Source organism: Capricornis sumatraensis, chromosome 8 (assembly GCF_032405125.1).
Source record: "Capricornis sumatraensis isolate serow.1 chromosome 8, serow.2, whole genome shotgun sequence".
Classification (NCBI taxonomy): domain Eukaryota; kingdom Metazoa; phylum Chordata; class Mammalia; order Artiodactyla; family Bovidae; genus Capricornis; species Capricornis sumatraensis.
In genome coordinates, this window is record NC_091076.1 from 61,482,240 (window position 1) to 61,600,988 (window position 118,749).

The following is a 118,749-nucleotide window of genomic DNA, read 5'->3' on the forward strand; positions in this document are numbered from 1 at the left end:
GGCTGGGTGCCGGCCGGGCGGCGGGGGCTGCTCGCGGCGGCGGGGGGGTGGGTGGGGAGGGCGGGCGGCCCGGCGGCCTCCTCTTCCACCGCCCCCCCCAACCACCACCCCCCCGCCCTCCCCGGTGTCTGTTTCTCTCTCTGGTCGGAGGCGGCGGTAATGGCGGATGGTGGGTTGTGGCGCCGGCGGCGGCTGCTGTGAGGGACGATGAGTTCCTCCTTCGTGCCGAACGGGGCCAGCCTGGAAGATTGTCACTGTAACCTCTTCTGCCTGGTGAGTGCCGGGCGGGGGCCGCGGCGGGCGGGCGGTGGGGGAGGGGCCGCGAGGTGCGCCCTTGGGCCGTGGGGGAGGGGGTCCGGGTCGGATCCAGATGCCCGAGTCCCCGGGCGAGGCCCGGCCCGAGCCGGCGCCGCGGGAGCCCCGCGCCGGCCCGGAGCCGCCGGCCCGGGCTGCCCTAGGAGCGTCGGCCTTTTCTCCCGTTTCCGACACTTTTCTCACCCGCGGTCCTGTCTCCCAACTTGGGCTCCTTTCCTGGCAGGACAGCGGCATTTCCCTCCTGTGTTGCTGGCTTAACTGTTGCTTGTCTCCTTATTGACCGTGTATCCCTTTTCTGCCACTGTCTATTATTGCCCATTCTCCCTCTGCCTGGCTCTGCTCCTCTTGTTTTCCCCCGATAAACGAGACCCCGGAACTTAGCACTCTTTTAATTTTACGTGCTGTTCTTTATAAAGATGAGTCAAACTGTAGCGGGTTCGTTTGTTCCTTGGGTGGCTTCAAACTCTTAAAAAAAAACAGTGAATGCCATTCCGTAGTTTTTCTTTTAAACTTTGAAAACAGTTGGAGATTTTGACAGTCTCTAGCCGACTTGCTTTTATTAGAACATTAGGTTTGTGAGAGTGGAGCGAACTTATGGAAGAGATGCTATGGTTCTGGACTAAATATTTTTATGCAGAAGGCTGCTGCTCCTCTTATTGAAAAGTCAAGGGGAAGCTGGCTCTACTGATGGCAGTTGTGTTGGTTGGCCCCGGTCTGGGAACATCTCAATAAAGACTTTCAAAAGTACCAACTGTTGCAAATACTCAGTCTGCAGTTGCATAGGAGCTTAGCTTCATCAATGATCTGAAGTTTCGGTAACTTTCTTTTTTTCATTTTCCCTGTCCTATGAGGAATATTAAGAGTGTGTGATAGGTAAGTGAATTGAGTGGGCGGAGCACAACTAGTTGGCAAGTGTAAACTGTCAGTCATGTATCAGCAGTTTCATTTTTGGCACCTTAAGCTTGCACTTTTAAGTTAGATTAAAAAATTACTGAATTCATGCTGATAATTTCTTTTACGATACTAAATTGAGATCTTGAATGCCTTTCCCCCTTATAAAATGTTTCTTGTACAATATCCATTAATCAGCATCTCTTCAGATATAGTAGACAAACAGCAGGTTTTACATTTCTGTCTTCTCCAACTCAGTCTATTTTTGGTACTTTTAGGATCGGGTTCTTTGAAGACTAGCACAAATCTGACAGTTCTTTGTGAGCAGCTATTTGACTTTTCCTTAAAGGGATATATATGTAAAGATTTAACAAGAATGTTTTCATTTGTAGTTGAGATTTCTTTTCGTTACAGCTGTGACGTCTATAAACATGGAATGATGAATCTTTAAAAGTTAATTTTGTAGTAAGTTTGATTCCAAGAAACAAATGTAACCAGTAAGAACAGAATTTAGGACTGAGAGCAAATGTTTACTCAGTGTGCAGTATTAAAGTCTGTGTTTATATTTAACATTATTAAAGCTTTTTAATTTATCCTTGGGACACATTTATTGACTTGTATTCAGTGATATGTCAGTATTAATTTTTTCAGTGTCTTTGTTCTTTTCCTTTAATTTTTGGTTGTTGAATGATCAGAATAAGCTTTTTTTCCCCCCTTTTTTTTTGGTCCGTTTGTTTTCAGTATCCCAAGGATATGTTGAAAAATTGTAATGTCTTAATGAAATAGGGGACTTTAATAGTGAGGACTTTTGATTTTGAGTGAATATGCAATAATAAAAAAATCATACTTTGTTTTCCTCAGGCTGACTTGACGGGAATTAAATGGAAGAGATACGTGTGGCAAGGCCCAACTTCTGCCCCTATTCTGTTTCCGGTGACAGAGGAAGACCCCATTTTGAGCAGTTTTAGTCGCTGCCTTAAGGCAGATGTACTTGGTGTTTGGCGGCGTGATCAGAGACCTGGAAGAAGAGAATTGTGGATATTTTGGTGGGGTGAAGACCCCAATTTTGCTGACCTAATTCACCATGACTTATCAGGTGAAAGCAGCTTATCATTTCTAACTTAAAGATATAGCAATGTTGTATACTTTTCCTAAAAACATTTGTATTACAAATGGAGATTTTTTTGGTGGAACATTGTTTACTGTGAAACCAGACAAAAATTCAGCTTCATGTTTTATTTCACTGCGGTTATTTTATTTTACTGAAAATTATGCATTTTATGGCAGGTTTTTTGAGCCTCGAATAACTTTATTCTTTCTTCCACCTCCCAGCTTTCTCATGAATTTCTGGCAGACAGCCCAAGGAAGGCGTGTTAGTAAATAAAATTAAGAAAAATGGAATTGGGGAGCATTTCCTAACAAAGTCAAAAAATACTTTTGAAACCACGTGTAACTCATCTTTGAGTCAATTCTGCTACTACTCTCTTCTGTGTAAATAAGCACAGCTGTAGAAATATCTGGAAATATTGTAACTTTCTCATGTGCTTTTTTTTTTCCCCCTAGGCATATAGTTTTTTCAGTATTTTTATCTGTGGTTGTTACATTATTAACAAATGAAGGCTTATGTTAATTTTCTTATTCTTGGAATGTGATTCTTTTATTTTAGGTACTGTTCCATCAAAGACTGTCTTTGATATGAAACAGTACCAACTTGTTTAGCTTTTACAGTGGAACATGTGTCATAATCTGAAAAGTTAGGGAAGTAATTTTATTATGAGCAAATTGATAAAATTACTTCTGTCTTATTTTCTTGATATTTAGGACCAAATGTTACTTTCAAAAGAGAAACTATAATTCTTCATGTAGTACTGAAGCTTGTGTTTACTTTAGAGTCCATGTTAACTGAATCTTTGATGATAGGAATGTAAATGATTAGTTGTTTGCTGCAATGTACCAAAGATTTCAGTATGATGTAACATAATGATTCTCGACGAGAAAATTGAGGATTTTTAGATAACTGAAAAAGTTTTCTTATTGGAAATCAAGTACTCTGGAGTTTCTATTATTGTCTGTTTGATCTATAGAACTTATTTTATTTTTGGATGTATGTAATCCAGGTGACTATCTCAAACAAGCACCTAAGACCAGTGTTTGTGCAGGAGTGTGTATGTCACATTTTTTATCTTCAAATTAACAAACCCTTCAGTCTTAATATTTATTTTTGAGAGTGGTTGCAATTCTCTTATGATCAGTGCTTTCCAGCTTTTCTAATAAGATCCTGCTGGAGAGTCTAGCCCTTATTTTTAAATATGTAGTGTGGTTCTAAATATATTAAATGATGAGTTTGTATATATGTATGTGTATATGATGTATGCATATACATCAGACTATAATATTCCTTTACAGCATCAGCAAGGTGATGCTTTGTAATTGTCATGCCAAAAACTAAGCCTGCCAGCTTCCTTTTTCTTTCATTGACTTTAGGTATGCTTGAGTTATTAATCTTGAAGTGATTATAAATACCACGTTACTAAAATATTTGAAGACTGTTTTAATATTATTGATAATATAGATAAACTATTATGCTGACTTGGAAGTTTCGGTCTTCTCAATAAAGTTAGAACATCTGAACAGACCATTTCCCTCTCCCCACCCCCTCTCCCCCAGATTCCATGAAATACATTTCGTGGAATCAAACATAATCTTAACAGTTATGTAGTATTAGTATTACATTAGTAGGACTAACATTTTGAAAATTAAAAGCCTATTAAAGTTAACTGTGAACTGGCGTGATGAATATTAAAATACTATGTGGGGAGTTTTCTGTTTTAAATAGGTTTTCTCCTGAAAATTCACAGCTATTAAATTTTTTTCTCTAGTTTGCCTGTAAGCGTAATTATTTAAAATAGTGCTGCCTATACTTTAAAATATTTATTTGAACATAATGAAAGTAATTTTGGAAGTTTAGGCTTTACTTGTCAGATTTTGCTGAATGCCAATTAACTTAAGAATTTATCAGTGAAAGCAATTAAAATAGTAAACCTAAATATAGTAATGGTTATATGTAATCATATTTTTTGTTCCAAAGTCTGTCTGGTACTATCTTAAACAGTTTGTGTAGCCAGTGGTATTTTTATAATGTTTTAGCTTTTTTTTTTAACCTGTCATTTACTTTAGAATGTTTTTACTTAAATCAGACACATCTTAAAGAATAATAAGGTCTTTTCAGATGGAGTATATTTGTCTCGCCCTTTTCTTTGCTCCAGGGACACCGTCTGCCTCCCTTTTGGGGTAATTAGTCTGCCGCTGTCTCTCGAGCTAACCCCTTTTTCATTTCTTCCCATCTGTGGCACTCCATCCCCTTCTTTTAAGCTCCCCTGAGAAGAGAGCAGCTGGACAGTAGGGGTGGCATCAGCTGCTGGAGGCAGTCCTGAGTTCCAAGTGGAGGTGTGGTAGCAAGGAGAGGGGAACCGGAAGGACCCAGGTGGTAACTAAAGAGCTGGTTAATTTAGCTTGAGTGTGCTCTTTGCAGGCAGTGTCTTTCTGTTTGGTTCAGCAGCTACCACATCTTGTTACTGAAATATTTGTGATTGTGGCAGTAACATTGCCGTTCTTGGTGAGAGAAAGGCAGAAGCCATTCCTTTTTGCAGATGAGAATTCTCAGTGTTTCATATTAAGTCAGTAATAAAAGTACAAAATTGCCTTTGCTTCACCCTATGAATTTCATTTGTGTCATTCATAGTGTATTTTTTTTAAGTAACTTTTTGTTTGAAAATAGGTGTAGATTTCCATAAATTTAACAGAGACACTATAGAGTTCTCTGAGTTACATCTTCCATCAAAATGGTGCATTTTCCACAGCTAATGAAACAATACTGATATATTGATATTGGTATTACCTAAATCGATAGTTTCTTTGGTTATCCTTTATTTTTACTTAATGCCCTTTTTTATCCTATGATCTCATCAAGGATACTATATTACATTTAGTTGTCATGTTTCCTTTGACTGTTCTAGACTCTGACAGTTTCTCAGACTTGCTTTATTTTGAATGATCCTGATAGTTCTGAAGAGTCTAGTCAGGATCCATTGCTAAGGTTCCATAGTACATTTTTAATTTCTGCCTGCCTCTTACATGTAGCACATGTCTGGGTCACCTTCCTTTCAAGTTTTGCTAATGTGTAGAAATAGAATGTAAACTAGTTTTACTGTTAATTGATAAAAGTCTTTTACAACAAGCCAAATCTGATTTGATACTTTAACCCTCAGTTCGAAGTTTATTGTTGTCACTATTGGCTTTTAGTTTTTCCCTTGAAACAAAAATAAAAACAACTACCCGCTCTCTGAGGTTTGCATCTTAAAAAAATTTATAGTAACTAGAATGTGATGAGACTCTGAGAAAACTGATACCCTGAGAATTGAAAAAACAGAATCAGTCAGGGCTAAAAATATTTGTTTTTCCTGACTCCTGTGGTAATAATGCAGGATTTTAGCGACATATCCAAATACTTTTATTATAACAATTTCATCGTAAATACTGTCAAATAGGTCATTGTTTAGTCTTAGAATTTAATTTTGGATGCTTTTACTGAAGGATATTAATTACAGTGGAATTTAACCTTAAGTGACAGCTTTAACAAGATTGACAAATAGATAAATAGCAACCGAGTATAGCAGTCTACTGTTAGTCAACTAAAAATTTATTTTATGCCCCAGGTAGCCTGAAGAGAGTTAATTCATTTCTGTCTTCTGTTACATAATTTACTTGTGATCCAACTTTTTATGTTTGCTGGTCTTCTAGGCACAACATTGCCATGCTTTTCTGTGTACTATCAAGCAGGAAAACTGTATTTTTTAGATCTTCAAATCAAAGATAAACATAAGAGGCTGCTTTTAAACCAATGTTTTTCAGGTTTTGCTGATCAATAATGCTGCCAATTTAAGGCTCTCAGCAGTTTGTTGAAAGAACAGCTTATGAATGGGCAATTATTATTCAAGACAGGTGCTAAACTAGACACTTAAACATTTCTCTTTATTCTTTCAAGAAATACATAGTATTTTCAACAATGATCGATTTTGACCCATTTATTATTTTTTAGTATATGCTGCATTTTAATAGCTTAGCAGACTTACTTAGGTAGATTCCTTTTTTACTGGCTTACCACCATGAGGATATTTAACGATGTCAGTTTTGAGAAAACTGAGTACAAATGCTTAGGTATATCAAAAATTCTTTTTGTTTTTATTTTTTCCCCCTACTTCAGAGAATTATTTTGATGACCTATCACATCCTTTTGTATCACTATAATCTGTATCCTCAAAAAATTATGGAAATCAAATTTAGCATTTGAACTTACTGTTCAAATACCTTGTGAAAATTTTTCAAGTAACAATTAACAGTTAAGAGTTCTTATCCTAAGGGTAACAGAAAAGTACTAAAAACACAGAATTGAAACTGTTTTCTCTGAGGATACAGATAGAAGAGGAGGGAAACATTTATTTAAATACATGAAGCAGACTTTTTCCATTAGGCTGGGGTTAATTAAGTTCAAAAAAGTTAGGTAAAGATTTGCCTGTGTGTTCCCTCTCCCACCCTTTTCTGTTAAGCTGGTGTTGAGATACAAGGGCTTATTTTAATTAATGTAAGGGGTGTATGCCACTATGTCTTTGGTGGCTTGGTTGTACCATTTCGTTTTTTATATCCATGAATACAAGATGTGGAGAAGTACATCTGTTACGGTTACTATAATATCAAGATAGAAGCTTGGCTTAGTAGGCTGGTTTCTGAGTGACACTCCCCCCGGACCTCCAAAAAAAAAAACTGTCTGACTTTTCATTGATTGTTATTAGGAATTATTCTTATTTCCTCAGCAATGAAAAATCAAATTGTTATTTAGTGTGATGGTTGCTTAGTTATCTACCATATAGGTGAAGATGTGCTTAAGAGATTTGTTGGCCTTAGAAAATCCTAACAGGTGATCAGATCTTTGTTTTATGCATAATTCCCATTTAGTGTTAATAAGCTTTGTGGGCATTTGGGGGTTTAATGTAAAATGAGGATTAAGTTCACCTGAGTTTTTCTAGACAGAATTAGAGCAATGAGAGAGAAATGCTTGAATATTAATACTGATTAATTTTCTAAACTATATTTAGTATTCTTAAACTATTTAACTACATACAGGTTTAACTGAAATAGATTTTTTAAAATAAAATCTTAATATGTAAAATTAATAAAAATTATTGTATTACAGTTTTTACTGTTTTAAAGATTTTTAACTTTTGGGTAGGAAGGTGAATTCAGTCTCAAGTTTTAAGTGAATAATTTTCTGATATTTGAAGTTTATAGTGACTGTAGATGTTTGAAATGTAATGATATCTGTGTTTTGGTTCTTCGTTGCTTTAAAACTTAGAAGTAGTTTGAGAAAAGATTTTGGTGGGGGCTTCTTGTGTATGACATGTTACTCCATTGCATTTCCTTAGAAGGTAAGGATTTTTGAGGTAAAAGGCTATAAAAAGTACACTAGATAGTTTATAAAGAACTGAAGAATTCCAGCATAATTCTTTTGGAATTAAGACTATGTGTACTTTTAGTAATCATGAATCACATAATTTTAGATAAAACTTTTAATGTAACTTTGATTTGAAATGATAGACGCTGATTCGACTAAAAACAGATTGAGAAAGTTTTGATTTTTTTTTCTCTTAACAACTCAGATATGCTTGTGATCTAGACTTTTTAAATAAAGTGAAGCCACTATGTGCCACTTCCCTTTTCTTCTAGCCTCCTGTTTCCTTTAATAAAGTGAAACTTGTGAAATTTTGGCTTTAATTGGAAGTAGATAAGGATGTCGATAATACAGCAGAATGTGAACTTTTTCTGTTTATTATTAATGATTTAAAAATTAACTCTCAAATATGGTCATTTTCTAAAGCTTTTCTCATTTTTAAAAAGCTTATCTTTCGGAAAAAAGAGTTGATTTGAAAGATTTTGACTCTAGGAGACATTTTAATGAACAACATAAAATCAACATTAACTTGTAGCACAAATTTCTAGTGAAGTTAAAGTCCATTGTCATTGTGCTGTTGTGCTTTTGAGTTAATGTTTATTCTGCTCATTTGTTGTACAAGTTATGAATGTTTGCCATCTGTCACTCTTAATACGTGTCTTTGCTTTTATTCTAAAGCATCATGGTTTATTATTTTTCTCTTGAGATAGTTATGCATTTTTAGTGTTGAATTAAGAAAGATTTTTTTTTTACTTAAATTGAAAGAAGGTCCATACTTTAAAAATGTTTTATAAAGTTAAATAGACTATAGGAGTATGCCACACTATTTTATATTTGAAATAGCAAATTAAAATATTCCAAAAGTTAAAATGATGGCAGTAACTGCTATTTATAGTAGGATTCCTTGGATGCTTTCTTATAGGTATAGATGGATAGAGAGTAAAAAGCTTCTTTTCTGAACCACATCCATGCTTATCTCAAAATGACTATGTTATTATTATTACTATTTTTTTTTTGTAACTTCACTTGGAGTGGTTAATAGATTTGCTGGCAAAATTGAGGCTGTATAGTTAGCAAAGGTTGCAAAAACCAAGATCATGGCATCCAGTCCCATTGCTTCATGGGAAATAGAACGGGAAAAAGTAGAAGCAGTGACAGGTCTTATTTTCTTGGGCTCCAGAATCACCGTGGATGGTGACTGCAGCCATGAAATTAAAAGACGCTTGCTCCTTGGAAGAAAAGATATGGCAAACCTAGACAGCGTATTAAAAAGCAAAGACATCATTTTGCCAGCAAAGGTCTTTATAGTCGAAGCTACGGTTTTCCAGTAGTCATGTACAAATGTGCAAGTTGGACCATAAGGAAGACTGAGCACCGAAGAAATAGTGTTTTTGAATTGTGGTGTTGGAGAAGACTCTTGAGAGTCTCTTGGACATCAAGATCAAACCAGTCCATCCTAAAGGAAATCAACCCTGAATATTCATTGGAGGGATTGATGCTGAAGTTAGAGCTCCAATACTTAGGTCACCTGATGTGAAGAGCCAACTCATTGGAGAAGACCCTGATGCTGGGGAAGATGGAAGGCAAAAGGAGAAGGGGGCGGCAGAGGATAAGATGGGTTGGTTGGCTTCACCGACTCAGTGTACATGAATTTGAGCAAACTCCAGGAGATGATGAGAAGGACAGGAAAGCCTGGCGTGCTGCAGTCCATGGGGTCACAAAGAGTTGGACATGACTTGGCGACTAAACTACCAACATAACTTTATATCAGAAGTGCCATTTAAAATTTGTCTTTAAAGTTTTAAATTTCACCCCATGTAGAGAATCTTATTCTAAATAGTAAGCATGGGAATCATTTGGTTGAAATGAGACCTAAGGTGGCTGATAATGCACTACTTGTTAGGCTCTGTGCCAGAACCTTCCTTTTTATCCATCACTTATTTTTATAGTTGAGTTGTGGATAAGAATGCTGATGGACGTAAGATGTTTTGAGTTTAATTATTAACTGTCCAGTTTTTTTTTTTGGCAGGGTGAATGACTGGAAGAGTTAGGACAAAGTAACAAGTGAGTCAACTTAGAAATTGGCACTTTAGGTATAGAGTGTGTGGCATTTCCCTTGGTTATACAGATGTCCTATTCATTTATACAGAAACCAAATCAGTATGTTTGTGATATATCATTGCCTTTTTATGTGGTGGGAAAATAATTTTCAGGTAATTTAATAGAGTACATGGCACTTTGGCCTTTTATTCTCTATGGATTAGCTTTGAAACCTGATGTTTTAGTGTCTAGAGAGATAGGAAAGTGGTCGTAGCTCAATATTCTGAGGTGAAGTAGGGTTTATGAATTTAGGGATTAAACTGTAATACTTTCAGTTTAGCTCTGAGTAGATACAGTGCCTCTATGTTACTTTTTGTTTCTTTCATTTGTTTTATAGAAGAGGAAGATGGAGTGTGGGAGAATGGACTTTCCTATGAATGCCGAACTTTGCTTTTCAAAGCAGTTCACAATCTGTTGGAACGGTGTTTAATGAACCGGAACTTTGTACGTATTGGCAAGTGGTTTGTAAAGCCTTATGAAAAAGACGAAAAACCTATAAATAAAAGGTAAGCTATCTTTAAACTCTTACTTGATATTTCTTTAGGCTTGTTAATATTAATGACTTTATAGAATGTGTGATAAAACTAATATCTCACAGACATTCAGAAGGCTAACTTTGGCAAAGTATGTAAGTATTCAGTTTTCTTTGACTCCTTCATTGTTTCTTTTACACATTTTAAGAATTTTCTTTTAGTACGGATAGGCTGTGTGTCAGTACAGTGGCTTAAGTTTTGATTTAGGACAACAGAAAAAATGTGAGATGAAAGCAGAGACTTACGCATTGAAGTGTATATATTTTTTAGTACTAGTGGAAATACATTCATGGTACTCTGTTAAAATTAAGTAGTATTAATTTTTTTTTTTTAGATGGTGATCTGTAGTCATGTTTGGGTTGAGGTAATCCTCATTCTCAGATCTTTTTGCTTTAATTAAAGTTATTTAAATTTGTATGTTTCTATGTATGACATGTTTACTTTTGGGGTGCTTATGATTTTCTTCAGCTTTGAATTAAGCAAATTCATGATGCTAATGTGTAGGATAGCTGCAGATGGAGGCACAGAAGACTTTTAAGATGTATTCAGGTAAAAGCTTTAGGTTACTACAGTTCTCTGGTTTAAATAATATAAGGCATAATCTGTAAGAAGATTTAGTCTCAAGCAGTTGTTGAATTAGTGAGACTTCTAGAGAAATGAAATAGTGGTGTGTAAGATGGGATATGGGAAAAGAAAAAAAAGAAGAAAATTTATTGGTTTTCCCTAAAAGATGTGATGGTTGTAATCATTGTTGAGATGTCATTTTATGTCAGGTGCACATCTTTTTCCATGCACACAGGAAATTTTTTGTAAACTCCCTTTCTAGTTTCATTATGATCGATGAGAAGGTAAGACATATCAAGGCTTTCATTTTTCCTCTCTGAAAATTAACACAAACCTTTATTGTCAAAAGAATAATTGTACAAGGTAGGAGTGCATTCAGTTGCAAATGACAAAAAAGTCCTAACTAGCTTATGTAGAGGAGAAGGCAGTGGCACCCCACTCCAGTGCTCTTGCCTGGAAAATCCCATGGACGGAGGAGCCTGGTGGGCTGCAGTCCATGGGGTCGCTAAGAGTCGGACACGACTGAGCGACTTCACTTTCACTTTTCACTTCCATGCATTGGAGAAGGAAATGGCAACCCACTCCAGTGTTCTTGCCTGGAGAATCCCAGGGGAGGGGGAGCCTGGTGGGCTGCCGTCTATGGGGTTGCACAGAGTCGGACACAACTGGAGTGAATTAGCAGCAGCTTATGTAGAAATTGATTTTTCTTAATAACAGTTTGGAGGAAGATATGTTCAGTGATGTCATCAAAACTTGGGTTCCCTGGAGTTTTCTGCTCTTTTATCTCTGTCCTTTGGCTTTTATCTTCGTGGTTCCAGTAAGTGTTGCATCTCCAGACTTCGGCAGGAAGAGGAAGGGAGGGAGGAGATGAGAAGGGGTGACTGTTGGATCAGAAATTAGATTATTTTCTGGAAATTTTAGCTGACATATCATTGGCTATCTTGAGGTAAATACTCTGTATATGGGAACATTGCCACTCTGAGCAAAATAAACCTTGGTTAGTAAGAGGAAATTGAGAATAGATAGTAGGTAGGGAGTTTGAAGAATTCAAGCTGATTACCAAGAATTAAAAAGAGAACCTGCAATCCTGAGCCCCAACTATTAGATGTGCTCCTCAGAGGCAATCCCTTTAAATTCTTCTAACTTAACTTTAATTTACCCATTTAAAAACTTCGAAGCAAATGCTAATTATTGAGCTTTCTGTTATTTCAGTTATTCAGGGTTTAATCTTCTATTAATAATTTAGCTATCTTACCATCCCCTCCACCCCAGCCATCTCCCAACTCCCATCCCTACCACTTGGACATTGGCATACTGAGATACTCTGTTCTCCTGTCCCTTCTTTTTTTCCCCTAACTTACCAATATAGTTATGAGATTTGGTTTAAAAAAAAAAAGTACCTATTGTTTCTATTATAATTTTATAAATATTTAGTGAGTCATATAGCATGTAGGATTACATTCTATTTCCTCTATATAATTTTGTTTTTCCCAGTGTTAATGTGATTACCTCTTTTTTCCCTTAATTACCTATGTCAAGGGTTGGTAAACTACTTCCTCACAGGGCAGATATAGCCTGCCCCCTGTTCTTGTAAATTTCATTGTAATACAGCCTTGTTCCTTCATTTTTGGATTACTTTATGCCTGCTTTCACACTCTGGCAGAGTTGAATAGTTGTGATAAGAGACTGATGATCCCACAATGCCTAAAATATTTCTCTGGCTTTTTACAGATAGTGTACTGATCCCCAGCCTGTATACTTACTGGTAATTCACCCCTAGGCTATCTGCAGGAAGTATAAGTCTCCCCTCTACCTTTAAGGAGTTCGTGTAATCTTTTAGTTTCTTCTTACGCTCTCTCAGTATCCCTATTTGAACCTGTCATTGTTCGGTTCTGTTTTGCACTTGTTCTGTTAGGCCTGTTTCACAGTAGTCATCTTGGGAATTTGCTTTGCTTTTTGTCTGTTGGGTCACTTATTTCCTGGATCTCATGTTTTGGTTTTTTGTCTTACTGTTTTGGTGATACCCATCACCTGTAGTTTCCTGAGAAGAGAGTACATAAGAAGTAATATTTTTGAGATCCTGGATGTCTGAATTTTCTCCTTTGCTACTCTTACGACTTCAGGGCACTAAAATGCTGATTGGAAGTTTTGTATATGTAAATAGCTATGAAGCAAGCTGCAGGATTTAGTAAGGTCATTGGACCGAGATTTGGCCATTTTTGTTTAGAACTGTGCTGCTACAGTAGCCACCAATCAATTGTAGCTATTTAAATTGCAGTTAATTGAAAAAATAAAAATTCAGTTCCTCAGTTGTCTAAACCACATTTCGAATACTCTTATGAGTACTGGTTATTGTATTGCATAAGTTCTTTTGGATGATATTGCTTACACCAGAGCCTTTACACTTAAAATAATGCCTTAGCATCACTAAAGAAGTCAGTTAAGGTTTTTTAGTTTTTGTTTTTTTTTTGGAGGGGTTGGGCAGTAACTGAAAGACTTACTTTAAACTTCACTCGTAAAGCTTTGTCGTCTTTCATATACCTGTGGCTTTTACACAGTCCCTTCAACTCCATCTTATTTAAATATAAGCACCACAAGATTTAAGGTGGTATATTAATAGCCATTTTATATAGTTTTGGGATATCCTTTGGTTGGGTTCCTCAATACCTTTGAAAACTTAACTTCTAGGGAAGCTATTATGTTTTCTAAGGACTCAGTTCTTTTCTTCTTGTCTTCTAAGATGGCACTGTCTAATAGAAATATGATATGAGTCACATATGTATTTTAAAATCTTGCAGTAGGCACATTAAAGAAAGTTTTTTAAAAAGTGAAATTGATTTTCATATATTTAACCCAATATATCTAAAATATTTCAGTGTGTAATTGCACATGCAAATGATACTAATGAGGTAGTTTACTTTTTTAAAACTAGGTCTTTGAAATCTAATATGCACTCCGTACTTTAGAGTCCATCTCAGTGTGATCTGTCCACGTTTACAGGTGCCTGATAGTCATGTGTATATTGGTTTGCATCAGTGGTGATGAACCCTCTTGGAATTGTATGCTAAATTGGGAGTGTTCTTGAGACTCAAAAATAGGGGAAACTTCCAACTTCTGTCAAGATGTCCATTATTTGCCAAGTTGGGCCTGGTTACTGTCTTATTTTTCCTCCTTTTAGCTTAGTCTATCATTAATGTCCATCATCAAGATTATTCTGAAGTCCTCAGTGATGATATATAATAGTACTTACGACCTAATGAAATGTCTTTGTGATGTTTTAGTCATTAGGATTTGCATGGTCAGTTTTCCCCATTCTCATGCTTTCTAGAAACATTTTTGAGAAAAATTCAGGGCTAGGAAAGACTTTCCTCTCTTTTTTCCTTCCCATTAAGCTTTTCTTACTGTCATTTCTTACTGTGATTCTTAGAGATTCATGCAGATCTGTCTTTTTGAACTGTTGGTTTTAGATATGAACAATAATAGAGAAGTTTTTTTTTTTCTGAAGGGGGAAAGGGAATGAGAAACCTTTGCATAAGCATAACTGACCAGGCTGTGTTTGAAATCAGGGCTTAATAGGTGTTAAATCAGTTTTCAAAACAGACCTGTTAGTCCAATTTTACAGTTGTTAAATCTGAAGAATAGGGAGGTTAAGGAACTTCTTGGAATTCATACATCTTGCAGGTATTGGAGCTGGATTATAGGGCATGAAAAAATATGAGACAGATTGTGACATGTAGATAGGTATATCTCCTGTACCTACATGTTATTATTTTATTTATTTTTCATTATTAAAAAAAATCTTTTAACTGTGTCACACAGCATTGTGGGATCTTAGTTCCCTGACCAGAGATTGAACCCACATCAACGTGATCTGCATTAAACCACCAGGGAGGTCTTATCTACGTCTTTTAAAGTTACAGAAAATAGTAAAACAGAAGACTTAAAAATATTAGGGAGATGCTATATTTGCTGAGCACTTGAAGTTGTAAACCAAAATAATGTCATTGTTTTTCTGAGTATTCTTTACTATATAATGTGAGTAATGTGTTCACTAAATGAGCTGAAGTATATAAAATTCACAGATAAAGGTGTTATATTCTGGATTTTAATATACATCTTTTGTTCATTGAGATATGTATGGTAAGGATATTTGATATTGAAATTATACCTATACATTTAAGGAAATTAAAGAATCATTCTGAGGGCTACAGAAATATAATGCAGTGGTTCCCAAACTTGTCGGGATAGGGAATCACCTTGAGAGAATAAAAACATAATCTGTGTATTAACCTGGGAATGTGGTGTAGGCTTTGGAATTTATAAAAGATCTCTGATTCTAATGAAAGATAGACAGGTTTGAAAACTATTTAATCAATGGAATAAAAATCTTGAATTAGGATGACTAGGATTCTTTTTTGTGTGTGTTGTATAATATAAACAACACAACTTACCATTTTAGCCATTTTTTAAGTGTATGGTACAGTAACATTAATTACATTCATACTGTTGTGCAGCCATCACACTATCTCCAGAAATTTTTCATCATTCCAGGCTGAAAATTTGCCCATTGATTAATGACTCCCTATTTTCTCCCCCTCACAGCCCCAGGTAACCACCATTCTACTTCTTGTCTCTATGAATTTGACTGTTCTAGATACCTTACATAAGTGAAATCAAAAGGTGTTTGTCCTTTGCTGCTGCTAAGTCACTTCAGTCGTGTCTGACTCTGTGCAGCCCCATAGACGGCAGCCCACCAGGCTCCCCAGTCCCTGGGATTCTCCAGGCAAGAACACTGGAGTGGGTTGCCGTCTCCTTCTCCAATGCATGAAAGTGAAAAGTGAAAGGGAAGTTGCTCAGTTGTGTCCGACTCTTTGGGACCCCATGGACTGCAGCCCACCAGGCTCCTCTGTCCGTGGGATTTTCCAGGCAAGAGGACTGGAGTGGGGTGCCACTGCCTTCTCCACTTGTCTTCTAGTGTCTGGCTTATTTCACTTAGCACCATGTTCTCAAGGTTCTTATCCAAGTTGTAGCATGTAGTTTCATTTCTCTTTAGAAAGATATTTACATATTTCTTTATTTGACTGTTCTGGGTCTTAGTTGCAGCATGCAAACTCTTAGTTGTGGTTTGTTGGATCTAGTTCCCAAACCAGGGATCGAACCTAGGCCCTGAATTGGGAGTGTGGAGTCAGCCACTGGACCATCAGGGAGGTCCCCATTTCTTTTTAAGACTGAATAATTTTCCATTGTATTTTTATACCACATCTTGTTTATCCACTCATCTGTCAGTTGACATTTGGGTTGTTTCTACTTTTTGTCTATTGTGAATAATGCTGCTATAAATATTAGTATACAAATATCTATGCAGGTCCCTGCTTTCAGTTCTTTTGGAAACATACAAGAAGTAGATTTGCTAGGGCATACAGTAATTCTATTTTAATTTATTTTTTGAGGAATCACTGAAATCTTTTCCACTGTGGCTGGCCCATTTTATATTCCTGTGAGCAGTGTAGGAGGATTGCAGTTTCTACACATCCTCACTAACACTTCATTTTTTAAAAAATAACAGCCATCCTTATGGATGTGAAGTAGTTATCTCATTGTCATTTTAATTTGCATTTTCTAAATGACTAGTGATGTTGAGCATCTTTACACCTGTTGGGTGGCTGTGTATCTTCTTCAAATGTCTATTCAAGTCCTTTGCCCATTTTTAATGATCGTTAGGATGACTAGAACTTTAAGTCAACACTCCCTTTAAATAGGTTTATGATTTTAAGACAAGTCAGTTAACTTCTTTGTGTCTTGAATTCCCTACCAGCAAAATGGGATATCATTTTTCTGTACCTGCCTAACAGAAGTGCTAAAAATACAGCACTTCTTAAAGCAGTATACTTACCTGTTATAGTATTAGAATAGCTGACTTTAATCTATAAGCATGTTTTCAATTTATGTCTTAGAAATAAAGAATCTTTTGTTTAATATCAGTACCTAAGGAACGTTTTTCTACAACAGAAGATTATCTGTCCAGGTTTCATGTGTAAAATTATGCTTTATTCTTACCTTTTTGCTTTGGTTATTATAGTAAAAGCTCCTGGAGAGCAGTTTTATTCTCCATAATACTTTATGGTAGCTTAACAGTACCTTGGATTCTTATTGTAGTTGCACATATTTGTTTTAACTCCACTTTTCTAAGTGCTGAGTACTGAAAATGAAGTGGTGTTGTAAAATGATCTCTCTCCTCGAAAGACAAGCCATTGTGAATTTAGTATGGTGGTATTACCTAACATTCACTTTGGCCTATAATATTTTCTGACTGGACTTCCCTGGTGGCTCAGATGGTAAAGCATCTGCCTGCAATGTGTGAGAGCCGGGTTCAATCCCTGGGTTGGGAAGATCTCCTGGAGAAGGAAATGGCAACCCACTCCAGTATTCTTGCCTGGAAAATCCCATTTTCTGACTAGATTACCTTTAATATAGGTATACCGTGGAGATAATTGCTTCCCTGGTAGCTCAGCTGGTACAAGAACCCGCCTGCAAAGCAGGAGACCCTGGTTCCATTCCTGGATTGGGAAGATGAAGATCTGTGGAGAAGGGATAGGCTACCCACTCCACTATTGTTGGGCTTCCCTGGTGGCTCAGATGGCAAAGAATCCTGGGTTGATCCATGGGTTGGGAAGATCCCCTGGAGGAGGGCATGGCAACCCATGCCAGTATTCTTGCCTGGAGAATCCCCATGGACAGAGGAGCCTGGTGGGCTACAGTCCATGGGGTCGCCAAGAGTCGGACACGACTAAGCTCAGCACAGCACATAAACCTTAGAGTCATTTTGTCAGTATCTGCAAAATAACTGCTCAATTTTTATTGTGATTGTGTTGAATCATCTTATTCTGTAGCACCACAGTAAAGCATGCATCATAATAAACTGGGTCACAGGAAATTATTTGGTTTCCAGTGCGTATAAAAGTTCGTTTACACTAATCTATTAAGTGTACAGTAGCAGTATTTGTAGAAAACAGTGTATATAACTTAACTTTATTACTAAAAAATGCTAACCATTCTCTGAATCTTCAGCAAGTCATAACCTTTTTGCAAAAGTAACATCAAAGATCACTTACCATAGATCACCATACCAAGTATAATAATTATGAAAAAGTTTGAAATGTGAAAATTACCAAAATGTGACACACAGACACGAAGTGAACATACGCTGTTGAGAAAGTGGTGCCAGCAGACTTGCTCAGTGCCAGCTTGTCACACACCTTCGATTTGTAAAGCCCTCAGTTGTCTGTGAAGCACAGTAAAGCAAGGTGTACTTGTGTAAGAATTTCAGAAAATTTATCCCATATTTAGAATGTTTAGTTTTTTTCCTCCTATACATGCACAAACTTGGTTTATTTTAAACCATTTTCTATTACAACTAGATCAGTATGTATAGGAAACATGCTAGTAGTATATGGTGTGATGTTTTTCCTCAAATAGGCAACTGGAATTGAGAGCTTGCTGTTAAGTAGGGTAGTACGGAGAGTAGGAATGGAGAGTTTATTTTCTTTTAATGTTTTATGTATGAAATGAAACAGTTGAAAGCTGTAGTTTTAACTACAGTTCACTAATTAAATATGAAGATATAAAATACAGGTCTCCAAGCCTCTTTATCTTTTAAAGATAAAGACTATGAACTTCCTTGGTGGTCCACTGATTAAGAATCTACCTTGCAGTGCAAGGGACACAGGTTTGAACTCTGGTCTGAAAGATTCCACATGCCACAGAACAACTGAGCCTGTGCCCCACAACTACTGAGCCCCATGTGCTGTAACTAAGGATCCCAAATGATGTGCTGCAACTAAGACCCCAGGCAGCCAAATAAAAATTAAAAGTAAAGAACAATAGACTGTTCTAGGTTGTTGCTTAAACTTGCAGATGTTCTTGAAAGTTTTTGCAATTTAGATTTTGGAATCTGCTATTGAATTACTGATTAAGCACACAGCATTCGTGATGATTTGTATAGCAAACTTACCTTAAACTTAATCAAATTGCAGTTTACCTATGTGTAGATTATTATTACTTCAGTTACTTCCTTAGTAAATGTTTCCCTTGACATAGAGAATTTTTAGTTATTCCCCTTTAAATTCTTAAAGTTGTTTTGTCAGCAAAATTTATCTTTTAATGTTTTCTGAACTGTGAAGAGTTATAATGTTAATATATATATATATTCATTCTAACTAGTTTAATATGAAATATTCTTAATTTTTTTTTAACCGTGTCTTTTCTCTTACAAACTCTGGAGAGAGATGCTTTGAAAACTGATTTCTGCTTGTTTTATGTCAGTATATATAATTGGGGTCCCAGATGGCTGAGTGGAAAAGAATCCACCTGCCATTCAGCAGAGGCAAGTTTGATCCTTGGGTTGGAAAGATCCCTTGGTGAAGGAAATGCAACCCAGTCCAGTATTCTTGCCTGGGAAATCCCACAGACAGAGGAGCCTGGAGGGCTAAGGTCCACAGCTTTGCAAAAGAGTCAGACACGACTTAGTACTTAAACAACAAGCAATGTACAATGGGCATAACCCTCTCAGAACACTGTTGGCTTGCTAAGATAAAAATACTATTTAGAAATGATATTATGTATATATACTTTGTGTGCCTTAGCCTTAACAGTTATAATTTTGTCAGAAAAGAGGTCACTCGAAAGAAAAGTGTAAATACGGCTTCATAAGCATTCCCACATCTAGTAATGAGATTGGTTGCGTATATTTGTTTACTTTAGATACATTCTTTGAGGAAAATGTATGGCGGCTTGTGAGTAATTTTTTAAAAATCCTAATGTTCCTTGGAGAAGGACATGGCTACCCACTCCAGTATTCTTGCCTGGAGAATCCCATGGACAGGAATCTGGTGGGCTACAATCCCTGGGGTCATAAAGGATTGGACATGACTAAAGCAAATGAGCATGCACACATGCACAAGCGCATACCGCAACTGTACAAGAATGGGCTGAATTCTTACTGAAAGGCTTTTTGCTTTCACAACACCCATTCTTCTCAATGTCTTCTTCTGACACTCAGGTTGTTCTTTCTTGGTCCCATCTGTGAGTGTCTTCTATTATACTAAAGCTGCAGTTTTTAGAGCTCCCTAGGAACAGTTCCCTCTGTTTCTCAACATTCCCTCTCTAGGTGATCACATTCATTCACAAAGATGTAAATACTATCCACACCCTGATAATCCCCAGATTTATACTATAAACCCAAACCTCCACCACATCAGAAAAGCTACTTTGTCCAAAAACTGATTTCTTGATCTTTACCCCAAACCTGCTCCTTCTCTAGACTTCTGTATGCTCTACCCTGAGGCTCATGTCATCAGATGCTGCTTTAATTCTAGGGACCTCCTGGTTCCCGTATATAATCCATCACCAAATTCCCGAACACATTCTAGATGCACCCACTTCTCTCCATTTCTACTGTCACTACCCTAGTCCAAGTCACCACTGTCTCACCTGGGCTATTATTGCTCTAGGTCCTGGGGGCTCAATGGTCAAGAATCTGCCTGCCAATGCAGGAGACTCAAGAGAGACAGGTTTAACCCCTGGGTTGGGAAGATCCCTTAGAGGAGGAAATGGCAACCCACTCCATTATTCTTGCCAGGAAAATTCTGTGGACAGAGGAGCCTCAAGGGTTACAGTACATGGTGTTGTAAGGAGTCAGACTTAATGACTGAGCATGTACACATGCACACATATCCTGTGGAGTATCTTCTCTAGTAACTGGTGACATTTCCCAAGTAAAAATAAAAAAATATCAGGTACTATCATTCCTCTGATTAAAAATCCTTCAATAATTTCCTCTTGCACTTTAGAACAAAATTTGAACTGCCTCGTTGTATATTTTCTGACCTGCTTGTTCCTCTCCATCTTAATCCCAGTTTTTCGCTCCTGTCTATACTCCAGTTGATACTGATCTTCCTTCAGTTTTTCCAGTAAGCCAAAATCCTTCCTGCCCCAGGGCTTTTGGACCTGCTGGTTGCTCTACCTGGAATGTTTTCCTCACATCTTGCCCTGTAAACTGATTCATCTTTCAAATTTCAGCACAGATATCACTCTCCCTAAACCGCCTTCCATCCAGATTAAATTAGTTCCCTCTAATGAATTCTCTCTTAACATCCTTTGTATCATTTATTACAGTCTTTTAAGTAAATAAATATGTATGTGTATGAATGCATGTATATGTATGTGTGTTTATGTGTGTGCACATAAAATGCCTGCCTCTTCCATTAGGTTGTGAAATTCATGAAGACAGAGACTCTGTCTATCTTGGTCACCTCTGCATAGCCTACGCTTTGCATGGTGTCTAACACACAATGGGTGCTTTATAAATATTTGCTGAATTAGTTAATTAGTGAAAGTCTCCATTTCCACCAATACTCTGTTCCTGAAAGCAACCCTTCTAAGAGTTCTTTTATCTTTCCAGATATGGAAACATGATTAAAGAGAAAAGAGTTCCAACATGATTGCATTTCAGTATGTTTTCCTAGTACAAATTTTTACATTTGAATTAAATCTAATAAAAATAGCTTTAGAAAGATAAAGAGAAGTAGGGCCTAAATAATAATTAAAAGATAGTAAGAAAAAAAAGTTGAGATTTGACTACAACACACTACGTGTTACATACAAAGAAGCCATTACCATGTAGACCTTCAACACAGTAAATTTTGCTGAGCATTTATTATTATACACCAGGTCATGTGGCTCATGTCCATAATGATTTGCCAGAACCTCTTTATCACTTTTTAAAATTCTAAATTTATTTTTTAATTGAAGGATAATTGCTTTACAGATATCACTAAGTTTTAAAAGGAAGGTGGTAAAGATTTCTTCAGTAAAACTGTTAAGGTGGTTAATTGTGTTACAAAGAAATATTTTATTTAGGAGTAGGGAAAATAATTTTGTTATTTCACAAAGGTGTTGAATTTTTAACAAGTTGATTTTAGTAGTCCCGCTTTCAGAAGAAGAGATGCACATTTTGCTCAGTCCTTATTTATAGCAATGATAGTTAATTAAAAAAATCCAGAATTATTTTTTAGCAAGCCAGTAGTTTCATATTTATTCAAGTTAGCCTTGTCTCCATAGACATTCTAATGTATTTTTTAAAATTGAAGTATATTCTAATTGTGTTTCAATTAATTGCATTAAAAAAAATCTGTTTTAAAAAATGCCAGTGTTTCAGCTGGTATTAAAGAGTAATGTTTGGTATTAATTAACAAGAGGGTCTGAGATTTTACACACTTTTTTTTTTTTTTTAACTATGCTGGGTCTTTTTTGTGGCACAAGGGCTTCTCATGTGGCATAGGGACTCTCAAGTTGCGGTGCACAGGATTAGTTGCCCTGTGGTATGGTATGTGGGATTTATTTCCCCGACCAGGGATTGAACCCTCATTCCCTGTATTGGAAAACAGATTGTTAACCACTGGACTATCAGGGAAGTTCCTGAGATTCACACTCTTGATTTGGTATTTTTCTTGAACTGTGTTATAACACAGTCCACACTATTGCTTTGTTGGGAAACTTATTTTCCAGCCCTGGAGTAAGTTCACTTAGGTATGTTTTCTGCATTCCAGATTATTTCAGGCAACAGTAATGTGAAGTATTCGTATATTATATTAACATAGGTTACCATTTTCCTGACTGTGTTTCAGTGTTTGTATTCTTTGCTACCAATTCTCTGATCCCAAAACTGAATGCCACATGTTTAGGTTTTTCTTATAGTAGTGCCTCATCTTTGGTGCCAGTTCTTATATCAGCTATGGCTGTGTAATAAACCACTCCAAAACATAAGGATTTAAAACAGTTACATATTCTCACTTGTGTACCTACAGGTTAGCTAGGGATTAGTCAGTCTAGTCACTGTAAACTGTAGTGTGAGTAGAGGTGTATTTTGTATGATTCTCATCCCTCTTTAGACCAGAGAACCAGTCAGGGCATATTCTTGTGATGACAGAAGCACCAAAAGGCAAGCTAAATTATATGTGAAATATAAGTATTCTTCAACCTTCTGCTTGGCCAAAGCAAGTCACAAAGCAAGCCTGATTCAAGGGTTGGAGAAGTATATTTCACCTCTAATAGGAAGAACTACAAAGTCTGGATAAAGGGAGGAATGAGCAGAACATTACAGAGCTACAGTAATCAAAACAGTATGGTACTGGCATAAAGAGAAACATGTAAACCAATGGGAGAGAATGGAAAGTTCAGAGATAAATTCTTGTGTATATGTTCAAAAGACCTTTGACAAGTGTGCCAGGACCACTCAGTGGGAAAAGGACATTCTTTTCAAAAAACGGTGTTGGGAAAACAAGTATCCACATGTAAAAGAATGAACGTGGACCCTTATCTTATACTGTATACAAAAAGTAACTTAAAATTGAATAAAAACCTAAATATAAGACTTAAAACTATAAAGGTCCTAGAAAAAAAATGTAGTGGAAAAGCTTCATGTCACTGGATTTGGCAGTGATTTTATGGTTATTGCACAAAAACATAGGCAACAAAAGCAAAAATAGACAAATGGGACTATATCCAACCTAAATTTCTTTGTGTGTTATGGATTGGAGAGAATATTTGGAATCATGTATCTGCTAAGGTGTTAATAGCCAGCATTATAAAGATTGGAAGGACTGATGCTGAAGCTGAAACTCCAATACTTTGGCCACCTCATGCAAAGAGTTGACTCATTGGAAAAGACCCTGATGCTGGGAGGGATTGGGGGCAGGAGGAGAAGGGGATGGCAGAGGATGAGATGGCTGGATGGCATCACTGACTCGATGGACATGAGTTTGGGTGAACTCCGGGAGTTGGTGATGGACAGGGAGGCCTGGCTTGCTGCGATTCATGGCGTCTCAAAGAGTTGGACACGACTGAGCAACTGAACTGAACTACAACTCTACAAAATATCAAATAACCCAATTAAAAAATGGGAAAAATACTTCAATAGATATTTCTTCAAAGAATACATACAAATTGTCAATAAGCATAAGACAAGATGTTCAGGACTTCCCTGGTGATCCAGAGTCCGCCTGCCAATGCAGAGGGCACAGTTCTATCCCTGCTCTGAGAGGAACCCACATTCTGTGAGGCAGCTAAGCCCGTAAGCTGCAACTACTGGAGTCTGTGCTCCGCAACAAGAGAAGCCACTGCAATAAAAAGCATGTGCACCACAAGTAGAGAGTAGCCTCCTTTTGTGAAACCAGAAAAAACCCATGTGCAGCAACAAAGACCGAGCACAGCCAAAAATATAATAAATCTTAAAAAAAAGTTACTTTGTATCACTAATCAGATAAATATAAATAAAAACGTGAAAGTGAAAGTCATTCAGTTACGACTCTTTGTGACCCCATGGACTGTAGTCCATGGAATTCTCCAGGCTAGAATATTGGATTGGGTAGCCTTTCTCTTCTCCAGGGTATCTTCCCAACCTAGGGATCGAACCCAGGTCTCCCACATTGCAGGTGGATTCTTTACAAGCTGAGCCACAAGGAAAGCCCCCAAACATATTAGGGTGGCTACTATTGAAATAAAGAATAGCAGCTGTTACTAAGGATAGAGAAACTGGAACCTTTATGCATGGTTAGTTAGACTGTAAAATAGTACAGTAACTGGAAAATGTTATGGGATTGCTCCAAAAATTGAAAACAAAATACCCTATGATCCATCAGACGTTCTTCGGAGTGTGTATCCAGAATAATTGAAAGCAGGATTTTGAAGACATTTTGCACATCCATGTTCATGCAGCAGCATTCTTAATAGCCAAGAGGTAGAACCAACCCGAATATCCATTGATGGATGATGGCTAAGCAAAATGTTTTATAAACATACAATGAATTAATGTTCATCCTTTGAAAGGGAAGAAATCCTGTCATGTGCTACACTATGGATGAACCTTGAGGACATTAAGCTAAGTGAAAGAAGCCAGTCACCAAAAGGCAAATATTGTGTGATTCTCTTTATGTGAGGTATCTAAACAAAGGGGTAATTCTTGGTGGATTAAGTGATCTCTGTCTAAAGAGTTTAGTGCAAGGGTCAGATTGTGGAAGATCTAAAGTGCTGTGCTAAGGTTTTAGGGGTTTTTTGACTTAGTCCTGAAGGGATTGGGAAACTATTGATTTTGAGCCTCCCAGTTGCATGATTAGAATTAATTTTTAGATCGCTGGCATTGTTGTAAAGAAAGGTAAATTAGAGATTTTAACAACTACTCAGACCTTAAAAAGACAACAAAAAAATTAAGAACTGGAATCAGTAGGAATTAGTGATGGATTAGTTGAAGGTAGGAAGTTTGGGGAAAATGAAAAATTTGAGATGATTTATATATATCTGGCTTTCACAACTCTGCAGAGTTGAGAAGAAAAGAGTATGGTTATGGGGAAAAAAGATCAAATGTGGATTTTATTCTACAGTATTTAGTACTATGTGCCAAGGACCTAATCTGTCAATATAGGGATACAACATTGTATGAAGGAAACAGATTCCTTCTCCAGCAGAGCTTACATTCTTGGTGACTATAAGAAATAAACGGTGTAATAAGTTAGATTTTGATTATTTCTTAAGCCAAAACAAATCCCAGAAGAACAATTTAAAGGAGGGTGATCAGTGAAGACCTCACTTAGAAGGTGTTTAAAAACCTGAGAAAGGTTGATGAAGGTGAGTATAGCTATCTAGAGTGTTCCAGATGGAATAGCAGTAGGTACAAAGGCCTGATGTGTTTAAGGAACAGCAGAGGGGTCAATTGAGGAAAAAGGGGGAAGTATTAGAGAACGAAAAGTAAGAAATGAAATTGGAGCAATAAGAGGTATGGGGGGGATAGGCTGATGAAAGTTTTCATAGGGCGTAATAACTTTCATGGCGTTACCCAAGTGTGATTCTTTTTCCCTTAGGAATTATATATATATAATGTATGTATATAAATTTATTTTCATTATTTAGGTCTTAAGACAGTCTCTCAGTATCCTGTACATAATTTTTGTTATAGCACTTAGTATAGCTGTTATTAAATAATTGAGATTAACATAGTGTCATGTGCTTTGCTACAAAACACTTTTTTTAATAAAAGGAGTAACACTTGTCTTCACTTGGTTGTTTAATATATAGTGCATTTATGCCTGAATATAAGCAGATGTCTATAGTCTTTGTAATTACTCAACCATAGTTACTCCAAAGGGCTTAGGTTTTTAATCAGAAGAAATGAGCTTAATTTATTTTTAAATAATATAAATAATTTTATTTCCTGTAGTTATCACTTAAATCTCAATACAGCTGAAGCAAAAAAATAACTGAGTAAATGCATTGTGATATCTTGGATTTGATTCTGAAACAGAAAAAGGATATTAGTGGAAAATTCTGGTGAACAAATAAAAAACTGGAGTTTGTTGTAGTAATGTGCCAGTGTTAATTACTTGTTTGACCAACAAAGCATGGTTATGTAAGAAGTTAGGGAAAACTGAGTGAAGGGTATATGGGGACTTGCTATGTTTGTAACTTTTCTGTAAATTCAAAATTATCCTGAAAATAATTTAACAACAAAAGCTACTGGGATGGGGAAAATACAGTAATTACTTTAACTGTAACTTAATTTATTATGCCCTTGTCTCGTCCAGAAAAAATTCAAGGGGTTTATAGATGTATACAATAGATTTCAAGCTGATTAATGGTTATAGCTTAAAGAATTGGTTCTTTAGGATGATTCTTAGGATAAGTGTTTGGAGGAGGAATAAGGTGAGTAAATTCTTCTTAGTGTAGAATCTCATTCTCTTCTGGGCCACTCGACTTTTCTAAATTTTTCCTTAAGGATATATCTACTTTCCTCTTGGGAACTTTCATTTTCCAGTCTGTATACCCAGTCATATCTAAATTTCCTAAGATGGTCTATTTTGCTTGTAACTTTGATTCTAGAATACCTTCAATTATAACACTCATCATTGCTTTAAAATAACTATTCATTGTAGCTGCTTGATTAATTGCATTCACCCCAGTTTCAGAAATAATGAGAAAATATATTTGTATTTATTTTTTAATAGAGGGGAAATAAAAAATTAGATCATTTTTAATTCTATTGTACACATAGATTTTTTTCATCAACGTAACCTTTTTTTCCTTTAAAAAAATTGAAACTATACTAAACTATACTATTACCTTTCCTATCAAACCCACTCCCCCTCCTTTATTTATTTTAGTGGCTGTATCATCATTATGTGTGGGTGTACCTAACTTGTTTAACTGGTTCCTTTCTTTGCAGCTTTTCCTATTATAAACAGTGCTATGAAGAACATTTCTTATAGCTAAACCTTTGCTTATATCTGTGATTTCTTTTTTTTCCTTTAGATGATAAGGTAGAATTTCTGGGTTAAAGAGAATGTGCATTTTTGTGGTGTAACTTCTTAAAAAAGAAAAGCAAATTGACTTTGTTTTTGGCTATAAATCATTATTAAAATACTATTTTTTCTTCTTTATTAGTGAACACTTGTCCTGCTCTTTCACCTTTTTCTTGCATGGAGACAGCAATGTTTGTACCAGTGTGGAAATTAATCAACATCAACCTGTATACCTTCTTAGTGAAGAACATATCACCCTTGCTCAACAGTCTAATAGCCCATTTCAAGGTAGGTTATTTTATGGGTATAGTTACTTGATTTTTTTATTGTTGTTTCAAGAAAAAAAATCTTAGTGGTAGAGATTAATGAGATTTCCCCCAATCTTTAGCCTAATGGTGATTCTGATGTAGTTTACTTCTTTCCCATTAGAGTATTAAGTCAATTAAATAAATTTTTAATGCAAATGTTATTTTTTAAAGTCCTTGTACATGAATGTTAGCATATTTTAAAGTGTTCTTTTAAATAAGCTATAGATGGCATACATGTTATATATATTCAAGGTTATCTTTTGTATCAGTTCACATAAGCTATGTTTAACGTAGGTACATAGGACTTTTGATATAATTCATATCATGAAAGTAGTTGAACTTTAGAGGAAATAATTTTGTAAGATCAATGATTTTAAAGAAAAAAATGTGATTTGTTTGCAAGGACTGTGAGTTCTTACAAGTGTGTTCTTTGTAAGGCAGTGTGTTCTTGTTTTAGTTCTAAGCTTACTATTTGCTCTTTTAAAATTTATATGGCAGTATATAATAAGGACTTATATGTTTTTCCTTAAATTGCTTTTTCTTAGTGGAAAGTCAAGAGAAATCGAAGGATATACAAATAGTCACAGTTTATGTTGAAACTATCCATCTGAGATTTTTGGGTAGACAGAATCTTATAAACTCAGTGTTTATACTTTATCTTCAATTAATGAAATACAGTAAATTCATTTTCTTTGGAATTGATCATTATGGGTTTCCTTTTCTTTGTTTGAATTGCGTAATTATTTTCCATACTATTCAGTGTCATTTGGTATAATTGTCTTTAGTTACTTACTTAATGTCTGTTTTGGGTTTCTAGTTATCTTAAGCCCGTTTGGACTAAATGGCACTCTCACAGGACAGGCATTCAAGATGTCCGATTCAGCTACAAAAAAATTGATTGGTGAATGGAAACAGTTCTATCCTATCTCATCTTGTTTGAAGGAGATGTCTGAAGAAAAACAGGAAGATATGGATTGGGAAGATGATTCTTTAGCTGCAGTAGAAGTTCTTGTTGGTACGGATTCTGAGTATTAATCCTAAGTGGGAAATGTGTGATTATATGTATTAGTTAGATTTTGCTGAATGATATAACTCTTTTAATATCTTAGTGGCTTTTAACATCAAACATTCGGTTTGGCTTTCTTGTATCTTTTCATTCTGCAACCTAGGTTCAAGGAATATCCAGTATCTGGGGCATAATATTCTTAAAAGAACAGAGGAATAATAGGAACTGAGCCTAACCATATTAAGTGTATTTAATCTTATGCTAGGATATGACATATGTGGCATGTGCTTACATTCCATTGGGTAAAAGCTAGTCATATGGCCAAGTCAGTCATTGGGGAAAGGAACTATAACCCACCTAGAGAGAAGCATGCTAAAGGTGAGAAGAAAATAATTGGGAATGAGTAATATTTGGAGGTGAGAAAGTTGACAGCCTGTGTGATGCAGTATCTTAATGTTTGGTAAAACTGTTGCCTCTGATGACTTGAAAGGGAGAAAATGTATACTTAAAGACCTTGTGGCTGATTAGCTCGGTCCAGGTCAGCTCTGCTTAGGTACGCTGTATTACATGCATCTTCCTCCTCAGGGACCTAAGTTAACAAGGTAAACAATATTTGAGACATGCTAATGTGAAGGCAGAGGACATGGAGTAGGAGAGGCTGCAGTGACCCTGCAGGGGCATCTGAAGCTCTTGTTGCGTGATGGCGTTTGTCCCATGCATGTAGATTCCAGAGCACAGTGCACGTCCGGCCTAACAAAGAGTGCGGATGTATACTCCACCTAGAGAGCTGTGGAAAGTGTGGGGAATATGTGGTTTAGCAGATAATTGGGATTAAAGTTTGCAGCACTGTACTTAATGAATTCATATGGTAATGTTATATGAAGATTACCTTCTTTGTTTTTTTGAATCAAAGGAGTATCAGTATTCAGTTTCAGTAAATACATCACCAGAGTAGTTGCATCAGAATTAGGAACAAAACACAGTAACATATATTAGACTTTTCAGATAGAGATATATAAAGAAGAAAATAAAAAGGTCCATAATTTTAGTGCCAGTTACCTTTGTTAAAGTTTTAAAATAAATTTGATCAGATTCGCAAATACAGTGTTTTTTAAGTGATACACATTCGTGGTTAGAAAATCCAAAAGTGAAACAAGAAAGCTGCTTTCTTCTAAGTCTCTCTCAAGAAGGGTAACCACTACCACCAGCTTCTTGTTTCTTTCAGAAAAACATTTTACCAGAAAGAGTGTATATTTATAAAAATACACTAAATGTATTTTATATTTAATGTATTTTTAACAAATGTGATCATTTTGTATCTGCTTTTCCGTTATTGCACTTTTGAGTGAAACAAATCCCACTACAAACCCAAAGGTAATTGGTTTTTCCTCTTTTCCCCCCTTTTAGCTGGTGTCCGAATGATCTACCCAGCATGCTTTGTTCTAGTCCCTCAGTCAGACATTCCTACTCCTAGCTCTGTGGGATCCTCTCACTGTTCAGCTTCTTGCTTGGGTGTCCACCAAGTGCCTGCTTCCACAAGAGATCCTGCTATGTCTTCGGTTACTCTTACACCACCTACATCTCCTGAGGAAGTCCAAACAGGTGTTGTACTAATCTGTTTCATTAGCTCTAGTGGTAAATCTGTTCTCTTGAATATAATAAACACTTAAAAATAATTATTTTGAAATAATTTCACACTTACTGAAGTGTTTGTCAAGTACCGTACAAAAAGCTCTACTCAAAGCTCCACTCATTCAGATTCCCAAATTGTTAATATTTGCTCCATCACCCTCTCTCTATGCATATATTCCTTATCATGGGTCTTTTTCTGAACCATTTGAGAACAAGCTGCAGACATGATGCCTCAATACGCCTAAGCACTAAGTCTGTTTCCCAAAATTAAGGACTCTCTTCTGTATGACCACCATTTAATCTTCCAAGTCAGGAAATTAACATTAATATAATACTACCATCAGTTCCCATCTCCTGTTCAGATTTTTTTGCTTTCTCTATTTTAAGTGAAGTGACCTGCTTTTTTTCCTCAGAATATAAGTAGGCTTACCAGATAGCTGGAGCAAGTTGTATGAGAAATCAAAGAAATAGAAAACAAAGTAATACTCTTTTAGACCTGCCTTTATTCTCCTACAATAAATTTTTTTGTTTGTTTTCAGTTGATCCTCAGTCTGCCCAGAAGTGGATCAAATTTTCTTCAGTATCTGATGGCTTCAGCTCAGATAGTACTAGCCATCATGGTGGGAAGATACCCAGAAAATTAGCAAATCATGTGGTGGATAGAGTTTGGCAAGAATGTAATATGAACAGAGCACAGAACAAGTATGTATTTTCATCTTCAAGTTTAAAAATTGCATGTTGGTAGTTACTTGCAGATAAGAGATTTGAAAGTATAAGTGGTCATTCATATGATTTTAATTCAAAAAAATTGATTAAAAAATTCACTTTTAATGCTTAATTCAAGTATACAGAAATTTTTATGAATTCTAAAGATTATATAATTTCAAATTTTAGGAGGAAGTATTCGGCTTCATCAGGTGGTCTATGTGAAGAAGAGACAGCTGATAAAGTAGCATCCTGGGATTTTGTTGAAGCCACACAAAGAACAAATTGCAGCTGTTTGAGGTAAGTACTTTTTTCCCCCCAGTTGAATGATGTTAGTTAGTACATATATGTGTGTGGTAGTTTTTTATGCCATTGCATACTTATGCCCCACTTTGTTTGAGGTAAAAATATATAAACACAGTGTCAGAATTTTTCCTGAAAGAAAACAATTTGAGGAAAATAAAAATTCAGTAATATGAAGCTAATTGTAGAAGTACATAAAAATGTATGTCATAGATTCTTACACAGTTACCAGAGCTTGAATTCACAGCCTAAAAGAATTTTATACTGAATTATGGAATATATAGTATCTATAAGGTAAGAGGAACACAAGTCTCTTGAGAAAATTGTTCGTAAATAGCACTGTGCTTGAGAAATTTCTCCCAAGGGTCCTCATAAAAAAGATGATGCATGATATACTAGATAAAATTTTTCTCAATTTTTTTTTTTATAGTAAATACAATATTGGGTTTTGTGCAGCAGTTTCTTATAGCATCCCTTTGGTCAAGCTGTAGGTGAAATGCTGAACTAAAATTCAGAAAATAAGATTCGACAAGGGACCAAAGGTGTAAAAATACAGGCTTTCTAATAGAGTGTATTGATTGAAAGCTCAGTAGAAGAATGAATGTACATGGAATTCTTTAGGGACTTGGATGAGGTTTGGTTATCAAGGGATGCAGATTGTATTGCCAAGAGTTTATTATTTTAGTTTACAGATTAAAGGTAGATCATATGCTTTTGCAGATGAGTAAACAGATAATGGCGCTTAACCAAAGACTTGTGAATGAATAGTTGACCAGCCACCTCTTGTCATGGTTGTGAGCCAGAGGGAAGGAGGCATGCAGGTTAGGGGCAGGGTTTTTCTTATATTAGCTTTGAGTACGGTGACACCCCTTCAAGTGTTCTGATATGTTTTTGCATAGATTAAATTTACATTTATATAGATTTCTTTGGGTTAAAGACTACACTTTTAAATATTTGTCAGCCTCGTTAAAAACTTGCCTCTGACCAGAATGGGGGGAGCTCTCACACTGTGTGTGACAATCATAGAGCACAACAGAAAGAAGAAACACTCCTCTCCTTTCCTAGCAAGGATGAGGCCAATGAACAACCATGGACTCTGTTTACGATAACCCTCCCATCTTCCTTTATTCCTCTGTCAAAGTGTTGGCCTTCCTTTGCCATACAGGGAACTCACTCTTTGCTCACCATGTTTGTAGACCCCATATTGCCATTCTCTGCTTATCCTGAATAAATCCATCTATGCTGGGGGTGGGATGGAGGTGGGCCATATGCTCAGTTATGTCTGACTCTTTTGCGACCCCATGGACTATAAGTCTGCCAGGTTCCTCTATGAAATTTTCCAGGCAAGAATACTAGCCTCGGTTGCCATTTCCTCCTCCAGGGGATCTTTCTGACCCAGGGACAGTTGGAACCTGTGTCTCCTGCACTGCAGGTAGATTCTTTACCCCCTGAGCCATCAGGGAAGCGCCAGGTTGGGAATGCAGGTGGGGGTGGGGGCGAAAAACAAAAAAAATGCACCTGTGTTGTTGATAGGTTGGATTAAAAATATAGATAGATTAGTTCCTGTTTAACAGTTTAAAATAGTTAAAAGCTGTTCTCACCTTGGAGGGAAAAATCAAACTTAGTTTTGAAATGTTTAGTGCATTATTTTGTCTGAGACCAGGAGTTGGCAAACTGATCTGTTGGCCAAATCTGGCTCACGTGTTTGGTATGGCCTGTGAGCTGAAATGATTTCAGTTTTAAATATTTGAAAAAATAAAAATAAAATATTGTGTGAAAATTATGTGAAATTCAAATTTTTGTGTCCATAAATAAGAATTTATTGGGACAGAGCCATATCTGTTCATCCATGTACTAACTGTGGCTGCTTTTACAGAGTTGATTAGTTACAGGAGAGATTATATAACTCCTAGAGCCTAAAATATTTACTGTCTGGTCCTTTACAGAAAAAGTTAGCTAATCCCTGGTCTAAGACCAATAGAATGCATAAGTGAAATTAGGCTTTTCTTTCCCTGTATTGGCATGTTTTGATAGCAGCTCTTCTGTTTTAGTTTCTAACCTAGGCTTTGCTTTATTCTTTTTGAAAGATTTAGGTTTTAAGGCTATTTGCCTAGAATAGTTTTAGAGGAAGACACTCAAAGTTCACGTTCGTAAACATAAGTGTTAATTCTTGGTCTCTAAGCTAAACATTTATTTTAAAGACATTTTGTTTCAGATTTCCAGAAATTCCTCTGGAATACAGAGATTTCATATGGTGAAATTTCATATAATCTATGTATGGTGACTAACTTTGGTAATTTTACCCCTCTAGTAAATAGTGTTTCTAATCATTTACTTTTTTACTATTGCATTTTGTACTTTAGATTCCTGCTCTACCCCTGCCCCTCCCGCCACATCTGATTCTTTTTTACTTAAGTAAGGCTTGAAGCAGACTTTGAGCCACCATATGTGTGAGTCCTCTCCTGCCATAGAATATCGGAAGTAGGGCATACACTGATAACTGAATGTGCCAGTCAACCAGCTTATTATCAAATCTATCCGTATCTTTGCCCTGCCCTATTCTGTATTGCAGGGAATTACATTTCATAGGCTTCCTTGCTTTCAATATGTTTTGTTGGTTTCCCCTCCTATTTTATTATGATATAATTGACAGTGATACTGTATGACTTTGAGATGTACAGCAGGATGATTGATTGGGCTCACTTGTTTTTCGGAGTTGACTAATTGGAGGCACTAACAGAAGATTAGTTATAATTTCAAGATTGGAAGAAACCAAGGTATTTCCCCACCCCTTTTTTGAACCAGCTCCAGCAGCAGCTGTGTCCCTTTATCAGCTGGTTCTTCCCTGGTCCCAGTTACCGTTAGGTAGTTGCTGCTGTGGTTCTAGCATCGTCCCAGGCTTTTGTGATCTGATGGGGCTACATCATCTTATTGTCCTTTCAGTCATAGAAGTGATTGAAGCTCCATGCTGTTACTGCTTTCTCTGTTACCTCATTTTCCTAAGTGGTTTTTTTTTTGTAAATGATTCTGTGTAGTAAGTTAACTCTGTGAAAGATAGGACTGGACCTTTCTCTTGGAAATTGATTTTTTAAAAAAGTTGCATAGCTATATAAGCAGTTTGCATGAGTATATGTGATTTTAAAAAATTTAAATTATACAAATAAAGCTGAAGTACCCCTTGACTGCTCTCTTTTTCCAAATCCTACTCTCTTCTCACTAGAAATAATTACTGGCCAGTTAGATATTCTTTTGTGTGTGTGTGTGTAATTTTGTGTGTATATATGTTTTTCCTGCCAACATGGAAACATAATACAGATGTATTTAGCAACTTATTTTTTCACTTAATGTGCCTTCAATCTCTTCATTCTAGTTACTTGTGACTCTGCTTTGTTTTAAAAAACTTCTTTATATTCTACTGAATACAGGTATCATAGTGTTTTTAATCATTCTGGGATTGATGGGCAAATAGGTTGTTTCCAAAAGTTTTTAGCTTGTGTTTAACTTTTTAAAAATAAAATAACAATTTTGTGTCTATCAATTACTTGCTAGGTCTTTTTTTTTTTTTTGGAAACACTCATTTAATGATAGATGATGTCCAAGGTTCAGGATAAATTAGTGAACAGGGCTTCTCCTCTTATGAAGCCTGCATGCTAAGGGGAGTGGGGCAGATAATTAATTTGTTTTCAAAAAGAATTCTTAATCTTTTAAAATTAATGAGTGATGAGTGCTAAGAAGGAAATAAAATTAGGTGGGTGATGTGATAGACAATTGTGGGTGAGGGGACCTTTTAAATACTTTTATTTTGACTTCAGAAGGACTACCAGTTTTACTTCCACTTTTTACATACAAAGGTATTGGTTTTTCTTGTGCTTTCACTGATCTGAGAACTGTCCTTAAAATTGTTTTTTTCCTATTATAATAAAACATAAAACATGAAAAACATAAGATTATTTTAATTGGCATTTTTTTTGGTTATTAGTGAGATTAAAAATTGCACATTTATGGTTATTAGGCTTTAGTCTGGTGGAATGTTCATAAGAAAATTAGACTTTAGCAAGCTATATAAATAGAAAGTGATGCAGTTATTTTAGATATTAACGCTGAAATACTAGGAACTTCAGTCAGCAGGAAACATAATCTAAAGGAGTCGTTTTGTTGGATTGTACTTTCAGGACAGCTGCTTTTTTAGAAAAATTTCCCCTTTGTTGACTTCTAGTATGAAATTCACTTGTCTCTAAAAATTAGACTTTTTAGGCAAAGGTGTATACTGAAGAAAGGGACTATGATTTGATGTTACCAAATTTTTGGAGAGCCACTGCTGTTCTTATATAGCTCAGATTAATAATTCTTAGCCTTACAGAAGGATACTTTTCATATCCTTTGTATACTTGGAACACCTTAGATTATTAGAGATGGTTTCTCTCCTTAGTGCCTTGCATAACTTGATGAATTCTTAAATTTTTGGTTTCAGAACTCATTTATACTCTTAAAAGTTACAGAGGCTCTGAATGTGCTTTTATTTATATGGGTTATGTCTGTTTATGGGGCTTCCCTGGTGGTTTAGTGGTAAAGAATCCACCTCCCAATACAGGAGATGTGAGTTCAGTCCCTGAATTGGGAAGATCTCCTGGAGAAGGAAGTGGCAACCCATTCCAGGACTCTTGCCTGGGAAATTCCATGAACAGAGGAACCTAGTTGGTTATTTAGTTTATGGGGTCGCAAAAGAATATAAACATGTCTGTTTATATAATTTTAGAGAAATCTTAAACCACTGCTTAGTTTATTAAAAAAAAAATAAGCCCAGTACAAATTAACATGAGTAAAATACTTTTATAGAAATCAACTGTATTTTGAAAGGCAAAAAAAAAAAAAAGTTGAGATTCTTTCATAACTGTCTTTAAAAATTAAAGTATGTTTTACATTATAAGCCACGTGTGACTTTGGATACCATTCTTTGGCAGGACAGCTTTAGAAATAGAGTTCAATATAAGACTAATACCTGGGTATAGGAAAAATGCATATATATATATATATACACACACACACACACACACACATATATGAATGTCTGACATAGAAAAGACAAGTTTCTATTTCAGTATAATTTTCTAACAACTAGAGCTATTTGATGATGGAATGCATTTCCTCATAAGGTAATGTGGTCCTTGTTGAAAATATTCAAAGAGGGGATGGGTAGACAAGGGATTATTCTTAACATTGGGTAGGAACTACTGTTTATTTTTTTAATAGCCAATAATTTTATTAAAAATTTTAAATGCTATTAAAAAAGTAATGCGCATGAATACAAAAATTAAAATGACAAGTTCTCCCTCTTATGTATATATGTGGATCTGCCTGTGTGCTTTCATTTCCACAAAAGGGATCATGCTATGTATACTGTTGTCTAACTTGCTTTTTAGAAAAACCGTTATCCTAGGTATCTTTCCTTGTCAGCACATATAGTTTCCACTGTTTTTTCAAGTTCATGGTACTCTATAATACTATTGATTTAATGCTTTATTTGGCTAGTCCTCAAAGCTGCAGTCTTGCTGAAGGTTTTTAAAGCAGATCTTAAGTATCTTCATTTCACTCCTACTTCAGCCTGCAACTTTTAAAAAAGTCAGTATTTTCTTACATAATTCCATTATCATATCTGATAAAAGAAACCACATTTTATTGGTGTCATCTGATACTTTATACAGATTTGTCTCAGAAATATCTTTTTGTGTTTGGTTTGACTTCAAGGATTCAAACAAGGAAGGTAGAATTGATTATTAAGTTTTCCAGGTCTCTCTTTTAGTCCTCTTCCCCCTTTTATGACATGGACTTGGTTGGAGAAACTAGATAAGTTGTTCTCTAGAATGTCCCACATTAAAAATTTTCTCAGTTTGTCATATAGTTTAACTTATTCTTTATTCCTTGTATTTCTGAAAATGGAAGGTAGCTCTAGAGCCATACTCTCCAATACTAGCTAACTATGTTTGTACCCACGAGTGGCTATTTAAAGTAACTGGTTTTAAATAAAATTAAAAATTTAGTCCCTCCATTGCGTAAATATCATTTTAAATCTGCAGCAGCCACATAACATTTCTGTCATCACTGAAAATTCTTTTGGGCACTACTGATAGGCTTAGTTAGATTCAGGTTTAGTATTTTTGGTGAAAACATTTCATAGGTAGTATTGTGTTGCTTTGTATGGTGTCACATCAAAAGAGACATGTGCCTGGTTTTCCTACTGTTAATAATGTTAAGATTGAGAAGGTGGTGATCAGCCTAATGCCTTCATTGTAAAGTTCTAATCATGTATTCTGTGAATAAAGACAGTTTTTCTTCTACTAGTTGTAGTTTAGTCGCTAAGTCATGTCTGACTCTAGCGACCCCATGGCTCCTCTGTCTGTGGGATTCTCCAGGCAAGAATACTGGAGTGAGTTGCCATTTTCTTCTCCGGGAGTTTTTTAATAGATGTTTTTATTGGGTTAGAGAGTTCTGACAAAATATGGTCCACTGGAGAAGGGAATGGCAAACCACTTTAGTATTCTTGCCTTGAGAACTCCATGAACAGTATGAAAAGTCGAAAAGATAGGACACTGAAAGATGAACTCTCCAGGTCAGTAGGTGCCCAATATACTACTGGAGATCTGTGAAGAAATAACTCCAGAAAGAATGAAGAGACGGAGCCAAAGCAAAAACAACAACCAGTTGCGGATGTGACTGGCAATGAAAGTCAAGTCCAATGCTGTAAAGGGTAGTTATTGCATAGGAACCTGGAATGTTAGGTCCATGAATCAAAGCAAACTGAAAGTGGTCAAATAGGAGATGACAAGAGTGAACGTCAACATTTTAGGAATCAGCAAACTAAAATGGGCTGGAATGAGGGAATTTAACTCAGATGACCATTTTATCTACTACTGGGGGCAAGAATCCCTTAGAAGAAATGGAGTAGCCATCATAGTCAACAAGAGTCCAAAATGTAGTACTTGGATGCAGTCTCAAAAATGACAGAATGATCTCTGTTCGTTTCCAAGGCAAACCATTCAATATCATGGTAATCCAAGTCTGTGCCCCAACCAGTAATGCTGAAGAAGCTGAATTTGAACTGTTCCATGAAGACCTACAAGATCTTCTAGAACTAATACCCAAAAAAGATGTCCTTTTCATTATAGGGGACTGGAATGGAAAAGTAAGAAGTCAAGAAACACCTGGAGTAACAGGCAAATTTGGCCTTGGAATATGGAATGAAGTAGGGCAAAGGCTAATAGAGTTTTGCCAAGAAAATGCACTGGTCATAGCAAACACCCTCTTCCAACAACACAAGAAAAGACTCTACATGGAGTCTTTTCCCATTGGAAAATACTGAAATTAGATTGATTGTATTCTTTGTAGCCAATGATGGAGAAGCTCTATATAGTCAGCAAAAACAAGACCGGGAGCTGACTGTGGCTCAGATCATGATCTCCTTATTGCCAAATTAGACTTAAAATGAAGAAAGTAGAGAAAACCACTAGACCGTTCAGGTATAACCTAAATCACTTCCCTTATGATTATACAGTGGAAGTGAGAAGTAGATTCAAGGGATTAGCTCTGATAGACAGGGTGCCTGAAAAACTATGGACAGAAGTTCATGACATTGTATAGAAGGCAGGGATCAAGATCATCCCTAAGAAAAAAATACAAAAAGGCAAAATGATTGTTTGAGGAGGCCTTACAAATAGCTGTGAAAAGAAGAGAAGTGAAAGGCAAAGGCAAAAAGGAAAGATATACCCATTTGAATGCAGAGGTCCAAAGAATAGCAAGGAGGGATCAGAAAGCCTTCCTCAGTGATTATGCCACGAAATAGAGGAAAACAATAGAATGGGAAAGACTAGAGATCTCTTCAAGAAAATTAGAGATACCAAGGGAACATTTCATTCAAAAATGGGCACAATAAAGGACAAAAATGGTACGAACCTAAAAGAAGCAGAAGATATTAAGAAGAGGGGGCAAGAATACACAGAAGAACTATACAAAAAAGAGCTTCATGACCCAGATAATCATGATGGTGTGATCACTCACCTAGAACCAGACATCCTGGAATGTGAAGTCAAGTGGGCCTAGGAAGCATCACTATGAACAAAGCTGGTGGAGGTGATGAATTTCGGTTGAGCTGTTTCAAATCCTCAAAGATGATGCTGTGAAAGTGCTGTACTCCATATGTCAGCAAATTTAGAAAACTCAGCAGTGGCCACAGGACTGGAAAAGGTTAGTTTTCATTCCAATCCCAAAGAAAGGCAATGCCAAAGAATGCTCAAACTCCTCATAATTGCACTCATCTCACATGCTAGTAAAGTAATACTCAATTTTCTCCAAGCCAGGCTTCAACAGTACATGAACTGTGAACTTCCAGCTATTCAAGCTGGTTTTAGGAAAGGCAGAGGAACCAGAGATCAAATTGCCAACATCGGTTGGATCATAGAAAAAGCAAGAGAGTTCCAGAAAAACATCTATTTCTGCTTTATTGACTATGCCAAGGCCTTTGACTGTGTGGCTCACAATAAACTGTGGCAGATTCTGAGAGAGATGGGAATACCAGACCACCTGACCTGCCTCTTGAGAAATCTGTATGCAGGTCAAGAAGCAAAGTTAGAACTGGGCATGGAACAACAGACTGATTCCAAATAGGAAAAGGAGTACATCAACTCTGTATATTGTTACCCTGCTTATTTAACTTATATGCAGAGTACATCATGCAAGACGCTGGGCTGGATGAGGCACAAGCTGGAATGAAGATTGCTGGGAGAAATATCATATGCAGATGACACCACCCTTATGGCAGAAAGTGAAGAACAACTAAAGAGCCTCTTGATGAAAGTGTAAGAGTAGAAAAAGTTGGCTTAAAACTCTACATTCAGAAAACTAAGATCATGGCATCTGGTCCCACCATTTCCTGGCAGATAGATGGGGAAACTGGAAATAGTGACTTTATTTTGGGGGGCTTCAAAATCACTGCAGATGGTGACTGTAGCCATGAAATTAAAAGACGCTTGGTCCTTGGAAGAAAAGTTGTGACCAACCTAGACAACATATTAAAGAGCAGAGACATTACTTTGCTAACAAAGGTCCATCTAATCAAGGCTATGGTTTTTCCAGTGGTCATGTATGGATGTGAGAGTTGGACCGTAAAGAAAGCTGAGCACCAAAGAATTGATGCTTTTGAACTGTTTTGTTGGAGAAGACTCATAAGAGTCCCTTGGACTGCACTGAGATCCAGCCAGACTATCCTAAGGGCAGTCAGTCCTGAATTTATTTGGAAAAACTGATCCTGAAGCTGAAACTCCAGTACCTTGGCCACCTGATGTGAAGAACTCATTCATTTGAAAAGACCCTGATGATGGGAAAGATGGAAGGTGGAAGGAGAAGGGGACAACAGAGGATGAGATGGTTGGATGGCATCACTGACTCACTGGACGTGAGTTTGAGTAAACTGGGAGTTGGTGATGACAGGGAGGCCTGGCGTGCTGCTGTCCATGGGGTTGCAAAGTGTCGGACGCAACTGAGAAACTGAATTGAACTGAACTTTATTGGATTAAGTTCTAGTACTTGCTAGCTGAATCTTTTTATATGAATAAGTATTGAATTTTGTCATGTTTTTTCTGTATTTGTTGAGATAATCATATAGTTTTATTAATATGATGAACAATACTGTTTTTTTTTTCTTATGAATGTTACACCTTACATTCATGGTACAAATCCAATTTGATTATGTTTGATGTGTTCTTAATTTATGCATTTCTCAATTGCTTATCTTTTGTTACTGATTTGCATTTTTTTTTTCAAGTGAAATTTATTGAGGTAAATTTTAATAGAGTAACACTCATCCTTCTCAGGTGGGCCGTTTTGAGTTCTGACAAATATATACAACCATGTAATCACTAAGTACATCTGTTTTCTTAAGGAATTTTGTTCTATGATTTCCTTTTCTTACAATGTCTTTGATTTTGGTGTCATGGTAATAATGGGTTTCTCTTGTGTCATTTCAGCATAATTGCAGTTTTAACTTCATGCTTTTTTCCCCTCCTGTACAATAAGAGGTCCCAGGCTCTGCACAGAAGGGTATCTCAGTATGTTCCCTCAGTGGAGAGGGTTAAATGGATAAATTTGAGTCCATTTTATACCTTTTTATCTTAACTAGAATCTTATCTCTATATTCAAATACTAAGATACTTAAATTATGTAAGGAAAATCACCTTTGCCTATCTGACCACATATTAAGTGAGCATGAGAATTGACTTTTATAAAGTTTTCTACATGGTCTTAGTTTTAGGCCACTAAAGGGAATTTTCCTATGTAAATTTAAATAATTTTTAGGATTATGTGTGAAAAATGACATCTGAAATTTCTAATACTGTTAACTTATATGCTTTGATACAATAGTTATACTATAAATACACCTTTTTTTTTTAACTTTTCAGACACAAAAATCTCAAACCTAGAAATCCTGGACAGCAAGGACAGGCACCATCTTTAAGTCAGCAACAGCAAGTACTTCCGAAGCACAAGACCAATGAAAAGCAAGAAAAGAGTGAAAAACCACAAAAACGCCCCTTGACTCCTTTTCACCATCGTGTATCTGTTAGCGATGATGTTGGCATGGACACAGATTCAGCCAGCCAAAGACTTGTGATCTCTGCTCCAGACAGTCAAGTGAGATTTACAAATATCCGAACTAATGATGTAGCAAAGACTCCTCAAATGCATGGCACTGAAATGGCAAATTCACCTCAACCACCCCCACTTAGTCCTCACCCCTGTGATGTGGTTGATGAAGGAGTGACTAAAACACCCTCAACTCCGCAAAGTCAACACTTTTATCAAATGCCAACACCGGATCCCTTGATTCCTACTAAACCAGTGGAAGATGGGATAGACAGTTTATCCCAGTCTTTCCCAGCTCAATTCCAGGAAGCTGTAGAACCTACAATATATGTTGGTACAGCAGTAAACTTGGAAGAAGATGAAGCTAATATAGCCTGGAAGTATTACAAGGTCCCAAAGAAAAAAGATTTAGAGTTTTTACCACCTCAACTTCCAAGTGATAAATTCAAGGATGATCCAGTTGGACCTTTTGGACAGGAAAGTGTAACATCAGTTACAGAGTATGTATTTTTTTTAATAGTCAATTAAAATTTAAGGGTAGAAATGATGTATGTTCTTAATAGATGCCAGAATGGTTTCAGGATTGGATTTACAATAATAAATCCTTTCAGTAGTTGAGTATTAATTTTGGATAATTTCTCTACTGTATTTTTTCCTCAGGGGACCTCTTTATTATGAAATATTTTAGTCACAAAAAAAGAGAAAATAATAACATTTATCCATCAACTAAGTTGGTCCATCAGCCAACTTAAGGATTTTACATACAATTAGCACTTTTGTATACTATTATTTTTCCTCTGTTCTTCCTTCCACTATCCTGAATTTGATATTTATCACTTCTCTACATGTTTTTATACATGTGGCTCTAGTTAACTAATTTCACTTGCTTTCAAGTATTTTCTTTGTTATGAATATATTAGCCAAAATTTACACAATTTATCTACTCTCTTGAGATGGCATGTTGATTATTTTCAGTTTTTCACAAGATGTAGCAGTGAATTTTTTTGTACACATTTCCTTGTACACTTGTATGTAAGAATCCCTCTAGGGCATATAGCAAAAAGTGGAATTGCTGCACCATGGCGTATATTGATATTCAGCATTAAAGGTTGTTGCCAAATTACCTTCTAAACTATACTAGTTTACACCCTCATCAAACAGCAGAGTATGAGAATAGCTATTCTACATTTCCTCAGTACTTGGTATTAAGAGACTTTTAATTTTCTAGTCTGCTGCATGCAGAATGGCATATTATTATCTTACTATATGTTTTACAGTTTCCTGGTAAGGTTAAGCAGCACTTAAAGTGTTTATGCGCCTATACTATGTATCATATTTTAGTCTATTTTCTTTTTCACCCCTGATTTATTCTTTTCATATTCTGGTTGTTAATCTTATATTAGTTATATATGCTTTGGATATAATTTTTAGTCCATTTTTGGTCTTTCACCTCCCTCCCACCCCGATTTATTCTTCGTATCTTCTGGCTGTTAATCTTGTGTTAGCTATACGTACTACAGATACCTTCCTCTGTTCTGTGGTCTGCTTTCTTTGTCCACAAAGTATGTCATACGTACACATTATGTATGACATACTTTGGGGCAAAAATGGTCTTATTTTCAGTTCTCCCTTCACTTTCTCTGTTGTTCTGATTATCATCTGTCCCATAAGCTTTTTGCATTCTTATCTATAGTAGGGTTTTTTCCCCTGATTTTTTGTTGGAGTATAGTTGATTTACAGTGTCGTGTTAGTTTCAGGTGTACAGCAAAGTGAATCAGTTGGTGTTTTTTTTAAAGGTGAAAACCAACCATTATATTCATTTACTATTATAGTCATTAAAACTACCTATTTATCAATAGAAGGCCAAGTAGCGTGCAGAGGTTAATTACATTTTCTTCTCTGTCTGTTGTCAGTGAAATTTTTTAAGATCTTTTGCTTAGAATGTTAAAATTTCACAAGAATATGTGTATGTGTATATATATACACACGCGTGCATGCACGCACACATATAAACGTAGTGGTATTTTATTCATTCATTCCTTGTGCTGAACTTTTCAGGAGGGCTGGTTTAATTTGAAGTCTTGGTTTTTTTTTTTTTTCCCATCACTGGAAGTTACTTTTTTCTTGGATAATGTCTTTGTTCCTTCCTCCATTCTCTGTGGAATTTCTAGAATTTAGATGTTGAAGTTTTATATTTTCTCTCTTTTTTTTTTTCCTGAGGGGATTCCTCAACTTCTAGCACTTTTCTTACAGTTTTAATATTTATTATTCATGTGTTTTTAATTTCTAAACTAAAAAAAAATAGCACCCCCTTGTTAAATGTCCTGTAACTTTTTTTTCCCTTTAGAAGTACTTTGTTTTGGTCTTTTTCTTTACTGTACTGATTCTCATCATATTATTGTTTAATCTTACACATTTTATTTGTTCGTTTTGGCTGCAGCATATGGGATGCTAGTTCCCTGACCAGGGATCAGACCCATGCCCCCTGCATTGGAAGTGCAGAGTCTTAGCCTCTGGATCACCAGGGAAGCTCCTCATCTTACAGAGTTTAGAATGAGGGAATAGAGGAGCTGAGTGGAAATTAGTGTGTAAAGATAGAACCTTGTCAATTGGCAGGACTTAACTCATTCAATAAATATTTCAGTATCAATTGTGTATCGATTCCAAACACTTTGCTTTATGGTAATGGGGTAGGGTATGTTTTGGAGGGGAGGCCTTATACCTAAACTTTCAGGATAAAAAGAATGACAAATCTTGTGCCTTCAGCAGGTTATTTATTCATTTTTCTTAGAAAAGGAACCCTTTCAGGACTGGGGCGGGGGTAGAGGAGGGGGATAAACTAGGAGTTTGAGATTAACATATCCATACTAGTATATATAAAATAGATAAACAACAAAGACCTGCTGTACAGCACACAGAACTATATCACAGTGTCTTGTAATAACCTGTAATAGAAAAGAATCTGAAAAATTAATGTATACACACACACACGCACAAAACAGAATCACTGTACACCTGAACGTAATAGAATATTGTAAATTAACTATGCTTCAATTTAAAAAATGGTTATTTTTAAAAAGGAACACTCTGTTTCTCCATTTTCAGCTTTTTCATTTCTTTCTAGAGATTTTTAGGCAGTTTGGCTCTCCTGTTGTTAATGTAGTTTGCCTTTAGCCCCGTTTTGCATGTTCTAAACTATGAACTTACTCTACAGTGTTTTGTTGATTTTTTTTTTCTTTTGCTTGTGTTTCATTGATTTTTGAGCTTCCCTGAGATAAAGTAAAATGCCCGATCCATTTATAGCCTCTCATCCCTACAGAGATGTATTTTCTTTTAAAGTTCCTTGATTATTATTTTAATAGATGTATCTGTGTGCTTTGTCTAGCACTTTGAACTGTAAAGCATACTAGTATGACTTTTTTAAAAATTGAAATTAATTTAAAATTGAGGGACTTTAGGATATCCTTATGATCATGGAAGACGACTAACTTAGTTACTAAATTAGTCACCAGATCTCTTGAAAACAACTGATGTCTTGGAAACAAGTAGTTAGTTCCCCTTTACATCAGAATAAAATCCATAGTCTTTTCCTCATCTGTAATCTCCTGCATACCTGGTTCTTCACTTGTGTTTCCTACTCTCCTATTTGCTTCCTGACTTAACCATATCAGCTTTCTTGCTGTTCTGTCAGAAAGTTAAGGTCATTCCTCAAGGCCTTTAGAACTGCATTAAGGGGCAGTGGGGGAGAGGGGACAGCTCACTCCTTTTTGTTCAGTCGAACTCGAAATTTACCTTGTCAGGAAGTATTTCCTTGACCACTGTAACTAAACTGTGGCTTCTCTTTAATCCCTAAGTGACTGCCTATCCTGTGAACTGGTTTCCTGTTTTCCATATATGTGTATATATATATGTGTGTGTGTGTGTGTGTGTGTGTGTGTGTGTGTGTGTATATAAAATTGCCTGAAACTGCATATTTGTTAATGGTCTCCTCCCCCATTAGAATGTAAACTCTGTGAGGGTAAGAATTTTGTCTTGTGTACTACTGTGTTCTTCCAGCATAAACACATACACAGGTTGGTTGTCAAGACTGGAAGTGTACTACTGACATCTGATACACACACACCACACACACCCCTCCCAGGTGACATTTGGCAATGTCTAGAGATTGATTGTTTATCATGACCAGAAGTGTCCTACTGACATCTGATAGACACCACACACACACAGGTGACATTTGGCAGTGTCTACTGATATCTGATACGCCACACATACACACACACACACGTGACATTTGGCAGTGTCTACTGACATCTGAGATACACAGACAACACACACATACACACACACACCCCTCCCAGGTGACATTTGGCAATGTCTGCTGACATCTGATACACACACACACACACACTCTCCCAGGTGACATTTGGCAGTGTCTAGAGATATATTGTTTGTCACGACCAGGAGTGTGCTACTGCCGTCTGATAGATAGAGGCCAGGGATGCTGCTAAATATCTTACAATGTATAGGATTATCCCGTACAACAAGGAATTCTCCAGCCTGAAATGTTAATCCTGTTGAGATCCTTTAATGTCACGAATAACTTTTAACAGAAATAGAAATATAGAATAAGTTATTATATTAGATATGCTAAACATGTTTAATGATTAGTTTCACGTGAGAGCTCTCCCGTACTCTGTCTCTCCAAACCACAGTAAAATACCTGGCATGGTCTTCTTTGTATTGTGCTGAAACAAAAGTTATTTTTTCTCACAGTTAAAGAGATCTTGTTGAAATAACTTATTAATTCAAGTGCCTGCTCTTAATATAACTTGAGATGGGAATTCATGAGGACTGGTCATCACCTTACAGTAAATGGCAAAGCCAGCTGACAGAGTCAGATGATGTCCCTTATCATTAAAAATGAATTCTCTAAAAAGAATTATAAATACCCTGAATTGCTGTTAAACTTCCTTAATGGCATTTAAACAATCTTCTTAAATTCTTTGTAGAAGTATTCTATATTTTTAAGGATGTAATATGTCAAACACATTTCTGGCCATATAGTAATCCATTCAAAAGCCTAGTTTGTTTTATATTTTAAAAATTTGTGAATTCCTATTACCCAGTCACTGTAAATTTCTATCATCCTTTTCCATACTTTGAGTTTTGAAAGTCTTAAAACGTATAACACTTAATTTTAATGAGGTTAATTAAGTAGAAGGTTGTTGCAACTCCTACATTATTCTTTCTTCTTTTGTAGGAAGATTATCTTTTTTAAATTCATGTTCCTCAAAGATGCATTATCAATTTGAATAAAACTGAAGTTTCTGTAGCATACAAGATGCTGTAAGATGTTGGAATATAAGATAAATTTGGTCCTGGCCCTAAATGAAATTCTAATCTAATGGAAAATAATATTAAATTCTCTGATACAGATATATATACAATATAGTAGGAACACAGAGCCAGAGTGGAAAATAGTTCCATTTATAGAGATCAGAAGCTTTAAGTAGCTTAGTATGGAAAGATTATAGGGTGCTGCTCAGTGATTTGGTATGACATGATGAGAAATGAAATCTCAAGAGGACGGTGAGGCTGTATAATAGAGTAGCAAAATATTGTTTATAAGGTGATACAGGGACCTTGCTAGGAGGTTAGAAGGATGCAGTAGGGATGGATGGATTTTATAGATGTGGAGTAGACTAAAGAACCTTATGGCCAATTAGAATAGATCTATCATACAAAGAGTGGCAAGAATGCATCAGTAGAAATAAAAAATAGTTTCTTTATACTAGTTGACTTTTACAAATGTATGCCTTTTTAGGAAATAATGAAGGAGAAATTTAGACCTTTATTTTTGTTAAGTGGCAACTCAGTTTACATTTGGCAGAAATAAATGAAGTTTTCCACTAATTGGTATTAAAGGGTTGTCAGTTCAGTTCAGTTCAGTCGCGTCTGAGTCTTTGCGACCCCAAGAATCGCAGAATGCCAGGCCTCCCTGTCCATCACCAACTCCGGGAGTTCACTCAGACTCACGTTCATCGAGTCAGCGATGCCATCCAGCCATCTCATCCTCTGTCATCCCCTTCTCCTGCCCCCAATCCCTCCCAGCTTCAGAGTCTTTTCCAATGAGTCAACTCTTCGCATGAGGTGGCCAAAGTACTGGAGTTTCAGCTTTAGCATCATTCTTTCCAAAGAACACCCAGGGCTGATCTCCTTCAGAATGGACTGGTTGGATCTCCTTGTAGTCCAAGGGACTCTCAAGAGTCTTCATCAGCACCACAGTTCAAAGCATCAATTCTTCAACGCTCAGCCTTCTTCACAGTCCATACGTGACCAGTGGAAAAACCATAGCCTTGACTAGACGGACCTTGGTCGGCAAAGTAATGTCTCTGCTTTTGAATATGCTATCTAGGTTGGTCATATCTTTTCTTCCAAGGAGTAAGTGTCTTTTAATTTCATGGCTGCAGTCACCATCTGCAGTGATTTTGGAGCCCAAAAAATAAAGTCTGACACTGTTTCTACTGTTCGCCATCTATTTCCCATGAAGTGATGGGATCAGATGCCATGATCTTCATTTTCTGAATGTTGAGCTTTTAGCCAATTTTTTCACTCTCCACTTTCACTTTCATCAAGAGGCTTTTTAGTTCCTCTTCACTTTCTGCCATAAGGGTGGTGTCATCTGCATATCTGAGGTTATTGATATTTCTCCCGGCAGTCTTGATTCCAGCTTGTGCTTCTTCCAGCCCAGCTTTTCTCATGATGTACTCTGCATATAAGTTAAATAAGCAGGATGACAATATACAGCCTTGACATACTCCTTTTCCTATTTGGAACCAGTCTGTTGTTCCATGTCCAGTTCTAACTGTTGCTTTCTGACCTGCATACAGATTTCTCAAGAGGCAGGTCAGATGGTCTGGTATTCCCATCTCTTTCAGAATTTTCCACAGTTTATTGTGATCCACAGAGTCAAAGGCTTTGGCATAGTCAATAAAGCAGAAATAGATGTTTTTCTGAAAACCTCTTGCTTTTTCCATGATCCAGTGGATGTTGGCAATTTGATCTCTGGTTCCTCTGCCTTTCCTAAAACCAGCTTGAACATCAGGAAGTTCACAGTTCACATATTGCTGAAGCCTGGCTTGGAGAATTTTGAGCATTACTTCACTAGCGTGTGAGATGAGTGCAATTGTGTAGTAGTTTGAGCGTTCTTTGGCATTGCCTTTCTTGGGGATTGGAATGAAAACGGACCTTTTCCACTCCTGTGTCCACTGCTGAGTTTTCCAAATTTGCTGGCATATAGAATGCAGCACTTTCTCACAGCATCATCTTTCAGGATTTGAAATAGCTCCACTGGAATTCCATCACCTCCACTAGCTTTGTTCATAGTGATGCTTTCTAAGGCCCACTTGACTTCACATTCCAGGATGTCTGGCTCTAGATGAATGATCACACCATCATGATTATTTTGGTCGTGAAGATCTTTTTTGTACAGTTCTTCTGTGTATTCCTGCCACCTCTTCTTAATATCTTCTGCTTCTATTAGGTCCATACTATTTCTGTCCTTTATTGAGCCCATCTTTGCATGAAATGTTCCCTTGGTAGCTCTAATTTTTTTGAAGAGATCTCTAATCTTTCCCATTCTGTTCTTTTCCTCTATTTCTTTGCATTGATCACTGAAGAAGGCTTTCTTATCTCTTGTTGCTATTCTTTGAAACTCTGCATTCAGATGCTTATATCTTTCCTTTTTGCTGTTTTTCACCTCTTCTTTTCACAGCTATTTGTAAGGCCTCCCCAGACAGCCATTTTGCTTTTTTGCATTTCTTTTTCATGGGGATGGTCTTGATTCCTGTCTCCTGTACAACGTCACGAACCTCATTCCGTAGTTCATCAGGTACTCTATCTGTCAGATCTAGGCCCTTAAATCTATTTCTCACTTCCACTGTATAATCATAAGGGATTTGATTTAGGTCATACCTGAATGGTCTAGCGGTTTTCCCTACTTTCTTCAATTTAAGTCTGAATTTGGTAATAAGGAGTTCATGATCTAACCCACAGTCAGCTCCTGGTCTTGTTTTTGTTGACTGTATAGAGCTTCTCCATCTTTGGCTGCAAAGAATATAATCAATCTGATTTTGATGTTGACCATCTGGTGATGTCCATGTGTAGAGTCTTCTCTTGTGGTGTTGGAAGAGGGTTGTAATAGGTATTAATAATAAGTAGATAAAAGAAAGATATACTCTTTATTTTGCTAATCAGTTTTAGTTGGTGATGGCCACTTGACTTCTGAAGAGTAATTACTTCATCATTTCTAAGCATTTCCTTTATTCTTAGGCTTCATGTGCAGGAGTTGATGCCAAATTTTTTAGTAGCTCGGTTCAGTTTAGTTGCTCAGTTGTGTCCAAGTCTTTGTGACCCCACTGACTGCAGCATGACAGGCCTCCCTGTCCATCACCAACTCCCAGAGCTTGCTCAAACTCATGTCCATCGAGTCAGTGATGCCATCCAACCGTCTCATCCTCTGTCATCCCCTTCTCCTGCCTTCAATCTTTCCTAGCATCAGGGTCTTTTCCAATGCGTCAGCTCTTCACATCAGGTGGCCAGAGTACTGGAGTTTCAGCTTCAGCATCAGTCCTTCCAATGAATATTCAGGACTGATTCCCTTTAGGATTGACTGGTTGGATCTCCTTGTAGTCCACAGGACTCAAGAATCTTCTCCAACACCACAGTTCAGAAGCATCAATTCTTAGACACTCAGCTTTCTTTACGATCCAACTCTCACATCCATACATGACTATTGGAAAAACCATAGCTTTGACTAGATGGACCTTTGTTGGCAAAGAAACATCTCTGCTTTTTAATATGCTGTTTAGGTTGTTCATAGCTTTTCTTCCACGGTGCAAGCATCTTTTAATTTCATGGCTGCAGTCACCATCTGCAGTGATTTTGGCGCCCAGAAAAATAAAGTCTGTCACTGTTTCCATTGTTTTCCTGTCTGTTTACCGTGAAGTGTTGGGACGGGATGCCATAATCTTAGTTTTTTGAATGTTGACTTTTAAGCCACCTTTTTTCACTCCCTTTTACCTTCATCATTCATTACCTTTTACCTTTACAGGCTCTTTAGAGCCTCTTCACTTTCTGCCATGAGGGTAGTATCATCTGCATATCTGAGGTTGCTGATTTTTCTCCTGGCAAACTTGATTCCAGCTTGTGCTTCATCCAGCACGGAATATTTTAGTAGCCACTTTAAAGCAAAATTCCTTTTCTGATTTGTTAGAATTTAATTGGAGGAGAGAGAGGTTGGGTGAAGCTTAGAGTATCGCACATACAAGATATACACATCTGTGACAAATATCTTTATTTTCTTTTTGTGTCTAATTTTAGTTTCTTTGTTAATGATAACATCTATTTTAGAATAGTGGCTTAAGACCTTGTAAATATTTTTTAAAAGCAAAATTTCTGCCAAGAAACATTACAGTTGCTCTTTGACATATTTTTTCAAGAGTTTAGTTTTAGTAGAATTTGTGACAGCTTAAAATAATCTGCTATTCTGATTCACAAGGAATCTTTCTAAACCCTGAACAAAGAGCTGTACTTGAGCATAGTTCTTATCATGATGTCTTGGTCAGTATAAGGAAATATACAGTATACATCAGTATACATCAGGAAATCTTAACCATAATGTCCATTAGTAGAATTAGCTTTTATGTTGTTTCAGTGGTATATCAGATTTTTATTGTATGTATATACTTATTATAATGCATTATTTGATCTCCAAAAGATTTTACTTTGCTTCATAGAAAGATGTCTATGATGAAGTAAACTTGCTTTGATTTACTGTATTCTAAGATCTTTTAAGTTTTTTTCTTTTTAAGGTTTTTTTCTTCCTTATTTGATATCTTACTTTAATGCAATACAGCTATACTTTTGACAGCTAGTTTGACTCAGTTTAAGGATTGGTTCTGAATATTGGAGATGGTATTAGAAAAGGTACTATTAACTTTTTGAGATTTATTAAATTTATTTCTTCATTAACAATTCTTGAATTATAGCTTACTTCTTTTTATAATTGCTAGTTCTAAAATATTGTTAGATCTTGTCTGAAAGAATTTCTTTTGAATAAAGACATAAAACCATAAGCTGTAAGCCATGTTAAATTCTCTACAAATACTTGTTAGGGTAGTGTGCTGCTTTGTCATAGTGAAAAGGAGATGCAGTTAATTAATAAAAGTAATTTTGGTTTGCTTTGGGCATTACAAAAGTTCCTGTTCATCGTTGTACCTAATCATTCTTTCCCAGTTTGTCTGTATTTGCTTTTATATCTGACTGAAATTATCTCTGTAGTTTGGCTTTATGTGAAAGTTCCTTTTAGAAAAGGCGAGGTGTGTTTTTCCTGTTCACAAAAGTGTCTGTATACTTTATAATTGGATAGTGATGAAATGCTAACTTCAGTTTTTAATCTGGCATATCTTTAAAAAAATCACAGTTTTTATTTCTTTTATCAGTTTTAAATATAGAAGGATGTATAATGTAAATAATTTACATTTTTCATTTATTGTGACTTGATACTCTTGATATCATTGACTTCATTTCAGTTCTTTGCTGTGAGAACCATTCAATAAAATAACAAAAAGTTGTCTTTAGGTATTGCATTTGGTTTACTCATTTTTATTCCTAAAAGAGCCCTGTGCAGTAGGATTTTTCTTTTTAATGTTACTGCCCACTAGCTTAACAACTACTTACGTGAATAGTGTGGCAGTTTTTATGCTTCTGCCAGAGGACAACTTAATATGAAAATAGTTGTTTTATTCACCTCAACACAGAGTAGTCTTTCAGGTTAGTGACTGGGGCTGGAGGGGTAGGTTCTCATACTTTCCCCCTATGAATAGTTATGTGTATTTGCATATTTAAAATCTTCCCTGCCCTAACCCTGCCACTATTGGACCATTTCTTCCAACTTAATTTTCACATCCAAGTTAGCACACTCTCTGGTTCCTATTTCATGACTTTAAGTATTAAATAAGAAAATACATGTCAAAGTAGATAGGAATACTATTTTAATGATTTATGTTGGTATCTGATAGACATTTCAGGAAACATTTAGCATCTAATATGGTGAGATAGAAAAGTTCTCTTAAGAAATAAATGCTTATTTATAGAACAGAGCCATTCTAATGGATAACTGTAAAGCATACACCCCATTGACAGTTGGGTTAGCACTATGTTCCTATGGAAAAAGGTTTTGTATATTTGAGATTTCAGTTTGAGGATAAATCTGAGGCACATTGAGATAGTAGTGACATATATCATATTTGATAGCATTGTGAGAAAATGTCAGTTATTTTGATTATTTCAAACCTTAGTTTATAGGGTATAGAGTGCTTCTAGTGCTGGACATTAGTGAATAGATTAGCTAGCTATGATAGCTCTGTCATTCAGGTAGTTTATAAACTAGCAAATACCTCATTGATTCCAAACCTTATTTCTCTTATGTTTTTTTTTGTCTTAATATCCAGGACAGACAATAGCAGCAGTATTATCACTTTCTGACAAATAAAGGTGATTTACTTCAAAGTACAACATACTGTATCTTAGAATTATTAATGCAAACACAGTATCTCAATCCTCTGTGGCTTTGAGGTTTCATGTGTTAATTTAGCAAGTGTTTATTGAGCACTTAGTATGTCCCAGGCACTCCTCTAGGCATTTGGGATAGTTGAATAAACAGAGACAAAATGCCTGACATTTAGAGGCTTATAGTCTAGTGGAGTGACAGACAACCGTGAGCGTAAGCAAATTACATAGTATGTTAAGAGATAAATGCTGTGGAGGGAAAAGTAAACCCAGATAAGGGGGATCAATGTTGAGATAGTGGATTTATTTTAAATAAAGTCTCATAAATAGGTGACATGACTTGAAGGAAGTGAGGGAGTTGATCATGCAGATATTTGGAGGAAGAATGTTCCAGATAAAAAGAACAGTCAAGAGTGTGTTGACCTGTTGAGGAACATCAAGGAAGCCCTTGAAAGAACAGTGAGAGAGGGAGGAATAGAATAGTAGAAGATGAAGTTGAAGGGAAAAGGGAAGACAGGTCATGGAAAGCTTTGATAGGATATTATAAGGACTTTGTTTTTTACTCAGGGTAAAATAGTTATTGCAGGATTTTAAGCATTATCTGACTAGAAGCCAGGCTGCCATTGTAACGGTAGTGTGGGAATCTCAACTTTGCAAGCCATAGAGAAAATGAATTCAGGAGTCTAAAAGTGTCATACAAACCAAAAATGAGTCATTTCTCTATTCACACTCACCAAGCACCTTGGTCTTCAGGCATGTAAAAGTCCTAATGATTTCCAGGGTTTTGTGATGCGATCAGCTTGTGACTTCCTTTGCTAAGCCTTAGATTTCACTTTTTTCTCGTCTCTGTTTCTAGTAGTTCATCTTTCTAACTTCAGTGTTCTTGCCTATTTTGTTGTCCTTTGTCATTTTATTGGATATTTTAGGAGAGTATAGAGAATACTTTTATCATTCATGAAGTGGAACCAGAAGACTAATAACTTATTTTCCAATGTGTTTAGTAAAAACCTCTGAGATAACTTGTGCTGAAACTCCACTTGACATTATAAAAGTTTTGCTAGAATTATTTACAGTTGAAAAATAATACAGTAGAAAATTGTTGATTTCATGAAATACAAGTCAGCCTTTTAAACTTTTTAAACTTAAAGTATATCCACTCATGGCAATAGGAAAAGGATAATCACTTTCACTGTATAAAAGTGTAAAGGTATAAACTGTATAGAATTAGACATAAATTATATAAAGGTATTATATAAAGATATAAATTGTATAAAAGTTCAATAATCTCACTGTTGAGTGCAAATTTTGAGAGTTCTGTGCTGAAGTAGTTTAGATATGAATCCCTTTCAAGTGATTGAATTTGTACAGGTTATGCACTTGAGTATTTGGGAATGGAGTGGATTACCAAAAGACAACACATTTGGGTGAAAGACTGTGAGACCAGGATTTTAACTCCATTTCTTTGTTGCTGAATTTGAGACTTCAGTAAATCACAAAACCTTTCTATGCCTGTTTCTTCATTTGTAAAATGGAGGATTGCAAGTTAGATCATCTCTAAATAATTCTTTTTTTTTTAAGAAAATAATTCTGAAAACTTTGATAGTCACTTTAGAAATTTTTATGCTTTTATGGAGAATATAATTAATTTTTCTAATTTTATTTTTTAATGCAGGTTAATGGTGCAATGTAAGAAACCTTTAAAAGTTTCTGATGAATTAGTGCAGCAATATCAAATTAAAAATCAGTATCTTTCAGCAATAGCATCTGATTCAGAACAAGAACCTAAAATTGATCCATATGCATTCGTTGAAGGAGATGAGGAATTCCTTTTTCCTGATAAGAAAGATAGACAAAATAATGAAAGAGAAGCTGGAAAAAAACACAAGGTGAGTAAGAGAAAGTACACCAAAGCGTCACTAATGTTTTGTAGCTCTGCATATGGTACCACAATTCTCATTTTAAAAAAAGATTCATCATTTTAACTTAGAAAAACATTTCTTAAAAATAGGTTAATCAGGCACATTGTACAAAATTTAAGCGCTTATATGGATTTGAAATTATCACTAATCTGATGATAATGAATAGATCTTTATTACAAAAGTTTTGAGATTAGAGAAAAAGGACATTAATTTCTGTTATATTGAAATCAGAACACAGGTTGATAAACTGCTTTGATTCTGAGTAAAACTATGCTGTAAGTGAATTAACAGTTTTCAAAAATGCAGTAAAATACACATGACTGTGTTTATAAAATACATGATATTTTGAATATGTGACCCAAGAAGTAAAGTCTTAAGTTAATAAAGTTTTTTTAAAATTTTTAAAATCAAATATTAAGCACAAGATAACTCTGCTAGAGAAGAGTTTTGCCTTAAGCACAGAATTGGAAATTGAAGGCTATAAAATTACAAAAAGGACCCAGTAATATGTTTAATTCAAAGAATTCATTTCACAAAGTTTTGCTTAGCCTTTTTGTGTGCCAGGTACTTGACATTTTGTTTTTTTGTAAATATGAAAACAAGTAGCTGGGAAGGTAATAGATTTTGTAGAAAGAACATGGACTTTGAAATTTGACAGATTTAGTTTGAAATCCCATCTCCACTACTTATCAGTTGTATTTCCTGTGTTATCTGTAGAAGTAGTTTTCGTCTGTAAGGTGAACATACTTACTTATCCTGTAGGTTAGTTGTGAGAGTTATTAATAATGTCTGTAGAACACCCAGCAGAATGATCAGTACAGCAGTTCAGTTCAGTTGCTCAGTTGTGTCCGACTCTTTGCGACCCCATGGACTGCAGCATGCCAGGCCTCCCTGTCCATCACCAACTCCTGGAGTTTACTCAAACTCATGTCCATCGAGTCACTGATGCCATTCAACCATCTCATCCTCTGTTGTCCCCTTCTCCTCCCACCTTCAATCTTTCCCGGCATCAGGGTCTGTTTAAATGAGTCAGTTCTTTGCATCAGGTGGCCAAAGTATTGGAGTTTCAGCTTCAGCATCAGTCTTTCCTATGAGTATTCAGAACTGATTTCCTTTAGGATGGACTGTTTGGATCAATACATAGCTACTCAAGAATTGGTATATTTTATTATTGGTAAAATATGTATTTCAATCTAATATGTAATATTGTATGCAGGTAGAAGATGGGCCATCTAGTGTTACAGTGTTATCACATGAAGAAGATGCTATGTCATTATTTAGTCCCTCTATCAAGCAAGGTAAAACTTTTATTTTCCCGTCAAAATACGGCATTCCAGGATTGTTGCTTTAAAGTATATCTGATATTCTTGGACTTTTAGTATTCCTTTTTGCATAATCCATGTTTCATATAAAGGGACTAATCTTTTAAATGATGGATTTTAAGGAGAAGGAGGCTTAGGTGATAGAAATTCTGTTTTGAATTGTGGAGCTTCTTTCCTGTGTTTAACCAATAAAAATAACTCCCTGTAAAAGAAGGAGATAGGATAAGATCATTTCCTAAGATCCCTCTCAGTTATAAAAACTCAGTTTATGAATTAGACTTTACTGTAATTTGGTTGTCCTTTTCTCCCCCTTCGCCCAAGTTAGAACAGTTATTGCTGAGGTCCTTATATTGACATAGTTTTCTAGCCCTGTTCTCAGCACTGGAGGTACACTGAAGACTCCACTTTGAAAGTGTCTGTTTTGTCCTCCTTGTAAGTAGAAAAGAGAGACGGGTTGTATTGTTTCTTTTACAAGATCTGTTTAACTTTTGATGGAGGCAAAATAAATTGTTCTTTGGTATGTGTCTATGAGGGACAGTTTTGTTTTAGCATTTGGAATAAATTAGGGAGGATCCATCAGACTTTTTGTAGCCAAAAACGAAATAAGAAAAAATGTCCATCTAAATAAAGAAGAGATGATGGTCTTTCATGAAATAAATATAATGGTCAGTGGTTCTAAGTATCTTGGTGAGTTAACTATTTAGGTTTTTTAGTCTTATTTACCTGCCTTAGGATAAAGGGACTGTGTAATTATGCCTATGGTGTGGCTTTTTCAAAATGTGGACCATCTGCCACTGAGCATCTTTTGAAGTGAAACTTGGGAATCTTGGTGTTTAATAAGTATTCCAGATGACTTTTACACACTAAAATTTCAGAACTACTGCTTTAGTTGGAGAGTGACTTTAATCTTTCTGAAAGGGAGGGTTGTTGCAAGTCGTTTAACCATCCTGAGGATGCTTTGGAAGGTTTATACACCAACTGCTTCTTTTTTTTCCTTGTGTGGGAATGCAAGTGGAATATAACTTTTCCTTTGTATGTTTATTTTCTCTAAAGTAATATTTTTCACTAAAACTGGGGAGAAAAGCAAAAAGGAAAATAACATTTTAAAACTGAAATGAAACTTAACTAAGAGGTACTTAAGTGAGTACTTAAGTTCCTGTCACTGGGCAAAAGTGATTTATCCATTAATGCATTCTCTCACGTTTAATTCTTGTCATACTGTTAGTGCTGGAATTGGAATTCAAATTAAAATAGTCTCTCTGACATAACTAGAGAACTTAATTATTCTGTGCTTCCTTTATGTTTCAGAAAGAGAAACTAAAAATGTCTGTTTAATTCTGTTGTCCTTACAGTTTTATTTGATGCGTTATTAGTGTAGGTTGCTTAGCTATGTTATCGGTTATATAACCTGAGCTTCCTGTGTATGGTGAGCTTCCTTGGGAAGGTATCACCATATATTTACAATTTTTATTTCTATGAAAAAAATCTATGGATTTTAAGCAAATCAGAATTTCTTATTGCATAATACCCTTATAAATGTAAATGTACATGTCTAGGTTAAATAAATAGAATAATACTTATTTGGTCAGTAGTAGAATTTTTTATTTTGTTTTTCTAATTGCCATATGTAGATGCTCCCCGCCCTGCTGGTCATGCCCGACCTCCATCAACCAGTTTGATTTATGACTCAGACCTGGCTGTCTCTTATACTGACCTTGATAATCTTTTTAATTCTGATGAAGATGAACTGACAGTAAGTATCCTTATTAATGATTACAATTAAAATTTATTTTCCTCAATTTTATAGAAGTTTTTCTTTAGAAGTGATATGTGACTTGAATACTATGTTTTAACCCTGAACGATAGGAAATGTTTTGAAATAAAATTTCTCTAATTGGTATTCTTTTTTTAACCTCGTGTTTGAGGTGGTGGTGGTTTTTTTTTTTTTTTTGGCTCCACTGTGCTGCTTGCGGGATCTTTGTTCCTCAACCAGGGATTGAACCCAGGCCCTTGGCAGTGAAAGTGCAGAGTCCTAACCACTAGACTCTGGTGGTTACATTTATAATGTCACCTATAAACTTTAAGGGTTTTTTTTTCCGTTATTTTTTATGTTTGAAGGACATGTATAATTAAGCTTAATTTGATCTCGGCTATATGTTCCTTTTCTGCAGTCCTTAGAAAGCAGAATTAGTTACCTAATCTTTGATCCTGTAATTTTAGAAATGACCCAAGAATTGACTCAATCAGAGAATAAATAATTAACATTGAAGTTATATGCATTGTCAATTTATTCAGGAATTTGTTTGGTACCACAGTTATTATTATAAGACATCTATATACTATAGTAGTGAAAGAGGAAAAAAAAGTAATATTTAATCTTTAACACCCATTTGCAGAGAAAGGTGAAGATAAAAGAAATTAAAGCTTAAAATGAGAGTCCCTAGATTGTGAAATGGCAACCCATGCCAGTATTCTTGCCTGGAGAATTCCATGGACAAAGGAGCCTGGCAGGCTATAGTCCATGGGGTCACCAAGAGTCAGACATGACTGAGTGACTATCACTCAGAATTGAAATCTCTGGGAAATTAATGAATTGAGCATTACATTATAAAAGGGAATTCCTTTTTCATCTGTATAAAAGTAGCTTGGAAACTTCTCCTGTACATTTGGTCTCTTCAAATAAGTGATACAATGCAGATACCACTATATATAAACGTCTACTCCACATCCCATAATATAGTGTATTTTAGGTAAATATATATAGGGAAGCCCTGGTGGCTCAGCAGTAAAGAATCTGCCTGCCAATTCAGGAGACACGTGGGTTTGATCCCTGGGTCGGGAAGGTCCCCTAGAGAAGGAAATGACAGCCCCCTCCAGTATTCTTGCCTGGGAAACCCTGTGAATAGAGAGCCTGGCAAGCTACAGTGCATGGAGTCACAAAGAGTCGGACAAGACTTGGAGACTAACGGCAGTCCCCGAGCACTCCGATACTTCTGTGCTTTCTCCCTGCTGCTGCTGCTCATTTGTCAGTGTTGCTAGCGCTGACAGCTTAGTTCCTGGTATCCTGTTAGGCACTTGGTTTTAGGAACCAAACTGTCAGCTCTAACAACACTGATGACAGATTGGAGATTTTAAGACTTGTTTTGTTCAATGTATTAAAACTTGTCTTTAGTTAGGGATCCTATTGCTTTGTCGTATAAGATCTTTCTGAAGTTTTGCTTAGTTTAACCTTTTGTAGCATATTTGTAGGGGCAAGATTATTAGGAAAGATAAAAATGTAAAAGGAATTTGGAGAGGTTGTTGATTATATAGGAATCTTTAATGTCTTTTATTTAAAGAGACAAATGCTTTATAAGTATCTTTTACTAAGGCAGTTCCCAAATTCTGTAAGTTTTCTTATTATTTTTTTTGTTATTTTAATAAGTTTTAATGTATTTTGAAAGTAATGGTTGTTTTCATGAAGGAACTTTTTCCTCTCTCTGTTAATTTGGAGTATTATTATAATCATTAGAGAAACTAATCTGGTTTATTGATACCTAAAATTTTTTTTTATGTCCTTAAAATGCATCTAGTAGATATTTGGCTATGACGCAAATGGGCTCTACTTTCAAGTTACATACAAATGATTACTATCTTGATCACACTGGATTTAAATTTCAGAGAAATATGTATGTATGTGTGTGTGTGTTTTTTTAATAGCCTGGATCTAAAAAATCAGCGAATGGATCAGATGATAAATCCAGCTGCAAGGAATCAAAGACAGGAAATCTGGACCCATTATCTTGCATAAGTAAGCTTACCAAATATATATTCCAGATAAATCTGCAAACTTTTAATCTCAATAATGTTTCCCATCCCTTTGTTTTATACACAAAATAACTTCTTTTTAGTCTTATGTTAAAATGTGTATTTTATTAAATATAGGCACTGCAGATCTTCATAAAATGTATCCTACACCACCATCATTGGAACAACATATTATGGGATTTTCCCCAATGAATATGAATAATAAAGAATATGGTAGTATGGATACAACACCTGGAGGAACTGTTCTAGAAGGAAATAGTTCTAGTATTGGAGCACAGTTCAAAATTGAGGTTGATGAAGGATTCTGTAGCCCAAAACCTTCTGAAATTAAAGTAAGTATTTTATTTTTCTAGAAAAATAATTCACTTCTACATTTTATATAGAATTGGTTTATTGCTATATTCGAAAATCCTTTCATAATGAAAGAGTAGAATTATATTTACATTTTATTATTCTGTTTAAAAAAAGAAAAAAAGGTTAGAGTTACTTTGTTTTGTTTTGTTTTTTCCCCTCGAAAGACAAGATGCTGAAAATCATGTTGTTTATATTATAGGATTTTTCTTATGTGTATAAGCCTGAAAATTGTCAGGTTCTAGTGGGATGTTCCATGTTTGCACCTCTAAAAACTCTACCAAGCCAGTGTCTGCCTCCTATCAAATTGCCAGAAGAGTGTATTTACCGTCAGAGCTGGACTGTTGGAAAGTTAGAATTGCTTTCTTCAGGGCCTACAATGCCATTCATCAAAGAAGGGTATGATTTAAATTTATGTTATTGGTATAGTATATGAACACTTTTGTAGCTTCAATTTTTTTTTTAATAATTAACACCTAATATATTGGTATCTGGAAAAAGATACTGGTTTTTGAAAATTTTTAAAAATTATTTTCTCATTAATAGCTTATAATGGTGTTTGGTACTGTTAAAAGTATTGAAACACAAAAGATGAGAAAACTTAGTATTTGGAAGCATCTTTTGTTTTGGTCTAAAATTCTAATCACACTTATTTGTATATTTGCCATATTTCACACACTTTTTATATTTAAGTATCTCTGAAATTGGGTTGTCTTATAATTGGTAACATCTTAAAATTGCCACTGTCCTTTTCTACCCATAAACATCTCTAAAATCAGGGTTTTTTTTTTTAAACAATTAGTGGCATCTTAGAGTCAATGAAGTATGAGTACTTCTAGTGCAAGAACTGTAGAGATAGTAATCATGGATATATAGATGTGGAACAGTGTATACAAATTTTATTTATAATAGAACTAATTAGTTGGATTTCACCACACAACAATCACCTGGGGTGGATATATTAACCAAACATATATTTTAATTGTACTTAACAATTTTTGGACCAATTGTGTTTTCATAATTTTCAGTGTTACTGAAAAATACTTGGGACATTTTTAGTTGTATTTCACATTACTAATATGTTCCTTTATGTATGTTTTTTTATTTTCTTTTCCCCTGATGATGCTAGTGATGGAAGTACTATGGATCAAGAATATGGCCCTGCTTATACACCTCAAACTCATACTTCCTTTGGGATGCCTCCTAGCAGTGCACCTCCTAGTAACAGTGGAGCAGGAATTCTTCCTTCTCCGTCTACCCCTAGGTTTCCAACTCCAAGGACCCCAAGGACTCCAAGGACTCCTCGTGGAGCTGGTGGACCGGCTAGTGCTCAAGGTTCAGTCAAATATGAAAATTCAGACTTATATTCACCAGCCTCCACCCCATCCACCTGCAGACCCCTTAATTCTGTTGAACCTGCAACTGTTCCTTCCATCCCTGAAGCACACAGTCTTTATGTAAACCTCATTCTTTCAGAATCAGTTATGAATTTGTTTAAAGACTGTAACTTTGATAGTTGCTGTATCTGTGTTTGCAACATGAATATCAAGGGTGCCGATGTTGGAGTTTACATTCCAGATCCAACACAGGAAGCACAGTATCGGTGTACTTGTGGCTTCAGTGCTGTCATGAACAGGAAGTTTGGAAACAATTCAGGATTATTTCTAGAAGATGAACTAGACATCATAGGACGCAACACAGAATGTGGCAAAGAAGCAGAAAAACGTTTTGAAGCTCTCAGGGCTACTTCTGCTGAACATGTTAATGGAGGACTAAAGGAATCCGAAAAATTGCCTGATGAATTGATACTATTGCTACAAGATCAGTGCACTAATTTATTTTCGCCTTTTGGAGCTGCAGACCAAGATCCCTTTCCCAAAATTGGTGTAACTAACAATTGGGTACGTGTTGAAGAGCGGGACTGTTGCAATGACTGCTACCTTGCATTAGAACATGGGCGTCAGTTCATGGATAACATGTCAGGAGGCAAAGTTGATGAAGCACTTGTGAAAAGTTCATGCTTACACCCCTGGTCCAAAAGAAATGGTAAGTATGCTAATGAAGTAATTTTTCCTATTTTGTTTCAGTTGTATGACTTTTCTTTCTTAAAAAAAGGTAATAAAGACAGTTTCCCATTTAGCTAATAGAGACACTTAAATTTGCACTTAAAACTCCTTCAAGAATCACACTTTTAAAGAAAGAACTTCCAAGTAGTTTAGTTTAATTTCAGCAACAAAAGTATGGTTATTACAAGTCTGTAATTATGTACTTGTGTAGGAGTATAAAAGGTACTTTGCACATGTTAATTAACAGAAAAATGTTGGTTGTCTGCTTTGTTCAGAATTCTTTCACTCATTAAATATTTATTGAGCAACTAGTATGTGCCAGGGACTGTTCTTTTGTAAACTACAATATTAAAGCAAACATATTTCCTGCCCTTTCTGAGCCTATAAGACTCAAAATAACAAATTTAAGTGAAAGTAGTATATGGTATCAGATAGTGACAACTTCTCCGAAGGAAAAGCAGGGAAAGAAGTGGAAAAAGACAGGACAGAAATGTGTTACTTTAGAGGTATGTTTAGAAAAGATACTACTGAGGGACAGCATTTGAGCAAAGACCTACATAGAATGGGGGAATGTAAGCTGTGTGGCTAAACGAGAGAAGTATTTTCAGACAGTGCAAAGACCGTAGTAGTGTGCTTAATGTTTGAGAAACAGGAAAGAGGCACTGTTGTTGAAATGAGCTGGGTGATGGGAGGACTGGTAGCACCAATGTCATGTGGAGTCTTATGGCCCATGTTTAACTGTGGCCTTTATGGTTTATTCCAAGATGACTAGGACAGTTTTGAGCAAAAAAGTAAGACGATCCTTACTTACCCAAATGCATATTTGGAAATACAAGTTTTAAATTGAGAGGAGTGGTTGGGGCTAGAGATTAAAAAATTGTGTGTGTGTGTGTTAGTAGTGTTTTGGGGCTTCCCAGTGATAGCTCAGTGGGTAAAGAATCCACCTACAGTGCAGGAGACATAAGAGATGTGAGTTCAGTCCCTGGATTGGGAAGATCCCTTGGAGGAGGAAATTGCAAGCCACTCTGGTATTTTCTAGGCATGGACAGCGGAGCCTGTTAGGGGGTCACAACCCTTCCTCCCTGGGGTCTCAAAGGGTCAGACGTGACTGAACATGTGACGCCTACATGGCCCCTGTCAGTGTTTTAGACTGTGGAGCTGCATGGAACAGCCTGGAGAGTGACTGCAGGTAGAGAAGTCTAAGGGTAGGACTCACGTTTAGAGAGGGGGAAGAAGAGGAGGGCCCAGGGTAGGCGATTAAGGAGGTAGGAAGAAGACCGAGGAAGTATGGTATACTGGTGGATTTAATGTATCTATAGATACAGATTTAATACATAGATTTTTAAAGTAGTAATTAAGAACATAGGCCATGGAACTGACCACTTGGGTTTGAAACGTGGCTCCATCACTATAATTTATGCCCTTGGGCAAATTATTTCATCTCTGTCTCAGTTTTTGGAAATAGTCAGTGATAGTATTTACCTCTTACAATGTTGAGAGAATCAAATGAGCTAATACAAATAAACAGAGACCATATAAAACAGAGTGCCTGGCACAAAATAAGAATTCAGATATTTGCAGTAGTAACAGTAGTAATAATAATAAGAGTAGCATTAGTGGTATTCTGTTTTATTACTTGTTTTTAAGAACCAACTCATCTTCTTGTGATGAAAGGTCTCATCACAAGAAAATAGAATTTACAACTGTATTTGTTGGTGGATGTTAGCTGGACTTACTGTGGTGATCATTTTGCAATACATATGCATCATCATTTTGTACACCTGAAACTAATATTATGTCAATTATACCTCAAAAAAAGAAAAAAGCACTTATTTGCCAAGCAATAGAAAATGCACAATAATGCTCAAAATCCTTTAAGCTAGGCTTCAACAGTACGTGAACTGAGAATTTCCAGATGTACAAGCTGGATTTAGAAAAGGCAGAGGAACCAGAGATCAAATTACCAACATCTGCGGGATCATATAAAAAGCAAGAGAATTCCAGAAAAACATCTGTTTTATTGACTACGCTAAAGCCTTTGACTGTGTGGATCACAGCAAACTGGAAAATTCTTCAAGAGATGGGAATACCAGACCACCTTACCTGCCTCCAGAGAAACCTGTGTTCAAGTCAAGAAGCAACAGTTTAGAGTTGGACATGGAACAACAGACTGGTTCCAAATTGGGAAAGGAGTACATCAAGGCTGTATATTGTAACCCTGCTTATTTAACTTATGTGCAGAGTTCAGTTCAATTGCTCAGTCATGTCCGACTCTTTGCGACCCCATGAACTGCACCATGCCAGGCCTCCCTGTCCATCACCAACCCCCAGAGTTCACCCAAACCCATATCCATTGAGTTGGTGATGCCATCCGACCATCTCATCCTCTGTCATCCCCTTCTCCTCCTGCCCTCAATCTTTCCCAGCATCAGGGTCTTTTCCAGTGAGTCAGCTCTTCGCATCAGTTGGCCAAAGTATTGGAGTTTCAGCTTCAGCATCAGTCCTTCCAGTGAATGTTCAGGACTGATTTCCTTTAGGATGGACTGGTTGGATCTCCTTGCAGTCCAAGGGACTCTCAAGAGTCTTCTCCAACACCACAGTTCAAAAGCATCAATTCTTCGGTGCTCAGCTTTCTTTATAGTCCAACTCTCGCATCCATACATGACCACTGGAAAAACCATAGCCTTGACTAGACGGACCTTTGTTGGCAAAGTAATGTCTCTGCTTTTCAATATGCTGTCTAGGTTGGTCATAACTTTCCTTCCAAGGAGTACGCATCTTTTAATTTCATGGCTGCAGTCACCATCTGCAGTGGTTTTGGAGCCCCCCAAAACAAAGTCAGCCACTGTTTCCACTGTTTCCCGTCTATTTGCCATGAAGTGATGGGACCAGATGCCGTGATCTTCGTTTTCTGAATGTTGAGCTTTAAGCCAACTTTTTCACTCTCCTCTTCACCTTCATCAAGAAGCTCTTTACTTCTTCTTCACTTTCTACCACAAAGGTGGTGTCATCTGCATATCTGAGGTATTATTTCTCCCGGCAATCTTGATTCCAGCCTGTGCTTCCTCCAGCCCAGCGTTTCTCATGATGTACTCTGCATATAAGTTAAATAAGCGGGGTGACAATATACAGCCTTGACATACTCCTTTTCCTATGTGAATCCAGTCTGTTGTTTCATGTCCAGTTCTAACTGTTGCTTCCTGACCTACATATAGGTTTCTCAAGAGGCAGGACAGGTGGTCTGGTATTCCTATCTCTTTCAGAATTTTCTACAGTTTGTTGTGATCCACACAGTCAAAGTCTTCGGCATAGTCAGTAAAGCAGAAACAAATATATGCAGAGTAGTACATCATGCAAAATCCCAGGCTGGATGAAACACAAGCTGAAACCAAGATTGCTGAGAGAAATATCAACAATCTCAGATAAGCAGATGACACCACCCTTATGGCAGAAAATGAAGAGGAACTAAAGAGCCTCTTGATGAAGGTGATAGAGGAGAGTTTGCTGGCTTAAAACTCAACATTCAAAAAATGAAGATCATGGCATTCGGTCCCATCACTTCATGGCAAATAGATGGGGAAACAGTGACAGACTATTTTCTTGGGCTCCAAAATTGCTGTAGAAGATGACTGCAGCCATGGAATTAAAAGACACTTGCTCCTTGGAAGACAAGCTATGACCTACCTAGACAGCATATTAAAAAGCAGAATACCACTTTGCTGACAAATGTCCATATAGTCAAAGGTATGGTTTTTTCCACTAGTCATGTATAGATGTGAAAGTTTGACCGTAAAGAAGGCTGAGTGCTAAAGAACTGATGCTTTTGAATTGTGGTGCTGGAGAAGACTGTTCAGAGTCTCTTGAATAGCAAGGAGATCTAATCAGTCAGTCTTGAAGGAAATTAACCCTAAGTATTGATTGGACTTCTCTGGTGGCTCAGACGGTAAAGCGTCTGTCTACAGTGCGGGAGACCCGGGTTCAATCCCTGGGTTGGGAAGATCCCCTGGAGAAGGAAATGGCAATCCACTCCAGGACTATTGCCTGGAAAATCCCATGGACAGAGGAGCCTGGTAGTCTACAGCCCATGGGGTCGCAAAGAGTCAGACACGACTGAGCGACTTCACTTCACTTCACTTCATTGATTGGAAAGACTGATGCTGAAGCTGAAGCTCCAGTACTTTTGCCACCTGATACAAAGAGCTGACTCATTTGAAAAGACCCTGATGCTGAGAAAGATTGAAGGCAGGAGGTGAAGGGGGTGACAGAGGATGAGATGGTTGGATGACATCACTGAATCAATGGACATGAGTTTGAGCAAACTCTGGGAGATTGTGAAGGACAGGGAAGCCTCGCATGCTACAGTCCATGGGGCTACAAAGAGTTGGACATGACTGAGCGACTGAACAACAGCAACAAATGGCAAATACTGGGTTATATACCTAATGAGCACTTTCTTTATAACAATAAAGATTGATATAAACAGATAACTCTGCAGCCATAAAGATGAATTTTATCCTAAGAACTTACATTGAGAAAATAATTCAGAACAAAAGAAAATATATTTCAGTTTAAAATTTCAATATAAACATGCTGTAAAACCTAAATTTTCAATCATGGAGTACTTTTTCATTAAATTATAACAGCTTCATTAAATAGTAGCAAGCTGTGATTTAATACATTAGTACCTTTGCCCCAATTGTTTCCTCTGCTTGGGACACTTCTTCCAGGTGTTCACATGAGTAACTCTCTTTTCTCTTTACTTTTGTCAGAAGTCATCTTAGTGTAAAATTGCAAACCACCCTTCATCTTCCCCATCCTGCTGCTTTTGATTTCTCCCTCTAGTGTTTGCTTATTACCTTCTAAACATGTTGTATAATGTATTAACTATTATCTCTCACTCCATCAAGTTCACTCTGTGTGAGTTCTGTGTACAAGAAATGATTTTTGTCTGTTTTGTTTGTTATGTCCAAATACCTAAAATAGTACCTGCCATGTAGTAGATGTCCAGAAATCCAAGGTGTTGAAATATTTGTTAGAAGGAATTAAGAGTCTATAATTTAATGGTAATGTTTATTTTTTTCAAAATAGGAAAAGCTTTGTTCTAATTATAAAAAATACATACTTTCTGAAAAGAAAGTTAATCTAAATAATATAGACAAATAGAAGTAAAAATTGCCCCAGCCCCATCATTACACCACTGCATGATCACTCATCTTTAAGCAACTTTGGCATATCATACACTTTGAAGTGAACAACTGAATGGTTTTTAGTTAGCACAGACTTGTGTAGCCATCACCAAAATCAATTTTAGGACATTTTCATCATCCCCAAAATCTATAGTTATGAGCGCTCACTCCTGTTTTCCTCCAACCACCCGCTCCTTGCACTGGCCGATGACCAGTCTATTTTCTGTCTTTGTAGATTTGCCTCTTAAATACTCCATATAAATAATAATATACACTCTATAGTCTTTTGTGATTGACTTCTTTTTCTTAGCATAATTTTTCAGAGTTCATCCAGGTTGTGGCATGTGTTAGTACTTAATTCATTTTTATTGCCAAATAATATTCTATTTATGCATATACCACATTTTATTTACCTATTCATCTGTTGATGGGCATTTGGATTGTTTACCCTCTTTGGCTGATGTGAATAATGATACACTGAACATTTGTGTACAAGTTTTTGTGTAAACATATACTTTTATTATAAGTCTTGAGTGAACTTGATAACTCTTGTTTTACTTTCTGAGAAATTGCCAGACTCTTTTCTAAAGCAGCTGCTCCATTTTACGTTCCCATCGCAGTGTGTGAGGGTTCCACTTTTTCCACATTCTCGTTAACACTTGTCGTCATGTGTTTGTAATTATTGCCATCATCATCATCATACTGGATTGTGAAATATTATCTCATTATTGTTTTGATTTGCATTTCCCTAATGACTAATGATGCTGAATGTCTTTTCATGTGTTTATTGCCTGTTTGTATTTTTTCTTTGGAGAAATGTCTTTTCAGATCCTTTGGCCATTAGATCCTTTTTAAATTAGATTGTTTTGTTTTTTCATTGTTGAGTTGTGAGTGTTCTTTATATCTTCTGGATATAAGTTTCTTAACATCTGCACATATTTTCTCCTTTTCTCTGGTTTGTCTTTTCCCTTTCTTGATGCTATCATTTGAAGGAGAAGAGTTTTTAATTTCGATGAAGTTCAGTGTATTATTCTCTTGTGTACTTTTTGGTTTGTACTTTTGGTCCATACTTTTGGTGCCATATCTACAAAGACTTTAATCCTAAGTCATGAAAATTTACTTCTGTTTTTTTCCTGTGAGTTTTATTGTTTCATCACATATTTACATCTGTGATCCATTCTGAATTAACTTTGGTATATCATGTAAGGAAGAGGTTCAGTTTTTTTCTTTTGCACATGAATATCCAGTTGCCTTAGAACCATTTGTTGAGAAGATTATCTTTTCACATTGAATTGTGTTGGCATCTTTGTCAAAAATCAATTGACTGTAAATATGAAGTTTTATTTCTGGATGCTTATTTCTGTTCTACTCAATAGAATATCTGTTCTTCATGATCACTCTTAAAAATATATATTCTAAAACCATTGCTTTCCAACCAGATTTCAGCTTTGAGACCTGGCAGTTATATTCTTTTTCATGCATTCCTTCCCACAAGATTATAAGATCCCTGAAGACATGAATAAGAATGTATTTCACAGTATTCCCAGCAGCTAGCATAATTCCTGAACTATAGTAGGTCTTTGTTATATGTTTTTAATAATGAAAGATTGTGAATGAGAATCTCTCTGAATTAAAATCAAACTGTAAATTCCTGAACTTTACTCATATCAGAATTTCTCAGGGTAAGCTCTGTATATGTGTTTTATAAAAGTTCCCCTTTTGATTATGATAAACAACCTTAGCCAGTGAAAGCTTTTTCTAGATTTTATGTAAACACATATCAATACACAGTTCTATTTGTGTAAAATATCTTCCAGTTTTAAAACCTGTTTTTTATTTACTAGTGTATTATCAGTCCACTTCAAATAGCTCTTATCACTTTAAGTAGTATTTTTGCTATGTATATACTAGTTTATTAAGTATAATAGTTATTCAGCAATATATCTGAAATTTAGTTATTTCTGATTCTGTATACTATTTATTGGAGAAGGCAATGGCAACCCACTCCAGTACTCTTGTCTGGAAAATCCCATGGACGGAGGAGCCTGGTGGGCTGCAGTCCATGGGGTTGCTAGGAGTTGGACACGACTGATCGACTTCACTTTCACTTTTCACTTTCCTGCATTGGAGAAAGAAATGGCAACCCACTCCAGTGTTCTTGCCTGGAAAATCCCAGGGACGGGGGAGCCTGGTGGACTGCTGTCTCTGGGGTCACACAGAGTCGGACATGACTGAAGCAACTTAGCAGCAGCAGCAGCATACTATTTATAGATATAGGGAATTAGAGCAGGAAATAATCGGTTAGGCAATAATAATAATAATGAATTAAAGTTAAATGATTTAATGTAACAGAGTGCTCAGACAAGATTTAATGATAGAACTGAACCATTCTCAAGGGACAGATTAATTATATTAGGAAATATCATGGTTTTTTAAAAAGCCATTTGATGTTTAAGAGCATCACCTTTCATATCTATTCTGATAGTTGGTCAGAAATGTAGATCATAATAATTTGATAATCTGTAAATCTGTTAAGTCTAGGTTTATAAAAATTATGTGGGTATTTAAGTCTAGGTTTATAAAGTATTTATGTGCATTATGACAATATCTAGCAGTGTGAACAAGTTTATATGTTACTATGCAAATTGTATACTTTAGAATTGTTACAGTTCACTATTTTTCACAAATTAAACTTTAATCATAGTAACCAGTGTTATCTATCTGACCTTTTTACCAAAGTAGAGGTATTTAAAGTGGATAATTAATAATACCATTTAATACCAATTAATGGTACCATTCGTGTATGAGGTAGTCTTCTGTCTATTAAGGTACCATGGAAAAGAAATGCAAAAAAGCAAAATGGCTGTCTGGGGAGGCCTTACAGCTGTACAAAGAAGAGAAGCGAAAAGCAAAGGACAAAAGGAAAGATACAAGCATCTGAATGCAGAGTTCCAAAGAATAGGAAGAAGAGATAAGAAAGCCTTCCTCAGCTATCAATGCAAGGAAATCAAGAAAAATAACAGAATGGGAAAGACTAGAGATCTCTTCAAGAAAATTAGAGATACCAAGGGAACATTTCACATGAAGATGGGCTCGATAAAGGACAGAAATGGTATGGACCTAACAGAAGCAGAAGATATTAAGAAGAGGTGGCAAGAATACACAGAAGAACTATACAGAAAAGATCTTTAAGACCAAGATAATCACAATGGTGTGATCACTCACCTAGAGCCAGACATCTTGGAATGTGAAGTTAGAAAGCATCACTATGAACAAAGCTAGTGGAGGTGATGGAATTCCAGTTGAGCTATTTCAAATCCTGGAAGATGATGCTACGAAAATGCTGCCCTCAATATGCCAGCAAATTTGGAAAACTCAGCAGTGGCCACAGGACTGGAAAAGATGAGTTTTCATTCCAATCCCAAAGAAAGGCAATGCCAAAGAATGCTCAAACTACCACACAATGCACTCATCTCACACGCTAGTGAAGTAATCCTCAAAATTCTCCAAGCCAGGCTTCAGCAATATGTGAACCGTGAACTTCCTGATGTTCAAGCTGGTTTTAGAAAAGGCAGAGGAACCAGAGATCAAATTGCCAACATCCGCTGGATCATGGGAAAAGCCAGAGAGTTCCAGAAAAACATCTATTTCTGCTTTATTGACTATGCCAAAGCCTTTGACTCTGTGGATCACAATAAACTGTGGAAAATTCTGAAAGAGATGGGAATACCAGACCACCTGACCTGCCTCTTGAGAAATCTGTATGCAGGTCAGGAAGCAGCAGTTAGAACTGGACATGGAACAACAGACTGGTTCCAAATAGGAAAAGGAGTACGTCAAGGCTCTATGCTGTCACCCTGCTTATTTAACTTACATGCAGAGTACATCATGAGAAATGCTGGGCTGGAAGAAGCAGAAGCTGGAATCAAGATTGCCGGGAGAAATATAAATTACCTCAGATATGCAGATGACACCACCCTTATGGCAGAAAGTGAAGAGGAACTCAAAAGCCTCTTGATGAAAGTGAAAGTGGAGAGTGGAAAAGTTGGCTTAAAGCTCAACATTCAGAAAACGAAGATCATGGCATCTGGTCCCATCACTTCATGGGAAATAGATGGGGAAACAGTGGAAACAGTGTCAGACTTTATTATTTTGGGCTCCAAAATCACTGCAGATGGTGACTGCAGCCATGAAATTAAAAGACGCTTACTCCTTGGAAGAAAAGTTATGACCAACCTAGATAGCATATTCAAAAGCAGAGACGTTACTTTGCCAACAAAGGTCCGTCTAGTCAAGGCTATGGTTTTTCCAGTGGTCATGTATGGATGTGAGAGTTGGACTGTGAAGAAAGCTGAGCACTGAAGAATTGATGCTTTTGAACTGTGGTGTTGGAGAAGACTCTTGAGAGTCCCTTGGACTGCAGGGAGATCAGCCCTGGGATTTCTTTGGAAGGAATGATGCTAAAGCTGAAACTCCAGTACTTTGGCCACCTCATGCGAAGAATTGACTCATTGGAAAAGACTCTGATGCTGGGAGGGATTGGGGGCAAGAGGAGAAGGGGACGACAGAGGATGAGATGGCTGGATGGCATCGCTGACTGGATGGACGTGAGTCTGAGTGAAGTCCGGGAGTTGGTGATGGACAGGGAAGCCTGGCGTGCTGCAATTCATGGGGTCACAAAGAGTCGGACACAACTGAGTGACTGAACTGAACTGATGAGCACCAAAGACAATCAAAATAAATACAAAAGGGAAGAAATTGATTTGATTAATTTATAAATTGGTTAATGAGCTAATGAATGACTTTATGAAGATAAGCTACGGTGTTTTTTATTACGTTTCTTCTTGGTTTTAAATACCTAGAAAAATCATCTCTATAGGTGATTCTAGTGATAAAGAACCTGACTGTGAATGCAGGAGACATAAGAGACGTGGGTTCAATCCCTGGTTCAGGAAGATCCACTGGAGGAGGACATGGCAACCCACTCCATAATTCTTGCCTGGAGAATCCCATGGACAGGAGCCTGACAGGCTACAGTCTTTAGGGTCGCAAAGAGTCGGACACGACTGAAGTGACTTAGCATGCACGCACAGGTCATTTTAGATAGAACTCAATATAGTTCTGTACAAGCAGATGCTTAATCTTGGTGGTGTCGAGCTGAATTTACTTTCCTAGATGGATTTGTTATCTTAAAATTTTTCGTTTGTTGACAATAGCAATTCTTCTTTTTTTAATGGTTGTAGATGTGAGTGTGCAGTGCTCACAAGATATACTTCGAATGCTCCTATCGCTTCAGCCAGTTCTTCAGGATGCTATTCAGAAAAAAAGAACAGTAAGGCCTTGGGGGGTTCAAGGTCCTCTCACTTGGCAACAATTTCATAAAATGGCTGGCCGAGGCTCTTATGGTAAGTAATTTATAATCATATGTATTGACTTATTTCATATCAGTTCTCAGTATCTTTACCCAACTCTAATAAGCACATTTATCTTCCTTAAATATTTCTGTGGCATATGCTTGACTTAAGGCCATTGTGGTCAATCTCAGCCTTCCTTATTTTAAACATTTTCAGCATTCAGTTTACTGAATTTTCCAATCTCACTTCAGAAAGAACACCTTGTTTTTACATGTTAGATTGACCAGTAAGATTCTATGCTAAGAAAGAATCATACTGCCAAATTTTTTAAAAGGATTGATACACTACTTTTTTTGTAAGTTACCATTTTACATACAAAATTGAATGAAAAATGATATAAAAAAGATAATCCTAGTGTTAAGAGGCCCAAAGGTCTTCCTTTTTAAAAAAAACAAAAACATGAAATTTGCCAGTTGTGACAAGAATAACTCCCGCATAGTACACAGTAGATTTGTAATCAACTGTAATGGAAGGAACATTCATAATACTTGAACTATCTGTTGAACATTGTCTCTAGAGGGGAAAAAATTGTCTCTGAAAGGTGAGATGTAATTGGAACTTTAAAATATATTTGGAATCACAGTCCTTAGCATTGAAATCCTTGACTTTTTTGCATGGTTTTAGAATGCATCATGTACAGAAGTAATAGATTTGCTCATATTTTCCTTTTCCTCTTATTAATGGGTAAATAAATTTCATTAAAAAAAAAAAGATATTCGGGGCTTCCCTGGTGACTCAGTGGTTAAGAATCTGCCTGCCAATGCAGATAGGTTCTATCCCTGGTCCCTGAAGATCCCACAAGCTGCAGAGCAGCTAAGCCCATAAGCTAGCACTCTAGAGCCTGTGACCTGCAACTCTTGAAGTCCAGGTGTCTAGAGTCCATGCTCTGCAACAAGAGAAACCATTGCAATGAGAATCCTATGCACTACAACTAGAGAGCAACCCCTGCTCACTGCAACTAGAGAAAGCCTGTGTGCAACAACAAAGATGCAATTCAGTCATTAAAAAAAAAAAAAACACCTTGATACTCAGTGAAAACTGCAGTTTAATTATAGTATTTTTAGTTTTTTTTTTCTATTTTTTAAATAGATTTACAATGATTTTAAAAGATTTAAAATGATTTGCAATGTTAGTTTCAGGTGTGCAACAAAATGATTCAGTTATACATATATTTATTCTTTTTTAGATTCTTTTCTCATATAGGTCATCACAGAATCTTGAGTTAGGGTTGTACAGTAGGTCTTTGTTGATTATGTATAGTAGTGTGTATATCACAGGCTCCCGATTTATCCCTCCCCCCTACATTTCCCCTTTAGTAACAAACGGTAAGTTTGTTTTCAATATATGTAAGTATGTTTCTGTGTTTGCTAATAAGTTGATTTGTATCTTTTTTTTGCAAGTAGATTCCACAGCTGAATAGTCTATGATATTTGTCTTTTTCTAGGTCCATGCATGTTGCTGCAAATGGCATTTTTTCATTCTTTTTTATTACTGAGTAATATTCCATTATAGGGTTCCCAGGTGGTGCTGCAGGTAAAGAACCTGCTTGCCAATGTAGGAGACATAAGAGATCTGGGTTCGATCCCTAGATCGGGAAGGTCCCTTGGAGAAGGGCATGGTAACCTACTCCAGTATTCTTACCTGGAAAATCCTGTGGACAGAGGAGCCTGGAGGGCTATGGTCCATAGGGTCGCACAGAGTCAGACACAACTGAAGTGACTTAGCACACAGCACAGGCACACATTCCATTGTATATATGTACTGAGCTTCCCAGGTAGGGCAGTGGTAGAGAATCTGCCTGCCACACAGGAGACCCAGGTTTGATCACTGGTCAGTCATGAAGATCCTCTGGAGAAGAAAATGACAATCCACTCCAATATTCTTTTTTTTTTCTTCTTCTTCTTAATGCCAGTATTTTTGCCTGAGAATCTCATGGACAGAAGAGCCTGGTGGGCTACAGTTCCTAGGGATGCAAAGAGTCAAACACTACTTAGCAGCTAAACAACAATATTTGTACCATGTCTTCTTTATCCATTTCTTTTTCAATGGACCTTTAGATTACTTCCATGCCTCGGCTGTTGTAGATAGTGCTGCAATGAACACTGGGGTGCATGTATCCTTTGGGATTATGATTTTCTCCAGATACATGCCCAGGAGTGGGATTGCTGGATCATGTGGTATTTCTAAGTTTTTTAAGGAACTTCCATATTGTTCTCCATAATGGTTATACCAGTTTGCATTCCCACATACAGTGTAGCAGGGTTCCCTTTTTTCCACACCCTCTCCAGCATTTGTTGTTATCGTATTTTTACATTCTTTTTAACAGTCAAATGGCTGCATATATTCCATTATTCTTTACACACGGTGTAATTTTTACCAGTCTACTGTTTATGGATGTGTATTGTTTGCATCATTATCATTACGGCTGTTTTTCTATAATGTACACAATTCCTGGCTTAAAGCACGTGTGTAATTTTTTTAAAAAAAGTATTGCCAAATTGCTCCCTACCATAGCAGTTTAAACTCCCATCAATAAAATGCCTGTTTCCCCAAACCTTTGCCAGTGAGGTGCTGAGTAGATGGGAGAAAATGGTGTGTTTCTTTATAGTTTGAATGGTAGAATAATACAGACTGTAAAGGTAGATTTCCTGAATCCTAATCCCATTTGTGCCACTTTTTGTGTGACACTGGACAAGTTATTAACTCTTCTATTCCTGCTTTCTCACCTCTAAAATCAAGTTAATATTAGTGTCTGCCTCATGGTTTTCATGGGGTTAAATGACTTAATGTATGTAAAGATCTTTGAACATTACCTGGCATGTAGCACTTGCTATTAATTATTTTAAATTCTTTGCTCTTAATGAGATTGAGCATCTTTTTATGTATAAGAGGTATTTCTGGGTTTTGTGAACTTTGTCCATATCCTTTGCCCATTTTTCTGTTATGATGTTGATCATTTTCTTATGGATTTATAGGTTCCCTTTCTATGGTAAGGGAATTAACCTTTTGTTGTATGTGTTGCAAATCTTTTCTTCTGATTTGTTTTTAATTGTTTGCCTTTGTTAGTAGTATTTTTTCATGCCACAGTTTAAAATTTGTATTGTCAGGTTAATCATTTTTATTTTTTTTTTTTAGTTTTAAATTTTATTTTTATGATTAATTTTTGCCCTTGCTGTTTCTTCATTGCTGCTTGTGGACTTTATCTAGTTGCAGTGAGTGGGGCTACTCCCTAGTTGTGGTGTGCCGGCTTCTCATTGCTGTGGTTTCTCTTGTTACAGAGCATGGGCTCTAGGTACGTGGGCTTCAGTAGTTGTAACACATGGGCTTGTTGCCCCATGGCATGTGGAATCTTCTCAGACCAGGGATTAAACCCATGTTACCTGCACTGGGAGGTGGATTCTTAACTGCTGGACCACCAGAGAAGTCCAGGTCAATCAATTTGTATATGTACAGATTTTACATTATGCCTGCGAAGATTTTTTCTAGTCTAAATTTATTCAAAGTAAAATGATGATGATACAGGTGAAAGGGATTAACAGGTACAAACTTCCAACTATAAAATAAATAAATCATGGGGATGTAATGTGCACATGGGCAATGCAGTTCGTAAAATTGTAACAACTTTGTGTGGTGAATAATAGTAACAGATCTTATTTTGGTGATTATTTTATAATGTATGAAAATGTCAAATCACTGTGTTGTACACCTGAAACTAATATTTTTAAAAACTCTCCCTCCCATATTTTCTTTTGTACTGATAAGTTTTTCACTCAAATTAATTTTTTTCATTTAAGTGAAGGTATAAGTCACATGTGTCATACAGATTTTTAGTAAATTCCTAACTGTAAAAGTCTCAGTCACTGACTTTTAGGCATTTTTGTCTTTAAATATTTTTACTACTAATAATAACTTCACTAACTCTTGACATTTAAATGTTCCTCTTTTAGATCTTTTCTTAAAATATGTCTTTTCTTGTTTAGGAACTGATGAATCCCCAGAACCACTGCCAATTCCCACGTTTTTGTTGGGTTATGATTTTGATTTTCTGGTGCTTTCTCCATTTGCTCTCCCTTACTGGGAGAGACTTATGCTGGAACCCTATGGATCTCAAAGAGATATAGCCTATGTTGTACTCTGTCCAGAAAATGAAGCCTTGTTAAATGGAGCTAAAAGCTTTTTTAGAGATCTTACTGCAATATATGAGGTAGGTACTTTAAAAGGTCGTTTTAAAACACCTTATGATTTGTATGTTTATATATAAAATATGCTGAACATTTCAGTTGATTGGTAAAGAAGAATAATGATGTCAGGCTAGATGTTTAGTTCTTGTACCAGCCAGTTACATTCTTTACAGCTTTGACCCAGATCCCTTGTTAGATGTGTATGCCATGACTCACGGTGGAAGTTGCCATACTGAGGGAAAACATTGTATGCGTATACATCCCATTTAAGATAATCTTTTTCTGAAAGAAAGGGTAATGTTGTTAAATGGCTAGGAAAAAAATTACATTTTTTAAAATTCTAGTCTTAAAAAGAATTCTTAATTCTGCAGGACCTCAGGTAGTGACTCTAGTCCTTATTTTGCTCATAGTAAGTATATAGCTATGATAGGCCTCTCTAAGACTCATTTTATTTCTGAAATTCTTGGCAGGTCTTTTAAGTTATAATTCTTAGGTTGTATCAATCATTGAGTGCAATGATTATAAGTTTTAAGTACTCTGGAACATAAAGTCTTCATTTTATAGTCATTCCTGAGTATCCTGAGGGTATTGATTTTAGGACCCCTTGCAGATATCCAAATCTATGGATGCCCAATCTCTTATATAAAATGTCATAGTATTTGCATATAATCTACACATATCCTCACTTATACTTTAAACCATCTCTAGATTACTTCCAATATCTAATACTATATAAGTAGTTGCAGATGTGGGAAATTCAAGTTTTGCTTTTTGAAACTTTCTTTTTTTTTAATATTTTTGATCCATGGTTGGTTGGTTGAATCTGTGGTTGCAGAACCTAAGGATATGAAGGACCGATGGTATTTTCCTACAAATACTTGGAAGTCTAGTCTTTAAAATTTCTTTTACAATCTGAATCATTATTTTGTGCCAGTTTAGTTCCTCATTAATACTCTGCTTAATAATTGCAAGATATCTGTAGTGTGTTTTATAAAAGAAAATATTTCCAAAGAGTGTTACTTAGAACACTAGTCCTGCAAAATCTTCCGAGAAAAAAATTCCATAGTTAGATAGGTTTGGAGAGACATTGTGTATTTATTTACCTTTTAGAGATTCATTATACATGTTAGATTATTAAAGCCTTTGAAATTCTTACAGTAAAGAAATTCTTTGTCATAAGTTTTTGTAACCCAGTGTTGCAAACCTATTTGAAATTGGACTTCATATAACAAACCATAGTGGCCAGCAGAATTGGAGGCAGAGCTGAATATTTGTATTTATATACATGATTTGAAATAGTTATATGACTTAAAATGGCTGCAGATCTATACTCAGTTACTTCTGTATTCTGCAAGTTTTTGTTATTCAAATTACATGGTTTTAGTGCTATTATTATCTAGGTGTTTTATTTCATTGGAGATAACTTTGATAGAAATTTAATGGATTTCTAATGTAAAAAGCATGAAGACCTATGGCACTATTTCACACTTGATATTTTTATTCCAAATGTTAATTATAAATGATAAAGCTTATTCTTTAAATAGCTTCAATGCTTTATTTTATGATATGTACTAAAAACAACTATAGCAAATTCACTAATTCTGATTTCTGTATGTATATTTATAGTGTTGTCGATTGGGTCAACATAGACCTATTTCTCGATTATTGACGGATGGAATCATGAGAGTTGGATCTACTGCATCAAAGAAATTATCAGAAAAGTTGGTAGCAGAATGGTTTTCTCAGGCAGCTGATGGTAACAGTGAAGCATTTTCTAAACTCAAGCTTTATGCACAAGTCTGCAGATACGACCTAGGTATTGAAATTATATTTATTGTATAAGGCCAATTTTAGCAAAGTATGACCCAGTCCACCAACTTTTTGTAAATAATATTTTAATGAAACACAGCCATTCATTTATTTACAGGTTGCCTGGGCCTCCTTTTGTGCTATTAAAATCAGAGCTAAGTAGTTGTGACAGAGACTGTGTAACTTGCAAAGCCAAAAATATTTACTGTCTGATCCTTTACAGAAAAAACTTTGATCACTGCAATAGGGCTCCTATCAAGTAGGAAGATATGTGTTTTTTGTTTAAGTTTATTAACATTGAGATTCTTGATTTGTTAATGGTTTAGAGATAAAAACAACTTGTAGTTCCCTCTACAATATCAAGAGAGAGTTCTTTGTTAGCATTAAGAAAATGACAATTATTAAGACTTGTTTTTAAAACCCTTAACTGAATATCAGTGGATTTACTTTAGACTTAGTCCAAAGAGACACAGAACCAAAACATTGAACCTCATTAGACATTCCTATCATTTGAACTCCATAATTTGAACCCCTCTGTTTTATATTGAATTAGACCCCAGTATAGTCACTTTTCAACTTGTGACCAGGGAACTCTTTGAATGGTTTAATGAAAACTTGCTGGATATTTCATGGAAATCATTTTTTTATTTTGTATCTGTTGGTTTTTCAATTGAAAGTGGTTTCCAATTCCACTCAGAATTCATTTTTTTCACTTTCTAGGGGAAATAGTAAGCTAGTGTGCGCTACACTGTTACCAGGCAACTTAGGGAGAGGGTAATTACTGAAAAAGTATCCACTAATAATTATTCACATAGTAACTAAAGAACCAATTAGTGAAATAAAGAATTAACTATCCTGCTTGTTTTTATTTTCTTTAGGTCCTTATCTTGCATCCCAGCCACTGGACAGCTCTTTACTTTCCCAGCCAAATTTAGTTGCCCCTACAAGTCAGTCTTTGATTACACCACCTCAGATGACAAGTACTGGAAATGCTAGTACCCCATCTGCCACCCTGGCCTCTACAGTGAGCAGCACTATGACAATGACTTCAGGTGTTGCCATGTCTTCTTCAGTTGCCACAGCTAACTCAACCTTGACTACAACTTCAACTGCATCTTCGTTGTCCTCCAACTTGAATAGTGGAATGTCATCAAATAAACTACCTTCATTTCCACCTTTTGGCACTATGAACAGTAGTGCTACGGGATCCATGTCTACACAAGCAAGTACAGTTCCGAATAGCCAGCTAGGAGGGCAACCTCCATCCACTCTACAAACTGCTGGCATTTCTGGAGAGTCGTCTTCAGTTCCCACTCAGCCACATCCTGATGTGTCTGAAAGGTATCTTTAAATATACTAATTTTGCAGAAATATAAATATATGCCGCTTCTGTCTGAATAAGAATATAGAAAAGCCTTTGATCTTACCCTTGAAATTTTAGTTTTTAATGTTGAATATTTTACCTATAAAATTATGATGAAGACTCTTTGTAAAGTCTTTTTTCATAGAATCTCAGAGTGGAAATGAAGACCCTGAAAACCGTCTAGTCCAGTTGTCCTGTGATGTTTGAGTCTATTCTGTGACATAATTGTCAAGTTGAGTCGCCTGTGCAAATCACTCCAATAATCTATAAGTCACTATTGAATGACCCTGTTCAGAGGCATAAGAGTTGTACCAGGGTTTGAATCTTGCTCTGTCATTTACTGGCTATATCACTTTAGGAAAGTTACCTAACCTTTTTGAGCCAGTGTTTTCTTATCTGGAAAGTGGGAGCAGAAGGATATAATGTACATTGTGTGCCTCAGAAAATGCTTCCAATCTCATTAGTTATTTACAACAACAACAATGATGATGACAGCTCTGTTCCTTTTATGAAGAAGGTATTCCCTTTTGATTTATAGGTTAGGGTAGCCTGAGCCTGGTTATGTCTTTCAGCTCCCAGGTGCAGTTTACCCCAAAGTTATAAATGTGATTAAAAACAAACTCTTAATTACCCAGCTAGATCCTTTTATCTTTAATATCTATAGATTTGGAGTTTGAAAAACTCATACCACCATCAAAGAATGAAGCTTAATCACCAGTGAAGTTATGAAGTATGAAATGAATGTGTATTTTCTAAAAATGTAGTAGACCACTGACTAAGTCTGGAAAACTGGTTTCTTTTTGGTCTAGTTCTGCCTCTAGACAGCCTTGTGATCTTGGGCAGCTCATTTAACTTGTATCTCAGTTTTAACACATAAGCACTATGCTGTCTGACATTTCTTATACTCTGTGGTTTTAAGAATTCTATTTGTTTTAATTGCAAACCTCTTAATGCCAAGGGTCTTTGTATACCATGAAATTGTGAACATTTATGATTCTCTTTGGAACGATGTCCCTCATTTTTAGAGAGGCTCTCGATAGCACCCCACCCCCAAAGTGGGGAGAGGATAAGAACCTCCTTTGATGCTATTTTAAGAAGGTAGAGTACAGATTTTTCCCTAACTGTCTTATTTCTACTTCAAATTTTAGCACAATGGATCGGGACAAAGTGGGCATCCCCACAGATGGTGATTCACATGCAATCACTTATCCACCTGCAATTGTTGTTTATATAATTGACCCTTTTACATATGAAAATAAAGATGAGAGCACTAATTCTTCTAATGTATGGACTTTGGGGTTACTTCGATGTTTTCTGGAAATGGTCCAGACTCTTCCTCCTCATATTAAGAATACTGTTTCTGTACAGGTAAGAATGATAAATGTTACAAGTTTATTTAAAACAATTTGGTCCTGATAGACATTTCACAGCTACTATTCTATATCTAGATTGATTTTCTAAAAGCCAGATTCTATTTTATTGACTTCATTTTAAATGATATTAGAAATCTTAGAGAGTTTATAAAAGATAAACTTGCAGTCATACCACAGTAATAATGGAGAATAAAAAGATTGCATTAAGTAGAGTAAATGTTTCTCCTATGTTACTTTTATGTAATATAATTTTTAAATTCATTGGATTAAATAAAATCAAGAATGGACTGATATAAGCTAGAGTTCTAAATAAGACTGATTATAAAGTAAAAGTAGAGAAAAACTAACCACATTAAGTTGTATGCAGAGAATTTGAATTATTTCTTTATATACTACAATAGGACTATGGCAGTCAGTGGCAGTATTAATCAGTATGGCTGCTATGTAGAAATGTTTAAAGATTTTTACATAACTCATTAGTATAATTGAGTATTAAAATCTATGTACTAGATAAGAAAGTATAATTCTTTATTATTTTACTTAGGTTCTGTTTAAATTTTCTAAAAATTTTTTTAGAGTTTTAAACCTACTATTCTTTTTTTATCTCTTGTTAAGAGTTTAACATTTGTACTATTTGCCTTTAATTCTTAGATTGTTCCCTGTCAGTACCTGTTGCAACCTGTGAAGCATGAAGATAGACAAATCTATACCCAGCATTTAAAATCTCTGGCTTTTTCGGCCTTTACCCAGTGTCGGAGACCACTTCCAACATCAACCAATGTGAAAACATTGACTGGTTTTGGTCCAGGTTTAGCCATGGAAACAGCTCTTAAAAGTCCTGATGTAAGTATGTTTTCCATAACCAAAGTTATTAAATGACTACTTTGTATGATTTTATGCAAAACTAAGTGCAGATTTCTTTTTAGTTCTTATTTTCCAGTTATCTTGTAATGGGTTTTTATTTTCAATAAAAAGTTTTTCTGCACTTGTATGGTGCCATAGTAACTTAACATTTTATTCTGCAGAGACCAGAGTGTATTCGACTTTATACACCTCCTTTTATCCTGGCTCCAGTGAAGGATAAACAAACAGAGCTAGGAGAAACCTTTGGGGAAGCTGGACAGAAATATAATGTTCTTTTCGTGGGCTACTGTTTATCACATGATCAAAGATGGATTCTTGCATCTTGCACAGATCTATATGGAGAACTTTTAGAAACTTGTATCATTAACATTGATGTCCCAAACAGGTATTTTTATTTTCTTAAATGTGTCATTATATTAAGTCTTGGGATTATGGGTACTTTTCATTTCTTTTATAATGAATATTTATATTGTATTATGTAAGAGAATTAATTTTGATTAATCTGTTAAATAGACAAAAGAGGTTAAAGCCCCTAAATTGTATATAATAAACCTTGAGGTAATGATTTTAGCCTAACAAATTTTGAAACATGGGACTAGAAGGTCATTTGCAATTTAAAATCCAGTAAACCATCCTAGAACATCTATTTTTCTCATGTACCATCTAAGATACAGTCCCTAATAAACTGAATTAACTTTACTCACTGAAAATTTTGGGCTACTCTGGTGGCTCAGTGGTAAAGAAGCCACCTGTCAATGCAGGACATGTAGGTTTGATCCCTGGGTGAGGAAGATCCCCTGGGAAATGAAATGGCAACCAACACCAGTATTATTGCCTGGGAAATCCCTGGAATGGAGGAACCTGGCAGGCTACAGTCCAGAGGGTCACAAAAGAGTCAGATATGACTAAGTGACTAAACACCAATTAAAAATTTTACTATTTAAATACTGGAGTGTCTTCTGAAAATGGTGGCCCTCTTTAGAATTCTTGCTGATAGTAGTTAGGTATCATGACTAGTTATTCATGAAGACTGTGACTAATAGTTTACAACAGATGAACCTTGTATTGAGTTATCACTTAATAGACACACTGATACCATATTTCAAAGCTAGTGAACATTGCTTAAGAGAACGTGAAAAGTCCATGAAATAACTTTCAATCTTTCACTTTTGGTTCTCTCCTTTATTTTCTTCTTTGTTTTATAAATATGCTGTAGTTTTAAGGTCAGAAATTGGTTATATGCAAAAAAAAATTGATTATTTGGGTATAGTGGCACTGAAGAAACGGATATAGAAACATTGATCTGTGAAAGATGAGAATGAGAATAGAGAAAGAATAATACTACCTTCCCAATATAGAGATAGTATATTGCCATTTTACTGAAAGTAAAAGTGAGATGATGGTTAAGAAGTCTAGTGCTAGAGTCATAGAGATCTGGATTCAGATCCCCATCCTGGCTTATTGGCTTTGTGATCTTGAGAAGATTACTTTACCCAACTGAGCTATAGCTTACTTTTCTGTAAAATCAGGAGGATAATTTTATCTGCCTTATAAGGGTTTTTAGGATGAAATGAGGTGTTACATATAAGTTAATTGGGCATGCTACTTGGTACATAGTAAGTACTCAACAATGATAGCTACTGTTGCTCTCCAGAGAGTGCTTATGTACTTGCCTAATAAAGGACATGAAAACAGCATTGTTTGTTGTGAGAAGTATGGGGGGATTTGTTCGATATTTTTCAATTTAATGTATGAGGCAGAGGTTGGCAAACTCCAGTTTTGGGGCCATATCTGGCCATACTTATTTGTGTAACTGTTGTCTGTTTCATGCTGCAGCAGCAGAGTTGAGTTGTTGCAGAAGAGTTTTGATGGCCTGCAAAGCTTAAAGTATTGGCCCTTTAAAGAAAAAGCTTGCCAGTCTCTGGTGTAGAGTACTGTTTCTGATGAATTTTGATAATTTGTGAATGCTTTTTAATTTTAAGTATATGTTTTAGCATGTATTAAACAAAATGTAAACTAGCATACCAAACCTGTAATTTTATATGTTTTCTTATTTAGGAGTTGTGGAAAAATGTCAAGCATTAAAATGAAGGAACCAATTTTTCACAAATTTGAGCTCTTTTGAAATGTCATCATAGGAATTTTAGAAATATTTATGACTGTCTCTATTCCATACAACAGAGCTCGTCGGAAAAAAGGATCTGCTAGAAGATTTGGTCTACAGAAACTTTGGGAATGGTGCTTAGGACTTGTACAGATGAGTTCATTGCCATGGAGAGTTGTAATTGGCCGTTTAGGAAGGATTGGTCATGGAGAATTAAAAGGTAAATTTGCTATTCTTGTCATCTTCCAGTTTTATCCTCTTTCTGCTTATTAGTCAACTCATCCTATGTTCAATAGATACTGTTATCAGCATGTATTGAAGTTAGGGGGGTAAAAGATGTTGAGACATACCAGTAATAGATTTTTGACTTGACTCTTGCGGAATACATTAATTTCAAAACCATTATGTTTTAACTTTTGTTCTCTAGGTTGGTAACAGAGTGCTTTTACTTTGGATATTATTATTATTATTAATATTTACTGTTGATACCCACAGATTGGAGCTGTTTGCTGAGTCGTCGAAACCTGCAGTCTCTAAGTAAAAGGCTGAAAGACATGTGTAGAATGTGTGGTATATCTGCTGCAGACTCTCCTAGCATTCTCAGTGCTTGCTTGGTAGCAATGGAACCCCAAGGCTCTTTTGTTATTATGCCAGGTTAGCTAACTTTAGTTTATGTCAGATTTATTTCTTTATGTACTTAAGTTTGTAAGTATTATATAAAATTAATTCTTCATTCATTAAAAGAAAAAAATACCTTTCATTTTCTTTTCAGATTCTGTGTCAACTGGTTCTGTATTCGGAAGAAGCTCCACTCTAAACATGCAGACATCTCAGCTTAATACCCCACAGGATACATCATGTACTCATATACTTGTGTTTCCAACTTCTGCTTCTGTGCAAGTAGCTTCAGCTACTTATACCACTGAAAATTTAGACTTAGCTTTCAATCCCAACAATGGTAAGTGAATTGTTCTCTGAAAAGTGAAAGTGAAGTCACTTAGTCGTGTCCGACTCTTTGCGACCCCATGGACTATATTCCACCAGGCTCCTCCATCCATGGGATTCTCCAGGCAAGAGTACTGGAATGGGTTGTCATTTCCTTCTCCAGGGGATCTTCCCGACCCAGGAATTGAACCTGGGTCTCCTGCATTGTAGGCAGACGCTTTACCATCTGAGCCACCAGGGAAGTCATGTTGTTCTCTAGAGGTTTGCAAATATAAAATAAATCTGGGTGATTCTGACTGATTATAGACTGGATAATGCCTCCCAAAACATCTGTGTCCTGTGTATGTTCCTGAAACCTGTGACTGTTAATGTTATGTTCATGCATTTGCAGATCTGAGTAAAGATCTAAGATGGAGAGATTACTCTGGCTTATGCAGGTGGGCCCAAAACGCAATCTTATATATCCATAGAAGAGGGAGACAAAAAGAAATTTGACTGTACACAAAAGAGGAGAGGACTGTGTAGTGGGAACAGAGGAAAGCAGAGTCAGAGAGAAATGACTGCTGCTGACTTTGAAGATGGAGGAAAGAGCATGAGCCAAGGAAAATAGGAATAGATGTTGGAAAAGAAGGAAACAGATTTTTCCCCTGGAGCCTTGAGGGAAAGCATACCCCTGCCTGTACCTAGATTTCTGGCCTAATGACTAGCATTTTGATTTCAACCCAGTAAAACTGATTTTAGACTTCTGACCTCCAGAACTGGAAGAAAATAATGTTCATTGTTTAAACAAGTTTGTGGAAATTTGTTAAACTGCTACAGGAGACTAATACCATTCTTCTGCTTTATTGATATCAGAACTAATGCTGTGAATTATCCCATAAATGTTTACTTATTTTTTGAGTTGATTAATTACTTTGGCTATACTGAGTCTTGCTTATGGCATACGGACTCTTAGTTGTGGCATGTGGGATCTAGTTTCCTAGGAATCAGTCTCAGACTCCCTGCATTGGGAGTTCAGTCTTAGTCACTGGACCACCAGGGAAGTCCCTGATGTTTACCTTCATTAAAAGGCAACATTGGTTGTAAAATATTTGTACAGTTTATGTACATACTGTTGAGTTACCTGTATGTAAACTTTGCAGGTCATTTAATATTCTTTTCTGTTTTGATTTACCAAAATAATATAGTAATTTATAACTTTTCTAGATGTACTTGTATAGATTGCATTTTAGTACAAGAGAAAATAAGTGATATTCCATTGTTGCTCTGAGTTACCTTAGAAAATGGCACATCTCTAAAGTCAAAAGTATGGGTAATAATTATTCTCCTCTTTGAATGTGTATACAGTAACTTGAATATTTTAATAATAAAGAATTAAGGAATTTGTTCTGACTAGTCTCATTTTAAATGCATTTTCATTCCCAGCATTTGTGTTAGTTTCCTGTTGCTATTTGTAACAAGTTATCACATTCTTATTGGCCTAAAACAACACACATTTCTTTTCCTACAGTTCTGGAAGTCAGAAGTCCAAAATTATTCTTACTGGGCTATAAATATAAAGTCAAGGTATCTACAGGGTTGGTTCTTTCTAGAGGCTCTAAGGGAGAATCTGTTTCCTTGTCTTTGACAACTTCTAGAGACCATGTACCAGAGAAGGCAATGGCACCCCACTCCAGTACTCTTGCCTAGAAAATCCCATAGACGGAGGAGCCTGGTGGGCTGCAGTCCATGGGGTCACTGAGAGTTGGACACAACTCAGTGACTTCACTTTCACTTTTTACTTTCATGCATTGGAGAAGGAAATGGCAACCCACTCCAATGTTCTTGCCTGGAGAATCCCAGGGATGGCGGAGCCTGATGGGCTGCCGTCTATGGGATCGCACAGAGTCGGACACGACTGAAGCGACTTAGTAGCAGCAGCAGAGACCATGTACATCTCTTGCTCATGGTCCCTTTTTTCATCTTCACTGCCAGCAAGTTAATACAGTCACATCTTTAGTGACTCTAAGCGTACTTTAACCCTCTTATTAGGACCTGTTTGGTTACATTGGACCCACTTGGATAATCCAGAAAAATCTCCCCATCTTAAGACCTTTAGTTTGATCACATCTGCAAAGTTCTTCATCGTAACATATTCACAGGTTTCTGGAATTAGGATGTGGGCATTTGGGGGAGGAACCATTATTCAAAGCAGTCTCATGTTTATTTATGCATAGTTGATTATTTGGCTCTTATCACAATATTTGGCACATGGTAGACATTCAATAAATGTTGATTAAATTAACTCATTTTGGTTAAGATCCATTGTTTTAACCCTTTCTTGTAAATGACCGTGGGATATGAAAAAGGGAGTATTTAATTTTTTCTTCCTTCTTCATAGATGGAGCAGATGGAATGGGTATCTTTGATTTATTAGACACAGGAGATGATCTTGACCCTGATATCATTAATATCCTTCCTGCATCTCCAACGGGTTCTCCTGTTCATTCTCCAGGATCTCATTACCCCCATGGCGGTGATGCTGGCAAGGTAACCCTGTTATAAAAGTCCGTTTATCTAAATGTCATTCATTAACTTAGTAATGGATTATATCAATGAGAGAGAACACTTTTTTCCCTTGAAAATTAGCAAGAAAATTAAAACAGTCCATTCATGTACTTCTACCACAGAGAGTTGTACATTATTAAGAGGGTCTCTAAGGTTCTGCTTTCTCTGACTTTGTATTTTCTAGACTACTTGGCATTAATCCTTCTTTTAGTTTTCCTGCCACTTTACCATAGCTTCTATGTAGAAATAGGATTAGATTATCTGAGAAACAGGATATGACTCTAAGACCTGCCATTCATCTCAGAGCTGTGGACAAGGAACATAAAGGAAATAGTGATTTTCCCATAAAAATAGAAAAAACACCACCCTTTTTATTTTTACCACTTACAGAAACATTCTGTCTTGTCCTTCTGTTTGAACTCAAAACTATTTGAGCTTCATTTGAATAACATTATTTGAATGAAATTATATATAGTGGTTATTTGATTATTGTAATATGCATATGTTTACATAATGTTTAAAGAAGGATCTTCGTTTGACCTTACTTTGCATCCTTTTGTTTTTCTTTTTTAACTGGAAAGAAATGAAATGATGGAAAAAAAGAAACAAATAAGGAAAGCACCAATAATCATACCACTTTAATAGAACCAATTTTGTGGGATCTTAGTTCCCAGATCAGGACTGAAACTGCATCCTTAGCAGAGAAAGCGTTGAGTCCTAGCCACTGGACCATCAGGGAATTCCCTTAGCAGCTTTTTAATTACACTGTTCCTTTACCATAGTTTGTTTTCATTGCTGTTCAGTTCCTAAGTCATGTCCAATTCTTTGCAACCCCATGGACTGCAGCATGCCAGGCTCCTGTGTCCTTCACTATCTCCTGAGTTTGTTCAAATTTATGTCCATTGAGTCAGCAATACTATCTAGTTTGTTACATCATTCTGCAAATATTAGACACTTAAATCTTTTATTTTTTTTTTCTGTTGTAGGTAATAATTGCAGTGAATGTTTCCTGTTGATATATCAGTTTTCTTTTTATCTATTTCCTTGAAATAAATAGCAAAGAGTGTGTTAACTAGTCCAAAGGATATGACCATTGTTATAATGCCTTCCAAATCTCTTAATTGCATTTTATAGATAGTGCTACATGAGCAAAGATAAATTCAGTCCACCTTTCGGGTCGGGATACCACCATGAATTAGTTGAGAGGGTATTAGGAAATAAGTCAGAAAGTTCATTGAATGTTTTGTACTTTTGAGTCAGCTACAAAGATTTATACACACACTCACACACTGAACATGGGCTTGACATAATAATACAAACTTGTTAAAATAGTATATTTTCTTAAAACTCTTAAAATTCATTTATTTAATGCTATTACTAATTATGATACATAGCAAATTGACTTTTAAAAATATCCTTCAGTATTTTTTAAATTGAAGTAATTAGATAATGCGACTGATAATAAAAAACCATTCTGTATTTATAGCTATTATAGTAAATGAATTAACACATTTTTAATTTTGTCTTTTTAAGGGTCAAGGTACTGATCGACTACTTTCAACAGAATCTCATGATGAAGTAACTAATATTCTTCAGCAACCATTGGCCCTTGGTTACTTTGTATCAACTGCCAAAGCGGGTCCCTTACCTGACTGGTTCTGGTCAGCGTGTCCTCAAGCACAATATCAGTGTCCCCTTTTTCTTAAGGTATTGCTCTTTTTTTTTTTTTTTTGGCCAGTTCCTGAGTGATGCTGATTGACCACTTATGTCCTAAGAAGTATGGAAGTGATGTTTTGAAGTCTTTAGCTTTTGTCTGAGGTCTTAAATGCATTGTCATATATAACTCTCTAGATAAAATAACAAAGAGAATAATTATGAAACAACTCTAATTCTTAAACTTATATTAAGTTTAAACTTTTAAATAACTTTAAATGGACTATCTGAGACCCTTGCTCTTAATTATTTTTAGCTTCACATTTAGAGTTTAGAGCTAGAAGAAACCTTATATTAAAATACCTTTAATCTAACCTTTTCATTTTCTCAGTGAGCATATTAAAAGTTCAGAAAAAATTGTTTGTCCACAGTCATAAATTAGTAGTAGACTTGATTAAAATCTGGATCTTCTAATGATTATGTAATGTTATTCTTTGAATTATATCATAGTATACTCCTATTATGCATCATTATTTTGAGAACTAAAGGAGTCATAATCTTTGTAAAAATGTTTACTATTTAGGTGCACTTCCCTACCTCCTTAAAAAAGCTTGCTAGCTTTGTGTAAATTCCTGTGTTAAAACTATTCAGTGGTTTTCAAGTAATGGTATTCTTAGACCCATAGTGACTTATTTTATCAAAACAAGTTAATTATCAAGTGATATAACAAGGTGTGGAGATAAATCATGAAATGGTAAAATGAAATGTGAAAGCTCTATCTAGAGTTTGTTCCTGCTGCTACTACTACTTTTCCAAAATAACAAATGTAGATCTGATTTCACTTATTCTTATATAAACCCATCAGAAGTTGACTGGTTTATTCCATAAATTATGCTAACTTAACTACTTGCCAACTGATTTTTATTTGTAGGGTAAAAGTTGAATAGTATATACTTTAATTTTTTAGGATTATATTTAGTGGGTACTTGAACCAATAAGCTTGTTGCTGTCTTTTAAGCCTGTTACTATTAAATCTGATTCCCTTGGCTTACGTATCATTGAGTTAGTGACATTTTGATTAAACAGTGAATTTCTGTAGCACATTCATGAAGAATACAAGAGCTGTTGATCTGAATTGACTGTTAGTGAGATAATATATTTAGAGAGTGTTGGCCAAGGTAATAGTTTTAGCATAAGACTTTTCTGCCCCTTCCAGTGTATGTGTAGTAGCCTTGTGTCTCATTACAAGAACGTATTTCCAGGGGGATTTCTGCACTTCTGTAGTAATCCTTGGAGTTTCTACAAAACAAAGGGTTCTTTGCTCCTGTGGGAAGTGCTCCATGTGCTTTCTGCTCTCTCTTTTGTTATTACCATACACATTAAAAGCTCTGAAAAACAGCAGCAAATAATAGTGTTTCACAGAACATGTTTTTAAGAAACACCACTTTATAAGAAGTCCAAGGGACTATCCAGATTCTTTTCTACTCAATATTTATTTGCAGAGAGGATAGTGTAAAGTGGGCATTCACCCTCAGATACAGTGTAACAAGATTAGGACTTCTGGTCTGAATTACCAGGTAAGGCATAACTTACCATAATTTTGTTCACCCTTTTTTTTCATACATTCCATTTTATTTCTATACCATAGGCAATAAAATCATTTGGTGTGTTTCTCTTGTCTTGGGAAAAAAAGGTTGTTACCTAGATGATTAAAAAAACTTTTTATCATTGAAATTAGAGCACTACTACTAATTACATTCATTTATTTGTTGTAATCTGCCATATGAGAGACTTTTGCTTATAACTTGTAAGTCAAGGGCCCGTGGGCAGTTGAAACATATTTTTGGTTATATTTCTAAATATACAACACAAAATTTTATACATATTATTGCAATTGTAGAGGAGAGTGCATCTCAATATGAAATAGTACCTTTTATAGGCGTATACAGAAGAATACCATATTCCTTTCTTTTACTCTTCATTGCCATACCTAAGTGAGTGTATGAGTTGTTACTAAGCCTCCACTATGAAATTGAGTGGGCAAAAGAATGCTTCTGTGCACTGTATTACCTAAGGTGCTCAGTCAGTCAGTCAGTCAGTTCAGTCGCTCAATCTTGTCCGACTTTTTGCGACCCCGTGGACTGCAGCACGCCAGGCCTCCTGTCCATCACCAACTCCCAGAGCTTGCTCAAACTCACGTCCATTGAGTTGGGAGATGCCATCCAACCATCTCATCCTCTGTCGTCGTCTTCTCCTATGCCTTTAATCTTTCCCAGCCTCAGAGTCTTTTCCAGTGAGTCAGTTCTTCACATCAGTTGGCCAAAGTACTGGAGCTTCTGCTTCAGCATCAGTCCTTCCAATGAATATTCAGGACTGATTTCTTTTAGGATGGAGTGGCTTGATCTCCTTGCAGTCCAAGGGACTCTCCAGAGTCTTCCCCAACACCACAGTTCAAAAGCATCAATTATTCAGCGCTCAGCTTTCTTTATGGTCCAACTCTCACATCCATACATGACTACTAGAAAAACCATAGCTTTGATTTGATGGACCTTTGTTAGCAAAGTAATGTCTCTGCTTTTTAATATGCTGTCTAGGTTGGTCATAACTTTTCTTCCAAGGACCAAGTATCTTAATTTCATGGTTGCAGTCACCATCTACAGTGATTTTGGAGCCCAAGAAAGTAAAGTCTGTCATTGTTTCCATTGTTGCCCTGTCTATTTGCCATGAGGTGATGGGACGGGATGCCATGAACTTCATTTTTTGAGTGTTGAGTTTTAAGCCAACTTTTTGACTCTTCTCTTTTACTTTAATCAAGAGGTTCTTCAGTTCCTTTTCGCTTTCTCCCATAAGGGTGGTGTCATTTGCATATCTGAGATGATTGATATTTCTCCTGGCAATCTTGATTTCCTGCTTGTGCTTCATCCAGCCACTGAAAGTAGCTCTGCTTAAGATTTATAGCTTTATAGGTAAAACATTTGCATATGCTTACTCCTGGTACTTTTTTCAGGCTTCCCAGGTGGCTCTAGTTGTAAAGAACCCACCTGCCAGTGCAGGAGACATAAGAGATGTGGGTTCGTTCCTTGAATTGGGAAGATCCCCTGAAGGAGGCCATGGCAATCCACTCCAATATTCTTGCCTGGAAAATTTGCTGTGGACGGAGGAGCCTGGCGGGCTGTGGTCTGCAGGGTCGCAAGGAGTCACACACACACTGAAGCTACTTAACACAGTACTTTTTTCAGCACTAGACCTAGGTTAATTTACGTAGTCTATGTTACGTAGAGACTGTACTCAGGTTTATCAGTTTTGTGCTTTCTTAAATGTTTACTTTACACATCTAGGCAGGTACACATAGAAAATAATTAGAAATCCTTTTTATAGGATTATTATGTGGCCTCAAAAGCAATGAAACTGAAAAAATTTTGTTATGCGCTTAAAAATTATATAATGAATTAAATAAGAAGAATACCCATGTTTATAGTGGCTCCCATTCATTACATAAGTCTAAAATATATTTCATCAAGGAAGAGACCTTGGGAAAATAAGGTAAAGCCAACAGATTTTTTCCATTTGGCTGACCGATTATCTGTTGCTTTCTAGGCCTCTTTGCACCTCCACGTGCCTTCAGTGCAATCTGACGAGCTGCTTCACAGTAAACACTCCCACCCACTGGACTCAAATCAGACTTCAGATGTCCTCAGGTACAATTCTTGTTACCATTAAGCTTGGAAAGAATATCATGTTGATCCTTTCATATTTTTCTCATTTTGGGCAGTAGTTTACAGTTGTGTTACCTTTGGATCCCTAGTTGAATTACTTATCATTCAGAATGAGTGCTTTCCTTTCTAATACATGTTATCTACCTCTGAGAACAATTTTAATGAAAATCAGTTTTCTTTAACCTCCCTAAGACCCTCTATTTCATTTCATACTTTAACTTTTTGTTTGTGTGACTTTTAATCTTATATGCCATCTTCTAATTTGCTTCAAAAATTTACAATGCAGGTACATACATGACTTACTTAGTTTACTTGCTTTTCAGGTTTGTTTTGGAACAGTACAATGCACTCTCCTGGCTAACCTGTGACCCTGCAATCCAGGACAGACGCTCATGTCTCCCAATTCATTTTGTGGTGCTGAATCAGTTATATAATTTTATCATGAATATGCTGTGATCTTCATTTGATGGAACTGTGCAAGAAAAGAACAAGGAAAAAGATTTCGCTGCAAGATTAAATTACAGTTATCTTCTCAGTGAAAGTCATTTGTGATGGGGTCTAATTCTTATTACTTCAACAAATATTGTTTTGACTTGCGGGGAGGGGCGATAACCCTGTTATTTTTCATTGACTATACTGAACTCTTTAGGATGATGACTGATCATACACAACGTATTATAACATTTTCGTAGCAAAATTAACCTTTTTTTTTCCAGTCACAGTATTTGTGAAAAGTAATGAGCCATAGTACCCAGTCATGTTAAATGAATATTAAAAGCATGGAGAAGGAAACATGAGGAACAATGAATTTCAACATATGGCTTCAGAACATCAAGATGTTCTTGTATTGGATTATAGTATCTAGTATTCAAAAATGCCTGCATCTCTTATTTATTGTAAGTTTTTAAATGTATAAATTGTCTTATATTTCTTAACCTCTTTTATAAAAATTTTCCTAGAAGGTTTATACTGCCTTCTTGCTTTAAAGCAATTGGTCTAAAATATATGTAATCGTCTTAATTAAAAAGTTGCAGTAGGGTTGCTTTTAGAGTATTATTTTTTTGTAAGGGGGTGGGTGGGACAGTAAATTTGTATTGTCTTGATGTACAGTTTAATGGGGATAGAGGGGAAATAATGTCCATACCATTGTGTGTGGAGGATTTACAGCTAAGCTGTAGTTGCAGAGTACATGTACAGTAATGAAGTTCACTGTGTTTATAAATTGAAAAGGTACCGGGTCTTACAACATTTTATATCGATCACACCTTTACAGAATAACATGATGGCAATATACAAGTGATATTGTTAGGTGGTTTAACTTAGAATAAAAATGAGAATTCTTCAGTTATATTTTGTACTATGGTTTAGGGCTATGACTAATATTTCAGGCCATTTCCAGTGAAAGAAACTTAGTTTTACAAGAAAAACATTTGCTACTGAATGCTTAAACTAATTTTGGTGTTTAATGTTACATGCTTAAAATTTTTTGTTTAACAGTGGCACATCTAGGCATGGGAGTATTATTAATTATGAAAATTATCTTCAGGATCTGCTATAGGTTGAAATTTAGCCCAGCTCTAGGCATTTTACAAATTATTTTAAGAGCAGTCACTCTTGATTGTTTGACTTTTTTTTTAATTAAAGATTGGGAATGTGTGTGAGAGTATGCATATGTATGGGTGTGTGTGTGCAATCAAACTGTGGTGTAAATAGATCTCAGTGAATTCTGGTATTCAGACTATTCCACTAGTTAAAGAACCATTTTCTAAACTTAGCCTGTTTCCTTTTGCCTTTTTTATTTATTTAATTTTCTTGGTTTGGAGATGGCAGTCCCAAACACCAGAGTCTGTACTTTTCTATAACACAGCTCAGAAAAGGCAGGGCATATGCCAAGGAGGTTCTCACCTCCCTAAAGAAGGGACTTGAATTTTAGGGACTTTAATTCACCCCTTCCTTCAATACAGCTTTCCCTTTTCTTGTTTGCACATGCCAAGATAACTGCTTTTATGCAGCCTTTATCCCCTTAAAAAAATCCTTTCTACAGTGCTGCTCACAAGAGAGTCCAAGTTAGCCTCCTACCTGTGTAGCTGACTTGAATTCACAGTCGCCAAGTCTACCTGTCTTTCTTGGAAGCAGTCTAGCTAAATTCTGAATTTGTATGTTCACTAATTCTCTACAAGGACAAAATGGATTGTATTTACAAAACTGTAATTTGGTATGTTTTGTTATTTTTTTTTTAAACTGAAACTTGTTTTGTAAATACTATATGCTTAGCTTAAATATCACTTTCTTATGAAAAATATAACTTCTTCAAATTGTGTATATTAAAACATTAGCAAGTCTTGTTTTTCCTATAGAGAAAACACAATTGGTAACAAAGGTTTTCAATCATTTGTTCAAAATTATAATGCAATCCCAGTGGTCAGCCTATTTTGAAGTGAAAATTTAAAGGTCACATCTGTGCATTTGTTCTTAAATTATGCTAACACACTACAGATTATGTTGGCATGTTTTGTTCTGTACTTAAAAAAATACTTGTCTAAGATTTGAGGGGAAAGATGCTTATTTGAAATTTGTATTAAAATGGTATTCTTTTTTATATATTTTATTATCTCAGTAGTGACTCTTTAAAAAATATACTCTCAGTTGTTTAAAATCACTAATCTATAGTAACCACACCTCAGTTTGAAAACATATTTTTAAAAAATTATTCCCTGACAGTTTCTTTTATATGGAGCCATAAGAAAGGAACCCGTTACATGATTCCTTTTTATCTGGGAATCAAGGAATAGTTCCCAAATATATAAGATTTACTGATAAGATTTTTTTCTTCCCTTCATACATAAATTTACACTCAAATGGAAAGTTATTAAATAGCCATTCGAAAAGGTCAGGAAACTTGTTTCAGAAAAAAAAAAAAAACATTAAGCCCTTCGTGCAGGATGATGGATCTGACTTACTAATGTAGTTACAGACAAGTTTTGTTTAAATAGGTAAGCCAAGTAATATACTTTATACCAGTTGATCACCAACACCATGACTTCTTTGTTACAGTGCTAATGTCTGTTTTTTGTGCAGTTATCCATTACAAAGCAGGGTGAGAGTTGAGTATTTTGGCATTTTAAAGGATTAGTTATATAATGTCTGCTTCCAGCCAGTGAGAAACATCTAGCCATACCTTTCTTATGCAAGCCATTCAGTTATCAGGACTGTGAATTAACACTGTATGAATAAATTTCTGTACACCTTATTGTTTGGCCAGAAGGCCACCAAGTGTACTTATATGTAATCCTTAAATTTTAAAAGTAGCTGTAATTTTTAAATCTTTCTAACTTTTCTTAAACCACTAAAAATTAAGCTCTTACTACTTAGTCAACTATCCTCAGCTGTATTCGTACTCAATTGTCAGTATGGCACAGATTACTGTATTAAAATATTCTCCTTTCGTCTTCATATTTACCTTCTGAGGTAATTTTTTAACTTAATGTGTTACTACAAAGATTTGCAGATCTTTAATCAAGCACTATGTTAATACTGTAATATCAAAATACTATGTTGCGTTATTTAAAATGTTCAAATTGAAGACATTAAAACGAAGTTTTTAAATGCTGTCGCATCATATAATTTGCTGCTCATCCACTGTGGCATCACATATCAGTCTATTAATACATTTAACGTTGCATGAGTGATATTTTGGTCTGGGTTTCCTCTTAAGACTTTAGTTTGTCTAAATTAAGGAAAAATGTTTTTGACATAAAATTCTTTTGCTTCCCTGCACCCCTCAAAAAAGTCTGCTAGAAAATCTTAACCATTCAGTTTTTCTTGATGTTTTAATGGGCCCAGAACTGTGGTTTAAATTTATATATATATGTTTTATTTTTTGTGGAGTATTAATTTAAAACTGGATTTGGGACCTAAAATACTCCTCAGGTTGATGTATTCATGAAGTTTTAAAATAGCTTTAGTTTTCAGAGTAAACTGGATTTGTGGACCTTAAAGTTACTGAGTTTAAACTATAAATTGTAATGTCATTACTGGACGTGTTAGCATCAACTCTCTCAAAATAGCTTGGTCACTTTACGAAGGGGCGTTTTAAAGTTGTTTAGCAGTGACATTTAATATGGTCCAATTGCTTTTTTTTTTTTTTAACGTGATAAAAAAAGAATAAGGAACAAACACTATTGCTGCCGAATGCCATGACACTGAGTTGTACAAATTGTGATTGAGGAAATGAAAAGGTTTATACTTTTTAAAAAAAAACAAAAACAAAAAAAACTTCAAATGGAATAAATTATTCATGAAGCCTTCATTGTGGTGTCTCATTCTCTTGAAAATATTTCCATCTTAAATTCATGTAAAAAGTAGTAGTGATATTTTTATGCCACTTATAAATGAAAAGGGGCAATCTAAAAACTGATGAGCTTTTAATTTCTTTGAAGTATTTTACTTTGTAAAAGATTTTAATCATACATCAGTGTATAATATACAGGGAAATTATATTTATACATATAAATTCCTTTTAGGCTGATCAGTTTCATATCAGTTTCCTAGTCTAAACAAGCTGCCTTGAAATTGAAAGCTTACTTCTGTACTATAAAAAATCGCATAAGTGTTATTGAAACATAAACAAAGTAGGTGAGTGCAGGTCTGTTGGTTTGTTTTTGTTTTTTTTGCAGCACAAAATGGCTTGTGGGATCTTAGTTCCCAGACCAGGGATTGAACCTAGGCTTTCAGTAGTGAAAACGTGGAGTCCCAACCACAGGACTACCAGAGAATTTCCAGAGAAGTGTTCACATATAAACAACCAGTTGAAAAATAGCTCTGCCGATTTTGTTTAAGCAACCGTTCAAAATATTTTTTGTCCAAACTTAAGCTGAGTAAGGACAAATCCCAAAATTGTTGTGCTCATTTTAAAATTGGTGGTCATTTCTGACAGCAGAAGTAAAACCAGAATACTTAAAAAGGTGTGAATATCATTGGAATTTCTAATTTTTTTTCTGTCAAGACAGAAAAAAATTATAAATATATATTTTTATTACATCTGGTCATTCTCTACCTTTTAAAACAATTAGCAATCAGTTCAGTTCAGTCACTTAACATGTCTGACTCTGCAACCCTATAGACTGTGGCACACCAGGCTTCCCTGTCCTTCACCAACTCCCGGAGCTTGCTCAAACTCATACCATTGCGTTGGAGATGTCATCAGACCATCTCATCCTCTTGTCGTCCCCTTTTCTTCCTGCCTTTAATCTTTCCCAGCATCAGGATCTTTTCCATTGAGTCAGTTCTTCGAATCAGGTGGCCAAAGTATTGGAGTTTCAGCTTCTGCATCAGTCCTTCCAATGAATATTCAAGACTAATTTCCTTTAGGATGGACTAGTTTGATCGTGCAGTCCAAGGGATTCTGAAGAGTCCTCCAACACCACAGTTCAAAAACATAAATTCTTCAGTGCGCAGCTTAGTTTTCTGAATGTTGAGTTTTAAGCCAGCTTTTTCTCTCTCCTTTTTCACTTTCATCAAGAGGTACTTTAGTTGTTCTTCACATTCTGCCTTGAGAGTGGTGCCATCTGTGTATCTGAGGTTATTGATACTTCTCCTGGCAATCTTGATTTCAGCTTGTGCTTCATACAGCCCAGCATTTCACATAATGTACTCTGCATATAAGTTCAGTAAGCAGGGTGACAATATATAGCCTTGATAGACTCCTTTCCCAATTTGGAACCAGTCTGTTGATCCTTCTCCAATTTTAACTGTTGCTTCCTGACCTGCATACAGATTTCTCAGAGGCAGGTAAGGTGGTCTGATATTCCTATCTCTTTCAGAATTTTCCACAGTTTTGTGATCCACACAGTTAAAAACTTGAGCATAGCCAATAAAGCAAAAGTAGATGTTTTCTGGAACTCTCTTCCTTTTTCCGTGATCCAGCAGATGTTGGCAATTTGATCCCTGGGTCCTCTGCCTTTTTTAAGTCCAGCTTGAACATCTGGAAGTTAACGGTTCACGAACTGCTGAAGCCTGGCTTGGAGAATTTTGAGCATTACTTTGCTAGCATGTGAGATGAGTGCAATTGTGCGGTAGTTTGAGCATTCTTTGGCATTGCCTTTCTTTGGGATTGGAATGAAAACTGACCTTTTCCAGTCCTGTGTCCACTGCTGAGTTTTCCAAATTTGCTGGCATATTGAGTACAGCATTTTCACAGCATCATCTTTGAGGATTTGAAATAGCACAACTGGAATCCCATCACCTCCAGAAGCTTTATTCCAAGTGATGCTAACTAAGGCCCACTTGACTTTGCATTCCAGTATTTCTGGCTCTAGGTAAGTGATCACACCATCATCATTATCTGGGCCATGAAGATCTTTTTTTGTATAGTTCTGTGTATTCTTGCCACCTCTTAATATCTTCTGTTTCTGTTAGGTCCATACCATTCCTGTCCTTTATTGTACCCATCTTTGCATGAAATTTTCCCTTGGTATCTCTGATTTTCTTGAAGCGATCTCTCTAGTTTTTCTCCTTCTGTTGTTTTCCTCTATTTCTTTGCATTGATCACTGAGGAAAGCTTTCTTATCTCTCCTTGCTATTCTTTGAAACTGCATTCAGATGGGTATATCTTTCATTTTCTCCTTTGCCTTTCGCTTCGCTTCTTTTCACAGCTATTTGAAAGGCCTCCTCAGACAACCGTTTTGCGTTTTTGCATTTCTTTTTCTTGGTGATAGTATTGATCCCTGCCTCCTGTACAATGCACAAACTTCCATCCATAGTTTTTCAGGTAGTCTGTCTATCAGATCTAATCCCTTGAATCTATTTTCTCACTTCCACTGTATAATCGTAAGGGATTTGATTTAGGTCATACCTACATGGCCTAGTGGTTTTCCCTACTTTCTAAAATTTAAGTCTGAATCTTGTGATAAGGGGTTCATGATCTGAGCCAGGCAACTCCCAGTCTTGTTTTTGCTGACTGTATAGAGCTTCTCCATCTTTGGCTGCAAAGAATATAATCAATCTGATTTCAGTATTGACCATGTAGTGATTTCCTTTTGTAGAGTCATTTTAGTGATGTTGGAAGAGGGTGTTTGCTATGACCAGTGTGTTCTCTTGGCAAAACTCTTAGCCTTTGCCCTGCTTCATTCTATACTCCAAGGCCAAATTTCCCTGTTACTCCAGCTATCTCTTAACTGCCTACTTTTGCATTTCAGTCCCCTATACGAAAAGGACATCTTTTTTGGATGTTAGTTCTAGAAGGTCATTGTAGGTCTTCATAGAACTGTTCAGCTTCTTCAGCATTACTGGTTGGGACATATACTTGGATTACTGTGATACTGAATGTTTTGCCTTAGAAACGATCAGATATCGTTCTGTTACTTTTGAGACAGCATCCAAGTAATGCATTTCAGACTCTTTTGTTGACTATGAGGGCTAAACCATTCTTCTAAGGGATTCTTGTCCACAGTAGTAGATATAATGGTCTTCTCAATTAAATTCACCCATTTCAGTCCCTTTGAGTTCACTGATTCCTAAAATGTCGATCTTCACTCTTGCCATATCTTGCTTGATGCTTCCAATTTACCTTGATTCATGGACCTACCATTTCAGGTTCCTATGCAATATTGTTCTTTACAGCGTCGGACTTTACTTCCATCACCAGTCACATCCACATTTGGGTGTTGCTTTCATTTTGGCTCTGTCTCTTCATTCTTTCCTATTTTGAGTGGCTTACTGAAGGAAATTATTCTTCAGTATTTGTGGAAAATTCAAGCTGCTTAGAAACAGATATGTTCCTTACCTTAGGCAAATGTACTGTTTTACATTGTTTTACACTGTTTACTGTTTTACACTGTTCTACATCATGGCGAATTCCAAGTCTTGAAAGCTCAAGATGCTAGTTAATCCCTGGGAGTCTTTGCTTGTAAAACTTACTGCCACATTTTCCATATGAATTAAGAGCTACAGATTGAGAGGTAAAATTGTGGAATATGGTGAGCATTTTGAGATGTTCTACAAGGAATATATTGCGCATGCAAACAAATCATCTTGAAATGTTAGTCTCTAGGGAAACGGGCATTTAATGGAAGACTGTTATATCTCAAGTATGTTAAATGTCCAGGCTTTGCTTAACAAGATATCCAGGGTGTATTGCTCTACTAACAACTAGTTCAGATAAATCAATTCCCCTTGCCCCCAAGAACATATAATTAAAAGTACCAAAGTCCAAAGGGCACACTGAGTTATTTGAAAGGTCCACAGAAGTAAAGAGTGGTAAAGGATGGTAAAGAATCTGCCTGCAATGCAGGAGACCTTGGTTCAATCCCTGGGTTGAGAAGATCTGCCGGAGAAGGAAATGGCAACCCATTCTAGTAGTCTTGCATGGAGAATCCCATGGACAGAGAAGCCTTGCGGGCTACAGTCCACAGAGTCACAGAGTCAGACAGGATTGAACAACTAACAATTTTCACAGAAGCGAAACAATAGAGAATCTTTGGTTTCGGCCCATGGTAAAAGATAAATTTAACTGTTGTGGAAGTATTCCTGAGTCATCTATACTGATCAATGTCTTCTGTGTATACTCTCAGAGATGTCACACCTGGGTTGAAAAATAAAGAACCCTCATTCTCAGAGTACTATAGCTATAACCAGAAATTCTGTTTAAAATTGAATGAAGTGTTTCTTGTTTTTTCTTTCAGAGCTATCCACCAGACTGTTTCAGGAGTGGCCTTTTGTGGAGTTAAAGTTTGATGTTTCAAAAACTTTACTCTGTCAGCCCCAACTACAGGGGAAAAAATTCTTACTGAATGATACATTTCAATAGTCCCCAGTCTATGTAGTGTCTTATAGGCTTGCATTCAGAATGCTAGAGTTTGTCTTGTTTCTGTTTTGTTTTTCTTGAGTAAATTATTTGTAACTAAAACCAACAATCTTCCTCCACAGAAACCAGCTGGTTCTTAATAGTGTTCCTGGTCACTGTGAATTGCACTGTCATCCTTGCAAGGGCAAACCATAAACTCTTGTAACCAGTCATCAAAAACTGTTGGTCTTATCTTTTTACTATCAAATATGTCCATTTCTATCTCTATTGGTCTGACTTTAGTCTAAATTAGCACTGTGCAACTCCATACAGGTATTAGGTAAAAGAATCTTATCTGGGTGGACTTCTGCAATATCCTCCCAACTTGGTCTCTATACTTTCCGTATGTTTTAAATTTTTATTTGTGTGTTTATTTTTGGCTTCCCTGGATCTTTGTTGCTTCTCACAGCCTTTCTCTAGCTGTGGTGAGCAGGGGCCACACTCTGGTTGCAGTGTGATGGCCATCGCAGTGGCCTCTGCTGTTGCAGAGTATGGGCTCTAGGGCTCGCAGGCTTCAGTTAGTTGTGACTTGCAGGCTCCCGAGCGTGGCTCAGTAGGTACAGCACACGGGCTTAGTTGCCCTGCAGCATGTGGAATCGTTCTAGGCCAGAGATCAAACCCATATCCCCTGCATTGGCAGGTGGATTCTCAACCACTGGACCACCAAGGTAGTCCTCAGTATATTCCTTACTTGGTAGCTTAAACCCTTTATGGCTGCTGCTTGCTCAAAAGCTAGATATCACAAGTTTTAGATGATCTGTCCTCTGCCTCCTCCTCTACAAGCTTCAAAACGGGCCTTTCTCTTGTGTTCTCCTCCTAGCTTCCTAGGCATTTGAGTTCTCTGAAAGCCCCATGGTTATTCTCATCTTAAAGCCTCACCCTAATTAGCACATATACCCTCGCCTCAGATCAGGGTCCCTTGTTATATACTCTTGCTGTAACACCCTATGTTTTATGGTGTTTCATAGTGTTTTGCAGTTTACGATTTGTCTCTGCTACCAAACAACTTCATGAGGGTAGAAACTTCGTCTATTTTGCACATGGTTTGAATGCAACACCTGGCATGTAGTAAGGCACCAAAATATTTTTTGAATAGATTTCTTGTAACAAATACCAGAAACTACAGAACTTAGTATTAGTGTGAGTTTTACACACAATTAAAATGAATTTATACAATTTTAATTACTTGGAACATTTACTTTCATATTAGTAGAAATAGTTTAGAGTCACTGCATTAGCGGAGAAGGCAATGGCACCCCGCTCCAGTATTCTTGCCCGGAAAATCCCATGGATGGAGGGGCCTGGTAGGGGTCACTAAGTGACCTTAGTGGGGTCACTAAGAGTTGGACATGACTGAGTGACTTCACTTTCACTTTCATACATTGGAGAAGGGAATGGCAACCCACTCCAGTGTTCTTGCCTGGAGAATCCCAGGAATGGAGGTGCCTAGTGGGCCGCTGTCTGTGGGGTTGCACCGAGTTGGACACGACTGAAGCAACTTAGCAGCAGCAGCAGCAGCAGCACTGGATTAGGATTTTTGCCTAGTTTATCACTTTCTTTCTTGTAACTTCAGCAAATCATTGAAACACTTGAAGTCTCAATTTGCTCATTTGTACACGAACTCAACAGTAACCATGTCTTCCTAACCAACTTTGTGAACCTCAAAGGAAAATTGCAAAAAACACAACTTTGTAAAATACAAATACAAGGGATGATTAATATAATACCTATGTTCTCTAGAAGAGTTAAGTCCAGAATGAGCTAAAGCTTGCAAGAGAAAAAAGATGTTTAATGGCAAACACAAATATATTTCTAGCAAGAGCAAGGATGGAAAAGATGCGGAGTACTTAGTACTCAAGCTTTAGCTCCCTTCTGTCCCAAACTACTATGACTGAAAAGAAATCAGTTTGAAGTGTCTTCAAGCTCTAAAATGTAACGTGATGGAGTTAAAATCTGATACAATTAACTGCTTTAAAGGAGTTGCTCAGTTCACCACACCCAAAGGAATTACATCCTCGGTTCTGAAAAAACTTGCAGATGTGAGTTCAGAAACACTGGGGAAATGAAGGGTTCTGAAAGAGAAAATGTACAACTTTCCCAGTTTTTAAAGTTTTTTTTTTTTTTTTAAAAAACTTATGTAAATGTATGCTATTGCTAGAAACCAGTAATAAATGTACTTGACTCTATGGACAAGATCAATAGAAGCCAGGATAAAGCACTATTCACTAAAGCGCTATTTATTTCAATAAACTGATGATTATACTAGTGATGAGACATAAATCTTTGACCTTAAGCCCTCGTCTACTGAGAAACATACTTGTATAAACATAGTTTGATAAGCCCTTTAAAGTGATATGAAAAAGAAAAAAAAGAAAAAAAAAGTGATATGAATGACAGTGCAGTGCATAGATGAGGGAATAGCTGAAATCAAGCTCATTACACTTTATTCTCATAGCACTGATAAGCTATGGAAGTGCACATTCAGCAGCTTATTTAATAAGGTTTCATAATTCATATTTGATTTAATTTTAAAAACCAATAGTAATTATACTGTATGTCAAAGGCAAAGAGATTGAATCCTACCCTCAAAGGACTTACTTTCCGGTGAGAAGGACAAACAAAATCCTAATGATTAGTGTAATATGTGAAGTCCTATGCTGAAAAGAAGCAAAGGGTGGCTTGGGAGCCCTAAATCTAATGAAGAGATAAATGATTTGTCAGGAAAGGTTTCTTGCAAGATGAGAAAAGGATTTCTTACTAGAGGTGAGATCTAAAGGATACTTGGGAGTTACTATATAAAACAAATGAAAATAATAAGAGGCATTACAGATAGAAGAATAGTAGGGGAGAACATGAAGGATTTGGGAAACAAGCAGTTCAAACTGACTAAAATGGAGGCACAATTGTGGGTTATGGCAGGAGTCCAGGCTAGAGAGAAGTCAGACCATGAAAAACTGTCTTTTAAGTGCCACCTTAAAGAAAGTGAGCTTCATCCCTAGGCAGGAAAGTGCATTAGTAGTTGGGATGATTCATCATTGGTTGAACAATCATACCCAAAAAGGCTGGATTGGTGGAGCTATGTCAACCTGGAGGGATGTCTCTAATGTTATACTATAGAACCTTGGCTAGACTCAATTCTACTCAACATTTTACTTATAAAATTAATGTAGATGTGTTTAACCAAAGCAGATGCGTGCTAAGTCACTTCAGTCTGACCCTTTGCAACCCTATGGAGTATAGCCCTCCAGGCTCCTCTGTCCATGGGATTTTCCAGGCAAGAATGCTGGAGTGGATTGCTATGCCCTCCTCCAGGGGATCTTCTCAATCCATGGATCTGTGTGCATTGGCAAGCGGATTCTTTACCACTGGTGCCACCTGGGAGCAGCTAAAGCAGATAGCCAGTATAATAGAAGAGTCCAAAAGATCCCAACAGGCAGAAACAATTGAAGAAACCTTATATAATAGACACACTGTTTAGGATAATTATTTTAAAATTCCATATGGAAAACACGAGCTAGATGTCTCCTAAGATCCCTTTATTTTTGAAATTCTGTGATTCTATTTCCAAAGAACATTGGTGCCCTTTTAAATATTTACCTAAGTATTCTAATTTCTTGAAGCTCATTTACAGGGCAGTAATTTATAAAAGTACCTTGTATGGAGTAGGTTGCTATTTCCTCCTCCAGGGGGTCAGGAAGATCCCTGGAGGAGGAAATGACAACCCACTTGAGTATTCTTGCTGGGATAATCCCATGGCCAGAAGAGCCTGATGAACTTTTCTGTGGGGTCACAGAGGTGGACACAACTGAGCACTCACACCTAGTTAGTACGCTTAGAGAAAGCAGATCTAAAACTTGAAAGCTCGTGAATAAATATTTTTTCACTAGGATGTCTGAGTTCTATATAATGATTACAAAAATTATTTGAATGGCAAACATTACAATGTTTTTCCCCATTATCTTCATTACCTCCACCATAGTTTGAAAGTGAAAGTGAAGTCTCTCAGTTGTGTCCGACTATTTGAGACCTGTGGACTGTAGCCCACCAAGCTCCTCCATCCATGGGATTCTCCAGGCAAGAATACTGGAGTGGGTTGCTATTTCCTTCTCCAGGGGATCTTCCCAACCCAGGGATCAAACCCGGGTCTCCCACATTGCAGGCAGATGCTTTAACCTCTGCACCACCAGGGAAGCCCTTAAGTACAAGAATACAGTCTCTCAGAAAACCTCCTATAGAGACACAGAACTTCAGATCCAAGTACTAACATCAAAGATTTCAAGGGAGGAAAGGAAGCCAGGTTGAAAGAAGAAGGGGGAGGAGGAAGGGGGTGGGGGCAAAAAGGGTGGCCTTACAGACGTCTCCTGCCACCTGCAGATACGCAGGCATTATGGGACTTTTCCCTGGGCCTCCAGAGAAGGGAGACTGGGATTCGGCCCTACTAGAAATCAGACCAGACCAGAACCAGAATTCGAGTTCTCTGCCAAGAGGAGGTGATCAGTCTACAATCCTCAGCTCAGGCTGAGGGCCCTTCAACCAGATTCCTGCGTCCAGGACCAGGGGACTAGAAAAACAGGGAGGGATAGGAAGGGTTAAGGAGAGGAAAGGGAGAGGGAAGCAGAGAGAGGTCAACAAAGTCTCTTGTTCCTTACCGGTGGGGGCACTCTGGCCAGTTGTCCGCGTCAGGAGGAGACCAGGGAAAAAAGGGTCCTAGTTGTGGCCACTGGGTCTGGTCCATTGGCAGGCAAGCTGGCCCCTGAGTACCCCGAATGGTCAGGATGTCAGTCTCAGTGAAGAGGAGTCCCCGCCAGAGTCACCATTTGTTGCAGGAAGGTGGACCCCTTGCAGGGCCTGAAACTGGGCTCTTGTCTAACACTTGGAAATGAATTGTCCGAAGAGACACGTGCTGACAAAGCAAGAGATTTTATTGGTCAGGGCACCTGGGTGGAGAGCAGTAGGTTAAGGGAACCCAGGAGAACTGCTCTAGGGTTTGGCCCCAGCCACCCCGTTTCCGAGGCCAGGGGCGGAGGCCGGGAGGAGCCACACCACATCCAAGGAGCAGTGGCTGCGTGGGCACAGGAGGGCCTAGAGGAGCTATCCCACGTTGAAGGTCAGGAAGGGCAGCGGTGAGGAGATACCCCTCATCCAAGGTAAGGAGCAGTGGCTGCACTTTGCTGGAGCAGCCGTGAAGAGATACCCCACGCCCAAGTTAAGAGAAACCCAAGTAAGATGGTAGGTGTTGCAAGAGGGCATCAGAGGGCAGACACACTGAAACCATATTCACAAAAAACTAGTCAATCTAATCACACTAGGACCACATCCTTGTCTAACTCAAAGAAACTAAGCCATGCCCTCAGGGCAACCCAAGACGGGTGGATCATGGTGGAGAGGTCTGACAGAATGTGGTCCACTGGAGCAGGGAATGGCAAGCCACTTCAGTATTCTTGCCTTGAGAACCCCATGAACAGTATGAAAAGGCAAAATGATAGGATAACAAAAGAGGAACTCCCCAGGTCAGTAGGTGCCCAATAAGCTACTGGAGATCAGTGGAGAAATAACTCCAGAAAGAATGAAGGGATGGAGCCATAGCAAAAACGATGCCCAGCTGGGGATGTGACTGCTGATAGAAGAAAGGTCCAATGCTGTAAAGAGCAATATTGCATAGGACCTGGAATGTCAGGTCCATGAATCAAGGCAAATTGGAAGTGGTCAAACAAGAGATGGCAAGAATGAACATTGACATTCTAGGAATCAGCAAACTAAAATGGACTGGAATGGGTGAATTTAACTCAGATGACCATTATATCTAGTACTGCAGGCAGGAATCTCTCATAAGAAATGGAGTAGCCATCATGGTCAACAAAAGAGTCCGAAATGCAGTACTTGGATGCACTCTCAAAAACGAGAGAATGATCTCTGTTCGTCTCCAAGGCAAACCATTCAATATCACAGTTATCCAAGTCTATGCCCCAACCAGTAATGCTGAAGAAGCTGATGTTGAATGGTTCTATGAAGACCTATAAGACCTTTTAGAACTAACACCCCAAAAAATGTCCTTTTCATTATAGGGGACTGGAATGCAAAAATAGGAAGTCAAGAAACACCTGGAGTTATAGGCAAATTTGGCCTTGGAATGCGGAATGAAGCAGGGCAAAGACTAATAGAGTTTTGCCAAGAAAATGCACTGGTCATAGCAAACACCCTCTTCCAACAACACAAGAGAAGACTCTACACATGGACATCACCAGATGCTCAACATCGAAATCAGATTGATTATATTCTTTGCAGCCAAAGATGGAGAAGCTCTATACAGTCAACAAAAACAAGACCAGGAGCAGATTGTGGCTCAGATCATGAACTCCTTATTACCAAATTCAGACTCAAATTGAAGAAAGTAGGGAATACCGCTAGACCATTCAGGTATGACCTAAATCAAATTCTTTATGATTATACAGTGGAAGTGAGAAATAGATTAAAGGGATTAGATCTGATAGATAGAGTGCCTGATGAACTATGGAATGAGGTTTGTGACATTGTACAAGAGACAATGATCAAGACCATCCCCATGGAAAAGAAATGCAAAAAAGCAAAATGGCTGTCTGGGGAGGCCTTACAAATAGCTGTGAAAAGAAGAGAGGTGAAAAACAATGGAGAGAAGGAAAGATATAAGCATCCGAATGCAGAGTTCCAGAGAATAGCAAGAAGAGATAAGAAAGCCTTCTTCAGTGATCAATGCAAAGAAATAGAGGAAAAGAACAGAATGGGAAAGACTAGAGATCTCTTCAAGAAAATTAGAGATACCAAGGGAATATTTCATGCAAAGATGGGCTCAATAAAGGACAGAAATGGTCTGGACCTAATGGAAGCAGAAGATATTAAGAAGAGGTGGCAAGAATACACAGAACTGTACAAAAAAGATCTTCACGACCCAGATAATCACGATGGTGTGATCACTCACCTAGAGCCAGACATCCTGGAATGTGAAGTCAAGTGGGCCTTAGAAAGCATCACTATGAACAAAGCTAGTGGAGGTGATGGAATTCCAGTGGAGCTATTTCAAATCCTGAAAGATGATGCTGTGAGAAAGTGCTGCACTCTATATGCCAGCAAATTTGGAAAACTCATCAGTGGCCACAGGACTGGAAAAGGTCAGTTTTCATTCCAATCCCAAAGAAAGGCAATGCCAAAGAATGCTCAAACTACCACACAGTTGCACTCATCTCACATGCTAGTGAAGTAATGCTCAAAATTCTCCAAGCCAGGCTTCAGCAATACGTGAACCGTGAACTTCCTGATGTTCAAGCTGGTTTTAGAAAAGGCAGAGGAACCAGAGATCAAATTGCCAACATCCGCTGGATCATGGAAAAAGCAAGAGGTTTCCAGAAAAACATCTATTTCTGCTTTATTGACTATGCCAAAGCCTTTGACTCTGTGGATCACAATAAACTGTGGAAGATTCTGAGAGAGATGGGAATACCATACCACCTGACCTGCCTCTTGAGAAATCTGTATGCAGGTCAGGAAGTAGCAGTTAGAACTGGACATGGAACAACAGACTGGTTCCAAATAGGAAAAGGAGTATGTCAAGGCTCTATACTGTCACCCTGCTTATTTAACTTCTATGCAGAGTATATCATGAGAAACGCTGGGCTGGATGAAACACAAGCTGGAATCAAGACTGCTGGGAGAAATATCAATAACCTCAGATATGAAGATGACACCACCCTTATGGCAGAAAGTGAAGAGGAACTAAGAAGCCTCTTGATGAAAATGAAAGTGGAAAGTGAAAAATTTGGCTTAAAGCTCAACATTCAGAAAACGAAGATCATGGCATCTGGTCGCCTCACTTCATGGGAAATAGATGGGGAAACAGTGGAAACAGTGTCAGACTTTATTATTTTGGGCTCCAGAATCACTGCAGATGGTGACTGCAGCCATGAAATTAAAAGACACTTACTCCTTGGAAGAAAAGTTATGACCAACCTAGATAGCATATTCAATAGCAGAGACATTACTTTGCCGACCAAGGTCCGTCTAGTCAAGGCTATGGTTTTCCCAGTAGTCAGGTATGGATGTGAGCACTGGGCACTGAAGAATTGATGCTTTTGAACTGTGGTGTTGGAGAAGACTCTTGAGAGTCCCTTGGACTACAGGAGGTCCAACCAGTCCATTCTGCAGGAGATCAACCCTGGGATTTCTTTGGAAGGAATGATGCTAAAGCTGAAACTCCAGTACTTTGGCCACCTCATGCGAAGAATTGACTCATTGAAAAAGATTCTGATGCTGGGAGGGACTTGGGGCAAGAGGAGAAGGGGACGACAGAGAATGAGATGGCTGGATGGCATCACTGACTCGATGGACGTGTGCCTGAGTGAACTCCAGGAGTTGGTGATGGACAGGGAGGCCTGGCGTGCTGCGATTCATGGGGTCACAAAGAGGCAGAGACGACTGAGCGACTGAACTGAACTGAACTGAAATAACATGGGGAACACAGCCCACCCATCAACAGAAAATTGGATTAAAGATTTACTGAGCCTGGCCCCACCCATCAGAACAAGACCCAGCTTTCCCCTCAGTCTCTCCCATCAGGAAGCTTCTGTAAGCCTCTTATCCTTCTCCATCAGAGGGCAGACAGACTAAAAACCACAATCACAGAAAAGTAACCAATCTGATCACATGGACCACTTGTCATGATCTCATGGACCATGAGCCTTGTCTAACTCAATGAAACTGTGAGGCATGTCGTGTAGGGCCACCCAAGATGGACAGGTCATGGTGGAGAGTTCTGACAAAATGCGGTCCACTGCAGAAGGGAATGGCAAACCACTTCAGTATTCTTGCCTTGAGAACCCATGAACAGTTTGAAAGGCAAAAAGATAGGACACTGAAAGATGAACTCCCCAGGTCAGTAGGTGCCCAATATGTTACTGGAGATCAGTGGAAAAATAACTCCAGAAAGACTGAAGAGATGGAGCCAAAGCAAAAACACACCCAGTTGTGGGTATAACTGGTGATGGGAGTAAAGTCCGATGCTGTAAAGAGAAATATTGCATAGGAACATGGAATGTTAGGTCCATGAATCAGGCAAATTGGAAGTGGTCAAACAGGAGATGGCAAGAGTGAATGTCGAGATTTTAGGAATCAGTGAACTAAAATGGACAGGAATGGGTGAATTTAACTCAGATGATCACTATATCTACAAGATATCCCTTGGGCAAGAATCCCGTAGAAGAAATGGAGTAGCCATCATAGTCAACAAAGAGTCTGAAATGCAGTACTTGGATGCAATCTCAAAAATGACAGAGTAATCTCTGTTCATTTCCAAGGTAAACCAGTATCACAGCAATCCAAGTCTATGCCCCAACCAGTAATACTGAAGAAGCTGAAGTTGAATGGTTCTATGAAAATCTACAAGACCTTCTAGAACTAACACCCCAAAAAGATGTCTTTTTCATTATAGGGGACTGGAATGCAAAAGTAGGAAATCAGGAGATACCTGGAGTAACAGGCAAATTTGGCCTTGGAGAACAGAATGAAGCAGGGCACAAGCTAATAGAGTTTTGCCAAGAGAACACACTGGTCATCATAAACACCCTCTTCCAACAAAACGAGAGAAGACTCTACATATGAACATCACCAGATGGTCAATACCAAAATCAGATTGATTATATTCTTTGCAGCCAACGATGGAGAAGCTCTATACAGTCAGCAAAAACAAGACCAGGAGCTGACTGTGGCTCAGATCATGAACTCCTTATTAACAAATTCAGACTTAAATTGAAGAAAGAAGGGAAAACCACTAGACCATTCAGGTATGACCTAAATCACATCCCTTATGATTATACAGTGGAGGAGAAGGGGACAACAGAGGATGAGATGGTTGGATGGCATTGCTGACTCAATGGACATGAGTTTGAGTAAACTTTGGGAGTTGGTGATGTACAGGGAGGCCTGGCATGCTGCAGTCCATGGGGGTCTCAAAGAGTCAGACATGACTGAGCGACTGAACTGAAACATTGTAATGTAGATTTAAAAGACTTTTGCTCATTAAGTGGATATGAGGGGGACACGTTGGAGGCTAGGATGGCTTCCAAGTTTCTGGTCTAAGCACCTTTAGGTTTTGGTGATATTCACTGAGATAAAAATTGGAAAAGAAGGTACTTGGAGGAAAATAAGTATCAATATTCATAACTGTTATACTCTAGATGTCTCTCATTCAGGTTGGATGTGATTTGCTCGTCTCTGTATATCAAGATGGATCTACATATTGTGCCTCCATTCGTGATTACAGGATCATAAACAGATAAAAATCACTTAGTTCAGAGGCTTCCCTGATGGGTCCAGTGGTTAGGAATCTGCCTCCCAATGCACAGAACCCGGGTTTGACCCCTGGTTAGGGAGATAGGATCCCACATACGGTGGGGCAACTAAGCCTGAGTTCCAACTGCTGAGCCTGTCTGCCACAAAGTACTGAGCCTAGGTGCCTCAACTAGAGAACCTGCATGCCACAATCTACAAAGCCCCTGTGTTGCAACTAGAAAGAGGTCTCTGTATCACAAGGAAAGATACCTGCAACATAGCCAACACAAAAAAGAAAGTACTTAGTTCACATCTAACTCCTCCTCACATTCAACCACCAAAGCCATGTTTGAATTCCCTTCACTCTTCTTATAAACGATCATCCAGGATGATGAAATTGCTTAACTTCTCATTTTCAATTTCCATAATTGTAAAATGGAGAATAATATTACACATCAGAAAATTAAATCAGATAATAGATATAAAGCACTAGTACCTAGCAAGTGTTCAGTAAATGTCTTTTAATAGATATCAATTAAAAAAAAATGATAGTGTTGTACAGTTTGTAACCCATTAGTAGATTGTGAAATCAATTTTAGTGTTCAGTGACCATCAGTTTAAAGACAGAATATATAACATTCCAATTCCAAAGAAAGGCAATGCCAAAGAATGCTCAAACTACCGCACAATTGCACTCATCTCACACGCTAGCAAAGTAATCCTCAAAATTCTCCAAGCCAGGCTTCAACAATATGTGACCCATGAAATTCCTGATGTTCAAGCTGGTTTTAGAAAAGGCAGAGGAACCAGAGATCAAATTGCCAACATCCGCTGGATCATGGAAAAAGCCAGAGAGTTCCAGAAAAACATCTATTTCTGCTTTATTGACTATGCCAAAGCCTTTGACTGTGTAGATCACAAGAAACTGTGGAAAATTCTGAAAGAGATGGGAATACCAGACCACCTGACCTGCCTCTTGAGAAATCTGTATGCAGGTCAGGAAGTAGCAGTTAGAACTGGACATGGAACAACAGACTGGTTCCAAATAGGAAAAGGAGTACGTCAAGGCTGTATATTGTCATCCTGCTTATTTAACTTCTATGCAGAGTACATCATGAGAAAAGCTGGACTGGAAGAAACACAAGCTGGAATCAAGATTGCCAGGAGAAATACCAATAACCTCAGATATGCAGATGACACCGCCCTTATGGCAGAAAGTGAAGAGGAACTAAGAAGCCTCTTGATGAAAGTGAAAGAGGAGAGTGAAAAAGTTGGCCTAAAGCTCAACATTCAGAAAACGAAGATCATGGCATCCGGTCCCCTCACTTCATGGGAAATAGATGGGGAAACAGTGGAAACAGTGTCACACTTTATTTTTTTGGGCTCCAAAATCACTGCAGATTGTGATGCAGCCATGAAATTAAAAGATACTTACTCCTTGGAAGAAAAGTTATGACCAACCTAGATAGCATATTCGAAAGCAGAGACATTACTTTGCCGACTAAGGTCTGTCTAGTCGAGGCTATGGTTTTTCCTGTGGTCATGTATGGATGTGAGAGTTGGACTGTGAAGAAGGCTGGACGCCGAAGAATTGATGCTTTTGAAATGAGGTGTTTGAGAAGACTCTTGAGAGTCCCTTGGACTGCAAGGAGATCCAACCAGTCCATTCTGAAGATCAGCCCTGGAATTTCTTTGGAAGGAATGATGCTAAAGGTGAAACTCCAGTACTTTGGCCACCTCATGAGAAGAGTTGACTCATTGGAAAAAACTCTGATGCTGGGAGGGATTGAGGGCAGGAGAAGGGGACGACAGAGGATGAGACAGCTGGATGGTATAGCTGACTCGATGGACATGAGTCTGAGTGAACTCCAGGAGTTGGTGATGGACAGGGAGGCCTGGCGTGCTTCGATTCATGGGGTCGCAAAGAGTCAGACACGGCTCAGCGACTGAAGTGAACTGAATGTGTATTATTTCATAAGATGTTTGTTTACATATAAATGTGGATATATATGTATATCTGTGTCTTGGGTCACAGTGTGAAATGTATTATTGTGGGCCAGATGGAAAAATGTTTGAAAAACACTGCAACACACATTAGTTCTTTTGTTCCTTAGCTTATTTTTCATGTTGAAGGCAAGAATTTAGTTTTAAATAGATTATCTGTTTGTCAAAGTTTTGGAAACTATTAGGTTGGTGCAAACATAATTTTGGTTTTTGCACTGTTGAAACTTGCCATTTGATCAGTTCAGTTCAGTTCAGTTGCTCAGTCATGTCCGACTCTTTGCGACCCCATGAATTGCAGCACGCCAGGCCTCCCTGTCCATCACCCTCTCCCGGAGTTCAGTCAGACTCACGTCCATCGAGTCCGTGATGCCATCCAGCCATCTCATCCTCTGTCGTCCCCTTCTCCTCCTGCCCCCATCCCTCCCAGCATCAGAGTTTTTTCCAATGAGTCAACTCTTCTCATGAGGTGGCCAAAGTACGGGAGTTTCACCTTTAGCATCATTCCTTCCAAAGAAATCCCAGGATTGATCTCCTGCAGAATGGACTTGGTCCTTGCAGTCCAAGGGACTCTCAAGAGTCTTCTCAAACACCACGGTTCAAAATCATCAATTCTTCGGCGCTCAGCCTTCTTTACAATCCAACTCTCACATCCATACCTGACTACTGGGAAAACCATAGCCTTGACTAGACAGACCTTAGTTGGCAAAGTAATGTCTCTGCTTTCGAATATGCTATCTAGGTTGGTCATAACTTTTCTTCCAAGGAGTAAGCGTCTTTTAATTTCATGGCTGCAGTCACCATCTGCAGTGATTCTGGAGCCCAAAATAATAAAGTCTGACACTGTTTCCACTGTTTCCCCATCTATTTCCCATGAAGTGAGGGGACCGGATGCCACGATGTTCGTTTTCTGAATGTTGAGCTTTAGGCCAGCTTTTTCGCTCTCCTCTTTCACTTTCATCAAGAGGCTTTTTAGCTCCTCTTCACTTTCTGCCATAAGGGCGGTGTCATCTGCATATCTGAGGTTGTTGATATTTCTCCCGGCAATCTTGATTCCAGCTTGTGTTTCTTCCAGTCCAGCTTTTCTCATGATGTACTCTGCATAGAAGTTAAATAAGCAGGATGACAATATACAGCCTTGACGTACTCCTTTTCCTATTTGGAACCAGTCTGTTGTTCCATGTCCAGTTCTAACTGCTACTTCCTGACCTGCATACAGATTTCTCAAGAGGCAGGTCAGGTGGTCTGGTATTCCCATCTCTTTCAGAATTTTCCACAGTTTCTTGTGATCTACACAGTCAAAGGCTTTGGCATAGTCAATAAAGCAGAAATAGATGTTTTTCTGGAAACCTCTTGCTTTTTCCATGATCCAGCGGATGTTGGCAATTTGATCTCTGGTTCCTCTGCCTTTTCTAAAACCAGCTTGAACATCAGGGAGTTCATGGTTCACATATTGCTGAAGCCTGGCCTGGAGAATTTTGAGGATTACTTTACTAGCGTGTGAGATGAGTGCAATTGTGTGATAGTTTGAGCATTCTTTGGAATTGGAATGAAAACTGACCTTTTCCAGTCCTGTGGCCACTGCTGAGTTTTCCAATTTGCTGACATATTGAGTGCAGCACTTTCACAGCATCATCTTTCAGGATTTGAAATAGCTCAACTGGAATTCCATCACCTTCACTAGCTTTGTTCATAGTGATGCTTTCTAAGGCCCACTTGAGTCACATTCCAAGATGTCTGGTCCTAGATTAGTGATCACATCATCATGACTATCTGGGTCATGAAGATCTTTTTTGCGCAGTTCTTCCGTGTATTCTTGCCACCTCTTCTTAATATCTTCTGCTTCTGTTAAGTCCATACCATTTCTGTCCTTTATCGAGCCCATCCTTGCATGAAATGTTCCCTTGTAATAGAATACAATCTTTAAAAAATGTGATTATGTTAACATCATTTTAATGCCCATTTCTTGCTTTTTTTGGCTCATCATTTATTACTTGCTGTTTATATTTATTTTGGACTAGGGAAATGATATCAGACAAAAAGCAAATTTGAGTGATTTTTTTATCTAAGTTCAACATGGGTCGTAAAGCAGCAGAGACAACTTGCAACATCAACAGCGCATTTGGCCCAGGAACTGCTAACGAATGTACCAGGCAGTGGTGGGTCAAGAAGTTTTGCAAAGGAGATGAGAGCCTTGAACATGAGCAGCGTAGTGGCCAGGCATGGGAAGTTGACAGCGACCAATTGGGACGATCATCAAAGGTGATCCTCTTACAACTGCAGATGTTCCTGAAGAACTCAACGTCTACTATGCTATGGTTGTTTGGCATTTGTAGGAAAGCGGAAGTGTGAAAGAGCTTGATATGTGGGTGCCTCATGAGCTGTGAGTGTGTTAATCTTTCAGTTTTGTCCGACTCTTTGCAATCCCATGGACTGTAGCCCAACAGGCTCTTCTGTCCATGGGATTCTCCAGGCAAGAGTACGCTGACTGTAAATTAAAAAAATAAAAAACAAACTGTCGTTTGGAAGCTTCATCTTCTTTTATTCTATGCAACAACAACAAACCATTTCTCAATCGGATTGTATATTAACACAACAACTGGTGACAACCAGCTCAGTGCCTGGACAGAGAAGAAGCTCCAGAGCACTTCCCCAATCCAAACTTGCGCCAAAAAAAAAAAAAAAAAAAAAGGGTCATGGTCACTGTTTGGTGGTTTGCTGCCAGTCTGCTCCACTACAGCTTTCTGAATCCTGATGAAACCATAACATCTGAGAAGTATGCTCAGCAAATTGATGAGATGCACCAAAAACTGCAATGCCTGAAGCCAGCATTGGTCAACAGAAAGGTCCCAATTCTTCTCCACAACAACCCTTGACCACATGTAGTGCAACCAATGCTTCAAAAGTGAAAAGAATTGGGCCACAAAGTTTTGCTTCATCCGCCACACTGACTTGACCTCTTGTCATCAGACTACCACTTCTTCAAGCATTTTGACAACTTTTTTTGCAGGGAAAACCCTTCCACAATCAGCAGGAGGCAGAAAATGCTTTCCAAGAGTTCCTCGAATCCTAAGGCACAGGTTTTTGTTCTACAGGAATAAACAAATTTATTTCTCTTTGGCAATAATGTTTATTGTAATGATTCCTATCTTGATTAATAAAAATGTTTCTGAGCCTAGTTATAATGACTTAATATTCATGGTCAGATACCTTTACTTTTGCACCAACCTAATATAAAGTATAAAGTACTGTATCTCTGTAAAATATTTTTGTTTCAGTACCTCGCATAATATCTGGTGAATAGAAGGTTTTAAATACATATGGATTGCACCAGAAACCAGAAATAATATGCAAATATATAAAGGTTAGAAGTTCTGGGTCTTCTAGGTGGTCCAAAGTCCTTTGAGAAGTTGTTGAAAGTTTTGGACCCTCTTTCCAAAAGAAGCTCAAGCATTCACAATTCGGCAGGGATTCTAGAGAACTCCTGAAATGCCATCCATCTCCCACGAAGGATCTATGCTTCCTGAGAACCCCAAATAACCATGTTTAACTCATGACTGTGTTTTAAGATCAAGAGCA

The 118,749-nt window shown here is 36.9% G+C and overlaps 1 protein-coding gene and 1 non-coding gene across 2 annotated transcripts; one reads left to right on the forward strand and one right to left on the reverse strand.

Annotated features, from left to right (window-relative positions):
- Positions 1–207: 207 nt before the first annotated feature.
- MED13 (mediator complex subunit 13) lies at positions 208–98,244 on the forward strand. Its single transcript, XM_068975873.1, has 30 exons — positions 208–273; positions 2,068–2,302; positions 10,149–10,317; positions 27,397–27,542; positions 28,380–28,577; positions 29,976–30,170; positions 30,740–30,902; positions 31,095–31,205; positions 41,657–42,340; positions 55,084–55,297; positions 56,547–56,628; positions 58,284–58,405; positions 60,352–60,442; positions 60,577–60,791; positions 61,013–61,209; positions 61,940–62,856; positions 73,306–73,467; positions 77,457–77,680; positions 79,284–79,473; positions 80,345–80,807; positions 81,978–82,197; positions 82,854–83,045; positions 83,228–83,451; positions 85,248–85,390; positions 85,666–85,824; positions 85,943–86,128; positions 88,496–88,644; positions 90,196–90,369; positions 93,913–94,013; positions 94,355–98,244. The coding sequence occupies exons 1-30, from the start codon at positions 208–210 to the stop codon at positions 94,485–94,487; spliced, it is 6,525 nt and encodes a 2,174-aa protein (XP_068831974.1). The 3' UTR covers positions 94,488–98,244.
- TRNAC-ACA (transfer RNA cysteine (anticodon ACA)) lies at positions 86,285–86,356 on the reverse strand. Its single transcript has one exon. It is a non-coding gene; the product is annotated as a tRNA-Cys (tRNA).
- Positions 98,245–118,749: the final 20,505 nt, after the last annotated feature.

Bases quoted from the DNA above. Each gene is read 5' to 3' on its own strand.
- MED13 (XM_068975873.1), top strand. From the start codon at position 208: ATGAGTTCCTCCTTCGTGCCGAACGGGGCCAGCCTGGAAGATTGTCAC. The intron at 2,303-10,148 runs GTGAAAGCAGCT...TTTGTTTTATAG, and splicing joins AATTCACCATGACTTATCAG to AAGAGGAAGATGGAGTGTGG. The intron at 86,129-88,495 runs GTAAGTGAATTG...CCTTCTTCATAG, and splicing joins AGCTTTCAATCCCAACAATG to ATGGAGCAGATGGAATGGGT.